Genomic DNA, 144,179 nt, shown 5'->3' with positions numbered 1-144,179 from the left:
TTTCTTTTTCTCCTTCACCTCCCCCCATAATTAACCATTTTAGGAACAAAATGCTGTCTTCTTCCCAGCATTTATTCAACAATTTAAAGAAACCAGTTGAGTCTATACTACTGCATAGCGATGTTCATGCATAGGAACATGAATAAGATTCAACATCTTGCCCAAGATACTTTATCATCAAAGGGCAGCAAACATTCATTAATTCATCTGTTTATTCAATCATTATTTATTTACTGAGGTTACAGAGTTGAATAATACATGATTCATGTTTGCAAGGAATTCTAAGATGGATCTAAGACTATTTTTATTTTTATTTTTATTTTTTTGATTCAACAGATTGAACTCAGGGGTACTCAACCACTGAGCCACATCCCCAGCACTTTTGTATTTTATTTAGAGACAGGATCTCTCTGAGTAGCTTAGTGCCTCATTAAATCACTGAGGCTAGCTTTGAACTCTTGATCCTCCTGCCTCAGCCCCCCAAGTTGCTGGGATTATAGGCTTGCACCACCAAATCTGGCTATTTAAGCATTTTTGTTGTTTCTCAAGACAAGATATAGAATAATAAACTCCACATCACTAGTAATGATTACCAAAGGGATAAGGATAGAGGTGTGGAGGGGTTACATTTTATATTTTTCTATATAAAACTCATTTCTTTCAATGACAGAGTATTATTTTATAATTTAGCAAACTTAATCAAAAAACTACCAATTACAATGTTGTTTCTTGATAAGTCTGCATCATTTTATGATTCCTTTATCTAAACAATAACAGCCCTAAATTGTTACAAAATTTTACTTCTATGGATGTTAGTTTACTTTTATTCTTTGGCTCAGGGTCTATTAAAAGGAGAATAATGTTTTCTTGTGCTATTTTAGTGTTACTCTATTATAGTACTCATTCAAAAAATATACTATCTCTAAATAAAATCCTTAAATCATATATCTGTTTTCTTACTCAGATGTTTTATTCAAAATTTCCTTAAGGATTGTTTTGGGTCCTATAATCAATCTTATTTATTAAATCTTTGAAATTCTCTGAAACACTTTCACGAACATTTCAATCAATAGTTGGCAAATGTCTTTTACAATGTGCTCTAAAGCATAAGCGACAAGGAGCAGTAAGCCTCCTTCAGGGCTTCTGTGTAACCTCTTCCTTCCAATTACTTCCTATTCTCAAGAAAACAGGAGAATATCTTGACATGTTTAAGATCTTGACAAGAAACCTGTTGAAGCTGAAAGTACCTTCCCTTCCATCACATCTTTTCATTTATTTTTCAAGCAATTTTACCAGAATTTCATAACTGAAATGAAAGCACATCATAATAAAGACATGCATGTTCAGGTTGAAGTGAAGCATCATGGCAAAGAATGTGTCCTTATGAACTTACTTATGGAGAGGCAGTGTTGTGCTCCATTTGACAAAGAATCACCTTTATCGTCAGATCTTTAAGTTTCTTTGGCTCTGTCGCCCACCCAGTAATGGATGCTGAGTCAAGCATATGGTGTTTGCTGCCACAAGTGACACTGCACTGGTTTTCCTTACTCCTCAGGAGGATCTTCCCATGCCAAGTCAATTTGCAATGGCTTGGATCTTTCAACAGTCTTTTGGTCCAACTCCAGAGTACTTCTCAAATATCAGATGAAGATGACCTTTGTATGTAAGCTTCCAAGTCTCTGAACACCAACCTAAAATCCAAAAAGGTTTTCAGTTTTTGAACTTTAATCTCGGGGTTCCACATACTGTCCTTTGAATCTATGGAGCATTATTTTGATAACTTGCTAAAGTGCCATCCAATTTGTCTACAGACTTTGGCTTACATCCCTGCAGAAGGACAGACACAAAGACTTGGAAGAGGAGAGGCAGATGAGAGTTGGCAATGCTACTGCTTTCAATTAAGATTTCTAAGTGAGGAGGCAGAGAAGAGGTGAGAGCGAGAGTCCTGTGATGCCAAGAACGACAAGCCACAGACAGGAGGCAAAACAACAACAGAACACTTTTTTGTTGTGGGCAGAGTATCTCAAATGTTAGGGGCATGTGGAAGAGTTTGTTGGGAGGGGTAGGCAAAACACAGACCACAAAAACAAAGTCATTCCAGGAATATAGAAAATAGAATCTTGTTATAGAAAATCCATGAGTCAATCCATGAGACAGATTCTTTTCCATTTTTTCTTTCTTTTTTAATTTTTTTGTTAACCTTTAAATAGTTCATAGGATAAACTGACAAAAAGATCTTAGTGTTGATCTTGCCTATGCTTTTTTTTCCCTATCAGATGTTTAGTTTATTCTATGTAAAAATGAAATCGGTGAGAAATTGTACTATTCATTCATATAACAACTTAAAATTAATGGCATTAACATTTCTCTATTGAGGGTGACTAAAAAGGAATAAAGTGTAAGGAAAGTGTTCAAGCTTCCTAAAAGCTTACTCTTTAGTTGGAGAAAAGACACTGTTACATTAAAAAACAACAACAGAAAAGAACAACAAATAATTTACTACCACCATGGCCCATAGGTTCATACACACATCTATATTCTCTCTCTCTCTCTCTCTCTCTCTCTCTCTCTCTCTCTCTCTCTCTCCCCTTCTCTCTTTATTTTTCTAAGTCATCCTCATTTTCCATACTGCCATTGTTGACACCACTCCCATATCTCAATTAACATTAAGAAATGTTCATTTATTCTCTTTTTAAAAACATGTAATCTTTATTTTCAAAGTAGGTTTTTTAGGCTTACAGAAAAACTGAGAAAAAAATTACAGAAAGTTTCCACATCTAATGCTCCAATAACCCCAGTTTCCCCAGTTAGACTATCAGTGTGGCACGGTGTTAGAATAAAGTTAAACCATTATTGATTGACAATATTAATATGTTGTTGCTAATTAAGGTCCACAGTACATATGAAGATTTGCTGTTTGTGTTTTAAGGATCTAAGGGTTTCTGCAAATTCATAATGCCATGTGTTCATCATTAAAGTTTCCTACAGAATGTTTTTACCACCTAAACATCTTTTTTTCCCTAAACATCTTTTTAAAAGCATTGTTAAACATATTTCCTGGTGAGGTTTAAGTATATTTCTTGGATGGTAAACAAGACGTGAAATGACTGGGAGGCTGGATATGTATTTTAAAAATATTAATAAAAACTGCTAATTTTCTCCAAAATAGCCATACCAATAAACATTCCAACCAGCTGTTTGAGAGTTTCTATTTCCCTTTCCCATTGCCAACACATTACTAGATTTTGATTATTTTGCCAAAAGGGTGTTTTATTTCAATTGCTGATTTCACCAGATTCTGGTGATGGTGAGCATCTTTTAGTAGGTGTACTTGATCATTTGTGTTTCTTTTTATGGTAATGGCTTTTCCATGTAACTCATCTATGATTTGGGGGTGGACAGCTTGTTATTTTCTTATGGATTTCATTTGTTTTTTTAAATATATTCCCAATATTTATCCTTGACTGCTAGTTTTGTTGCAAATATTGTTTTTCAGGTTATTTTGTGTTTCTTAACTTTGTTTATAGTGTCTTTTATCGAACTTAAATTTGAGTTAAGAATAAAAATAAAAGCAAAGTCAAGTCTAGAACATAGAGTAAAATGACATTCAGTATGGGGCGTGGGGGAGAAAGAAAACATTTTCTATGGCTCCAATTTTGTATGGGGTCCATCCTTGATCTGTTAACTGGTTTCTACTCACTTTCCTGAATAGCATAAGTCATAATTTCTTTTCATTCCCTTCTTCATCTGTCTGCAGAAGAATTTCATTTTATTTTTCTGCCACCCAAACATATTGCTCCATGAATCATCCCCACTATTCAAATTTCCTCATTCAGAGCTCTTGTCCTCTGTGTTTGATGCTCCATCTAGGGCTGTGTACACTGATAGCTCTTTATAAATAATTGAAAGAGTAATAATTTGCATATACAGTGGTCTGTAATTGGTTGTGATATACTCACTAGTAATTTTGCATGAGGGATGCTCCAGTAAAACAAATTGTGCTTGTCTGTGTTTACTTTAGACAGGTAAAGTACTATATGGCATGCTGAATTTTTATATCAGGTTTTAATTAGGTCATCCTGCTTGAGTTACCAAAATAACCTGCTCTCCTCAATAATGAGAATAGGACTTATTTAAAAATGAATATCAATGACTCATCTCTATATTTCAGAATATGAACCAACTATTTTCTGTAATATATGCAAGTTAAATATTTTGCATCCTAATCTAGTCAGGCTTACTGATTGATTCTTTGCCAAGAACTGCTGCCAAGCCAGAAAATGAAGATATTGAGGTCAGGGCTCCACTGCACACCCAAGAGAGCACTTGTAACCTAGTCTTCTGGGAGACAGAAAGAGAGCAGCCTCCTTCTTCCCTGGAATCTCCCTACAGTCAAGAGCTGGTCAGGTTGGATGGGGAATGTATCCCAACACCATTTTACTTTTGGCATGGTGCATTCATGCTGGAAGAGTCCAGTATTTCAAAATGAGATGAGGGGGATTTTTGTCTTCATTTTTCACGGAACAGACATATACAAAGCAAATGGGTTTTTTAAAACTTGGAAAGTTTCATTTTGGTCAAAGTCAATGCATGGCCAGAAGTCAGTATGTAATGCTAACTTTATCTTTAGAGCATTAGTATTAGCATACTTTTAAACTCATGGAAGATTTTTTTAAAAAAAATTCTTACCCCAATCAAACCAAACTCTTCTGGAAAAGGAGTGCTTATGACATTTCTCAAAAGGTTAAGGTGCAATTTGCATGTGATTTAGGTCTAGCCTAGTCACATCATGCACACTAATAGGCGTTTATGAGGCCAGGCACAGACCTCACATAGGAGAGGGAGAATATACAATGATATAATCACACAGAGAAATGTTGTCAATAGTTTACCATCTAGTTGCATTCTCAGATACTTTCTTTCTCAGATACATACTTTCCTAGATAGAAGTTGGGGGAGTAGGCTATATTCACTCCAAAGAGGCATTGTACCCTGGCAGTCTGGCCTGAGGTTGATAATGTTGCCTTGAGAATGTGTTTTTCATGAAAACAGCAATAGGCGCCATGAGTGGCTTTGATTCACCATCATGAGCCAAGGAAGGTACAGAAGTTAAGAGCTTGAAAGAAAGAAGCATTTTGGGTGGGTATTTAAACTGGGAGTTCTGACAAACTCTTACGAGGTAAAGGCAGGGGTGAAGGGGAACAAGAGGATGGAGAAGTAAAAATGTGGAATTGGGACTTCCTTCCAAGGGTTCCAGTGGCTGTCTCAACCTCCTTGCTGTGATCCTGTGTACTGAGATGGTTAGTTTGCCTGGCTGGGTCACAGAATCTTATTTCACTCCCCAAATATTTTGTAACTCCTCCCTCACTCCGAATACAATTAAAATCTCTCTTGTGAAAGTTTGAGAAAAGAAAAACAGAAGAAATCCTTCTCTGGCTTCTCTCCACATATGCTCTATTTTGGTCAAAATTAGCCTAAGTAAAATTACTTTGTTCTCATTTTACATTCCTTTTACAAAATCCCCTTAACTCTCTTTCTCAGAATGATAGTGGTCTCATGAGGTTCTGAACATATGGGGCATTCCCCTTTTTCTAAACTACCACAGAAAATTCCTTCCATCCATCTAGTTACAAACCACAGATTACCTTAGAGATTTAAAATCACATACATGTTAAAGAAAAAGTATTTGCTCAAATCAAAAAGGTGTGAATGACTGAGGACACAGAAGCACATTGTTTAATGATATCAAGTAGGAGCTTGTTAATCTAAGAATTCTATAAATAATGGAATTTCTAACAGGTTAACTAAGCAGACTTCCCCAAAATGGGTTATGTGGGAAAATTGTTTGAAAGGGGAAGATTAACTCTTCCTAGGAATTGGTGTTTACTCCTTTTGAGAAACTCACTTTTCACAATTGATTTTACTGTTGCCTTTGTATATTTACAACTTGCATTAAACTATGAAGTTCTTTAGTTTGTTCCTGTTTTTGTTGTTACATTTTACTTCTGTCTTCAACCCTCAGTATCCCCATCCCATCTTCTACACCTTGTGTGTGCTCTACTGCCCCTTCACCCCCTAAGCCTTCCCTTGGCTCTGTACATGAACAAGATTGCCATGCCTAGTGTTCAAAGCCTATGTGATCACGAGTTCATGGCCCTCACTTCTATGGTTCAAAGTCTTCCCTGCTCCTCTGTGCTTCCTGGTCTTCATTTGTGGCCTCCCCCAAACTCTCTGGTATGGTGAAAGGGTCAGCCTCACTGGTTTTCTATTTTTTGCTTCACAAATATTTTACCTTCTTTTCTAAAATCTGCTTACTTTTGAGAGCTCTCAGAGTGACATTATGTTCAATTTGTACACCACAGCAGCTTGAGTTCTTGCATTGTCTAAATTGACCTCAGGAAGAATCCAGAGAGGTGGCAGCTTGGAGACCTTCGACAAAAGGCATTTCACCAAGCTCCATGCCTTGTAGAAGCATAGCACTGGAAGGCAGAAATTGCTTTTCTGACAGTAATAACAGTGACTGAATTGGGGTGCAGTGGATGGTGGTGGTCTTTCATTTGTGTGATCACAGAAATAAGTTGTTTCTTCATAGGGATTCCTGAACCATTGAATTTATCAGTGTAAGTGATTCATAAAATAATGCATATTCAATAATAAGGATATGGTATATGAATAAAGTATTAAAGGACTAAGGGCAATACTGATCAAGAAAGTTTGCTTAACAGGAATAAGATTACAATTGAGTCTTCAAGTTGTCTGGATGAAGAATAATCAAAGACAGCATTTCAGGTGGTGGAACTGATATAGAAAATAGCATTAGGGAATCTGGATAAGATTAAATTGAACTAAATGAAATTACTATTTTTTATGTCATAAATGGTAAAATTTCAGTGATTTCCTTTGGTTTCAACCTATAATTCAATAATGTTAGAATGGATGAAAAGTTGAGAAGATGGTTTATGGTCATTTTGGCAGAATTTTCGAGGTTTAGGGGATCTTCTAAATCTTCATGTGTTTTCAGAAAGAGCGAATGTGTTTGAGAAGGTCCAAGTTATGACAACATTGTTCTTTTGGAAAACATATTCAGAAGCGGAATTCAATGAAGAGATATCAAAACTGACTCTTTCAGTCATATGATTAATCTAAGGGGAAAAAATACAGAAGATTCCCAAGACCTAATGAGTGACTTTCCCAACACTCAGTCAGTCACCTTCCCAACATTTGGTGACTAGGTAGCCTTATAGTATCTAGAGACTATCTATCCTTCCTCATGCATGAACTTCCCAGCAACCAGAAACTGTTGCATACTTTTTTTAACAGATTGTTCTTATTAAAAAAAGTTGAGTAAAGAATTAATCTGTCAGACTATAAAGATGTATGTCTTATTGGTCTCTAAACAGAGAAAACTTCCTAAACACAAGAGTATTAAAGAAATTAGTTGATAATTTAATAGATTTGAACACATAAGCTTTCCAAACTTTTACAATAAAACCAAAATAACTGAAATTGAATCTCCAAAATAAATCATTAAATATTTGGCAACATTTATGACAAAGGTCATATATCTTAATTTGTGAAGTACATTTACACATTAATAAGAAATTCTATTATACTAATAAAAAAGAGGTAACATAACAGAAAGCACAGAAAAAATTTAAAGTTGATAATTACATGAAACTATTCTACTCAGAAAAAAAAAAAAAAACAAGACAAACTACAAGGAAGGGCTATTTTTGCCTATTTAATTATAAGCTTTTTAGTGTTAATATTCAGTGTTACTGAGGAGACTTTTAAGGTGACTTTCTGATAGAAATTCAGTAGTCTTTGAAGCATTTTTTAAATTATAGGAGAACCATAAAATGTTCACATTATTTGATTCACCAAGTCCACAAGGAATTTAAAAGTGGGAAAAAGTTAATGTATAAAGGTATTCATCTCAACCAAACATGAAAAACAAATTTGGAACATTACGGTTCTTAGATTAAGCAAACAAAAACAGAGCCCACTTCAAATGGTGTATACAAAAAAAGAAGTTTTTACAGGGACTCATGATTTACCAGGGAATGTTGAAGTCAAGTTTAAGGGCTCTGCAGCCATACTATGGAACCTGTCCACTGAGGTCCCAAATTGTTGTGGCTATTCACAGAAACAACAGCACACACCACTCAGGCTGGATCCTTGATGTCAGACTTCAGCCATCAGACCCCCAAGGCTGCACATCAGCAGTGTTGTCTTCAGCAGATATGGAAATGCCCATTTCTTTCACACTACTTTCTTCCTAAGTGAAGGGTCCCATGGGGTGTCTGATTGGTAGGGCCTGGATCACATGACTATATCTCCCTTGCAAGGGAGCGTGGGAGAAATCATGAGTTAAGGATTCTTACCTACAGTGCCAGAACACGTGTATGGGAAGTTGCTTAACTATGGAAAGGATGTTCAAAAACTGCTTGGAAGCTAAAGAATAGGACTGTCATTCACAAACCTAAATATCCCCCAGTATAAGAATCTTTAAGTAAACATATATCCACAGGATGGTTTAATATGTGTACAATTAAAAGTATTATTTCAAGAACTTTTAATAGTATGATGCATGAAAATAAGAATTTATCTGATAATATATAGAATGATTCTATTTCTTAAATGTACATACAGAATAAATTGAAAGGTAACATAAATGTTAAACATGGACAAAATGGTGTGGTTTTTATTTTCTTTAATTTTAAATGTTATGTCATTAATGTACTTTATTTATAATAATAATATTTATGAAAATCCTAAGTCCATTTGTGTTTAACTGTAGATACTAATGCGTTATCGTTTCATATCCCTGGGCAAACTAAACAACAAACATTCATCTTTGATGTTCAACTCCTCCCAAAGCCAAAGAATATCTGAAAGGGAAAGTATTTTCTGTCCACTAATGCCTGACTGTCAAGCCTTTCTTATCTAGAGACTATTTGAAAATAAATTCTACATTCAGCACCCTAACTTTAGGGCCTTCTTTAGCTTTTCAGCATTGAACAATCCATTTTTTTTATTCTTACTGTTCTGTTGACAGAGCCCTCAACCAATCATCAACATCCACCTTCTTGGCAGAATCAGTGCTTAAGAAGTTCACTTTGCTACATTGCATTTTTAAACATCTGCCTTGGCTAAGTTCTACTTCCATATTCCTATGATGCTACGCTTTCTGGGTTCTCTTTTAACTCACCAACCCATTTTTATTTGTAAACAATTATTTATTTGGTATTCTATTATGTTCCAGATATACCTGTGAACAAGATTGACAAAATCCTTGCCCAAAAGGAACTTACATGTTGATGGTGATAAAGGTGAGTATTAAAAACAAAAACACATAATCCAAGAAATTTTATTTTATACTTCTACTTCATAGATAGACTTCTTTCTTCAATTTTTTTTTCTGTTCTTTTCTTTTTTGTTTGCTTGTTTGTTTGTCTTTTTGGTACTGGGAATTGAATCCTGGAGTGCTTTACCACTGAACCACATCCTTAGGCCTTTTTATTTTTTATTTGAGGCAGGGTCTCACTACATTGTTTAGGGCTTTGCTAAATTGTTGAGGCTGCCCTCCAACTTGTAATCCTCCGGCCTCAGTCTCCTGAGTCACTGGGGTTACATTTATGTGCCACCATGTCCAGTTTCTCCCAACAATTCTTTATTGCTTTTTTAGGGTTCCATCTTTTATGGTTTAAATGTGAGGTGTCCCCCCCAAAATTTCATGTGTGAGATAATGCAAGAAATTTCAAAGGGTTTAAGTCGTCTGATTATGAGAGGTATAATTTAAACAGTGGATTAATCCATTGATATAGATTAACTGGGTGGTAACTTTAGGCAGGTAGGGTATATCTGGAGGAAGTAGATCCCTGCAGTTGTGCCTTTGGGGTTTATGCTTTGTCCTTGATGAGTAGAGCTCTCTCTGTTTCCTAGTGGCCACATTCTGAGCTGATTTCCCTTTGACTATGATGTTCTGCTTCACCTTGTGCCCAGAGCTATGGAGTTGATTGTCTATGGACTGAGACCTCTGAAACCATAGCCAAGATAAATGTTTCCCCCTCTAAGCATTTTTTGTCAGGTCTTTTGGTCACAGAGACACAGAAAGTTTACTAAAACACTTCTCAATGTCTCTTCTCATGCCACTCTCTTTTCTGTGCTTTCCCATAGTATTTATCTCACTCAAAAATACATATGTACAACTTTCTTCCACCGTTATTTCTACCTGGATGGTTGCAAAGCATCACATTCAAGAAATGTCAAGATACATTCACCTTCTCCTTTAAACTTGTTTCTTTCAGTGACTGGGGTTCCTAGCTTAGGGACTACAGCATAATCACGGAAAGCACAGGTCACTGATGATCATTCCCAGTGTTTCCAAACTTCCAGTGTCCCAAAATAAAGATCTCTTGGTGGAGATATTTTGGTTTTCATCTCTGGTTTTCCAGAAAAACAAAACAAAAATATAAGAACAGTGACTCCCTTCTCTAAAACATATAAATAAATATGTGCAACATCAAGGACATACACACACATCACATTTTTGGAAGTTAAATTTTGTGCTTCAAAATAATTCTATTCCTTTCCAGAAATAGATAGTTAGATTAAGATTTTAATATCAGAGATCTTGGAATCAGTTTTCCCACACATCTATGATGCAGAACTCTAGTTAATATTATACTGTGGGTATCATGGCATCTCCTCAGGACCACATATATACTAGGTTCTCACTAAATCTGTACCTGTTACATCTCGTGTTTAGAGATCCATTATCTAGATGCTGCTGGCTACTTGCTACAGGAAAAAAAAATTAAAACAAAACAAAACAAAACAAAATCAATTAGCTTGTTTTCTCATCCAACATAGGGTTTTGAAGCTTTTGCTAGGAAGCCAAAGATAGATGTATACCCTCAACTAAATATCATGTGATGTATTTTCTGCACTTATTTCTTTGCTTTGTCATTCTCCAAATTGACTGATGATCTTTTCCTTTATTTTTTTAAACAGTAGGCCATGCAATGAATCTATTGTATTTTCCCCAGTGTATTCCTTTCCTTTCTCTTCCTTAAAAAGAAAATCTAATACAGTGCAGCAGCCTAATGTGAGCTGGGTTGACCCATTAACACTCCGATCCAGTTGTTCGGAGATCTCCATCCTGCTCACCCAGCAGCATGGGATGTAGGTAGACTCACTGTTTAGACTGACATTCCCTTATCCAGCTGAGCTGTTGGCCTAAGGGAGATGCTGTCCCTTTTCAAGAGAGCAAGACATTTGCCACAGTCATGGACCCTGCCCCAGCCTCAGGCACTCTTGGGCTCCATTGTCAGGACCTGACGTGCCCTCCCCTGGAACCGCTTCTTTCTTTTTTGTTATTATTTATTTTTTGTTTAATTTTAAGTTTTTATTTATCCTTTTTAACTGTATACAACACCAGGATAATCACAAAAGCATGCAAGACAACCCGCTCTAATTCAGTCCACAGTACTACCTCCCCTGCCCCCAGCCCCACTCCCCTTACTCCATTCCACAGATTCCTCTTCAATCCACTTACAGTTTCCTTTTTTTAAAAAAAATTTAGTGTGAATACACCCTATGCTGGCACCCACTGTGGCACATTCACTCATGCACATCTGAAAGTTCCATCAGATTCATTTCACTGTTTTTCCCTTTTCCCATTCCTTCTTCTTCCTCAATCCCCTTCGTCTATTCTGCTGATCTTTCTTCTATTTTGATGAAATTTCCTCTCCCTTTTTTTTTTCCTCCTTTCCCTCTCTTTTTTTTTTTTTTCTTTCTTTTTTATTCCCCACCCCCTTATTTTGGATTAGCTCCCGCATATTAGAGAAAACATTGACCTCTGACTTTTTGGATCTGACTTATTTCACTTAGCATGATAGTCTCTAGGGGAACCACTTCTTTACTTGCTGAACAATACTTGCAAAACAAAGGGTGAATCCCACGCCTACTTTATGGGTTTATTACATTCATTAGACTCTGATATTAATCTCTATAATCACCTTATAAAGCATTTGTGCTGTTCCCTCTAAACTGCCACATGCCATTTTTATTCTAACCAAGGTGAACTAACTCCGGATTACTCCCACAAACCCAAGCCTTCTGCCTGTATGCTTTCATCCTTCTCTGCTTTTCTCTCTCCATTCCTTCTTTCCTTCTGCTACCTCTAGGAGAAAAGAGGTCTGGGAGAAAAGGAGTGAAACAGGTTTCATCTTCTTTTACTCCTTCTAAAATGTTAAAATTAACAATAACTCTCCAATATCCACAATAACCAAGAAACAAGTCCAAAATACTAGAAAAGCTCTAGCTTATAGCCAGGTTGTTTAACACCCTGCAGTTATGGGAGCTCATTAAGAGAGATGGTGCATGAGACTGACACACACAAATGAGGATGAGAACTTTGCAAAGCATTTCTAAGAGAGAGAGAAGAAGGAGGAGAAAGAAAGAAAAAGCAAAGCACAGGGCTCAGATGCAGAGACAGGAAAAGGAAAGGGGAACAGTTATTTGCTAAAGGTGTTCTTCACCCCCCTTTTGGGGAGCTTTGTATACACACTCCAGCCCCAGACAAAAGGAACAGGGCAGCTTTAGAGCCTTCGGAACTGGGGGCTGAGGAGGCGAGAGAAGAGAGGAGCATGATTGATGGAGTTCTGGTTGGCTTATAAAGGGCAGCCGGGAGTGCAGAGAAATAATCAGGGAAAAGGGCGTCCCGTGCTGGCTTTCTCAGAGGGGCGAAATGAATCCTGCTCCTCTGCATTATTAAGTTGTCAGGCGGGCTGATGATGAAAATCTGAAGGTCAGGCATAACAAGAAGCACCTTATGGGGGGGTCACGACCTTTCTGGAAGTGCTACACTCATGTTTATCTGCACCTAACCCTTATCCACAATTCTTCATTTGATAAGAACATTGGGAGAGGGGGAGGCAGGGAGGGGTGTCTCCTCATATGTATAAGCAGTGAGTGGAATTAGGCCTCCCGTGAAACTGATTGTGGAGGCTCAATTCACAGTGAAAGATAATAAACCAAAAGGACACACGAGGGATGCAGGCAGAAATTGTTCGCTACAGTGAAACTCAATAAAGGGAACAAGAGCTTCCCTAAATGACAAATTTGGTACAGAGGTGCTAAAATCAGGATTCTCCCTGGAATTGCTGCAGCAATTCACTCTCTGCAGTACCACTTTTTATTTACTTTGGAGATCCTAATGGCATGGGGGTGTTCATTTTGGGGAATGTTTATTTCTTTATCTGCTGGTTTTAAACCAAAGACTGAAAATGAAGGACAATCAGACAAAAATATCCATTTGATTTGTATTTTTTGTTTGTTTTTGCTGTTCTCATGCATCTCGTTGGTGTGTGTTCGGGTGAGAGTTCATATTTTTCATTTAGAGAATCCTTTTCCAGGTGTTCTCCATTTCTTGGGAACTGAGGAAGTGCTTGAGATTCTCAGCTGGGATTCATAGCCCAAATCTCTAACTGATCACGAAAATAAACATATCACTTGTAAAAATAACACAGGAACAATTCACAACCTACAATGTGGCTTCCAGTGACACTTCCAAATCTAATTGTTTATCTCTATTTGTGAAAAGAGCATTCCTCAGATTCGGGTTCTTTGGCAGTAACAAAAGCATTTACAAAATCACTTACTTTTAAAGCAGGTGATGTTTGAAATTACACAGAAAAGGGAAAGTTTCACAAAATGAGGACTAATAATCACTTAACTATTTAGAGACACAACTCTCTATTTTTTTAAAATCCAAAGTCAGTTAAGGATTTTAACTTCCAAAATTTAGAAAGAAGGACAAGTTTCTTTAATTTCTCTTGTTTTCTTATGGCTTATGTCTCTTTTAAGGGGTCAAATCGGATTTCAACATGATACTTTGCAACAGGTTCATTACCAAAATGAGAAGACTGTATGATGTTCAACTTGGATTCATACCCTTATATTTGTTGGGACATTTTAAATAGTTTTCTCAGATTTCTGAAGTTTCTATAAGCTTCTTGCCATCCCTTGATAAGCCACAGTGAAACAAACAACAACAAAAATACCAACAACAACAAAAAAATCCACTCTAGTTTCTCAATTCTATTTGGAATAAAAATGCAGTATCTGTAACTTAACCTAGCTGTTACTCTTCCCCTACACATTCGAAGATCATATCTGTTATTTTTAGCCTCACGTGTATCTCCCTGTATGGCCAAGATGAAACCTTTACCATTCTGAAGTGCACATGTTTGTAATGTTTGTTTAAAAATTGGGACCCCTATTGTGAAAACAGCATCGGGACATCAGGTAAAATCATGTTCCACAACAATACTCTGTTCAAGCAGTATTTGAATGTTATTCTTTCTTTTTGTCTTTCTTTATTATTGCTGGAAACAAGATAGGTTTATAATTAATGAGACTCTCTGGTGTAGACTATGTTGATCCAGAAGTCAGGAGGAGAGAAAGTTAGAGAAGAAGAATCCTTCATTACTACTGTGGCTGATGTGTGGGGTACATGACACTGGAATTTTTGCACAAGGTAGAACAGATGCTAAGAGATGAGTCCCCAGAAATAGTCATGGCACAATTATTTGGGGAGAAAATTTTAATTAAAATTAATCATTCTGGGGTTAGGTTGTAGATCAAAGCAAGAATATCCCTCAGAATGTGTTTTACATAATATCAATCAGAAAACATTAAATCTGTGTCTTATTCAAACAAATATTTAAAAAGTTAAATTCATATTGCCAAGATGTCTTTAGGACTTCAAGGTGGATTGTGTAATGACATAGTTTATAATCAACAACCTAGACCATTTCAACCTCACAGAATATTACAAATAATAACTAGACTTGTGAGAATAAAATTTTATTTTTAATTGATTTTTCTTTCAAACTTTATGGACATTTTCATTTTCTTTAAAAGATATATTTGAACTTGTTGCCAATAAAAGCTATGCCCATATTAAATAGTATTAGATCAAAATAATTACAGATAGAGCTGAAGAGATTGAAAGTGATGCCATTGTCAACCAGCACAGGGAGAGAGTGACATCAACCCCTGCATCTCTACCCCACTAGCCATCTGATTTTTATTCTGTGTTTCAGATCTTTACTTTCTCATTTTAACTGATGGAGGTTTGTAGTATGTTGTGTGACCTTGAGAAATCCGTGTGGTACTATTGTGTCTTCTCTGTTAGGGGTACAACTCTCTATTTCCCTAGATTTTTCATATTCAGATGTTCCTCTTGAAACATTGATAACATTTGAGTGAAAGAAATGGTTCCTATCTACTCAAACCTCAGAATTCCAGGTGTTGTTCCCACACCAGGAACATGTGTCCCTTGGAGACCAGCAGCACCAGGAGTGGGTTGTAAGTACAGAATCTCAGGTACTATATAGCTCAGACCCAATCACTCAAAATCTGCATTTTAACAAATTCCAAGGTGATTCATCATCACATTCTGGTTTGACTGAACTGGAAACCCTTTGGTATTTTCTTGGGCTTCTTTTGGTTTAGGAGAGAGCTGATCTGCTCTGGATGACTTCGACATTTCAGATGTCTGCTATTGCAACAGTATAATTTTGAGTGATAAACTGACAAATGTTTAACATTTCTCTGCTTGTCTTCCTCCTGGCTGAGGAGAGACTACCAAAGAAGAGTTGGGAGATGATGGGGATAGTTCTAATGGAAACAGAAATTCCTGGAGAAAAGAAGACTCCATTTCTCCTTGAAGAGATTATTTAAAAGATAATTAATAAAAGATTGTCCAATAGCAAATACCAGTGCACCAAGTTAATTTAAAATTGTTATGCCAATAATAAAAACACATACTTTTTTTGTTTACATTGGTCATGCCAAGAGAAAAATTCAGAAATTTTATCAGCTGCTTTTTCTTTCCTAATCTTTGCATATAACAAAAAATACTGCTTGTGTTTTTTAAGGTTCTAGAGGGTGAATGCTACCTATCATAATATCCTTCATTTTATTTTCAACCCTGCAAGAAAACTCTACGGTGACTTTTTATTGCTGTCTTTTTTATGCATTCTTAATTTCATAGGCCAATCGATTCAAATCCATTTTAAATCTCAATGGGTTAGAACTTGGCATGCAAGTTGGTTGGCCAGGTGCAAGTTTCTCTTCAAAATATGACAAAAGTCATGGCTGAAATATAGAGCGGCAAAAATGTTGGAGAGTTTTGCCAAGCTGTGGCCAAACAAGCCTGACTGTTATTAGCAAGGAGCAGAGGGGCAAACTGGGGGGAGGTCAGGAATGCAGGCAGCCTGCCATTTGCATAATGATCAACCTAGCTTTTTTTATTATTATTTAAACAGAACACTATGGTTCTGTTCTTTTTTTTTTTTAACTTTTTCTCATATAAAAAAATTAGTTTAGATAAATAAAAATGCATAAAACAAATGAGTCAGGAGAGACAAGAATGAGAAGCTTTTAATGATCTTAAGCCCCATGATATTCAATCCCCCTGAACGTGTATCCCAGTGATACCTTGAAATTCAGTTTCAGTCTCCATCCATAGTATGAAGCATCACTGTGGTGCATACAGTTTATGTACCAGTGAGCAGATGCTGCAAAATAAGGATGAAACAGTTGCTGGTTCATCTTAGATAATCGCTGCAGATTAAGCAGTAGTTTCATTACAGTGTTTTTACTATGCATTATTTTTTACTATGCAGCGTCCTTTGAAATAATGGGAATTGATTTCACAAATCTTTTGCATATTACTGATACTGAGTAATGTTGCAGAGTAAAACCTTTTCTATCCTGCCACTGTGAAAAGACACTAATTGGGGAAGAAGGTTCTCCCATGGAAGGTTCTCTTCCCAGATTTGAGGCTGCAAAGCAATTGAGCCAGGCAAACTCTATGTGGGCCTTTGTGGTTTAGCAGCTGTGGCTTTGTGTCCTCATTTAGCTGACCTACAAATCACAGGCTCCCAGCTCACAGAGCATCAGTGGTATTGCCCTTGATTTCCCCTTCCTGGACTTGGACTCACCCCCACCTCTACCATGTTTTTTCCTGCTGGATAAAATAACTGGAAATGTCCTGATGATGAACGAGGACTTCAGAAAGTGAATGTAGACACAAAGATGGAGGATGTCTTGCAAAATCAGACACCACAAGCCTTAAAACGCTTTGACCTTTTTACTTTGACTTTAGGTCATGTTGTATACAGTGCATTTTTAATTGACCATTTGACTCTTTTCCATGACTAGCTAACATATCTGCAAATCCTCTGACAGACACATTGACAGAAGACAAACTGTCTCTCTCATCTCCAAAAGTTGCCTTTATTTCACAATAATCTCTCTATTCCTTTTAGGGGAAAAAAAAAAAGATTTTTAACGGAGAGTGCTGTGATTTAAACATGGTTTAAGTGTTTCTCCCAACAGATCAAGTATTGGAAGCTTTTTTTCCAGTGTGGCAATGTTGAGAGGTGTGGGACCTTTAAGAGGTGAGATATTGTACAAGGTACTTGGGATATTGGAGGCACTACCCTCAAAGGAATTAATGTGATTCTTGTGAGATCATATTTTGTCTCTCCAGAGCATTGTTATGGAAGAGCAAAACTGGACTCTTCATGGGCTCTGGCTTCTGACTTTGCCATGTAATCTCTTACTTTGCAAGTGCTCTTACCATCCTCATCAGAGCTTAGAAGATGCCAACTCCCGCCCTGGAACTTCAGAACTGGAAGTACCCAACCTTTGGGCTGTTTTGGTTATAAACAGACTAAAATAGGGAGAATTTGTTTCTTCTCAAGTTTAAGAATGGGTATATATTCACTATTGTGGAAAGAGAGGAAAGAAAACAAGTTCTTTGGAGTGTATTACACTGCACTAACTTGTCTTAGCTGCAGGAAGTAGGCAAGAACTTGACTCACTGCTGCTTCACTCCCCGCTTCGTTGCATCAGAGTGATGAAGGCAGCCTTCATCTTCACCACTTGAATCTTTTGCGAGTTCTACTACTAAGTTAAAACTCCCAGAAAACAATTCATGTACCTCACATTATCAAGGCTGCAAGCAAACCAGTCTCTATGGAGCTGAAGGCATTAGGAGAAAACCTAGGAGATTTACTAATTTTCTCTGACAACTCAGAGAATGGATGTCGGCAAGCGTTTTTCTTCCAGTTAGTATGTGGAAATACTTGGACAGGAGAGTCTATATAAACTCACTAAGACGTTTAGATGACATGTTTGGATGAATTCGGTAGATCTTGGATATTTCAAATACAATTGGGTAGGAATAATCCGTTTCCATGTACTTCAAGGACACATATCAGCAAAGGTCCAGAAGTATCTATTGTCCCTTAGGCTGTACTTGGAGCTCAGAGTCAACTGGTTTCCCCCAAAGTTACAAATGCAACAGGTCAGAATCACTCTGGAATTTCCCAAAATGCACTGATATTATGTCAGGGAGATGCCAGTGATTTTTCTATGCTCACACAAACACACACACAACACACACCACACACAACACACAAAGTTTTATGGTAAACAGCAGTTGGTGGGATTGGGATGAAAATATGTTTAACTGGTTTTTCGATTACAGGATTGTCAGAGCCTTTTGTCTGTGAACGTGCACCATGAATCTCTGAGAGAAAGGATGCCTTCATAGCACCCTTTACAATCTCCAGGACCATAGAACTCTTTGGGGGAAAATGCCAGTTAATACCATCCTAAACCCATGTACCTCAGAACACAATTTATTAAACCCTGATATAAATTCCATCTGTTTGAAACAAATAGAAGTAGAAATCCAACAGTGACTCCTAAACATTGCTTAAAATGGATAATGCTCACATACTCTGGACAATGATTTTTAGAACTCTTAATTGTCATTCTATGTATCATTATCTCTCTTGATAGGGAATAACCAAGTGAATAAAGGGGTAAATGAAGATGGCACACACATTAATTTTGGTGCTTAACTTTTTATGAAGTCTTGTAGTAATCATACGCTGCCATGAGGATACTTCCAAGTAATATGCAAAAAACATCACCCTTCATACACAGACCAACACAATTTTAATAGCATTAAAGCACTAACCTTTCTTTAATCCCACATGTACTTCCCTGACTCTTGCCTTGACTCAGTGTTTCCTACCTAAAAATACTTTCACCCTTGTGGACACTCTAAAAATTTTATTCATCCTTGAAGAGCCACATGAGATATTAGAAGGCTCCCTTTCATCTTCTTCTGTCTAATCTTTTCCTCTTTGTTTCTTGCTTAATGATTATATTGCTGCTAGTACTAGACACACGTTCTCTCTTATGATACTTAGCTTTTATTTTAATTTCATTTTAATTCCTGTTTCTTAAGTATTTGTTCTGAGCCAGTTGCATTGCTAAGGTGGGCATCCATGATCTTGTTAATGCATAATGTATGCAATGCTGAGCACCTGTCTTCTCCATACTATCACTCTCTTTAACAATGAGGGCACTTAACAAAATTTATTGACATTCTTAGGTGATTCAAAATTGATGTTGAATTGGGTGACTGAGATAAAATTACACCATCTTTTCAGGTTTCTTCTGCTTTGGTCAATGTCCTAAAGTTATCCTGTATTAATGCCTTGCATTTTTTTCATGGATTATTTTTAATTGGACACTCTTTTAGACCATAAAATCATGAGAAGTTAGCAGAATATCTCATACTCCAGCATGACAATTTCTTTGGAGGACCAAAGGTAATTGCTGGGGTTGCAGGAAGCTTTTTTGGTTGACATTCTTGGTTTTATCCCAATAGTAGCACAGATGCCTTCACTTGATTTACATTAGGTGTGTTAAAATCGTCACTTGGTTTCAGTCCCCTTTTCCTGAGCACCAATATGTGCTAAGACTGCACAAGACATTGTGGGTACAGATTTAATTAGGGCATCCCATGATATAATAATGGGGAGGACACAGAGATAAAGATGTTATTTCAACACGATGGAGTAAATTAAAAGGTTAACATGTACACTGGATGCAATAAAGTCTGAGAGAGGCATTTGCCCTAACATGAGGCTGAAGAGCCAAAGCAATCCTGATGTGTACTTTGGTTAAACTATAGCCTAAATTTTTCTCATCTATGTTATATCTACATAGGAAATTAACCTTTTGCATTTGCACATGTGCTGTTGAAAAAACTCCTACTCTGGTAAAGTTCAGTATATCTTCAATCCTAAACATCTGTCATAAGAAACTTCTGCCAGTGCCCTTGTATTGGATCTCCAAGTAAGAGGGGAAAGACTAGTTTTTTCTACAGCTGGAATCAATTTTTTTCCCTAAACTTTTGTCCATTAGTAGAATTTTCTAGAATCCATCATTTCAGAGGAATCTTAATTTTGGTGGAAAATCCGAAAAGATTTTAGTACAGCTCCACATAATAAATTGTGCAATTAGCAATACGTTTGTGACTCCTGTTACTGAGTGCGGTGGGGGAAGGAGTCACACATGTATTGCTTTAGTGTAAATCCTGACAGTGAAGATTTTTTTTCCCAGGGAATATACCATTATACCATAAAAATGTCAAGGCATAAGTTTACTGTTCCTGCTAATATTCTAAATATTCTCTTAGGCTGACATCTCTGTCAATTAAAATTAAACAAATTGCATTCTGCCATATACACTTCAAGTAGGATGCTTTTGAGTTTATGGCTGCTCTTCGAATTGATTTTTAAGATGGCCTCTGTAAAACTTGGCTCGAACAAGATGAGGTGGGATGTATTTAAGGACCAGTCAATTTAAAAAATGTTTTTAAAGATCATAAATTGACAGCCAGAATAGACTGCACATACCTCCAGGTTTCTCAGTATTAAACTAAACCAGCGATTCTTTTGATGAATGTTTGTGCTGACATAATTCAGTGCCAACACGCTTCTGACTTGTTTTGGGTTCCAATATTTTTACAGAGAATAACATAAACAAGGAAGCATGTGAGCATTGCTTCCGTCTCTCAATTCACACAGATTGGGAAAAGGCCTCCTCCTGGAGTTTCCCACCACAGAGCATTGCGAACGTGCTTTCTCACGGGACTCTGGTTCTCAGGGAGGAAGATGAGGGCAGTGTCCACTGTGAGCACTTTTGGCCGGATCTGCTGCCAATTGAAGTCTTGGGGAGCTCACCCTCTGTGATAGGCAGATGGAGCAAAGTGAATCTCCATTCCAATTCCTCTAAAAGGAATTTAAGAAGCCATCTCTGTGCTCATGCCGCTGATTGCCAAACCTTAATGTACAATGTTTTATTGGTGCATTTAAGGCAAGTATTATTTAATGATTTGGAGTTTCCTAGGGCCAAAGTATCTCCCTCATTCTTTGTTAAGCACCTTTTGGAAGCTCAGTGCGTCTTCTCAGGTCACCTGGTTACCACTTAAGGGAAAGAGGTAATATTTGAAGCTCCTTAAAAGGTTGTGCCCTTTCAAGCAAGGTCACAAATGGTGCTCGGCTTGGACACTGTCTCGAATAATTTGGGAGTGGGTGATGCAGCAAGGTGCTTTTATTGGGCATACACTTTGTCTAGACATCAAGGATATGGTATTCTTAAAAAAAAAAAAAGCAAGAAGGATTGGGGTGACTTTCTGCTTTACAGTGAGGAGGCTGGGCTGTTCAGGGAGCACTGGTGTCACACTCAGGATAGCATCTTCCTCAACGGCCTTAGGTAAAACTCAGTACATTCCAAGGGAACAGCAGCATGTCTAGGTTTTCATTGCTGAAACTCCCATCCCTGGCATATTTCTTATGGATAGGAAGGAGTCCATAAATACTTTTGAAATTGTAAATAAGTTAATAAGTGCATTGAACCGATGTGACCCAGTTCCTCACATATTTCTGCCAAAAATGAAAATGCCTAGAGAGGAACTCTCTGGAGAAAACTACTCTTAGGAGAATACCACTAGGTCTTGCAGAGACTTGTGGAGGGTATGTGGGTATATGATGCACTCTGGAGGGAAACCAGGAGAAAGCTAGACAGAGGTTCCTTCTGCATCTCTGACTTTAGTACACATTCTTCACCCTTTCAGTCTTGAATACCTCAGTAGCCTTGATCCCTGTGTTTTCTCTTTCTTTCTCTTAATTCTCTTGTTGGGTTCAGGTGTGGTCTTTAGATGATGTCCACTGTGTGCAACATGTTCAAATCACATCTGTGGCTTTCAGTCACTAGAGGGACTGGGCTTAAAAGAGGGACCCAGGTACAAGGTAATGTCCATCCAGACATGAGTAAGGTAGGCAGGATGCACAAAGTGGGACAAATCGAGTGGCCCCACACTTCCCAAAAGTGATTGAGGAGCTACAGTGAAGACAAGAGACCTGTCCAACAGAATCTAGCATCGAGTCTGACTTCTAACACGCTCCTCTTCCCAGCTCTCAATCTGGAAATATCACACAGGCTTACTTTTTAACATGGTACACTTAACATTCTACAAGTACCTGGTATATCTGATATGGTAATACAGGTTGATTTTAGTTAATTATTGATTCATTTCACTTTTTCATTTTAATAGCTATTTATCAGGGTCCTACTAAATGTAGAAGTACAGTTCTAAGTATCTGGGTTACAAACAGGATCCCTAAAACTTTTGCTCATAGGGATTATATTCCATTCTGCAATATGAAGACTATATGAAAAATAAGTAAGGTACATTTTTTAAGAATTAAATTTCTGAATTGGAGATGTCGCTCAGTGGTAGAATGCTTGCCTAGCATGTGTGAGGCTCTGGGTTCAAACACGAGCATCACAATATATATATAATATATATAATAAATATATATATATAAATAAAAATTAATTTCTATCTGAGCATAAGTGTGTGTGTGTGTGTGTATGTGTGTGTGTGTAAAGTGTGTTAGATGGTTCAAATATTAAAGAATAAACAGAAAATATGATGGGGGAGGGTGAGTGTGGGAGGAGCAGCAGGTGGCAATATTTTCAAAGGGTGTCAGGGGACAGCTTCCTAAGTAGGTAACATTTGGATGAAGAACTGAAGAAGATGAAGGAGCATATCTTGCAAACTGGCACACCCCATCCTAGCCCTCTGTCAGTTCCCAATGAATGGTACCATCACCCACTCTTTTTCCACAAATCATACAGGAATCATCCTTGATCTTTCCTCCTCCTGATCCTCCAATCTCATCTGAACCATTCATGTTCAGTTCATTTTTGTCTGTTATGGGTCTTTCAGATCTGAACCCTCTGTCCATTTCCATTGTCCCACTGTCATCTTGGTGACCATCATATATCATGCGTACTCTTTAACACGCAGTCATTCTTGCCCTTGCAATATATCTCCACACTGGAGTGATCTATGCAATTTATACATTCAAAACATGCATTTGATTATTCACTTTACTTAAAAATGTTAGTGGTTTCCTATTGCTCTCAGGTTAAGGAAAACACTCCCTAACTTGACCCACAAGACTCAGTTCTCCCTTGCCTGTGACAAGTTTGTTGGGCCTGTTGTCCCAGTGTAATTTCTATTAGTATCACTTTTAAACTTAAAAGGATCTGGGTTTGCACAATATTATGTGGTCACCTTTCTCATTGTCAGGTTCATATTGTTAACTGGAGATCATCAAAGTCACTTTGGTCTTCTTCAAGAAATGATTTCTGGACAAGTAGAGCCAACTAGACTGAGTTACTACCAGCTCAAGAGCCATGTTTTAAAAGTATTTTCCAAATCTCCTCAGGGAGGAAAGAAGAGACCATGGTGCCCTTGACCCAGTGAGTGGAGAAAAGAAGAGGTTGGTGACAGAAGGACATTAATTCATGCACTGTGAGTTTGAATGATGTGTTTTCCTTACACCTTCAACTTGAGATCACCTGGAAGATGAAACCACAGTTCAGCCTTCCTTTAACTGTCAGAAACCATGGAAGCTAGTCCAAGCCTGTGGATTGCTTTTTAATTCAATGTCTTACATTAAATTAAAGCAAATTTATAATCTCTTCATAACAAATTGAGAAAGATGGTGTAAGCTTGTTTTCAGATGAAAAAGAAGAGATGTTTTTCAAATAAATAGGCATTATTCGTAATGATATTGAATGTTATCTGAATGTTGGCCTTTTCCTAAATTAAGTGCTTTATTCATCATTTGTACTTGAAGGCTGCTGAAGTTTCAGAAGACTGGCAAAAGTGTCCAAGGGAGTGATGCCAGGTACAAGTTCCTCCTTCAGATTCTGGAGTCAGGCTCTGGGTCTGAATCCCACCTGACCCTTGTCATCCATGTGACTTTGGGATGAGTTTGCATATTCATTTCTTCATCTGTGACTGAGGATCATGTAGCTTTCATCTCCCACCATAACTGTGAGGACTAAAAGAGATAATTTACAAACTGTCAATGAATGGTCTCTGACAGATGAGATACCCACTGCCTATATTCCTAGGATGTAGAAGATCTTTATTATTATTTACTGAGCTTGTGATACATAACAAATTATATATATATTCTAATCTTCGTAATTTTTTTCATATTTGTATGAAAAATCTACCCACCTAATTAGTAAATACCCGCACTGGCAAATTCTTAAGGAATAGTGAGCACGAATCATAATGAGTTCAGAATTCTGAAATGAAAAACTTTCTGTCCCTTGACCATAAACTGAGAAAATCATAAAACAGATGTTTCTGGGTCTTGCATTTTTGACCTCTAACCCTAGCCCTTCAGCTCTGTTTCATTCTGCTCTATGACTAATATGCTCATTTCTGTTCCACTCATTCTGTCAGTCATGTTCACCTCCTGAGATGTTACTTAACTTGCTGGTGACCAGGAAATCTAATGAAGCAAAAGTCACACCTGTCTCCAAACAATACATAAGATAGCTACATAACAATGTCATATACATAAACGAGCACAATAGAGGAACATAACATTGTTTCCATAGTTTAAAAATCAGTAGTATATGTATATTACTTACTCATTTTGCCTTTTGAAGGAACATTTGGTTATCCTATCTCTGCAGATTCCTAAACTCACTGACTTTGCCTCTGACTTGGATTTAGTTAATAGTTTTGCATATTCTAGAACATCCTTCCTGACTTTTTGTCTATCAATATGAATTATTTATTTGGTAAACAGCAACCCGTGAGTTCTACATATGCTAGGCTGAAGACAAAAATATCAGTTTGTTTATATCAACTTGGGATGTCTAAAACTGAATTGGATCATCATGTAACTCTGAATACACTTTGAGACTAACGTATGTCTGTTTTAGTTTGTAATTCTGAACAAGATCCCCAGAGGAGCCTCGCCTGACCTCAGAGGTTTTTTCTTCATTGCTGGAGGGGGACATCTTCAGCCCAGACCTGAGTCGGCCCCCATTGCACACTATATAATTGTTATTATGAGTCCTGGGCAGACTATGATAAATAATGAAGATTTGCTTTACACATAGATAATTTATATTTTATAAATGTAGTCCAGGTTTCTCAGCTCACGCCATCCTACCAGGGATATGATCAAACATGTGAGAACAATAAAAACAGTAAGGAAAGCTTCTCATATGCAAAATTAATGGACTTTTTGCTTCTAATTTGAGCCCTTTCCTGGGTTCGGGAGCAACCCAGCCAAGTTCTACGTCCTTGACCAGGATGACTGTAATCCTGCTATTACAAGTTAGTCCTGCCTGTCTGACTTTCATTTCTAGGGACTGTATTTGCCCTCTCCATTCTCCATTCTGCTCTCATTATCTGTCTTTTATGTTCCCAGCCTCTTCTGATGGCACACTTGAATCTAAGGATTGTCACGATCTGTTGTTGTCCTCTTCATTACTGTCATCGTCATACACCTGGCCACCTGTGTGGCTGTCACCATGGTGGTAGGAAAAATGCTAAATAAAATACAAAAAGGAAGAAAAATCAGAGAACTTATCTCTGAGTTTCCTTCTCTTTATAGCAGATTTGGCTATTTATTCAGCTATTACTGTCACACTACTCCAGAACTTGGCAGAGTCTGTTAGAAAGTCTAGACAGAGGTAATAAGACCACTGGGGAAGAAAGGACAGTTGAATCCATATATCCTTACCAACATTTAAACACCCCAATTCCTGATGAAGTTCTTCAACTCTCTCTTTGCTCAAGTGCATTATTTCCCCATCCAGCTACCTTGCACAGTAATGGGCAACTGTTGGCACAGTTATTAAAAATTATTGTTCTAGAGGATAGATGATAACATCAACATAACCTCCCATTTTAGTGAATGTAGTGTATTGGTTCTAGACCTCTCTCTGCTTCCTAGCTGCCACGAGTGAAGTAACAGCTCTCCTCCACCATACCCTTCCACCATGATGTTCTGCCTCACATTGGGCCCAGAGCAATGGAATCAGCCAACCATGAACTGAACCTCTGAAACTGTGAGCCAAAATAAATTTTTCCACCTCTGAGTTTTTCTTGTTGTGTATCTTGGTCACAGTGATGCATATCTGCCTAATAAAATTCTACCACAACTTGTTTCAGATCCTGTTTCTTCCATGGTGAGCTCTTGCTTTTGAACAACTTCCTAATGTGAAACCCTTGATTATGTAGTCAAATGAGATCAACATGTTTCATGGCCTGGTTATCACCCATAGGAAGGAGGAAGGTCCTTGAGGTCCAGGACTGCAAGGAAGTAAAGAAGAGATCCACACATCTTATTTTGCTTACATGGATTTGACAAGAACATGTACTAGTTACAAGGTGCAAATAAGTTGATAAATGGATCTTTTACTTGGGTAGCCACTTGCTCAAAACTGAGGAGCAGGGATTCTAGTAATAAAAGAAGAAAGGCAGAGTAGCAATTGGGCAACATTTCTTGGCTTTATTGCAATGCTGAGAACCGAGGCCCAGAGAATGGACTACTAAGTTGAATGGCTTATGTGGTACAAGCTGTGCTGGGAAAAATTCCTCCAAGTTGGGAGCAACATGTCAGGCTGCCATTATTGTTGTACTTGTTGAATTCATAATTACAGCAGCAGCTATGTGTACAGCATGGAAGGATAAACAAGCAACAAGGGGGATAATGGTGAATACCCCATGGTGATGATCAGGTACTCTAAGACATTTCACATGCTGTGAAAAGTTTTCAAATTCTGAACAGTGCTAAAGACACAAAAACATTGTGACCAACTGGCACCATTAGCCAGGACAAGGACCATCCTTGGTGGTCGAAATGACAGGCAGGATAGTCATGGTGACAACTCCCAAGAAACAAAAGGGGAAGAGGAGGAAATAATTCCAGGCAGTTAAGTGATTCCAAGAGCTTGTCTTCTAACCTGAGGTCACAAAAGGTCCTTCCAAGGAAGAGAGGTCTTGGTTCAGACATTCAGGATGGATGAGGCCTGGAAAGGTTAAGGTGGAGGAAGTCAGGGGTGGGAGTGCTGTGGTCTGGATAGGGTTGCAGTGTCCTCCAAGGGTTCCTGTGTTCGAAGCTTGGTTTTCGATGTTGCAAGTTTGGAAGGTGGTGGGACATTTAAGAGATGGGAGCTCACTGCCCTTGGAAGAAATTGATGTAGAACTCATAGGACTTTTGTTACTTCTCCTAAGAGGATTTTAAGAGTGAGGCTGACATCTGAAGAGCTCTTAGACTCCCCATTTCACCACCTGATCTCTCCCTCCCTGATGTTATTGTGATACCATCTGCCATGATCTACACTAATGCCAGCACCATGCCCTTCAAACTTCAGAACTGCAAGCTCAATAAGCTTTTCATTTTTGTAAAATACTTAGCCTCAGATATTTTGTTACAGAGACTGCAAATAGATTAATGCAAAAAGCATATGCAAATTAAGGAGAATAACCTAGGCAACTTTAATCTTTAAAATTTGTTTTATTATCTATAAAATGAGAATTAAAAGATTTCTCTTTGAGAAATAATTAAGTGAAATAATGCAAATAAAGGGCTTAGTAATAAGCCTTCCAAGAAAAAAAATGCAATAATTGGTATTTTTATTGTTATTATCATTAATATTATTTCTGATATTTGAGAAGGCTTAAGGTATATTATGTAAATACAGTGTGTCCCCTAACATAGGAAGCATCTAGATACATTTTAATTCCTCTTACTGTCTTGTGCTATGCATACAGACTTCCTGTGAAATGTATACGTAGCAGGTTTTAAGTATATTTGTGTATATATAACTATACCTAAATATCTATAACTATGCCTACATATGCTTCTATGATACCTCCTTAGCCAGCATGAACACTAAATTAGAGAATTAAAATCAGCAACCAGGAGTTTTAGAGATGTATAGTTTTGATGCCAAAAGTAAAAAAAATATTCAGTTAACTGTGGTAAAGCAATAAAGACATTTAATTATCTCCCCATTTAGGAAGCATAGATATATGCTTATATATCCATGTTTATATATCTATATGCCTATAGGTGGTTCCACTATTAGTACAGTGTCTCAGTGATGTCATTCAATACTTTCCAGTATTGCCTCTTGTTTGCAATATGTCTGCCACGGATCCAGCCAGTGTAAATGTCCCCAAATTTATTCAAGTCAGAAAGATAAGGCCAAATATAAAAAGGCCTTTTCTTTTACCAGTGAACAAACTCCTTCCCAGGAGCCACAAAAGAGGTTTTTCCCTTGTGTAGTTGTCTACTCCTAGCTGTAAATAACACTGGAGAAATAGCTAAGATTGTTGTGACACAGTGAGTCTGTCACTCAGGGGTTGGTGTTGGACATAAAACTGCAGTAGGAATACTGAGCAAGAGAGCAGTGAGTGTTGGCTGCTGAGTGCTTAGGTAGCAAGGTCTATCACAATGGTTTAAGGAGCAGTAGAAGGAAACAATGTGTGGTTGATTTTCTAGGGCAACATGAGATAAGCCTGAATAAAGCATACAAATAAATATCAATACAGAATTCAGTCCGACATATTGGAAGGATGAAGTAGATTTTAATGCAAGCCGATGTTAATTATTGTGGTGGAAGCTTTTAATATACCATCTCATGTACTTCCCACAAAATTCTGGAGAGGAAATAATTCTTGTTCACTGTATCATTTCTCAAATGATGGAAGAGCTGGTGCAAAATCTTGTACTAAGTTCTTTTTGTTCTTTTTGTAGTGCTGGGGATGGAACACAATGCCTCCTGCAAGATGGGCAAGTACTCTACTACAGAGCTACACCCCCAGTCCTTTTTATTTTATTTTGAGACAGGGTCTTGCTAATTTGCCTGTGCTAGTCTTAAACTTGTGATCCTTGCTGTCTCAGTCCCATCATTAACTAGGGTTACAGGTGTGAGTCATCCCACCTGGCTCCTCAATTCCTTAAATGTAGGTAGATATCATAATTGATGCTACTATCTATTGTCCTGTTTTATGGATAAATGAATGAACAATCAAACTATGTTTCCAAGTTCACATAGTTGGTACATTTAATCATGAAGATTTTGCACGGGGCATTCTGATTCTGTGGTCCAACCCAGTAACTATTATGTAATCCTCCCCCTAAAGACTTCATCATCTCTATGAGCTCTGGAATGTTCTCTTTAGCTCTTGGTGCTACTAGAAGGACCTTCAGAGTGTACCCCCAAAAAGTGGACAGTGGGGCCTCAGTGCTTACATCTGGATAGGGCCACCTCCCTACAGCAGTAGAGAGCCCATCTCAGGCAATGGAACCCACAGAAGAACTCATAAGATTATGAGCTGAGGGTTCAAAAGTTCTTGAGGTGTATACAATGAATCAAAATGCAATCTGTAAAAATAAAAATTTAAAAAGTACTTGAGAGAAAAATATTTGATTCCCTAACAATTTCATATATCCTTAAAGCAAACAAACTAACAGATACAGAATTATTTCAATTAAGATGTTACATATAGAGGGAAATAAAATCTCTCTTCTGTTTCAGAAATGTAACACCAATAACCAGGCATTTAGGCAAAGAGAAGGACACATCCTTTTAAGCCTTGAGATAGTGAGAACTCCTGTTTGGGTTCAGTTCTGACAACTTCTCAGAATTAATATTTGGGATTTCTGTGAAACTGGTGTATTTCTTAACTGTATTTTTTTGAGACAAGTCTGCTATAACAGAGAACACAGCACAGTTTAGAAACTTAAGAAAAATAAGTTAGCCATTGTGTTAGTTGGCTTTGGATCACAGTGAAAATCAATTTCAAGTGTGGAAGGTTTATTTTGGCATATAGTCTAAGAGGTTTCAGTCCATGGTCACTTGGTCCTGTCACTTTGGGCCTGTGGCGAGGCAGAACATCATGGTGGGAAGCATGAAGTGGAACAGACCTGTTCACTTCCTGGCTGGAGGTCGGGGGAGGGACATGGGTAGAGGTCAGGAATAAGACCTACCCTTCAAAGACACCCCAGTGACCAACTTCCTTCAACAAGGATCCACCTTCCACCACTTGCCAATAGCGCCACCAACTGGTGAAGAAGTCTTTCAACACATGAGCCTTTAGAGGGCATTCGGGATCCAAAGGGCACAGCCATGTTTCCAAGAGGAGGAGGCAGTGAAATTTTTCCTCACGTCACTAGAAAATACTAGAAGTACAATTTAATTGACACAACTTTTGACAGTACCAGAAAAATCAGGTGGACTGAGCTTTTCTTTGTAGTCAAGTTCTCAAAAGGCCAGATCAAGGTTCAGATGATGAGAACTAATAAACCTATCCTCTGTGATTTGTAAGACTCACCTAAACTTTGTATTCAATTTTCTTAAAAGGCAATAGCCACAGAATGGGTAATCCCCAACATCAGAGGATATGGAATAGCAATATAGGTGAAAAAAAAATAAACAAGAAAGCAAAATTGCCCTTGAAATTGTCTTTTTGGTACAGGAAAACTGTCTTTTGGTAATCCCCAACATCAGAGGATATGGAATAGCAATATAGGTGAAAAAAAAAAAAACAAAAAAAACAAGAAAGCAAAATTGCCCTTGAAACTGTCTTTTTGGTACAAGAAAAGAGGGTTTCAAGGGCCTCTCCTGCCATGAGAAAAAAGGTAAATTGCATTGGCCCTGAGGAAGACAGTTCTCCCCATCTTCAAGTAGGGATTCATAAGCTTCAGGGCAAAGGAATAGCAAAGACTTGGGAAAAGACCAAATTAAAAGACTTCTGTCAGACAGGATTCACATATTTTGCATTGTATTTTCCTTGTGAAGATTTTGACCTTGATCTTTCTCCCACCAGAACAGCAATTCACAATTGAATTGTTTGAAACAACCCACATCAAAATTGAGCTCAGTATGTCAGTGTCCAAGCCGTAGAGAGCCAGCGCTGGGTGGAGTCCGACAGGGAGCCCAGCCTCTGCAGGACGTTCCAGCCCATTAAGCACACAAGTCCAGGCTGCTGTAACCAAGCAAAATGTGTCCTGTGTGTTTCCCACTCTGTCTTTTTTGAGGAAGCAAACATAGGTAGAAAAGTAGAAATATTTCTAGTCACAATAAAGGGAATAGGAAGAAGAAAATTATATGCAGGCATATCTGTAGTATACATGTGCACGCTTGTATGATGTGTGTGTATATAAGATTGTTTATTAATTTGTTGCTTGAGACAAAAGAGAAAATAAAGGACTAAATACTCTATTGTTTGAAGTTACTGATAAAATATGTGTACATGTTTATATATAAACATGTGTGTGTGTGTGTGTGTGTGTAATCAATGTTTGGTTTTTTCTTTCCTAAGCTGATACCATGATAACTCAATTAAAATAGTTTTGCAATAATCTTCAGGGTTGGTAAAAATGTTCAAAAAATTTAAATTAACCCAGCTGTGGTCATAATTTTTTCCTTTACTTGATGTGAGGTTTTTCTTTTCTTTTCTTTTCTTTTCTTTTCTTTTCTTTTTTTTTTTTTTAAATAAGAATAGCTCATTTTTCGAGTTTAAATGTGGCTAAAATTAATTTAGAGTTAATTTGAAAAAAAATTACCATTTTGGAAAAAACATACCAAGATATTAATGGTGATTTCTTTTGGAATTGGAGATGGTGTGAATCTTGTCTTCTTGTTGATACTCTTCTATATTTTCCATGTTTTGTGTAATGAGCTGTGTTTCTTAAATAATCAAGTCATTAGGAAACATTTGAGAATAATAAAATATGAAACACCCTATTGTCTTCATATCAAGGAAAATAACAGTTAAATTTGGCCAAATAAAAGAATAACAAAAAAGTTCATTTTTATTCAGCAATCTATGTGAATTCAGAAAACAACTAAATCAGGCAAAGTGTCAGAACTGCAATTGTATAACAGTTGTTTTTATGAAATGTTTAATTCTTTTAATGCTTTCTCTGCTCAGCAAATTCAAATGTATACATACACATACACACACAGGTTGAGAATACATTTTGTTTATATAAAATTTCCATCTTAAAACCTTTTTCTTTATTTTTTTTCATGAAAATGGATAGTATATTCCTTGTTTCATTTATTTATTTATTACTGTACTAGATTTCCATTTCATTTGACAGGCATTTAGTATATTTGGATTTGAACATATATTCTCCAGGCTTAGTACTTATAGGGATTTGGGGAGATTCTCACATACTGACTTCTTATAAATCGTAGAAACTACTTCTGTCCTAGATCTGTGGTCCTCACCACCAATCTGTTTTATTATTTTACCATCATTTAAAATCTCCTTATCTTGTAAGCACTTACAGAGACTGTCTCTAACTACAACTTCAGGAACAGATTAAGTTTGCTTTTCAAAGCCATCCATCATCAGAGATATATTTTTGTTAGTGTTTTCTTTTGTAAATCATTTTATTATTGTAAGGTGCCTCTGGATTGCTGGCATGATAATAGGCTATATAAATGATTTTGTCCTATATTTGTGTTGTATATACTTTATTGTAATAGCACTCTCGGGTCAAAAGCAGCCAATATTATTCCGATTAATTCCTGTCTAGACACTCATAAATTGTCCCTTAATTTGCAGAGAGAAAACGAAGTCATATGAAGCATAACCTTTCCCTGCTGCAGAAACTGCACCTGGTTTTTCTGGGCGAGAGGAGCCCGCCTCCCTGCGTCCTTCAAAGCAGCAGGCCTGGCTGCTACAAGGGTGAGCATCTCCTTCCCTATGTGTAGCCCAGGTAGCCAGCGAAGGCCTGCCAGTTGGCATGCTGCTCCTCAAAGGGAAAACATGAAGCCTAATCCCCCAACACAGTTTCAGACAAACACTCATTTTATTTACTCATATTCATCTCCCCAGAAGAAGAAAAAAAAAAGAGGAGGAGAAAATAGCTTGCTTAATCCCAATACTAACACAATATTGATTCACATTCATGTTCGGTATTTATTGACGTGCATGGCATACAATGGGGGCTATCATTTAGGCTACTGTGTTCAAGGGAAGGCACAATCACATTAGAGAAAGAGATGAAGCACACAGTTTATGCAGCCCTAATTTTATGTAATGTAAACCTTTCAAACATTGCACATGGGAGTGAAAATGCATGTCCTAATGAAAAACCAAATGCATACCAAATGGATTTGTCTTAAAGCTAATTATGGCTGCAGAATATCTGTCCTCAAAAGTCCACTGTTATTTCCTAAACTTGTATAATGAAATTAACTTCTTTGGCTTTGCAGCAGCTTTCTGTATATCTCATTAACCAACTGTAAATGCATTTGTGCTTGAGAGCACGGCTGAGGGTTTTTGTTTTGTGACATCTAGTGTTCACTGTTTTGAAATTATGCAGGTGCGGTGTAATGCTCTAGGCTAACTCTATGCAGAGCTGGAGTATATATTGAACACCAGACAGCATATATGTATTGCTAGCATATGGCTGCTCTAAGAAGAAAGCAGATATGAAAAACACCGCACTATTTGCTTGGCCCCTTAGCGATTTTTATTGCCTAGTGGCAGCTGTATTTAATAAAATATTAGTAGCCACTTGAGGTTTAAAGGTGTAACACTATTCCATTTCAATATAACAATTCCATAAATTCAAATATGAAACCTTCGTAGAAGCATGATGTAGCCATAATTAAAAAAAAACTTGGTATGTGCTTTTTGAAAACCAAATGTAGGGCACATTGTATACTTTCAGTGATCTATAAAGTAGATTTTCCAAGTTTGAAAGTTGGAAGTGATTCTAGCAGCCTTTGTAACAGAGACTGATGGTTTAATTTTTTTTTTTTTATAAATTGTTATAGCAACATCACAATGATCTTCCCAGAGCCTGCCAATAAGTCTTCTTCCCCTCCTATTGCTTTCTTCATACCTCTGAAAGTTTTGTTCAGACATAGCCGATATACAAAAGTATTTAGAAAGCTGTCAGTCTCTGTACAAATGTAAAACTTCATTGTTGTTATTTGCAGGTTTATAAAGAACAAAACACTACTTTAAACACCTTGCCCAATCTGTGTTCTGGCTCAGTCAGGGCCCCAGGGAAGCAGAGGCTGTAAATAGGAGAGTTTGGGTGGTACTGTCATCAGGATAAGGGTCCCCCAAAGGGCCATGTGCTGAAAGTTTGTTTTTTTTAAAGCATTTGGCACTACTGGAAGGTAGTAGAGGCTTAAGAGGTGGGGCTGAGTGGGAGGAAGTTAGATCACTTTGAAGGGAGTATCCCAACCCAGCCCCTCTTCTTCCCCTTTCCTTCCTTGCCATGAGGCAAATGGACTTCCTTTGCCATATATTCCTTCCAAAATGTACTACTTTACCCTGGGCTGCAAAGGAATGAGCCAACCTACCCTGGACTGAAACCTCCAAAATCGTGAGACAAAATAAAAATTTTCTCTTTTTAAGTTTACTTATCTCAGGTATTTTGTCACAGTGATGGGAAACTAACACAGGTAGACATACTTATTGATAAATTGCTCAGTTTCTCTAAAGAACATGGAGAAATCAAAAGTCCTCTCTAGGAAAGAGAGTACATTTTTATGGATACTCAGAGAAGGATCTAGAGAAAACAAGACATAAAAATATTCTGTCTTGGAAGTGTCTCACTTATCCACAGGATAGAAGATTTTTTGGTATGGCCAGAATACAAGGAGAGGTTACAAAGGCCACATACAAACCATGACAGTTTTGGTTGCCTAGGAGAGAGGGTTTAAGATGATACTTAATTGCTTCAAATCAAGCATACTCTAGTTTTCCATAGTCCTTATAACTCCCTATTGACTTATACCTGCCTGAGCATACAGGAGACCATCATGATCTCTGATAGAAGAGTTGGGGAAAGAAAGGACATGGAGGGTACCTAGGTAAGAGTGGATGGAAATAACATGAAGAACAACTGAAATCAGACCAAGTGAGGAGGCCTCCCCACTCAGGCAATGGGAGGCCATGCAGAGCACAACTGGGCAGTGTAGAAAATGGTACACAGAGGAGGATTAGGGCTCAGCTCAGAAACCCTATGAAGTAACCTCAGAGAGAGATGAGGGATGGACTAGGGGCAGTCTCAGGGAACATGGAAAGGTTCAAATTTCTGCATGTGCTATTGAAGTAGAACACAGCATTTTTGCTATACTGAAACGAAAATCTGGAGGCTAAGGGAAAGTTAGATATAATTTCAAATTTCTAAGCTGTACTACAAAAGTAAGCAAGGAGCAACTGACAGAGATGGATAAGCTGATCTGAGGGCAATGATGGTGGGCTTCCTCACCGGTGAGTGTCAGGTGAAGCTCAGCAGCTCAGCAGCACTTCAAGAGAGCACTTTTGTCTAGAGAGAACAACTGGGTAAGAGTAGATGGTAGCAAATTGTAGACTGCATGGTGATCAAGCTCACTTAGCAAAAAGCACTCAATGAGAAAGAGCAAGGGACAGGGAGTACCCCTGTGAGCATGAATGTTCAAACGTTGAGCTAATGAGGAAAACAAAAATAAAACAGAAAACAAATCAGAGCAGAAGTAATAATGCCCCCCTCCAAAAAAATTTAAAGAAACAAGAGTGAGGATCTAAGGTGACACCCAAATAGAGTGTTTAATATTACCAGTCTGCCTGATACCAGGAAGGTGGATTTCCAGAGGAAACGGTACTGTAATAATTGTTTCAGTCTTTCCACCCATGAGATTTTCTTTTTCTTTTCTCTCTCTCTCTCTTCTTTTTTTTTTTTTTTTTTTTTTTTGCCTATTACTCAATTCCCTGTTTAGCCCATTTTAAGCATATTGAGAACTGTTCTTTTCTGACCAAGCTAACCCAAAGCAGCCTTTTTGTTTTGAGATGCATTTCATTTCTCTTGTGGGTTGACTTGATCATAATGTTCTAAGTGACCCTGTAGCTGATTTATTTTCCTGTGTATTCTATGATAAGGCTGGAACTCAGGAAACAGAACTTGAGAAGTTCAGAATTTAAATCAAGATGAACTTTAAAATGTAGAATCTGAACTAAATTCAAATCTCTAATCCTAGGAAAGAAGAATCACACAACCGAAGCAGGTCAGACTGTGTTTGGGGCAAACTTCTCCAAACTCAGGTCAGGAGCAGATGCTACTGTTGCTATGGTAACTTCTGAGCCTGTGTGTGTGTGTGTGTGTGTGTGTGTGTGTGTGTGTATACACTCTATCATGCTTCTGCAGTTCCAAAGTAAGATAAAGGTTGCTAAAAATTCAGTGTTTCTTTTTCTAGTAGCTAGGAGGAAAATGCGTATCAAATATTACTTTGAGGTCTGTTATTTTTTTTCATATGTATTAAGACATGATGGAATTATTTAATTACCTTTGCTACCAAGTTTGCAGACAAGCATCCTCCTATCATATTGCATATCTGCAAATAGGATTATTTACATCCAATCTAAGGAGTGCTGACTGGTGTCATTGGAGGCTGAAGCTGTATCAGCATTTAAATTCCCACTTTTCTGGGCAAAAACCCAACTGAATGATTCAATTAAACTCGTTATGTTATATATTATCCAGAAGTTCACAATATAAAGTGATTCTCTCAGTCTGAACCCCTGCCTTTATGATTGCAATTTGGTAGCAAGACAATTTCCAAGGACTATTTTACTTGAACTGCAATGAAAACGTCAGGCCATAACACACTTTTTGATGCGGGTTTTATGAACGGCACTCCAAAATCAACCATTATTTCAAGCACATGCAATAAATAACCTTCATTATTCATCAGAGTGTAAATATGCATTTGAGTTTGCAAATATGGTGGTTTCCTAAGCAAAGCAGCCGGCAATCAGCAGCTCCTTCAGCCGATTAAGGAGGTAACAAATGGACGTCAGTCTCTTTAATTGGTAAAGACCATCTCCAGTGTTGTTGAGAGACAAACAGCTCATTCTGCAGCATATACTCTGCCCATTGGTCTCTGCCCAGTGCCCAGTGCCTTGGAGAGTGTTACATTGTAGTCGCTCAGCTAATACCTATTGAAGGAGAAAGATTTAACTCACATTCCTGAGTGTTCGAAGGGGACATAATGTTTACAATGATTTTAAAACAATTTGATTTCTTTTTCTTTTGAGATTGTCAAACCCAAAACACTCTATTAACAGAATTAATCTATTATGTAGATTGCATACATTTCAAACCTGAGATTAAAATGTTAGAGAATTTCTTTCTTCAAAGGCAACAATTTGCTACTATCTAATATCCATTTTTTTCCTTAAAGGTAAAGAAAGTAAAAAATATTTATATTTCAAAAATATATAAAGGCAAACATACTATATACAATGCTATGCTGATGAATGCAAGATGTACAGTAAAGTCATTTGCATCCTTTGACTTTAACTTTCAGGAAAGACAGATTTCTTCTCCTTTCTATGATCCCATACTCTTGGTGCTATTTAGCTTCTGCTCTAGATCTTTCAGGTTGGTTTCTTGGAAAATTTAATACTTCTTGCTATGAACTACTGGGCTAATATAGAGATCACCATCTCCTATGATTCTATAACTTTGCCTTCTTCACTATAATTATGTGGGTTCATTTATTTGTCAATATATTTATGTATGAAAACTTACCAAGTACCCATGCTACAGTCAGTCACTGTGCTGTATGCTCCATACATGAGATACAAATATGAATAACTCTGTAATGGACTACATGTGTTCTCTCCCAAATTCATATTCAAAGACCTAACTCCAATGTGATGTTATCTGGAGGTGAGACCATTTGGGTGGTGTCCAATTCCGTTTTCCGCTGCTATAACAAAATGTCTGAGACAGGGAAAGTTATAAAGAATAGAGATTTATTTCTTATAGTCTGAGGATGGTAAGAACAAGAGCATGGTGCTACTTCTGGAGAGAGTCTACTTACTGTATCATACCATGGCAGAGGGCATCAAGTGGCAAGGAGGAGGGAATGTGAGAGAGAGAGAAATTGGGCCAAACTCATTATTTTATCAGGAACCCATTTAGATAACTAATAAACTTCTTTTTCAATGGCCATAATCTATTTTTGAGGGTGCCACTCTTATAACTTGACCACATCTTAATGATCCTACCTTTTAATGCCATTATGTTGGCAATTAAATTTCAACGTGGGTTTTGAAGGGGACATTCAAATCATAGCAGTCAATTAGGACTAGTTGAGGTCACCAGGGTATGGAGAACCTGATGATGAGTATCCTCAAAGACACCAAGAGGCTCTCTTTTTCCATCATGAGAGGACATAAAAAGAAGGGAGCCATCTGAAAATCAGGATGAAATGTCTCATTTACTTCAGAGATTGGACTTAGACTCCACAACTGATCTTGAACTTCACAACTCCAGATCTTGAATTCCACAACTCCAGAGTTAGGAGAAAATAATTTGAGTTATTTAAACCTCTCAGTCTATGGCATTTTGTTATGGTACCCTGAGCAGACTAAAACAAACTCTACATGTAAATTCTGCACCTAAATCCCAGGGACTGATGCATAGCCTCAGTCACATTCATTGTAGTGAATGTGGTAATTGTAAGACAGACAGAGGCTGATTGTCTGTAGCAAACACTGATGAGCAAATGGTTATATCAGATTTTGAGTGAAAGGAAAAAATCTGTATGATTAAGGCAGAAGCTATAGTGTGTGCTCAAAAGTCTGGTGTCCCAAAATGGTGTGTCACATTTAAGGAACAGTGAAATGTCAGAGTCCTGAGGAAAAGGTATTGTCAGACCAGAGGTGAAGCTGGAGGGATAGGTCAGAGCAAGACCATGAAAGGTCAAGAATCCTTTGCTAAGCTCTTCAGGCTTCATCCTATAAAACAAATGCAAGAATAAAACATGAAAAAATCCAAGTCACTGAGAATTCTTAAGAAAACAAGGGATAAGCTCAGTCTTTTAAGGGTGATCTATAGTAGCCAAGGGCTGGTACATGTCAGAGAGGCTGCCTTGAGGCTGTTAAACTAGCACAGGAGAGAGAGAATGAGAACTTGGTCTGTACTGAGGACTTGAGAAGGAGCTGACTGACTGGTGTAGGGCTCTCCAGGACAGGCCCTTCATGTAAGACAAGGCATGACCAGTCTACCTTCTCAGTGAATCAGAGGTTCCTTGTTCTCCAAGCATCTCTTTTGCCAGCATACCTAATATCCCATGCCTCTCACTCAAATTAGTTTAAGAAATAAAATTTCCTTAAGACAAATCATAACTAGAATAGGTTTCTGGAAAACATGGCACATTATCCATAATGTCATCTTATACTAGCTGGGAGAAACTTTCCCTTAAGTGTTTTCTGTGGGACTCTAGTGTTAGTCAGGTGATAATAGTTATTTCATTAACCAATCAATCAAAGACAGGATTTGTGATCAAATTACTTTGGAAATCTAAGTCAAATAGGATTATTTGCTGCAAGACTTTCAAACTTCTAATTCCTAGGGTGTATCATGGATATCTGAAACAGGAATAGAGTATATGTCATTTCTCAAGTTCACTGGAACCTGGACATTTTTCAGTTTCTCCCATCCTTAGGATTTGGGAAACTGATGTACAGAAGTATTTATCATTAACAAAGTAACTTCATTTACATTTTGGTTCTTTCAAGAATTTCATGCTGTGATTAAGGTCAACATTGTTGTGGACATCTTAGCCAGAAGAAGCAGAGCTCAGAGAAGCCAGGGCCTTACTCACTTTCACAAGGTTGCTGAAAGGAAGAGCTGGAACTTGTACTCCAATTCTCTGACTCCAAGCCAAGGATCTTCCTGGTATGCACAAATATCATCACTGCCACAATTGAAAAACAGGGACTGAAGGGGTCCGAAGGGACAATAGGTGAACAGGGCTCTTAACAGTAGGTCTAATGAAGTGGAGGGAAAATGACTGGGAAGAGTAGTTAGTCATCTATGTAAATCTTGGAAGGTTGACATCAGGTGGGGGACATAGGTCTCACTGTATCTAATAGGCAATTCAACAGGAAAGTGAAATGCACTCAGTACAAATTATACCCACTTCTCAACATTACCTGGAGTCACTAGCAAGCATTGGAACTGGTAGTCCAGGAGCCCTTATTTCTTTGTTCATTCATTTATCTATTTAATAAACACAAATATGTAAAAATCAATCCTAGTGGTCCCCTCCAGCTTGGATGTGGTTATAGCTCTCCACAGCTCACGTGACTATCTCACAAACTGCTCCAAACTGAGACATTTATCTGGTTATGTGGCACTCACCATATAAAGTCACCTCATTCTAAAATCAATCCATCCAAATTGAATGTGGAAGTTTATTCTACAATTGTGCAAAATTGAAGGGTGGCTGAGTGTGACCCAGACTCTGCCCACACACTCTCCCTGGAATACCATTGGTCAGGTAGTCATTCAATAGTACAGAGCACCTACAATGTATCAGATGTAGGTTAAGCATCTGAGAGAGTGGTATGCCAAAGTAGCATGGCCTCTGCTACCATACTGCTACCATAGGAAATTAGAGTCCTCTAAGAAGTTGATGGCACTGTAAGATAACTCATTTTAACTGATTCAGTAAATGTTTTAAAGTGAAAGCATGTTCTAAAAAGCCAATGCTGGGAGATATGATAAGGCTTTAAGAGACCCAAGGTCAGAAAAGACCACATAGTGATTTTTAAGCTCAGATGATTGGAGAACTTCTGAAAAATGAGGCCTTTGGACTATAGAAGTGTTTTATAAAGTTCCTCCACAGAGTGGGGTACAATATGATTGGGACTCACCTGTATTAGACCAAGTTCTGGTGACTTTTGTACTATAAACCTTTACAGTGCATCATGAATGTCAAAGGGCAGCTCAAGGGTTGAACAACTCCCAAACTCCATGGGAAACATTTTTCTGCAGAGTATTTATAGCAAACAGTATTCCAAAGAAGATAATTTAGAACATATTCAAGTAGATATCCAAGGTCTATGCCATATTTAAAATTCACTTGTTAGGTTTTAGGAAAAAAATCAGGAATATTATAGGAAAGACTGGATGTGTAGAAACTGAGAACTGGAGGTTATAGTAGTAAGTCTATGGGGGAAATCATGGCAGCCTAAATTCATATGGGAAGGACAAATAAGCTTGGAGGTTAATTAACCTTATGTATTTGATATTACAAATACATAAGGTAGGATGAATACAACAGTAGCTATGCACATGTGAATCACCAAAATTTATTTAAGAATACATTATTGTAGATAAGAGTAATTCTATCAGTTACCATGGCGGGCCAAAGGTACCTTTTATAAAGGGAACTTTCTGGAGTGAAGCATATCCAGAAGGATTCTAAGTAAACTAGGTTGACATAAGTAGGAGGTAGAAAAAAGGGAATGTTCTTTTTCACAAAAGCAGATGAGGATAGCAGAAAGTGCTGTTCCTCTGTTGGGGGCCCAAGGGTGTTGCTTATCCCTTTGAGTGTGCTTCTAGTCTTACCTTCTTCTTGCCCTTGAACCTAGTCTCCCTGTTCTAATATTTGTAGCTTTTATTACAGCACATGGCTGGGAGTGTAATTTTTTTTCTCTCTTGAGATGCTTTAAGTTTAAAGTTTCCACTTAAAGTATTTTTCTCTCATTTCTTTGTGATGATACTTGAACTTTTGCAGTTCTATCCCAGTTTCACTGCCTCCAAAAAGCCTTTTATCAAAACTTTAGCCAGACACCATATCATCTCATACTTACTGTCCCATAGTACTGACTATGCAGCACAACTTTCCTGTAGTTAAGGAAGCCACCTATATTTACCTGGTTATTATTTCCTTTTGCATGAATTTATGTGGCTCATTACTTCATGGATTTTTAGTAACTCTCCTAAAGAAGTTTGTCATCTTGCACATTGCTAGATATTCAGAAGGTCTATAATTGAATGCAAATGAATGAATGCTTCACCAGGAATTTCTAGTGTAAAGTCACATTTAGATGCAGATTCAGATGGGTTAGAATATGAAAATGACAAATACAAAATAATATAAACTTTACTGTTATGGAGTTTTCATTCTCCTAGCAGTTATGAGAAATGACTGTAAGTAAATGAAACAAATAGAAGCCCAAACCTATTATTGACTATATGAAAAAAGTTTTAAAGAAGTTTGATCATGGTCTAGGGAAGACATATCACATACAGTTAGGAAGATTGAGAGACTCTCTCCTTACAAGTCATTATTCTTGAATCTTACCTATGGGTCCAAATGACCCCAGCCAGTTCTTGAGCCCTACAAGAAATAAGAATTCATTCTGGCTAAAATAGCAAGTGTGGCTCTAGATCCTATTTATTATAATTGAATTAGAAAGATTTACCTCACAAATTTTCTCATTTAAGAATTATTAATTACATTGTTAATTTCCTTTAAATCATACTTAGACTTTTTGTTTGTTCAATCTCTTTTGCTAGGCAATCTAAAATTTTACTATTCATATCTCAATTAATTAAAATCTATCAAGTAAGCAAGTAATAGGACTTCTGAGGGTTTGTGTGTGTGTGTGTGTGTGTGTGTGTGTGTGTGTCTGTGTTTCTGTGTGCATAAAAATTGTCTGTTTTGCCTTTTAAAATAAATGACCTCTTGACTATTAAACATAATTCTTGGGATAATTCTTTCATCCTCAGATCTCATAACCCCTACCCTTGTCCTCTGGTTTTTAGGGCTGCAAAGAAAAACGTTACCACACTGACTTTTTTTCTTTTCTTGCAGAACTGGGATTTGCACTCAAGGCCTTATGCTTGTTAGGCAAAAGTCCTACTACTGAACTACATCCTCACACCTTCCAAATTGATTTTTGTGATTAACAAAAGTCAATCAATCATATTTCACTCCTAGATATTCATAGGATGTGAATATCTAAAACATTCATGTTTTCCTATGATTTGTTTTTTATTATTTCTAAGTACTTTTGCTTCACTGTTTGCTTCAATTCCTCTGAAAGGATATCTTTTTATAAATACCAATCATTAGGGATTGGATTTCAACTTCTAGAACTCATAAATGAATTCAACAAAGTAACAGGATACAAAACCAACACCCATAAATCAAATGCATTTCTATACATCAGTGATGAATCTACTGAAAGAGAAATTAGGAAAAATATCCCATTCACAATAACCTCAAATAAAATAAAATAAATAAGTTAAAATACTTGGGAATCAATCTAACAAAAGAGATGAAAGACCTCTACAATGAAAACTACACAACACTAAAGAAAGAAATTGAAGAAGACCTTAGAAGACAGAAAGATCTCCCATGCTCCTGGATAAGCAGAATTAGTATTGTCAAAATGACCATACTACTAAAAGTGTTATACAGATTTAATGCAACTCCTATTAAAATCCCAATGACATTTTTCATAGAACTAGAAAAAGCAATCATAAAATTCATTTGGAAAAATAAGAGACCCAGAATACCCAAAGCGATCCTTAGCAAGAAAAATAAAGGAGGAGGCATCACAATATCAGAACTTAAATTATAATGTGGAGCCATAGTAATAGAAATGGCATGGTATTGGCAAACAGACAGGTAGACCAATGGTACAGAATAGAAGACACAGAGACAAACCCACATAAATACAGTTATTCTAGACAAAGGTGCTGAACGCATATATTAGCGAAAAGATAGCCTTTTCAACAAATGATGTTGGGAAAACTGGAAATCCATATGTAACAAAACTGAATTAAATCCCTATCTCTCACCATGGAGGAAACTCAATTCAAAGTGGATCAAAAATTAAGGAACTAGAACAGAGACTCTGTGCCTAATAGAAAAGGAGACCCAAATCTTCACCATTCTGGCTTAGGATCTGACCTCCCTAACAAGACTCCTAAAGTGCAAGAAGTAAAATCAAGAATCTGATGGTCCTTTTTGTTTTTTAAATAAGTTCCAACTCTTCATAGTGTTTTCTCTGCATTCTGAGTGAGAATTCTACCACAGGATCAATTTTCCTGCAGATTAATGTTTCAGTTTAATTGACCCAGTGACTATTTTCATTCTGACATTGTATTTTTTTTTCCTATTAGAATCTGTCTTTGCCTACTCCTTTTTCAAACAGCTTGCTTTTCTAAGCCACTTCTTATTGTTTTTAGGCTTCCAGTTCAGTGTTCTGTTTTCCTGAGATGTTTTGTAAGCATAAATTAGATATTATAATGAATTAATTTTTTCTCATGGTTTTTTCCCCCCAAATAATCAGCTTAAGATTCCCTATTGGTGAGTGCTTCATTGTTCTTACTGGTTGCCAGACTTTTCAACAGTCACATTTTATTGCTCTAAGGATTTTTTTAAAAATATACTTTTCATTTAATAACCTAAAATGAGGAATTCATGCCAGCCATATATTACCATGAATCTGGTAGGTGTGTTTTCCTTTCATTTTTTTAAAGCTCAACTATTTTTAATTAGAATCATTTTAATCAAATTTCAGGTTAATGTTACTTTGCATTTCCTCCTTCCTGCCTCAGAAGTTTGGGATAAATGCATGGAGAGACAGAACTCTAGGAAATTCTAGAATTACTTCTTTAAAAATGTATGATCTGAATATTTGCATTTCTCCAGAATTCATATGTCGAACTTTTAACAACCAGTCTTATAGTGTTGGTAGGGAAGGAGAGTTAGGGAATTGATTGACTCATGAGGGTGAAGCACTCATGAATGGGATTAGTGTTATTATATGGAGACACAGGAGAAGATAGCTAACTGTGAACCAGGATGAGGGTCTTTACCAAATCTGTTGGCAACTTCCTCTTGATCTTTCCAGCTTCCAGAACTGTGAGGAATACTTTTATATTCTTTAAAAACCTTCTGATTTATGGTGTTTTGTTATAGCAGCCTGAATGGTCTAAGACTGCTAAACCTGCTTCTGGCAAACAGAAAACTACATACACCTTTCTAATCTAACCTAACGTCTGTGCCAACTAATAATGTGGATGGATGTGACCCTTTCCTTGTGTGGTGTCCCCTAGCACATATCATACTAGACTGCCAACTGCAGACCTGGCCAGCTTCCCTTGCATAGCCACAGAGTGACAGTGCTGAGTGGGGCTCCCGGGTGAACACAAGCTGCTGACAGTGTCTTGGCCTTTTGCCTACAAATGGGAAATGTCTGTGGGATTGGACTCAGGATGATGCTGTGCTGTTCTGCAAGGAAGGAGAACCATGAGCTCACTCAAAGTCTTCTGTTAGACAGATTTCATACCTGTGTGGTACAGATCAAGAATTCCTCATACTATGTGTGGTGTCAACCTCTGTCTGGTGGATGATGCAGGGTTTTCCCTTATTGGAAAACTTTTAATAATTTTATAAAAAACACTGATGGTTGGCAGGCTTGGGAAAACTTAGATGTCCAACTCTGAAAGGCCATTTTAACCAGAAATATATTCATTGGTTTTAGTTATATATTATCTATGATCCAAAATGAACAAATCTATTCTTTCTGCTAATGGTGCTTATGTCAGTAATGCAAGACAGTTTTCATGGAAATCCACCTTGACCTGGAAGTTGTCTTCTCTGAGTGGTACAGGCATATGTTCTGCCCATGGTGTAGACCAGGATTTGCTTCTCATTCCAGTGTTTCTTTTTCTTGGGATATAACACACATAAATGAGAACAACATTCTGGTTGTTACCTGACCAGGGCTTAAGTAGGATGATGGGCCCTGCAATGAAGGACCTCTGCTTCTATAGTCAATGGCAGCACTGTATTAGCTTACTGGGTGGCTCATCATATTGTTGACACAGTGCTTTTTTTCACAATCGAAACCACTAATCTTTCCAGAGAGGATTTGATTAAGTCACAGGTTTCTCATCAAACCACTTCAGGTCTTTCATGTCTTTGGGTGAAAGTGCAGGACCTTACATGTGCTCCATTACTCTATTGTATATTCTGACCCATCACATTCTTGTTCTGTCATTCACTGTCCAAGATCCTTTCTGGTTTTATGTGTTAAGAGAATTTTCTCAGTTGGTCTTCTATTTTATCTTTCTGATCCTGGATGAAAATTGGAGGAAACAGCACACAGCACAGAGTGATCATGAAATCCCTCTAGAAATATCTTTGCTCTGGGACATCAGTTCACTAATTAGTCACCTGTGGGAGCAGATGCTGAGATAAGTCTAGGACCATTTCATAATTTCAGGTTTAGTCATTTCCACCAAAGTTACTCCAGAAAAGATTTGTATGCTCAAAGGAACTTTTCAGAACACTTAAGTTCTTTGGTGTATATTTGTTGGTGTGCATATATGGTGTTTACAGTGGTGTGTGTGTGTGTGTGTGTGTGTGTGTGTGTGTGTGTAAGATTTAGGAGCTTCCAAGCGTCATAAAAGCAAAATGCATTCCTTTACCTTTTTTAGGTAAAAAGCAATGTGAAATAGCTCATGTCACAGTGGTGAAGTTGTCTGTGTGATCAGTGTCTGAAACCTCTGTGGGTTTTCTCACAAACTGATCCAACTCAGAAGTTTATCTGGAAAAATTAAGCTTTCAAAGAAATCTTGGCAGTCTTCTACCTTTTCCTGGATTTCAGGGAGCGATTTTGATTTGTGATCTCTTAAGTCCGTAACAATTTGCTATTTCTAATTTATTGCTTCATTTGTGACTGCTGCTACAGCAAGGTAAATTTATTCTGATTTGCACAACCTAAGTCCTTCCTCTGACAGTGACTAATTATTACCTGAGTTAAAATAATGAAAGTGTCGGAAAGTGTCCGAATGCAATTTGTTAGGAAAACATGTGGCATGCTGTGTTACCCCAGTCCAGAAAAGCCTAAGTGATCAGAAACCATGGAGAATTAAGATTTTTTTTTCTTCTCAAAGGTTATAAATCAATGTAGAAAATTGTAGAAACTTCCATTGCAAAGAACTGAATTTGGTGAAATAAGGGGAGTTTGTGGGCTCTTATATAGCTTATATTTTAATAGAAGTACCTCTTTAATGGAATCCCTCATGAAAATTACATGATAACAACTGAGGAAGGAAAGAAAACTAACGTTTATGAATACCTACCATATTCTTGGTTTCATTGTGTGCTGGGCAGGTTGCATGCTTCATGGGCCCACTTAATTTTTTTGTATTTTATTCCCCAATATACAACAGGCTCTAGAGTTTTTGTAATTTATCCAAGAACCTAAGTACTAAAGGTGCATTTTTAACACCAATTTTTCTGATTCAAAAGCTGTGCTCACTTTCTCCCTACTAAGATTCCACTTGAAGTTATTTCATTTAACATGCACAGCAATTGAAAAATACAGTTCAGCTTGTATTCAAGAGGCTACATGTATGGAATTGCATGGATAGGTACTGTAAAAAATTATTAAAACAAGAAGTGATTAATACAGACTGAAATGATTAATAGAATTTGGTGGAGAAGCTTGACTTGGTAGCACAGGTCTACAATCCCAGCAGCTTGGGAGGCTAAGGCAGGAAGATCGTGAGTTCAAAGCCAGCCTCAGCAACTTAGCAAGGCCCTAAGCAAATAAGAGAGACCTTATCTCTGAATAAAATATAAAAATGGGCTGGGGATGTGGCTTAGTGGTTAAGCACCCTTGGGGTCCATCTCTGGTACCCCTCCCCACAAAAAAGAATTTGCTGGAGAAAAATTCCTCATTTGTATCCTATCCAAAGGCATTGTCTGGCCCAAGACTGATTGCTTTCTGACATTCAACTGCTCTGTAATTTAGTTACTCTGTATATATATATATATATAATCATACATATATATAATTTCAAGACCTAATTTCTTTAAAGATTTATGACCCAAATATGTAGACATGTCAGGATTTTTTCCAGATTAAAATATGTATAATCATGATAATCATTATGATAATGGAAGGGAAAGTAAGTTTCCAAAGGAACTTCATTTAATTAATGGTATAAATTTTATAAGCACAGTAATTCATAAATTCAATAACTAAATTTTGGCAATATTAAGCTAGAATATAATAAAGATATGTTTATGTTGGAAGTTCTGCTTTTCCACATTATGATCTGGTAAATTATTAAAAGATGCACTTAAATATTCACAGGTTTAAGATTCTTGTGCTTTAAGCACCGTGAAAAATCCCATGTTGTTAATTTAAAGTACTGCTTCAATTATATTCCATATTTTATGTTAAATATTATTAACCAAATATTTTTAGAAAACTATTGTAGGTGTTAGTCATATAAATGATTTTAAAATTTGATTATATTGTTAAATAAGAACTTTTTTTTGGAGTTTGGGGGCGATACTGATGATTGAACCCAGGGCTTGGTGCATGCTAGGCAAGTGCTTTACCACTGAACTGCATTTTCAGCTCAATAAGAATGATTTTTAAGAAACAAATTCTGTGGTGTTCATCCCACAGAGCTATTAGGTATACTAGATGTGGCCAGGCAGAAACCACAACAGTACAACACACTGACACATATATGGGTCTCATAACTTTCAAACTTTTTCAAAGGATTCCTCCTGGGACATGGTTGATCAAAAGATATTCCCTATGGTAAAACTGATATTAAGCACAAATGTTCATTGGTAGATGAATAGGTAAATAACATGTGACATCTCTATATGATGGGATGTAGAAAATTACAGAAACTCCATTGCAAAGAACTGAATTTGGTGAAACATAAATAAAGGAAATGTCTGACTCAACATGGATGAACCTAGAAGATGTATATGTGCTGAGTGAAACAAGCCAGCACACAAGGACAAACACCACATGAATCCACTTACTTCAAGTTCCTAGAACAGTGGGATTCAGAGTCAGAGAACTGATGAGTGGTTGTTGCCCAGAGCTGGGGGCAAAGCAGTGGGGAGCCATTTAACGGGAAAGATTTTCAGTTAAAGAAGATGAATCATTTCTGGAGAATGGATGATGATGATGGTGGCACCATAGTGTAAGTATATTAATGCCATAGGAACTTCCATTTAAAAAGGGTTAAAATGGTGAAAAAAAAATAATGTGTGTTTTATTACAACGAAACAGCTCATTTTCAGTTTAAAAGGATGTGCTGTGGTCAGTCTTCCTAAATATACTTGCTGATGGGGACATGTCAGAATACAGGCAAGCAAGAAAAGTTTTAGAAATTAAGTATTTTTAAAAATGTTATATTATTGAATAGGTAACATGTGCACATGATAAAAAATGCAAAAATTTCAACAGGTACATAGTGAACTTCAGTTTCTCTTCCTAGTTCTCTCTTCACTAGGGGCAACATTCATAGCTGTTTTTCAGCATAGCCTTCCAAGGGATTCTCACATATATATGTAATTTTTTAAAAGCAAAGTGGTAGTTATATTTGCTTTCCTTCACAGGGAAAAAGTCTTGGAAATGCTTCATTTATAGTAACTGCCTCATTCTTTTTAATTGCTAAACACTGTTTCATGTGATATATTCATGTGTGAATATATCATAATTTATCTAACAGTCTTCTATTGATGGATATTACGTTTCCAAATTTTAGAACCATAAATGGTCTTCAGCAAACACCATTATATTACTGCCATTTCACCTTCTGGAAAAATGAAAGTACTTTAACAAGTTTGAGGACAGGAATTTATGGCATCCTGGATAGAATATCAAAAGATACAGCTTGATCTCCCGAAGGGGAGGCAGTAGTGCCTCCTTAACCCGAGGATGAGTCAGGATTTTGGAGTGTGCACTGAGCTATGATAAAGAATGAGCAAGGGGATCAGGAAAGGAAAAGGAGGAATAGCAATTAACCCACTTTCCAGGAAGGAAGCATGTTAGAGGGAAAGTATGGGAAAGGTAGCTTGTGGTTTCAAAGTGTAAAGACTTTAAGGTTTTTAACTGGGAGGCTGGCAAATTCAGTTCAATTGCAGACTTACTGAGTGATTATCACTGTGCCTGGAATGCAGTCTAGATGTGGAAGAGGAAAGGAAAATCATAAGTTGGTTCTCCAACTTATGTCTGTCAGTTTCTGGAACTTCTTTGGAAATTACTCTGGCAGACAGAGTCTAGGAAACAGGTTAAATTCAGGAGAATGGGAACAGTTTTCACTTACAACTGTGGGCTCGTGATAAATATTTATGGACTGATTTTCAGCACCGTGAAGATGATGAACTCACAGTAGTCTCTTGTGCCTTAAGAACATAGAGTAACTATTGTGAATTGAGTTGCTATAAACATTGATGTGGCTGCATTACTGTAGTATGCTAATTTTAAGTCCTTTGGGTATAAACCAAGGAGTGGGATAACTGGTTCAAAAGTGGGGTATGGATAAAGGAACTGTGGTATATATATACACAATGGAATATCATTCAGTCATAAAGAAGAATAATATTATGGTATTTGCAAATAAATGGATGGAATTGGAGGAGAATATCATGCTAAATGATATAAGCCAATCCCAAAAAACCAAAGGCTGAATGTTTTCCCTGATAAGTGGAGAACGATATATAATGGGGGTTGGGGGTGGGGAGTGAGAGAAGAATGGAGGAAGTTTAGATTATGTAGAAGGAAATGAGAGGAAGGGGGTTATGAAAAATAGTGGAATGAGACAGACATCATTACCCTATGTACATGTCTGATTACACAAATGGTATGAATCTACATCTTGTACAATCATAGAAATGAAATGATGTACCCATTTGTGTACAATGAATCAAAATGCACTCTGTAAAAAATTAAAAAATAAATAAATAATTTTTTTAAAAAGATACTATGAGAGGTAAGAAAAAAAAACATAGAGTAGTTTTCTTGGATTTCTGGAAACGGTTACCATGTATGTTTTGACAAACACACATGTGATTTATAGAAAGTAGACAAAGAAAACATGCTGAATGAATAAAATAAGCCATAAAATGCAGAGAACTCATTAAGAATAAGAGTAAGAAAAAGCCAGATTAAAAATGATATCCCACAGACAAGGATTTACATCAGGAAACCAAGTTGAAGACTTTTTTTTCGTAGAAAGTAAGAGGACTCCTGAGGATCTGGTAGAAAGAGAATGAGCATTAGAGATGAATATAGGGAGATTTAAGTCTCACATAGAAAAAGTAATACTGGTTGACTTGAAGCAAGTTCTTTAGCTTTTCGTGTCTCATCAGTTTCTTTGGTATTTTATAATATACATTATTATTTTATATATAATTTAAATACATTAAAATATACTTTAATATATTAGATGTACATATTATATATAAATATATATATATACTAGGCTTATTTTCTATACAAATTAAACAAGGCAATACAGTCTGTTGGGCACAGCATCAGGTGGATAGTAAATGTTCAGTAAACAGTGGTGGTCCCAGTCATACTTTTCTCTTGTAGTTTCAAGTCCTATTTCTGGGATGAAATAACACTTACAATTAAGTGGACTAAGATCTGAGATTCTTGGCAGTATAGTGTAACACTAAGAGCAGGAACCAGGGAGCCCAACTGCATGAATCCTGATCCTGCTCTTGTTATTACCAACCTCATAACTGTTCTAACACCCTGCTTCCTTCCTCTTACTCCAGTGACAAGGAGATGGCTAAAGTGCCAGTGCATACAGATGTGTGGTGGATGGAAACCATGCATGTGCAAAGGCCTTGCAAAATGTAAGCACTCAGGAAGTGATAGTTGATGGAAGAATTTATTGACCTGTAAAGGACACTGTTATCTATTTGCTATAAGTAAACAGAGTTAATTACATTGTTCTGCATTTAGCTACCTGAAAAACTGCAGAGAACCCTGTAAACGAGTGGCCATTTAATTATTGCCTCAAGGTGTGTCTAAAGGGAATGCAAATCCTAAGTTCATAAGTCTATGAAATGTTAGTGTGGGGAGTGAACTCCCTGGACTGAAAGAAAAATAGTATCACTTCCTTTTGGAACAGCATGATAAATAGAAACTAACTGGACAGTTCAGTTTTATTTAATGTATTTGAGCACACTGTCTAAAATCTGCTTTACCAGTATAATATCTATTGAATATGTCCTCTGAGGACAGGTCTTATTATTAGATTATATTATACGAGATGAGACCAGTCAATAAGGAATTTTTTTTTCAACTCAGCTCACCAATGGAAATACCTGTTTTTAAATTACTCCAAGACCTTCTCTGTAGGAGGCTTGGAAAAATATACCCATGAATCATAAAATTGACAAGCCCCGGGGCTGGTGTAAGCCTAGTATAAGAGATGCAAAGAACAAAGATAAAGGAGCACTACAGGTACGCAGGGTTGGGGCGAATTAAAGATAAATAAAAGAAATAACAACTGCACAAGAGGAGTGAGGCAGAGTGGTATACTTAGAATGCAAAAACAAAAACCAAAATGAAAAAAAAAAAGCACTTGAACTGCAGAGAACAAGAAAATAGCCTTTATTTCAAATTTTAAGAGGAAAACACCAGATGATTCCATTGCTTTGTCAAGATTTAATTGGGCCACAGAATGCTGTACTGTTCACTCACTACTATGCTTTTAGTTTTCAGTGTGATCCACCTTCAGTCACAAAGGTTTTCTTCCCTTTTCTTAATCTCATATCATCACCAGTAACAGCTCACCTGCTTTAAAAATATCTTGACCCGAATAAGAAAAACCTCTTTTGAATTAATTACTCCTCACGGGACAGTGAAGGTACTTCCCTTAATTCAAAGTTAGACTTGCAAGGTAAAAGGGGGGAAAAAATAAAAGAAAAACCAAAAAAAAAAAAAAAAAAGAACAAAATTCACAGCTTCCCTTGCTGGTCAGTCTAGTAAGAGAGAGGGGAAAGTATTGCATTTACATATTCATTTTGTCTATAAAGATTTCTTTCATATCTCAGAACACTAAATTCTTCTGTAAGATTGACATTTCAGAAGAGGAGGGAAGACAGACAGGTGAACTCGGATCAAAATGGATTTTGCCAACCTCCCATTTTAAAGGTTAAGGTTGTTGCAGCCTGGTGTTGTGTTTTCAGTCTAAAGCTCCTCACTTCATTTTCAGGATTCAGGAAATGCCCATGAACAAAAGGAGGAGAATTCTTCCTCTGCTCTGTCTGGGACTTCAAATGCCTGCCCACGGATGCCTAAGTTTACGACAGCAGAATGACTTCCTGTCATGTGTTCTATTCTTCTAGAGGTAAAGAGGAAGGATGTTTAATTTATTAATCTACCGATTTTGGACAAGTCTGAACAAAAACGACATGTGAGATAACCTCCCTTCCAGTCCCTGTTGCTCCAGATCCCAGTGGTCAATTGTGCTCAGTGTTTACGTGTTCACCTTCCAAGCTGCCTGGGCTTCCATCTTCTTTCTGCTTTTACCTGTGTGATCGTTTTTCTCTCACTCTGGTGTTTGTTCTCGGAGAGCTTTAAAGATCAAACAAAACCATATATACACTCTGATGGACCAAAGTACTGCTTATGACCACTTGAACTGATGTGAGCATATCTGGTCTGGCTCTGTTCATACACAATGCACTCTGGCCACAGCAGAATTCCACACAGCTCTTGCCCTGGAGAGGTACATAGTCAGTGAGGGGAATTCATTGTAAAAAAGTGAGCTTAGGTCTCCTGTCTTTGGGGATAGGATTGAACCATTTGGGCATAAAGTTTCAAAGATGACTACTTTCATAGAGACAAGAGTACAAATACATTCAGATGATTTACAGATAAGAGTTGTTTTAAATGCTTAACCAAATTGGTCTCTGGATGCTCTCTGTAGGCTGGCATTTAGTGTGACATTGATTCTTATTTATAACATTTTAAATAGTTATTCAAAACATCATGTATTGTTATGGTATGACTGTGATGTTTTGTGATCTATGATAGCTATTAGTAATTAAAAATACAATTTAAAAAATTTTACAAAATTGAAATGCACAAATTTTTGTGTTTTTTAACAAATATGTATATAATGTACTATATTACACATTGTGCATGTTTGTTTTACACACAAACACACACACAAAGAGAAAAGGATTCTGTGTTTCTCAAATTCAAAAGACATAAGATAAACTGGAATATGATGATGCATGGGGCCCTAGAAATTATGATAAAGCATAAGATTTTTAATAATGATTGAACCAGGGACCTAGAATGCTTGGAAAGTTTGCCCAATGTCAGGCTGTGGGTTAATGGCACAGCAGGGAGCAGAGCCTGGTCCTCCTAGGTCTTGGCCCAGTCACCCATCAAGCTCTAAACTCAGCATCAGCATTAACTCTCCATAGACTTGATATGCTCAGAAAACGTCTTCAACACCATCAGATGAATCAAAATAAGCAGTGGGCCACTGAAACACTTTAGTTCCAATATTTGACATTTAACACCCCATAGTGAGTAATATCTTTGACCCATCAATGCTACATCTGAACCTGAAAGAAAATGTTTATGTTTGTTATTAGACATTATATGCCTGTCTCCCTTCCCTGCTACTGAGCGACATATGCCTCTATTGTCAGCTCTGTTTCCTGTGTTTAACCCAGGCTCTGTCTCCTCTGATTGCCCCTAATGGAGCTTGACAGTTGTAGAGTTAAACCAAGCTCTGGTCTCCGTTTTCACCTCAGGAAACAATCGGTCCCCAGAGCTTTGGGGCTTCTTGCAAAGCTATATTCCCCCAGAGTCCTTTCCCAGCCCAGCTGGGAGCTTTCCCATTGTCTGCCAAATGGACACCAATTAAATCAACTGTTCCCCAATTAGAATTTTGCAGAATTATCTCGCTCTCTGTACTCCGCCTCCTAAGCAGGGGTCTGTTTTTGGCATTAGTTACAGAAGGAAACAATAAATAATAAATGACAGCCCTTCCTGTAACCTGATACCCCTGGGTTTTTCCTGTCAACCATTCACACAACATGTATCCCAGGATATATGGCAACTGCTTAGTAGCTCTGAGGTTTATCATCTGCCATAATCTTGCACCCAGGCTGTTTTGTGCACAGGGTCCAAAGCAAAAGGCTGTTTCTTGCCCAGGAGGGGCACTCAAGTTGCTTGGAAGAGGCGGGAAAACTCCTCTTTGTACCAAAAACGAGGAGAATCTGCTTTGAAGAGATGAAAGCCCAGTGTTTTGCTTTCTCGAGGAAATACCCCTGCTTTTGGACAGCCAACTTTAAGGCAGATGGTTATTGTGATGAAGGATTTGCAGAACACGGCATTTCCAGGCAACGTTTAAGATGTCAATCAGTGGTGTTTGAAATCACTCAGGCTGTCACAGCTGGGTGACATTGGGGCTGCTTTGGGAGTCTTCAGAGAATGAGGATGTTGTTGACATCAGGAGCATGTGTTTGTGAAACACAGTCAATCACAAATAATGTCTCCTTTGAAGAATTGTATTTATTGTCCTACATTTTAAAGCATTTATTCAGCATGTTCATTTGGTATAGTCACAGAGAACAAAGAAAAGCAGGTGGCTTCCAGCCCCTCTTCTCAAACTTTAGTAATTACAGGAGTCACCTGGGGGTCTTATTAAAATGCAGATTCTGATTCAGCAGGTGCAGGATGGGCCCCTGAGATTGTGCATTTTCATAAGCTCTAGTGACATCTCACCAATACTAGAGAATCTGTCTTTCCTACCACAATTTGAGTAATAAAGATTTACATACTTTATAAGTAAAAATTATATCACTTTTACTGGAACTGGTCTGCCAACACAAAATAAAATAAAATCTGAACCAGCCCCAGTGGCATGCACCTGCAATTCCAGTGACTTGGGAGCTGAGAGGAGGATCACAAGTTCAAAGCCAGCCTCAGAAACTTAGCAAGGCCCTAAGCAACTTAGTGAGATCCTGTCTCAAATGGAAAAAAAAAAAAAGAAGCTAGGATGTAACTCAGTAGTTAAGTGCCCCTGGGTTCAATCCCTGGTACCAGAAAATAAATAAATATATAAAATTTGGACTTAAATGATGTATTTCAGATATAGTACCTTGTCACCCTGACTGATTCATTTTCTAACAGTACCCAATGGTCTGTGTGCTCATTAATTCATTCATTTCTTTGGCATCATCTATTTTAAACTTACTTTTGGTTATGTACTGAGACATAAAAACAAGTTCCCTTTCCATGAGTATGTGAATTATCACATAAATGATGGCCCCCGATATTTAGAGACTTAAGCAGCATTGGGGTAGCCTGATTCCTTAAGAGTTAAATCTTTGAAAGAGCCAAGGATGAATCTGCATAGCTTTGTCATTGACAGGGAACCGAATCAACACCAAGGTGCAGTGATTAACCCCAATTAAAGACAAGGCCTCGATTGATGAGGGAGGAGAAGAAAGGGCTTCACCAATGTGGTTACTCATGGAGCATCACTGGTGACTAGCAGTTGCTCTATAAAATAGTCAAAATAAAAAAAGCAAAATTAAAGGACTGGACCAATTCAGAGAAGAATTGAATTAATGTGTCCTGCATATTTTAGAATGTTATCACATAAAAGATAAGGCAAAAAAAAAAAAAAACGACAGTCATGTACCATATTTTTGTATTTACTACTTTCATCATTGAAGTGAAATGCTTATAGAAATAAATTAGGAAAAAATGAAAAGCAGGAAGTTACCTATAATCGAATTAATAAGCGGATACTATTTTAAATAGGATTTTCTACTGATAAAAATAATATCACACCAAGAATAGGATCTGCAACAAAAAAGGTAAAGGCCATACAGAAAATTATATGTTCAGGGGAAAGAGCCCTCTTAAAAGCATAAGATGACAATATATCAATGATCTAGGTTGGTTTTTAAATAATGTGCTTCACGCTTACAGCAGGCTGCAAAAGGAATTCCTGAGCTTGTCACAAATCACCCACAATCCCACCAGACTTCACTCAACAGTCAGATACAATAATGGAAAATTCATACCTCCACGTACTTTGCAGCTACACGCCACAAACTAAAAGAAATACCAACTATTAGTGAAACAAAGCTGACTCAATTTTCTCTGAATTATATTTGTTTGGAAAGTGATCAATAAACCTTGTATAAAAGGAAAATTGACATCTACATTTTAAAAGGAGAATGGCCCGCCTGAGGAAGCCATTTCTGTCTCTGTGTGGCCAAAACCCAATAAGAAAAGAAAGAAATTCAAGTGACTGTATCTTAGGACTGTGTTGGTAATAATCAAACACCAAGCCTTTATTAAGTTTCCAACATTGAGGAATAATGGCTCAGCACCATGAAGTGCACATTGCTGTTCCCTTTGTCCTTTCTTTGTGTTCCATGCATGTCCTTGCCTTCTCTTTCCTTCTTTGGTTCTTCTGTTGCCAGCTACCTCATGCTATATTCTGGGCAGTTTTCCAGGCATGGTGTTCCTTGCTACTTTTCTCTTTAGTTGTTATCCTAAGAAAGTAATGGCATAGCTTTATTAAAATATTACTTTCTATGGGAAAAGTGAGAAAATCCTTTACTTAATTGACCAGTAATGAGGACACTTGGAGAGATGCCCAAAGGACCTGCCACTTCCCGACTCAGATGATGAAAATATTCAGATCTTGGTAAGAACCCTGGTATCGAACTTTTGTGGGACTATTGGGAGACTCGAGATTTCCCTATCATTGTGGGCTTTTAAATTTTTGTTATTATTTTTTTTTTTTTTTTCACTATTTAGCCAGGGACTTACTCCTACTGTCTTAGCTGTCATCAGCCTCAGAGATGCAGAAGTCAGACCAGAAGGCCATATAAGGGATATTTTTGGCTCCATCCTAAGCAGGACAGCCTGAAACGTTTACAAGAAAGTTTGTTTTTAGGAAATTTCCAGTCCAATTATGCTTTCCCCGGAGACGTGCATAGTTCAGATAGCCTTCAGATAAGCATGCACAATTTTGGGAACTTCATAAAAAACAGAACTAGCAATATTTTGAGGCTTGGCCTCCCTTGGATAAAATAGCTATTCCAGGGAGAGGCATCCTAACCCGGTGGTCTCAGGATAGAGGTTAGAATCCAGAGATTCCAAGTGTTATGACTACAACTTCCTTTCAGGCTTGATGGGTGGCCTGAGGACTAAAATGAGTACTAATCTCTAGATTTGAGATGAAGGGACAAATAATGAACAGTCTCAAGGTTTTTGAATTGATTAATTGATGAAATGTATACAACTATAAAGGTCATCACTTTGCAGACTGAAGAGTACAGGTGGGCTTCATGGCAAGTCACGTGAGGTGGGCCCAAATCTTCCTGAAGAGAATTCTGCCTGCCTCATTAATCCGTAGTTATCTGTTTTCCACAACAATATGGGCCAATCACACTTTTTATTTTATAGTATAATTTTAGATTAACTTGGCAATTCAGATTGACTAGTGTGACTTCATTCATTTTGGAAAACACCACACTGAAGGCATGACACATTATGCAAATTTTCAGAGGGTTAAATACAGTATTTTTTGGTTGAGGAAAAACCATAAAGATAGATCTACTATAGAGAAATGCTATGGAGACAGAATATAATTTGAAGGCAAAACACCTTTATTTAGTTCTTCCTCTACCTCCTTGATATTGGCTTATTTGGGGTTTTTATATTCTCTATGTTCAATTTTGGTATGTCATATGTGTCCAGAAATTTGTCCATTTCTTCTAGATTTTCCAATTTGTTAGTATATAGTTTTAAAAAAATAATTACTAATCATGCTTTGCATTTCTATGGTATCAGTGGCAACATCTCCTTTTTCATCTTTATTTATTTGAGTCTTGTCCCTTTTTATATTGGTTACTCTAGTAAAGGGTTGACGATTTTTATTCTTTTCAAAGAATCAACTCTTTGTGTCATTGATCTTTTGTTCTCTGAGACTATACTCCATGTATTTCTGCTCTTTTGCTCTTTATTATGTCTTTCCTTCTAATAATTTTGGTTCCCTTTATTCTTGCTCTTCTATGTCCTTGAGCTGCATATGTTAGGTTGATTACTTGATATTTTGTTTTTCTTTTAATGTAGTCACTTGTTTCTGTAAACTTCCCTCTTAGTATTCATTTTGCTTCATCCCACAGGTTTTGGTATGTTATATTTTCATTTCATTTGTTTCAAGAAAAATTTTAAAATATTCCTTCTGTTTTCTTTACTAGCCCACTCTTGGCTCAAAGTATGTCATAGTCTTTTTTGTATTTGTATAATCCTAAAGCTTCTGTTGTTATTGATTTCTAGTGTCATTCCATTGTGATCTGAAAAGATATAGGTTCTGATTTCAATTTTCTTGAATTTGTTAAGACTTGTATTGTAGCTTCATATATAGTCTATTCCAGTAGAAGTTTAATGCCCTATGAAAATGTGTATTCTGTGCCGATGAATGGAATATTCTTTGTAACTGCCTGTTAAGTTCATTTGATCTATGTACAATTTAGCTCTGATGCTTCTTTGCTGATTTTTTGTCTGGATGATTTATTCAGTGGTAACACTAGAGTATTAAAATGCCCCACTTATTGTACTGAAGCCTATTTCCCCCTTTAAGTCTAATAGTTTGTTTTTAAGTCTAATAGTTTGTTTTTAAGTCTAATTTTTGTTTTATAAAATTGGCTTGCTGACCATAGGTGCATATACATTTACAATTGTCATATCTTCTTGATGAATTGATTCCTTGATCACTATATAGTGACCTTGTGTCCTCTTATGATTTTGTCTTAAACTCTATTTTGTCAGAAGTATAGCTACTTCTGCTCACTTTAGGATTCCATCAACTTGGAATATGATTTTCCATTCTTTCACTTTCAGACTATTTATTTACAAGTTTCTTGTAGGCAGCATAATGTTTGGTCCTGTATTTCTTTTTTAATTTTTTCTAATTAGTTATACATGACAGTAAAATGCATTTGACACATCATACATAAATGGAATATTACTTCTCATTCTTCTGGTTGTAAATAATGTAGAAGCACACTGGTCGTGTAGTCATATATGCACAGAGGGTAATAATGCTTGATTCATTCTACTAACATTCCCACCCTCATACCCCTTCCCTCCCTTCTATTCCCTCTTAAATCCAAAGTACTTGCTAGTCTTCCCTAGCCCTGCCCCTTATCCCCCTTATTGTGAATTGATATCAGCATTTCAGAGAAAACATTTGACCTTTGATTTTTTGAGATTGGCTTATTTCACTTAGCATGATATTCTCCAGTTCCATTGATTTACTGGTAAGTACCATAATTTCATTCTTCTTTAAGGTTGAGTAATATTCCATTGTGTATATATACTACTTTTACTTTATCCATTCATTTGTTGAAGGGCACCTACGTTGGTTCCATAGTTTAGATTTTTTGAGTTGAACTGCTATAAACATTGATGTGGCTACATTACTGTAGTATGCTGATTTAAAGTCCTTTGGGTATAAACTGAGGAGTGGGATAGCTGGGTTGAATAGTGGTTCCAGTCCAAGTTTTCTGAGGAATCTCCATATTGCTTTCCAGAGTGGCTGCACTAATTTTCATTCCCAACAGAATGTATGAGTGTACCTTTTTCCCCACATCCTTGCCAACATTTATTTTTACTTGTGCTTTTGATAATTGCCATTCTGACTGGAGTGGAATTAAATCTTAGAGTAGTCTTGCTTTGCATTTCTCTAATTGCTTAACATTTTTTATATATTTTTTGACCATTCATATTTCTTTTTCTGTGAAGTGTCTATTCAGTTCCTTAGCCCATTCTTTGATTGGGTTATTTGGGTTTTTTTGGTGTTAAGTTTTTTGAATTCTTTATGTATCCTAGAGATCAATGCTCTATCTGAGATGCCTGTGGTAAAGATTTTCTCCTATTCTGTAGGCTCTCTCTTCATGTTATTGATTGTTTCCTTTGCTATCCATTCAGTCAGTCTGTATCTTTTAATTGAAGAAATTAGTCTGTTCGCATTCATGGTTATTATACCTGTCATTTTGGTGATTCTCTTCTAGTTGTTTTGGAAAATCTTTGATCTTTTTAACCTCTATTATTCATTTTGTGATTTATTGGTTGAATTTACTGATTCTTTTATATTTCTCTTTAGTGTATTCTTCAAGGGGAGTTGATAATTTTATATGCTATCATGATGGAAGTGATGTTTACTCTACTTCTAGGTGTAGGACCAGTAAGCATCTTTTGTAAGGTTAATCTGGTGTTCATGAATTCCCTTAGTTTTTTCTTATCTTGAAAATTCTTCATTCCTCTTGTTGTTTCTAAAATAGGGTGCTGGGCATAGCAATCTTGGTTGGTAATGATTTTCCTTCAGTACTTCAAATAAATATTTTCATGCTTTCCTGGTCTGTGGAGTTCCTGCCAATAAATCTGCTATATAGTTACCTTTAAATGTGTCTTGGCACTTTTCTTTTTCAGATTTTAATATTTTGTACTTTTGACAATTTGACTGCAATATGTTATAATGAATAACTTTTCTGATCATGTTTATTTGGGGTTTCCTTTCCTTGGGAAAGTTCATGTCTTTCCCAAGGTTAGCAAAATTTTCTGCTATTATTTCATTGCATAGGTTTCCTGTGCTCTTAATCTTTTTCTTCTTACCTTTGGATATTCTAGAGATGAGGACATTTGATTGCTTAGTGGTGTTCCAAAGATCTTGAATACCCTTTTAATTATTTTCTTATTGTTTTTCTTTCTTTTTTTTCTGTCCGATTATAGTATTTCAAAAACCTACGTTAAGTTCACATATTCTTTCTTCCATTTGGTCTGTTGTTAAGGCTTTCAACTAAAATTTTTATTTAACTTATGAAACTCTTAATTTCTAAGATTTCTGTTTGGTTCTTTTTTCAAAAATATCAATCTCTTTGCTAAATTTCTCATTAATGTGCTGTATTACTTTTCTAATTTCATTTCATTGTTTTTATGTAAAAGTTAATTTAACTGTTCATTTAACTTAGTTTTCTTGGATCTTGTTGATCTTTGTAAAATCATTTTTTAATTGTCAATGGATCTTTTATTTTATTATTTATATGTGGTACTGAGTATCAAATCTAGGGTCTCACACATGCCAGGCAAGTGCACTACCACTGAGTCACAACTCCAGTCCAAAATCCATTATTTTAAATTCTTTGTCTGGCACTTCTACCATACTGATTTCTTTGGAATCTGGTTATTGGAGAATTATGATCTTTTGGAGGTGTCATAATCCCTCATATTTTTATCTATTTTGCAGTCTTACCTTGAGATACGTGCATCTGGTAGGTCAGATATCTCTATCATTTTTATGGGATGGGCTTCTTAATAAGCATTTAGCTCCTGAAGATGTTCCTTGCAGTACTGCATTTGTAATTAAATGTTGAATTTATTTTCACCTAGGCACCAAAAATTGTCTCCCTATTACTTCTTTTGTTTTAATTAGCAAGTTTGGGCACAGCAGATACTTGTATTGGTATTGGACAGAACATTTATTTCTGAGGGTCATGCAAGAGGGAAAAGAAGGAAAGAAATCCATGCTTGCACTACTGTCTCACCCACAGAAGAACACTAAGGTACTTTTCAGCAATGTATCTCTCCACAGTTACTGCTCTCCCCACAGTGCACATAGCCTAAGGAAGTTCACAGAGAAGCTGTGAGACTCTGCCATTCAGGTAGGAATGGAGTAGACAGCAGAGAATGGGGTGCTCATTTTATAATTACTCCTACAGTGGGAGTGATATCCCCATCAGGTGTCCCAAGTGGAGGTATTCTCAGTCATGGTTGATACTGACTGTGTTCCTTGTTAGAGTCTCTGGCATTGGATGCACTAGTAAGGATGAGGGACCTGAGGACTTATACTCTGAACAGATAGTGGTGTAGACCCAGGTGCCTCACAGGAAGAGGTGGATATAGGAACTACAGATACACTCTCGTGCTTACATCAAGTCCTGTCAGTAGTGCATGGTCAGACAAGGTACTGGGCTAGCCAACACTGGGAATCGTGTAGGTGTGGGGGCAGCAGGAGTTGTTGTACCCCTCCCTGATGTTATTTTAGGCATACCTGCCCAGGAGTAGGACTTCAAGCTACCACTAGGCATAGGTTTTTCTCCCCATGACTCTTTCAGTTCTAGTGTCTACCAGGTATCAATGAGTGGAAGTGAATTATAGCCAGAGCATGGTAAGGCTCTTCTTGGGCCTTCCATGGGTTGTGTGTCCCCAGGAGCAGGGTGGTAGCTATCCCCCACTCACAACTTCTTCAACTAACGTGCCTGTGGAAGAGAGCAAGAGTGGGAAGCAACCAGAGCTAGACAAAGTTTCTCTGTGAACCTTCTTAGGCTGTGAGACAGTGGAGAGTGGCATTGCTGGAGTATACCCCGGTATTCTGTGGGTGGGGCAGTAGTGAAACCAAGGAGTTCTTTCCCTGCTCTGTTAGTGACAGGCACCTATGGGTGGTGCTGGGGAAGGAGTGGCAGGAAATGTCTGGGTAACTGCTTTCAGTCCTGCCACCAAGTTAATTCCTAGGCAACTGCTTGCACCCCTGGTCTCAAAAAGCATTTCCCAGGTTCTTGAGAGTGGTACCCTCCATTCTCCTTCATATCTCAACACTGAGTGTGGCTCGAGTGAGAGTTACTTTTCCAGGTCAAGTTGGATTCATGAGGCAGCTGCCCACTGCCAGTACAATGGAATGTCTGTGGAGTGCAAGAGGACTCCAAGAGGGCACATGGACTTGCCCCAGTGCTATACTAAGAGACTTGACCAAATTTAGCCTGGCTTCATCTAGTTCTTGGTTATGTCCCTAATGGTGATTCCAAGTCCCATGCTGAGTCTTTGCTCTTGAAAAAAAATTATGCTGTCAAACTGTAATATACAGCTTCAACAGTTACTTCCCCATAACTTCCCCATAGCCTTTTATTTATTTTGGTCCCATTTTGTTCTCCCATTAAAACCTCAGTCATCTTTGTCTTAGTGGGAATTTAGTTCAATTCAAACTGGTATTCCACCCCGATCCCCCCACCAACACACACTTTGCAGTAGTCTGAATGCATTCTGTCTCACTACCTTTAACACATGTCCAGCACTGCTTTTCTTTAACAAAGGTTAGTATTCGCAGTCTGCAGCTCAACAGTTAAGAGCTCTTTAGAAAATTAAGGTTTTGAAGCCCTCACTTTGCTCATCTGTATGATGATGCTTACCTCACAGGGATAAGATAAGGATTTAGTGCAGACTCTGGCATCAATTAAGACTTTAATAAATAATAGCAACTATTAATATTCTACTTCCATGTTCGAGCTGTTTCCAAGCCTGGAGGGAGGGAAGAGCTGGCTATTATTCCATCTTGTCTCTCCGTGCCAATCTCCGGGCTTTCCAAGGCATTCAGTTATATCTTTACTATTTTCTATACATTTTATATACCTGAGCTACCTGCAAAGTTCTCTCCAAAATGTCCTCAGGTTTTTATTTTTTTACTCATCTGCTTCTCTTTTAGGTCTTTCTTTTTGAACTCCCTGGCACCTACTTGGTGACTTTTGAATTTCTCTGTGGGGAACATACCACAGTGTACAGATGGGTCTCAATTTATGAGATGATCTGACACAACCATTTGACTTAATGATGGAGAGAGAATGATATACATTCAGCAAAAACCATACTTATAATTCTGAATTTTAATCTTTACACACGTTATGAACATTTGGCATGATAGTCAAGCAGTGAGTCACAGCTCTCAGTCAACCACATGATCTCAAGAGGGCAAAACCCAAAGCCTTACAGTCAGCAGCACTGTGAGCCAGGGTGTTCAGTAGATCAGGCATGTTCAATGCATTTTTGTCTTAAAATACTTTCAAATTATGGTGGGGTTTTTTAAGGAAATAACTACTTAGTCAGTTGAGAAGCATCTATAATCTTTGCTTTGAGGAATTCCACTCCTTGTAATGGACCTTTACCTGGTCATCTCTAACCAACTGAAATACTCACTGAGCTCTTGTGCCTCCAAGTCTAGTCAAACCCATCTCTAGACATCCTTTTATTTTTTAATCTCACGATCCCTGGATTATCTGAAACCATGTTTTCATTGCCCCTTACACAATGGCAAATTCTTTCCTGAACTCTGTTCATCTCATTTTTATAATATCTTGACATATTCAATTAATAGCAGTTAAACATCCTCTTTTCCAATGTTTTCTCTTATTTTAATAGGTGGAATTCATCTCTCAAAATGAACATAGGTGACTGATTTTCCTCATAACTTTTTGAAGTGCTTAAAGAGACTCGTTTTTATTATTGTGTGTTTTTAATTTTTTTTTTTTTTTGTGGATGGACACAATACCTTTATTTCATTTATTTATGAGGATTGAACCAAGTGCCCCACACAGGCGAGGTAAATTCTGTACCACTGAGCCATCACTCGAGCCCCTATTATTGTGTTTTTATCAGACAAATAATTTAAAATACTTATGGGCTCCTATATAGTAGTTTGTTATATGTACACATCACAGAATGTTTAAATCAATCTAATTAACATGTCAATCACCTCACTTACCAATTTTATGAGGCAGAATAGCTAATATATATTCTTTTGTCAATTTTGAAGTATATAATACATTGAGCTTTGCATGACAACCATCTCTGTATTTCCAACACATATTTGTTTCCTCACCCCCATGGCCCCACTGTTCAGCAAGCATCTAGTATTCTTAATTTTTGTTATGATAGATTTTTCACATCTGGTTCTAATTTCTACATTGATTAGGAGGAAAGGCTATGCTTTGATAACAAATCCTGCACTCTTAGTGGTTTTACACACACACACACACACACACACACACACACACAAATGGTTTCTTGCTTACTCAATGTCCCCTATAGGCTCAGCAGCTCTTCAGGGTGACCCACTTCTTAGCAGTATCCCCAGGGATTCATACTGCCATACTACTTGCATCTGCGAGGTAAAGTTTCTGGGACACCCATCTTTCTGGTCTCTGTGGCAAGGGAGGAAGAACTTACTTTCTTACTTAAAAATGCTCAACTAGAAGAAACACCTGCTCATTAGTTTAATTCATTGCCTGTTGGCCAAATCTGGTGGTCCTGACCTCACATGAAGAGAGTCTGGGAAATATAGGAAACAAATGGAAAGTAGTAATGAGCACTTTAGTTTTGCTTTGTATCCCTTTCATTTTTTTTTTTCTATTTCTCTTAGATTTTGAGTTGAAAGAACATTCTACCTTTTTAAACACCTTTGTTTTGGTAATTCCGAAAAACAGGATAGAAACAGGAGATGGAAAACCACTATTGAAGAGAGAGGGAAAAATAGTGTCTTCAAATTTCCAATCCATCAGGAAAGAATAACAAGAGTGATAATTCAAGGGTAACATCAGTACATTTATCTGGTCTGACTTATGTTACCAGTAGGGTACTGATTCTGTGTCCCCAAGGGAGGCGTATTTCAGGGGGTGTGGGGTTGTTTGTGGTTTTCTTTTCTTTTAATGGTTTTGTTTTGTTTTTAATATGAATACTTGGGCCCAATCCTGGGCAGTGTGAGACAAGACCAGATTTTAACTTTTCTCTGGGGAGATTGTTTGATAAGTTAAATTGACACCTAACACAGATCAGTCAGAAATATGTGAAATCATGGGTACCAGGCCCAGCAGAAGGAGTGAAAAATTTATAATGTTGGCAGAAAAGTAACAGGATGTTTAAGGAGGCAGAAGATAAGTTGTCAATGGGAAGTAGGAAGGTTCAGTTGTGAGAAGAGATAGTTCTTCACCAGAGACAGAAGAGAGGCCAACAGGGAGAAGAGAATGTGAGTCACACACCCTGGCAGCCACAGAGTCTCAATTTGCTGTTCATGTTCTTATTCCACATTTATCTAGTACCTCTGGCCATCAGTGCCGCAAATCCCATGCTGGAGAAGACAGCCATGCCCTTGACTGCAGGATGCTCCAGCCAGTGGGCAATGGAGGCAAATGCAGCATGAAGAGTGCAGTGGTAGTGGAAGGACCCTGTGTGGTCCTCAGGGGAGCCTCCCAGCAGGAGAGTCTTCTGAAGCTTCAAGTGTGTGAAATAAGCAGCATATGCCACCCTCTTCCATCTATTTTATGAGAAGGGGAAACAAAGATAGACATTATGGTTTAGATGTGAGGTGCCCCCCCCAAAAGTTCACTTGTGAGACAATGCAAGAAGGTTCAGAGGAGAAATGATTGGGTTGTGAGAGACTTAATCCAATCAGTGATTTGATCCCCTGATAAAGATTAACTGAGTGGTAACCAAAGCGATAGGGTGTAGCTAGAGGAGGTGGAAATTGGGGCATGACTTTGGGTATATATTTATATCTATTGAGTGGAGACTCTCTAGGCTTCCTGATCACTATGATGTGAGCTGCTTCCCTCTGCCACCTTCTTCCACCATGATATTTAGCCTCACCTCAAATCCTGAGGAATGGAGCCGGCCTTCTATGGACTAAGCCCTCTGAAACCATGAGCCATCAAATAAATTTTTCCTCCTTTACAGTTGTTCTGATAGAATCTCTTAGTCACAGCAGCAAAAAAGTCATCTAAAACACTAGCTATAACTAGTTTGTCCATAGGTGCAGTAAAGAACGGGGATGATGAGGTGCACAGACATGGCGGGCATCACCAGTCCCAGTGTCAGATGTGGACCTGAGCACTGACTCCTGAGCCTCACTTTCCTCATTTAGACATTGAGACTATTAACACTTGCTCTCACCAGTTGTCCCTGAGGATTGAATGAAATCATCTACTGACAGTAGTCCTGACTGACTTTATGCTAAATCTCTTCTCCCTCTTCCTTCCATTCACCACTTTCTCAATAAAATGGAAACACAAATCCTGATAATAACGGTAATAATACTGTTACAGAGCTGAGGCCTTCTGGAAACTGAGGCAGCATGAAGACTCCTTCTTTAAGCCCTCACTCTTGTAACTGAGTCAGAAAGATTTCAGACACTTGCTCAGGGTAACAGGAATGAGTTTATTGAAGGGTCAGTAAATGGGAAAGGGACATTCTCAAGGGAGAGAATGGGTCCTCTTAGGAGAAGGACAACATGCCTCTCTTCCTGCATCCCAGTTTTATTGGGATCCCAGAGAAGCTCCTATAGAGTGCCACCCAGGTCCACCTCTTCACTTTTGACTAACAGCAGGATGACATCAGACTTTCAAGTCCACACTGCCAAGACAACTCTATGTCACTTTGGCCCATGCAGAGTCCTAATGGGATATATTCTTGCAGATTTTATGGTTAGGAGGAGTTATCCTTATCTCCCAGAGTTTCAGAATCTGGTAACAAAAGTCTCCTCCCTCAGGATTACTTGGGTTCTTCTTATCAACATTATCCTGGGCCTGCATTTCTCCTGCAGTGAAGAGGTAGTTGGTTGAGGAATGTGACATATCCTGTCCACTTAGGCCAGGCAGGGCTGCAGGTAAATTTCTTCTTGAAAAAGAAAGCTTGTGGGAACAGCACAGTGGGCCCATTTTATAGAATTATTCTCTTAACCTGTGTTCCCACCATCCTCATCTGTCTGTCCCCTAACATTACCATTATTGGGTAGCACTACTACTGCCAGTAGTGCAAACACATCATATTTATTAAGCAATCCACAATTTACTTCATACTCTCACATAATTACCATTCTGATGTTTCAGATACACAGCGTCTGTGCAAGAAATAATCAACAGTTGCTTTGGAGATTCACAACTATTATCAGTTCTGATTTCAGATAGGCATTCCTCCCAGAAAATCTTGCAAATATGATACTGAATACTGGAGTGAACAATGTTCCAGGCAACCACCCGAAAGAGAAAAGATGGGTAACACAGGGGTATTCCCTCCAAGATTCCTAATGTGAATTGATGGTTGATAGGAATTCTCCTAGGGAGAGAGGTGGTACAATTAAATGCAGTTCGTACCTGATTTCTCTTGATCTGGAAATAGAAATAGAGAATTTTGGAGTATAATACAGAATTTATAGGCAAGTAATGTGTTCTGTAAAGTATTCCCCATGGACTTTACAGAAATGTTAAATGGTAAAGAGTTCAAGTACTGCTACCTGGTAGCTCTTGTAAATTTTCTTTTTAAATCCAAGTTTTCAAATGAAAAAATCTTGGACTTTTTCCATTAGAAACACAAACTTTGCTGAATCCTTATGAAGAGATCTTTGGCATTTCTTCATCCCATCTCTTCCTTATTTGCCTTAAGTCCTACTGCAGAGAAAGCCTATTTCCCACATACTCTGATCCATGACTGGAAATTTACCTGGGAAAGGAATACAGGGTATTTTTCCTAGTACCTAGTCCACTGCCTCAGAACTACATCAACTAATGTGTGTATATTGTGGATGGAATTGATTTGATTTCCTAGCAGTTTTTGTAGTTTAATGGTGCTTTAAAATAAGCATTATTTTCTAACAGTATTAAAGAAAGGGTCTAATTGAAATCCATTTGGGTTCAAGGAGGCCCTTCAGACCCCTAATGCTCAGCTCATCAGCCACTCTTTGGCACAGTGGATTGTAACTGCTCCTTTGCAGCATAGCCTCTGGAACCACTCTGGCTTATTTAGCCAGTGCCCACTTGGCAAGAGTTTAGCCCTTGCTATGTCAGGATGTTCTCAGCAGCAGGAAGCATCAACTTACACACAGATGTTTCACTGTGAGTGACTGCAAAGCACTGTAGGGCACAATCCCTGCTTACCCCCAAGATCTTGTGTATCCAAGGACAGCTTTCCCAGGCCCATAAGCAACCTCCAGTTTCACACACAGAAAATAGATTCCCAGCTAACCACTTGTAAGGACTTAACAAGTGGAGATTTAATATTCGTCATTCATGGGCAGTTCCAAAATCACACCATCTCCACCCATCTTTGTAAAACTCTTGTCTGGAGAAGCAGCAAAGGCCAGACCCCATGTAATTCCATGCAGTTGAGCATGATAAAATTCCTGCTCATCAGCACCACCGGTGTCCTGTGTCTTAGTGTACAGGGAAGAGTTTGTCCTCTGGAGCCAGATGCCTCTGTTCTTTAAGTTACTTTCTGAGCCACTTTCTTTATTACTGGTAAATTTGTAAAAGCGGAGGTGGTAACTGTATAGGATTGTTGAAGGATTTAAATGATTTAATATATGCAGCTTATTTAAAACAGTGTCTGACACAGATTTTTGTCTGTTTTATTAAAAGCTATAGTCTCCAATAGCTACAGAGTTTCTCAGAAGGTTGACAGAGTATAGCAGATAACTCAGAGTGGCAGCCAGCTTGTCTTTGTCTTCTACTTGGATCTCAAATTAAGCACAGTTTTCAGGGACTCAGAACTTTGAACTTACTAAATCGAAGTAAAATAAACATTTTGATGTTTTGTACTAAAACCCAACCACATACAAAGTGCTTTATATATGGGATCACCCACCACCTTCCTGGCAACCTATGAATTGCTACTTCTCTATTTTTATAAGACAGGTATCTTTCTTTGGAGAGTATGAGCATCTTAGTAGGCTTTAGTATTCATCTCACTAAAGGTAGAGTGGAGAGTAATATACAGGATGCCTGATGAAATTTGAATTCTAAATTTAGAAAAAGATTTATATTTTAGTATAAACGTATCCCAAATATTATGTGGGACATACTTATAATAAAAAAAATTCATCTGTTAATCTGGAATTAAAGTTTAATAGCTATCCTGTATATTTACTTGCTACATTTGGGACTTTAACTACAGAGAAGCAAGTATCTCCTAGGTGCCAAGCACTGAGATTAGCTCTCTATAGGGTTTATCACATTTACATCATACAAGAGGCAAGCCATAGTGAAGGACAATTATGGAGCCATTTATATACCTCTGTGCCAGCTGCTTTGATCTTTCACCCAGCATGCTGATTGCCAACCTCACTTTTGGCATTAGGGCATTTTGTCATAACACAGCAGATTTTTCACATAATTAGCCTTCAACTGTGCTGGTTAGTCTTTCCAATGATGAGCTATAGGCTGGGCTATTTAAAAAGTCACTAAAAACAATAAGAAGCAATTTGAAGCAAAGACAAGAGCTTTGAATTTAGACACATAAAATTCAAGTTCAGGGTTTCCCACTGGTTGTCTTTATGAGTCTCAGTTTCATCATTTGTAAATCTAACCTTCTCTCCATGGGGTACTACAGGACCAAATGAGGACATTTGTGTGAGTGCCCAGCTCAGTGTCATCAATGGTGAATGTTCAACAAGTGACAGCTTCCTATTCTTTCTTCTCCCATCCTTTTAGTAAGAGGTGATGCTAAATTTTCCATGTCAGTCATCTCCAGAGTAAAACCATTTTCCAGTGTTTCCTGTAGTGAGGCCCACAGTGATAAATAACCATTAGGAAACCTTCTCAAGGACAGTGTCAGTTGAACTGAAACTCCAGCAATGGGAGGAGGACACAGGCAAAGTGAGCCCAGTTTTCAGAGAAGACTCAACTTTAAATTGTTGTACTTGTATTGTCCATGGGAATTATTCCATGGAGTGGATAAAGTAAGGGGCTAGGGAAAGGGTTTTTATTCAGGTGTTTGAAAGGGAATTGTTTAGAAACATAACCCAAGCCCTGTGCCAAGGAAATGTTGAGATTTGAAAAATGAGCATGCCATATTCTGGCCAGGCTGTGAGGGGTGGGCTCTGAATTTCTCTTTCATGTGCTATTTACAGAATTCACTGTTGTTCCAGTCAAAGGATGGCTTGGTTATTATGTTAGTCAGCTTTCCATTACTGTGACAAAATACCTGAGAGAATAAATTTAAAAGGGGGAAAGGTCTATTTGGCTGAGAGATTTGGAGGTTTCATTTGGCCCTGTCCCATTGGACCTGCAGTGGCACAGTACATCATGGGGTAAGCACATGGTAAAGGAGCTCTGCTGACCCCAGGTCAAAAGGAAGCAAAGATAAAAAGTGATTGGGAGTCCCAATATGCCCTTCAGGGGCACACCCCTAATAATTCAAGTTTCTTCTACTAGGCCTCATGCCCCAAATGTTCCATCACCTCTGGAAAGCTCCACAGAATGGCACCCAAATCTTTAACTTAGGGGCTCTTTGGGTGAATACTTCAGAACCATACTATAGTAGTGGTAAATTTTGCATGAAAGCAGCAAGTAATCCTAAAAAGAGTGGCCACACTCTTTGGTGGAGCCACTAGGGCAGAACAACTGTACTATGCAAACTGGGAGAAAGACTGCTCTGGTTAATTTGAATCTGCTTATCCTGAGCAGTCTGCATGGTGCACCTCCAATCATCAGATTTATCCTTACTTTCTAAGACAGGAGCCCTGCTGAACACATATCAGCTCGTGCCCTTTTATATAAGGATGACAGGAAGCAAATGAATCTGAACTTCTGCTTAACTTACCCCTGCAACTGGTTCAAAGGCTAAATTCCATTTCCCTACCTTAGCCAGGCCTTGTAGCATCTCTAGCATAATATGAAATTCGCTTGTGAAATAAAGACAAACACAGACTTGACTGAAATGGCATAAATAATCAATCCTTCATATGTTTATAGAGAATCCAGGTGCAGCTCATGGATAATTGCTTCAAACTTTATTTCTTTGCTTTTCCAAAAAATTCTGATAGATGTAGTAGGGCAGTTTGACATCATCTCAGAATGTCCCTCGTATATGTCTTGAAAAATAATCAACTCCAAACCAAGTCTGGAGAATGCAGAAGGAAAATAAAATGAAAATCTGAAAAGAAACATCTTCAGAGTTAAGTCACAATTGGCATCTATAATTCTCATTTGATCAATTTCCCAAATTTTATGACATGTGTATATCACATTATAGTTTCATGTTAGAAAGTCTTATACAAGGTATTGGATGAACTTATTGCTGAGGTTTCCAGCCTTGGTATGCAATCCCAGGACACCAAAATAAATTGGGATCCATTCAAATATTCTCAGCAAAGCATGACAAACACTAAGTTCCACAGAGAACCCTGTGCCTTACACTCTTGTGGAATATCCATCTATGTAGCAAGAGGTCGTCTGTTGATTAATTCTTTTTGCTGAAGATGGCTTTATTATGTGTACTTAATTTAGTGCTGAAGTGAACATATATTGGGGATGTAAAAGAAATTCTCAAGATATCCTTAAACAAATAGCAAAGACTATGTAATGATGCAGAATAGATTGCTGGGAGTAAATAATCTGGGGCAAATCCTTCAAATGCCTTGAGTTTTTCTGTCTCCTTATTTGAGATGAGGTGGAGATTTTTAGGGGGAGTAAGATACTGATCAATGAGGCCACAATTTGCAACAGCAATTGGGGTGATTCTATCTTTTGCACAATAGTTGCCACATGTTGACTGTGTGGATGTCCAAACATATGGGAGCACTTCTCTTTTCCTAAGACAAATGAAGATTTTTGCTTTGTTTGGTAAATGTGTCAAGATTTATCACTTAGTCATGTGCCATACATTAGGGTGTTTATAAAATATGACTTTCCATGCTCTGGTTATGTAGTTTTATGATTTGAACAACATGGCAGTGATGAAACCAATGTTCTCTGGATTTAAATTTGCCCAAATCTCAAATGAACGGTGGGCAGTTAGTAAGTGGTTACCAACAAGAGACTAAGAAATCCAAGTCTAAATATGTGGCAGCCAGATGAACAGGAAGGTGGCAGCCAGCTTGGGAGGCTGAGATAGGAGGATTACAAATTCAAGGCCAGTCTCAGCAACTTAGTGAGACCTTAAACAACTTAGTGAAACCTTGTCTCAAAATACAAAATCAAAATGGTTTGGGATGAGGCTCAGGAGTAAATTGCTCTTGCGTTAAATTCCCAGTACCAATAAACAAACCAACCAATAAACAAACAATTAGGAAAGTTAGCCAATATTCCAGCTAAGTTTTTGCTCCCTCAGTTGCACAAGGGGGCTCAGGATTCAAAGAAAAGACAATCTTCTAAAATCTCTGTGGAAATGGGATACATTTATTCTTTGTATCATCCTAGAAATGTCTCATTTCAGAGAAATGAAGTAATACTATTACTTTTTAATTTATGAGGGAAAATTGTCTTATAATGGGGAAAGGAATACCATCCTATATTATTTCACAATAGAATTCAGTGTAAATATATATATATGTACAAACACATATGAATATATATGTATATATATATATTTTTTTCTCAACCAGATTACAAAAACTATACAGATGGAGGAATCCTTTGAATCATTTTGTATCTCCTTATCATTGTGTTAGTCATATGGTTGATACATCTTAATTATGCATTGGTCACATGTGCATATCAGTTTATTGAAGACTTTTCCCCATTATTTAATACAGTATTTAGAATAAAGTAGAAACTAATTATGTTTGTCAAATGAATAAATGATTGATTGAGATTCCTCAGGCCAGAGCAAAAGAGCCATGGCACACTGGAAGCCCTGATGATGGATGCATATGAGCAGTTGTGAGCATGATCCAGAAACAGCTAGGCTCTTGCCCAAGAGGAGACAAGAATTTCCTTTAAATGGCATGGTATGCATCATCTGACAACTCCCTGGCTGCAGTTAGGACCAGGGTAAGGCTATGTTTCAGTCCTGGATGCAATGTTTATTTTAAGGAATCAGAAAGTCTACAGAGGGCTCAATACTAAGGGCAAATGCAGTGTGCCTGTGGCAGCTGCTGGCTCTCAGCACCATGCTCAGCAAGACCCTCCAGAGGATCTGTGTGCACTCCACCGACGTCCTTTCCTGCTCAGGTGATAATTACCTGGAGAATTCCGCCCAATGGCGAGTTCCTTGGTAAGTTTCTCCAGAACCTTCAGGAAAATTCTCTTAATTATGTGCTTACTGGAGAATTGATAACTCACTCCCTTATTACCCTATAAAGAAGTCAACTTGGAAGAATGGAATTAAAAAAACAAACTGAGGAAATAAGATGCAAGGAATGACTGCATGCTGGAACATTGTCTAATGCCCTGAAGCCAAGGATTTAAAATGATCATAATTGATTACTCTATAATATTTGAAAAAGAGTATTAACCCTACTAAAGAGAAATATGCATTTCTTACATATATACCACTTTGATGTGAAAGAAAGTATCTCAAGAATGGTAGAGGCAACAGTTAGTCATGCTTAGGAGCAAGTCACCAAAGTGAATTTTTTCTCCATTATGAGACTTTAAAATAGTGTACAGGAGAAATCGATAGAGCTAAAGTGTAAAAATATATGTAAGTTTATTCTCTTTGCCCACATTCTACATTTATTTTTCTATATAGAGAATTGTTTTCAAAAGCCAACTACACGCATGACAGGTAGGCAAAGGTCACCTTGAGGGTCACTTAATATAAACACTTGTCCATCTTCTCAGTGGTGCCCTCTCAGTTTACAGGTGTTTCAGAGACAATGGGGCTCCTTGTTAGGGAGATATAAATTATCCTCTTCTAAAGTAGATGATGGTGGGATTTGGTAGATTTTTACTACCATTGGAGGAAACAGAAGGAAGATGGGACCTTCAATACAAGAGAAACAAAATGATGATTTCTGTAGGATTTTCTAATCCAATGCATTCTTTGACAAAGTTTGAGGAAGGATGGAATCATAAAGACAAATAATTAAGACATTTCTGTGAAAACACACAAAAATGATAAATATTTCTCTTTTCTTGTTAACTAAGCAAATGTTGTAAACAGATACATTATCTATTCAACAATAAACAAATAAGAAAACCCACGACTGTCCTAACATTGTCCTTCTAGATTATCACAGTTTTTTTTTTTTTTTTTTCTTTTGGTATCTGTAACACCAATTCAAGAGATTTACGTGGACCTTATATTTTATAAAACTTCATAACTCTTTCTATGAGCTATCAACTCAGAGGTTCCATTTTTGTACTTCAGCACTGTTATATGCGTTTTTCTTACATTGGGGCTTTGTTGCAAAGAATCAAAAACCTTGCATTGTATTTTTTGGACAATTTGGCTTTTTGTTTCTTGAATTCAAAATAGCCATATAAAATCTCCATGGAAGCCATAAAGATGTCCTCCTTTGGATCATCTCCTTTTGAGATGACATGCCTTTGTCATACAGTTGGGGGTGGAGTGTGGATAGTGCAAAAAGCCATTACTATCTTTTATCAGACAAAGGAAGTAAAGAAATTCAGGCAACATCCCAGCACAAAAGCCTGACCTCTCTGGCCTCTGAGGCCTGAGGCCTAGACAATCATCCAAGCCTGGATCTTTCCTGAGAACTGCTGCAGAGAAGATCTGAAAACGAACAGATATTGTGTCTTTCAGAAGCAAAGTCTGAGGTCTGACGATCTAAGGGGTTCTAGCTATACAAAGAATGAGTTTGCACATCCAGTCTCTAGGTAACTGTATAAAGGAAAACGTCAGCTATACAGATCTTAATTCTTTAAAATTTAAAAGCTAATTTTGTGTCTTTTTAGTCAATTTCCTGAACAGGAAGGAAGAATTTATTAACTGCCTTCTGGTATTAAATGGAGTGCTAATGGGTAAGTACAACGATTCAACAGGTGCCAAGTAGATCTATAGAGGCATTATATCAATATTAATCGTAATGCATTGCAAATGCATCTGCCAAGAGTGAGCTTTATTCCCCCTCTCCCCTATTGAGTTTATTTTGGGAATTTGTCTTACTCCAAATAATAAAATATCTGTTACATCTTGTTCTAGAAAACAGAATGCTAGATGGTCTTACTTATGAATTTGTCTTATGGAAATGTTATTGCACGGTTCTAAGTAACAGGGCATAGGTGAGAATAATCATTCCCCTCTTAACAAATAATCATGACAAAAGCAGTTAAGGGTTGAGTCAGAGTTGGGGAGAAATTCCTCAGTTGGAAATCTACAATTACAATCCTAAACCATGAACACTGATACAAAAGACACTTGCATGCACTCCAGGAACTTGGAAGCAACAGTTTCCCTCTGGCGAAAAACGATGTTTTACAGCCTGTATTCTATTTTTGTTCTTCATCTTTTCCCGAGAAGTTTAGCCCCATTCAGTTGTCAATAGGAACAAAACACGTAATGCTTGCAAGTTTTATATAAGTTTATGGAAAAATGAAGACCAATAATTAGTGCCACTCTCAATAAACTTGTTTAGATTAAATAGTTGTTTTATCTGAATCAGGTTCCACTTAGAAGGACAATGGGGAGATTTCTCCCATAGTAAAATTTATGTAAGACCCCACAGCAGGGCTACTTCTGATTTCTGCAGAAGGAATTCTTTCATTGCTACCCCTACTAGGCAACCACCCATGATCACTTTTTTGTACAAACCACTTAAGCTCCATGTTGTCTTTTCTAATGGAAAGAGGGATAACCTTAGGTGGAAATCACTAGAGCTTTGAACAGTCCTATATTTTTCAAGATTTAGTGTTGGGTTAAGCCATTTATTCTTTATGGGTGTTCCTCCCATTTTTTTTTAATATTAACATTTATTACAACTTGCTCTTTCAGTTGCTGATCTTTTTATTTTTGGTTTTTAGTAAACAAGAAAAGGTACAGAAACTGGCATTGGCAACTTCATTGTGCATCTTAGGCATGATCAGAGAGGGACATGAAGAAACAGTATCATGAAGTTTTAAAATTATGAAAAAGTTAGAATTGCAAGGAATGTAAAAATAAAGTAAGAAAAATCTACCATGATCAGTGTTCAAACTTCCACCACTGAGGACATTTTTTTCAGAGACAAGGGAACTTGGGAGGTTGAAAGGAAAGAAGGATGGAAAAGTTTTCAGGTTATCCTGTGCGTCACTAATAGGCTAATGGTTCATTTAAAATTCTTCTCCAGAAAAACATGTTATATAATCACAGAGAGTAAAATAGAAAATGTGGCTGTACTGACCAGCTGACAGGAAATGATGTTCAATTTCATCAGGAAGTGTTCAGGCAGAATGTCCAGTGACCACAGTGCACATGCTGCATAAATATCTCATTTTTCAAATATAATGTTAGGGGATCTTTAATGGTTTTATGTTTGGAAATATGACTTTGCATAAACATGAAATTTTAATTTTTGATAGAAAATGTCCCTGTGCTATCGGAGTAAGTGAGAAGTTTAGAACTCAAAGAAGATCTGGAATCAAAATTTAAAAGAAAGTTTAGGGATAGTAGTTCAGTGGTAGAATCCTTGCCTAACATGTGCAAGCTCCTGGGTTTAATCGCCAGCACCATTGAAAGAGTAAATAAATTAATTAAAAATAATTAAACTAAATTTACACTAAAGGTTTGAAGACCTAATTTAAGTTTAAAATTTTCTTCAGCCTTAGTGATCAAAAATCAAACTTTTCAAAGGAATATTTTGCCTATATATCCTCAATAATAATATTTGTGGTATGATTTTCTGAACTAATCTTTAAGTAGATTAATTAAAACCTTCTCCAGCAGCACAATGCTTACTTGAATTTATTTCCTTCTTCAAAAAAGCTAAGTGTCAAAGACTAAACAATGAAAAAGAACAGGAATGAGACAAGGACACATACACATTTAAAAAAAAAACAAAAAACAAGTCAGTTGTAGAGAAGCTTAAAAAAATTCTAATTTTTAACTCACTAAAGTGAAAAATAGAAAACTTACAATGGAAATAAATTCAAGCAAGAAGGAAGGATTTGAGAAGTGATAGCACTGTAGGAAAAATCTCAAGCACACACAGATGTAAAGAATCTTGTTCAAATGGACCATAATTACTTTCTACACCAACAAAATAAGAACAGGATAAAAAAATTTAAGAAAACACAAAAAGACCTACTGACCTTGGTTAAAATAATACTGTGACTCCCCCCCCAAAGAAAAAAAAATAAAGGAAATAGTAGTTGATAATTTAATTGTTGTCCTGGGTTTTCACAACATGTCATTTCCAATATTAAGAACATCATCGAGTTACAATTTCTCGGGGGTGAGAAATAAGAGAGGTAACGGTGGGCTCTTGGCTTTTCACCTTCATGTGTCTCAGTTATTATTCATATGACAGAATTTTTATTAAGACTTTTATTATTAGGACATAAAAATATTAGTAAGTAGGATTCAATTAAACTCCCACTTTTTTTTTTAATAAAGAGTGAAAACTACATTTAAACTTTCACATTTAACTGAGATTTCAGTTTTCAGATATTTGTTTTGGAAAACAGTAGAATACATAGTATTTTAAGATCTGTATCAATAAAGTAAGAATGTTAAAGTCTTTTTCTAGAATAAAAAAGGCAATATAAGATTCATTGAGGAAAAACAGGATATGCAGAAATGAAGATAACAGAATTCAGTTATTCAACTTTCTTCCTCAAAATTTGCATGTGTGAGGGGAGGGACTATCTCTTAGACACACTCATAAGAACACATGTGAAATCATGTATTCATATTGTTTTGCAAGTAGATCTTTCACTTAACTAATGCTAGGTGAAATGCATCCTGGATACATTCTTATGTCATTTAGTATTCCTCTAGACATTATTTTTGATTGGATAATTTACTATATGACATTTTAAATGTTTTGCAAATCATCTAATATTTCTATAAATATATGAATATAAATCTTTCTCTTTTCAAACTTTTGCTAGTATCCAGATTATTGCAAGGAAGGTCCTTGAACCTATGCCTTAGTGACTATCCATCCTGCCCCGCTCCATAGTATGCATTCCAAAAGTGAAGTAACTAATTGAAGTCCTGTGGAAGAGACTGTAGCACATTATACCACCAGGTACACTGTTTCACATTCATTCAAACCAATCAGAAAAAGAAAAAAATTGTAACCAATCATTTTAATTAGATTTTTAATTGTGAAGTTGTATCTATATGCATAAATGTACTGAAAGTACTGACCAATTTTCTACACTTGTATTGGTTACTTTCTTACTGAATTCTAAAATTTTTATTTATAAAGAACATTATCTTACAGTGTGTCAAATATTTTGAATATTACATCCAAATCTTATTTGCCTGACATTATCTTATAGTGATCTTTTGTTTGAAAACTTCTTTTTTCTTATTTAGTAAAATCCATCAATCACTCTTCCAGTGGTGTCCTGCCTAAAAGGATTCACCCTTACAGCAACTAACATTAATAGTAACTAACATTAATTTAAAGACTTACTTTGTGTTGAGTGACATGTCAATCAAATGAAACTAATGATTCATTTCTTTTCTTTGTTTTATTTAAATATTGATATCTCTGAACTTTATTTTGGTAAACAATGCAAAGAAAGATTCTAATATTTTTTTTCTTGCCCAAATGTTAACAATTCAATCCAACAGGGATTTAATGGATAATTCAGTCTTTCAAAATCTGATTTGAATTGCCTTCTTTATCTTGCATACTTGAATAGCTACATGGAAAGTGACTGAGTAGGACAAGACATTCTTCCATGACTTGTGAAGATAGTATTGTTAATTTTATGTTTTAAATAAAAGAATATGCTCATTATTTTTATCAATTGTATAGTTCTTAAACTCATTGATATTAATTAGAAAGTTAAACTTACTTTTATCATTGAAGTTGCAACCTCAATTCTCAAGCATATCTAAATTTCAACTCAATAATATAGAAAAATACTAACTATTTTTATCATAAAAATTACAACTTGAATCACTGGCACACACTTTGTTCTAGTCATTTCAGTGGGATTGTACCCAGTGAAAATATTGTACATTAACGTTGCCTATCAAGGTATTAAAAAGGCACAGTACAAATAATACCAGCTTGAATGCAATTTTAAAGCTTTATTTTATGCATGTGAAAAATACTAAAATACTTTATTTCAGATGAAGAATTAGTTTTCTGTCAGAAAAAAGTTTAAATTAAGATTCCTTGGTTTACAATGTGGCAAAATCAGATCTGAAACCCATTTTTTTTTTTTTTTTGAAGCTCTATAAATCAACAGAGCTTAGCTGAGTATAATTTTGTTGTTGTTGTTGTATGTGAAAATATTTAGACTTGGCCTGGCAGTGTTTCCCAATTGTGCCAAGCAAAAGCAATCACGTAGATATTAAATTCTGAAAAAAGTCAAGGAATATAAATGCACAGGAATTAAAAAAAGACCCTGCAGCACTATTTCTCCATAAGAATATGAATACTAAAAATAACTGATGGGCAGAATCTGTAGACCATGCTCAACTAGTCTTTTTTAAATATATAAATATTAAGACAGTGAAAAATTCTTTTAATCAGATATCTACCCCAGGAGAACTAGCTTTCTTAACAATCTCTTTGAAGTAGAACATATTTGGGATATTTCTTTTGCTATCTTACTTTTCTGGACAGGAAAAGTAACTATTTTTGTCTAGATTTATTTGGGGGAACATAGTGGGGTTTTTTTGTTCGTTTGTTTGTTTACTTAGTTAAGAACTGACCCAAATATAAGTCTGTCTACATTTGTCATTTCTGCACAAGTGTCCTTTGGAAAAATAAAACTAGAATAGGCATGCCCATTGGAAAGATGGCTGCAAGGTAACTTTCACATCTATTTTATCATAAATGGAAAAGCAAAGCTGCCACTTTCCCATTCCCTGTTTTATGAAAAGTATGTTCTGTCATATCAAATTAGAATCACACTAATTTGTGATATGTTCTAACAACATCTCTTGGTTAAAATGTGTGTGTGTGTGTGTGTGTGTGTGTGTGTGTGTGTGTGTATGTAATGCACTTTCTCAGAACCGGCATAGTTGAAGAGGTAAAATCAAGGACTTGGGAACCTCCCACCTGGGTTTCCATCCCAGCTTTGCCACTTATTTACTCTCTGTGCATAGCAGGAAAGTACTGTCTGTTTCTGTTTCCACATCTGGAAAAGGTGAATAAAGCTACATTAACAGTATGACAAGTAAACTGAGTCAATCTAGAAATGCACTTGACCACTCTCTCTGGAATCCCTTAGAATCCAGATAAGGGTAAAAAAATAAGAAAAAGGAAAAGAAAAACTTAAATTGTTAATAGCACAACTTTTAATGTTGGATTCTTTAGTCCTTTGTAACTTTAAGATTGATAGCAACAAAGTAACTAGATGTTGCTATTTGAACAAAACAGGAAAGAACTGTAAGAACTTGCAGAAGATAACAGGTTGAATGGCATTGACAAGAGCCCTTTTTTGGTACAATCTGAGTAAAAGCCAACAAGTCATCATGTCCTCGGATAACTGAAACCAAGTTCTAAAAGTGACTTTTATGAGACAACATAAAAATGGGAAAAAAAATTTTATTTTAGTCTTTTTCTTAAAATAATACTGAAGAAAAATAAGGCAAGCTGGGTCACACTTTATTCTTATTTAACCAAAAGATTAGCACAGTGGGTTGCTGGTTTTCTTCTACCATTTTTTTTTTTTTTAACTTTCCATTAAGCAAGTTCTTTTAAAACAAATTTGAACTTTTCCCATCCCAGTGATTCCCACGGACAGTTGGCAAAGAATCTTGGATAACTTGCAAAACTGGGATTTTTTCCAGGCATGAGTAACTTGTTAAAAAGCCACTATTTCCTTAATACTAACAGTAAATAGAGTTCACATCCACATAAATCCTCAGTGGCCCACTGGGGAAAGTTTTATATGTATTGTGTGTGTGTGTGTGTGTGTGTGTGTGTGTGTATAGGATCTTTTTTTTTTTTTAATTCATAAAACACTTGGCTCTCAGCATGTCTGTTTATATTTCACTTCTTAAAAATAAATACACACATTTATGCCAGTTGAGGTTAAAAGGTATCCTTTTTTCAGTTGCCTGCTGTGTGCCAATGATTTTATGATGGATGAGTTTAGAATACCTGACTAGAATTCTTAAAGGGAATTTCTCTTCTATTTCTTAAAAAAAAAAAAAAAAGTTAAAATTTAATCACTTTTTAAATTAAAATACATGTTTTTGTGAAATTTTATTTTATTGGAAAAGCCTAAATAAATATTTACAAGACTTACCAGGAAAAACCAAATGTAGGATTGCAAATTCAAATAGCAGTCATATTTCTTTTGTGCATAGGAATGGAGTAAGTTACTGTGTCAATCTTTATCAGTTAGTACTCTCAGTATAAATCTATTTATCAGTGGGTAATAATAATAGGATTTTCTCATTTGAAAGATCTTTTAAAGGATATATGTTTTAAATTATTATATTTGAAAATAAATTTTATTGTGTATATTTTATTTTTACAACATGATGTTATGGGATACATATACATAGCAAGTTATTACAGTGAAGTAGATTAAAATATCTATCATCTCATACAGCTTGATGTTTGTGACAGGAACAGCTGAAGTCTACTTATTTAATACAAATCTCTCATATAACATAGTTTTATGAACTTCAGTCCCTAAGTTGCACATTAGTTATTCAAATTTGTTTTGTAGATGTGTTTCATGAGGCATGCAGAGGTCAAGGGAGACTTTGCAAGGTCACACAGTGATAACACAGTGGGTCAGGGACTTAGAACCTACCAGGGGCATTTTTGGTCCCTCCCATTTCCCAAGTGATGTGTCCACAGCAGAATTCTCCACAATTCTCTTTATCTGGGTATTTGACAAACAAACTTCTCTTGTCTTTGTAATGCTGGACTGAGTATATTTTGATAACAGGCAGTCCCATGAGATATCTTGCATTTCCTGCTTCCGGTCAGATGTTCCACAAGAATAACTTTTCTACATATGTTTTTGCATTTTTGATCACAATCCCAGCTGGAATCAGGAAGTTTGGAGGCAGCATGGAAATGGAAACTAATTGACAGTCATAGCAACATTGTTTTGACTTTCAGAAATATTGAATTTTCTGGTGGTCCTGCAGGGGAAAAAATGCCTATATCATCTATTATCTACTTAAAACCATGCTAACATTTCAGTTCCCTATTTAAGATATAATGTTATATGAAAGAACAAGATCAGAGTTATCTGGGAAGAATTCTTAAGTCACATAACCACAGAGAGATGATAAAGTTGGAACTTCAAAAATTTTTAATCGAGGGCTTAATTGAAGCAGTATTTGACATTAACAACAGCCTCCATTAGTTCTTCTTCCAATAGAAACTTACCATCTTATACTTTGCTGATCAATGCAATGTATTTAAATGAAAAAAGAGAACAGAAATACATAACTGTCTTTTCAAAATGTTTATAGATGAATCTCAAACATTCTTTAAGCCTGCAAAACAAAGAACCCTATAAGCAATAACAAGTAAAAAGCACTCAGTTCTCTGAGTTTCACTTTGCCTATCTGACAAACGGTAAAATGATACCTTTGTGCACAAGGGTGTGGAACTAGGATTGCTTTACCATGGGTGTGAAGAGTTCAGATGGAGTCTGGTCCCTAAAATACATTAAAAATATGTAAACCCCTTTTATGGTGCTCACCTCTTTTCCATCACTCCCTCAGAATGTGGACCTAACCTGTTCTAACAAGCTGGGATTTTTCAGAAACATCAGTAAAGCCCTTTTCCTATGCTGGAACCCATTGTGTTGACTGGTATGATTCAGACTGAAATAGAAGTGGGCAGAAGGCAGTTTTTCTTGCTCATTTATTCTACCACTGTTGACATTATTAATGTTTTATTAAATCTAGACAAACCGCTTAAGTAAGATGAACAACAATCTGTGTATTTACTCCTAAAATTCTGAGCCATTCTCCAACTGGAGAGCAGGCAGACTCACCGTCATTATATTTCAGACAAGCTGAGCGATGAAGCTCACGGAGAACTCATGGGTTTCCTTTTTCTCCTATTTTCTGTGTTCCATTGGAAACCTTGGAAGACTGTATTTTGATTATTGTTTTTTTTTGTTGTTGTTGTTCTGTTTTTGCTTTCATCTTTTTCATTTAAATAGAAACATTTTTTCTTTGACAGTTTCAGGGTGCCTTTTTTATTTGTTTATTTTTGTGATTGTTTTTGGTATGGACCACATAGAAACCAATATTTATTGAGGATCAGTGATTGGTCAGACTCTTTGCATCTCTTGTTTCATGTGCTCATAACAATCTAGGGTTGTGTGTTCTTACACCTTTTTATAACTAGAGAATAGAGGCTAGTTATGATTAAATTGGGTCAAGTTCATTGGCAGAGCAAGGATTCCAATCCAAGGTGGTATACCTCCAAAAGATTCAGTGTTGTCCTCTGAATTTCCTGCCTATCTGTTTCTATTAAGGGTTGGAATTCTGAGCACTGTCATTATAGTTAATAGAGCAGAGTTCTCCAAGAGCAAAATTCCCCAGGACATGTACACTTAGGAATGCAGTTTAAATGGCAGTTATTATGTACTTAATTTCAATCGATGATAACTTTCTTGGGTGGACCAACTATGTGGTGATGTGGAAGAATTGTCTTGCTCTTTGAGATGCCCGATGAAGTGTTTAGATGTGCCAGGTCTGATATCTACAACTTCCTTTAAAATGACCCAGCAAAATGTTAACAACTGGTGCATCTATTTGCCAGGTATGCAAGTGTTCATTGATTTATTCTTTTTGGTCTTCCATAGGCACGAACATTTTTCAAAATAAAAATTGGTGGAGACATTAGTTGTATGCATTTTGGATACTAGAAAGTTTTAATTTACCTACTATGACCCAGAGAACCACATTTCTGATCTCCTGACTTCCTTATATATTCGTTTGTAATCAATGTGACAATAACAGTTTAATTTATAGAAGACAGACTATGCAAGCAGATGTTCCACTTTTGGTGATTATGAGTTTCAGTGTTGCTGTGTACTACAAACAAAATGTTGTTCCAGCTTTGGGGGTCCCTTGAATGGTAATAAGATAATCAAGAGGTCCACGGATACTATTAAAAATGAAGTTCCCTCTGCGCTTGGGACTCTTGGTTCACTGTCCTCTTCTAAGAACATATCTGAGCTTATTAAAGGTTGAATTTAGATAACTGGGGGACTTCATGAGTCCCTTGGAATTTCTTAGGATAATCATTCATGCTTTCAAATGAAAGAGCAGAAAGGAACAAAAGAAATGACTTACTTCAAAAAGTGCAAAAGTGAACCACAATTAGTTGAGCATCTACTATGTAAATCAGCTACTATGGGAGATTTTCCCTTTCCTTCTGTCCCTCCCTTCTCCTTCCTTTCTTCTTTTCTGTGAAATAAGAATTTAAGATTTTTTTAAATAGAGTGAAAATTTGAATTTCAGAGTTTTAATAAAGACAAGTAAGTTGTGAATTCATACTCATTCCAACATAGGAAAATAATAGATCTGCTTTTGTGAAGCTAGGACACAGAGAGCAGAGTCTCCATGTGTTGAAGGCTTGGTTTTCAGTTGGTGGAACCATTTGAGTTTGTAGATTCTTTGGGGTGAGGGAGGCTAGTGGAAAGAAGTTAGGTCATGGGCGAATGTACTTGAGAGGGATATTGGGACCCTGTCAGATCTTCCTCTTCCTTTCTCTTTCAGTTCCCGTCTACCATGAGGTGAGCAGCCTCCTTCACTAGGTACTTCTGCCATGTGCCACAAGTTGAAAGCAACAGTGTCAACCATCCATGGACTGAAACTTCCAAAACTGTGAGCAAAAATAAAACTTTTTTTCTTTAAGTTGATTATCTCAGGTATTTCCTTTTAGTGACAGAAAGCTAATATTTTTAGGAATCCTCTACTTATTTTCTGTGTATCAGGTGCACAAAATGGAAACAAACTTAGTGGGAGAATCCTGGAATCATGGTCACTGTCCTAGAAATTCTGACCAGCAGCAAGGTAGAGGATCATCCTCACTGATATTTAAGCAATAACTAACAATTGTGATCAGGAGGCACCAAACTGTCTCTACAACCCGGATAGACAAATCCTGCAATGAGACCTTGGGAATTTCTGGTGGAATTATACTGAAAATGACCCAGGTCTCTTCAGTATCCTCCCTATAACATGACCCCACTTTCTGTTACCACATTTTTTGTGAATTTATTGGTCCCTATTTACCTTGGCCAGGCTTTGTGTTCATTTTCCTAAGACCAGGTACCTGAGGTCTGGCTCTGTGTGTGTGTGTGTGTGTGTGTGTGTGTGTGTGTGTTTGTGTGTGTGTGTGTGAGAGAGAGAGAGAGAGAGAGAGAGAGAGAAAGAAAGTTGAAGCATCTTAAAAAGTCATTTCAGACATAATAATCTCAAACCACAAGTTCCTTCCCTATATATTTGAGGATTGAAACAAAGCAGGGTAGAATATTACATGGCTTAAAAAAAGCATTAAGAAATCTTTTGATTACTAATATGAAATAACTTTAAATATATATTATTAAAATCAAAACAATATATACAGTATATTTACAACCATATAAACATACATGCACATACATATATACATCTGTTTATTTTATCTGAACTAAAATATATCTAGAAAATCTTACAGTTAGAACAATCACATAATAATTTATATTTCACCCTTCCTAAACATTTAGTTATCAAATATAAATTTAAGGAGAATCTCATAAGTTATTGCTAAGAAAGGTTAACAAAAAAAGTTACAGAATGGGAAAAGAATAAATGGAACATGGGGTGAAAGAGAAATTTTTACTGAATAAACTTGAGAAAACCAAATCAAGTGAATGTGGTACTTATATAAAGAATAGAGAACATGTAATTTTTTAAGTGAATTAATTGAAAATAGAGTGATATTATAACTATCTGATAAAAAGCCTTCATTGTTGTTTTGTGCCACTTAAAATTTTCTTATGCTGTTCTTTGACAAGCAGGCAACAATAAACACCAAATATTTCACGGGTTTTGGAACTTTAGGAATACTTAATACATAAATGTTACCAATTATTAGATAATGATTTACTTCTTTTTAAAAATAGATCTTCCTTTTAAGATGCTAGGTCCCATACAAACTCAATACCCATCAGACAAATGGAGATATATTCCTAAATACTAGCGAGATGTTTGATAAAGGGGGAAACAATATAAATATAAAGAGAATCTCAGTAAATTTTAGAGAAGAATGAAACATGGATGTATCTAGTAGGTTTCAAGGACTGGCACTCAACTGTAATTAATTTCAAAACTATTTTTGTCAAATGAGTGCAGCCACTGTACATTTTTAGTCTCTTCTGCTGCCTTGATATCCTTTATGCCATCTCAAAACTATTTTTAAACCATGCATTATTAAAAAAAAAATCCAACTTGGGTATTCATTAGGTTAAGATGGATGAGAATAAAGCTTTATCCTTAACAGATGCCCCACTTAGGCATAACAATCTAATTCTATTTAATTTAGTCGCTGGCATCCTCGCCTTCTCCTGTCAAAGTGAATCAACCTGAGTGCTAATTTCTGAGGCAAAACCTCTGTGATCATTTCACTCGTGATTTAATCCAGATCTAACCCCAGGCCTTCAGAGGTTCGAGGTCAATGACCCAATTTACTCTGCCATCCGCCTCTGTAGCAGTAACCATTGTTATTCCTTGCAAAGCTTTTACTACCTACATTATTTTTTTCACTGTGTAGTCTCACCAAATTATGCAAGCAGTTAAAGGTGACTGCAGATAGCAACTTGGTGAAAGTTGGCAAGAGGTTTGGGGGCCTCTCTTTTTTTGTAAACACAGGGAAAAGGGAACTGAATGCAATCCCTGCCTGTCGTCTTAGCAGTTGCCAAGGTGGCGCCTCCATCGAGAAGGAACATGACCAGTGGTGTACTTGCAAATTATGAACTCATTGTTTTTCAAAGAAATCCTGGAGCTTAAACACTCACCATCAAATTTATAAAGGAAATAAATGTATGGATCACATGCTAAGTGTTCTCAGCGACGAATGAACATATAGGAGCGCAAATCCAGGGTCTTACTCAAGTTTTTTTTTTTAAAACAACTGGTGTCTTTTTAGTCTCCTTCAGTCATAGCCGTTAATACATTTTGTGAATTTCCTTTTATGTTTTAAATAATTTTCCCTTCCCTGGTGTCCCAGCAGCACATCTGCCGGGAGCAGCAGGCACGATGAAGAGACTCTCCTTAAGTACAGGAGGTATCCCAGGGACATGCAGCCCCACTCGGGGATTGCTGCTCCAGGGCTTTGCCCCTCCCAGGAGGAGTTAAACTGGGTTTCTGTGTCAAAGATGCTGAATGAAATTGGGGGTGGAATTGTTAAATTTGGAAATGACCTATTTAACTACATGCACGTTCCCCATGACTGGTATAAATATGTCCAACTTTCTGACTTTCTCATCAGAATGAATTTATCATAGACTTTGATGCAGAAACTCTTTGTAACCATGTGTTAAAGGAAAAAGGATATGTACGATTGATCTTTATAAATCTTTATAATCTTCACGACTTCTCATTCTCTCTCTTAATAACACAAAGGTGGCCTAAATCTTGCTCAAGTTTGGAGGACAAAAATTAGCAGGGTGGCGCAGACAAAGAGAGATAATGGAAAAGAGCTTATAAACCAACACAATTTATGTTGGCTCCATTACACATCAGAAACAAAATGCATAGTTATCTGATAATTCTATTGGGGGGCTGTACATTTTTTGCTAACTTCCATTGCTGTGGGTGTGTGGTTTGATTTTTCATAAAATTATTACATAAAATCACTTAGTATTTTTTATTTTGCTCTTCCTAAAGCAGTTAGTCATTAAATATAAATTTAAGGACAATTTTGGAAGTTATTGCTAAGGAAGGTAGCCAGTATTCCTTATATGTAATGGTTATACTTTTATTAATGAGGCATGTGTATCTTGGTATTGATTTATTTGTTACTTACTTTAAGGAGCATATTTTCAAATGCCCTAAAAAAATGCAATGTACAGATTAAGCAGAGTTTAAATGAGCAAAATCAACTACGAGTGTCTGTAATGCATCCTAATCAGAGGCTTGTAACGACTGGATGTGGATGTTTCCCTTAGAGGCCTCTAACATCTATTCAAATGGATTCTGCATTTAGAGCTTAAAAATGAGTAACTTAAATTTTGCATCCAACTATAGACTGATAAATGTTTTAGCTAAAATACTTCAGACTTGGCATGAATTCATATAGCACTTTTTTTAAACAAAAGAATATTTTGTTTTTTGAAAATTACATTACCTCTTTTTTTTTTTATTTTGGCTATGTGACCTTTAAGAAGAGGTTGTGCTGTATACTTCAGCCACCAAGCATTAAGAAAATTGCATTAACAGTACAATAATATTCTTACTGCCAAATGTACAAATATTCACTAACAGCAATCTTATTCTCCAAGGCCCAGAGCAGTGCTTCATCACGCTTGCAGGGCTGCCGTGTCAGAGGTTTCTCTGAACTCTATCCTCTGCCATGTCATCCACAGCTTTCTGATTCAAACCAGCTCGCCCACACTGGCTGGCTGACCCCTTGCCCTCTGTCCTGTCCTACTCAGTTGGCAGGGAGTTCCTCAGGGGACCTCTGTCCTGGACTAACTTTTGAATCAGACTGCTGGGACTATGCTCCATGATTTCCTTTTTGGGAAAAAATTGGGAACTCATAGAAAAACAGTTCTGTATGCTAGTTATGAATAAAAGAAATATACACACATGCATATATGTATGCAAATTTATATTTACATAATTTTACAAAGAATGTATAGCTTGTAATTGCAATAAGAAATACATGTTTTTTAAAAGATGTGTTATTTGGGGAAATTTTATTGTTTTATGATTTTTTTTTTTTTTTGAACCAAGCTACATGGAACTCAGGTAAATGTTGTTGATGACTGTATGCATAAAATTCTCCTTGTTTTAGAGGCTGGATGTCCAGGTGGCTTAAATTAGATATAAATAAAGATCATTTCTGAGTCTTAACCGGAATTATTCTCTCTAAATCAATGATAATCAGAATAAAGAACAATGATATTTTATATGACTTTTATTGGTAACCAATGAATTCAACTAGAATCCTTTAAAGTGGAGCCTTCAATCTTTTTCTTCAACTCCAGAGAGCTGCAGCACTTTGGAGTGTGTATGTGCAGCGAGTGTGCACATGTGTGCTCTGGTTTTCTTTCCTTGTGCTGCCCCAACCATGACTAGGAGGATCAGATCCATTGCAAGTTCATTTCTGGGCCAATTCTGCCAAATTATATGATGTGAATTGATGTCCACTAGGACTTAGAACAGCAAACTGTGATTTAAGTTCTTAGATTGAACTAGTCTACAACTGTTGGGGTGAAAGGCCAGTTCATATGCATTAACTAGTCTAATCCATCTCAATATACTTCATTTTGTACCTTTTAGAGAATGTAGCTATGTGAGGTATATTTGGATAATGTAAAATATTGAAAATTCAGAAATACAGCTATTCATGGAAAATGATTACTACTTACCTATGCTCCATTTCCCTCCCACTCCAAAGATTTTTTAGTATCTTAAAAGATTTTCTGTATGAATTCTTGGTGGTAATAAAATAATTTTATATGAAAAGTAGTGGATGTGTTATTCTATGACACTGAACCAAAATATTCAAATCAGCCAGAAGGGTTGCATGATTTAGTTAAAGACTGCATGGCAGGCTGAGACTCTGTAAAATGATCTGTCTTACAAAATGACTTTCCTTCCACTATAGAAGTTTCATACGTATTAAATCTCAAAACAAATTAATTCATGCCTATCACTTGAAATTTTTACAATTTAGACATTTAAATACCAAGTTCCATTTAATGGTATGAACAGGTTGTAGAGATTTGTTAATTTGAAATTCCATTTGGTAACAGATGCAATAACTTGTCTGGCATTAAAACTGAGTTTAAGGTAATCACTGCACTTGCTCTTTTGTTCTAAGTGCTTTACAATCCTTAATTCACATAAAACATCTGTGAAATTTAGTTAGAAGTGTGGTGAGTAAAATTTAATCCCTGTTTTTATACCAGCATGTTCGGAAACATGCTTACATAGATTTCAATCTTCCTTGTGTGAAAAATACATGTGGGAATCCACGGGAAGGCATTTTAGTGATATTCTAAACCTTTTGGGCAATAGAAGATTAATGTGCTCACAGAATTAAAATGATGCCAAGCTAAAGGCAACTTCCTCCATTGATTGTGACACCCTTTGGAGGAATAACTAAAGAAACAAATGACAATTTGGAGATTATTTGGTGGATTCATATACCTGTGGTAAAATGGAAGATATTGGTTTCTTTTTGTGTCATCAATTAAATAGATACAAAGTAAAATAAGTTATTTGTTGAGGTTAAATACCATTGTTACATAGGAATGGTGATTGTGTGACAAATGTATCCACCCCACACACACTTCTTCTCTACTCACCCCAGACAGCACTAATCAATCTTGCTCTTTCCTGGGAGGCTAAAGTCAGCCTCAGACTCCTCAGCACTGTGCTCCTGCCAGCCATTAGCATAATCTTTCTGAAGTTTCTTTGATAAGTGTTCACAAAGTAAATGCTCATTTGAAAACATTTTCCCATGTGGACAAAACACAAAGAGTCCCAATAATAAAGTTGCTGGAGAAATTAACATAGATGTTTCCAGGAAATCTCATTTCCTCAGTTATCATTTTGAAAATATTTATCTAGTACTTTCTATGTATAAGGAATTGTACTAGACAGCAAAACTGTGCACACATAGGGTCACACCACATACCTACCTTTGTTGAGGTTCAACTCCATTCCATAGAGGAATTATGATTGTTCATGAACATTTATACACAGGTGTGTGTTTATGTGGTTGTATATGGGTACTGTGTATGTGTGTTTAAAGGATAAAAACAGTTAATTGGAAAACTCCTGGTGAAGGGACAACAAATATATAGAGGAAAGACAACAGAAGATTAACAAACAGCATAACATTCTCAAAATGTTGTAAAGTCACTAGGAGCAGATAAAAGTTCTGACTTCAAGTTGCTTGCCAATGAGCAAAGCAAAGTAGGGCACTCAATCAGATACAGACACTTCTAAGATGATAGGCCATTTAGTTAAACCAATGGGAGAGACTTTTCAGATATTGCAATGAGAAGAAAAATCCTTCCATAGATGCTCATTGAGAGAATGTTGTACTATACGGTGAGTGGGAGGCTTGCCAACATTCGCACAGTAGTTAAAATATTCAGTTTGATATTTTGATTCTTTAATAGTTCTTAAAGTATACCAGGGATCTAATGCCCATGTGAAATATAGCAAAAGCAAACCTACAGAGAGGTGAAGCTTCACAGAAAAATTATAACTTTCTTGTAGAATTTAGAAAACTGAGTTTCAAACTAAACTACACTGATCATTCCAGTGGGAAGAGAGATGATTGTTAATGAATCAAAGGAGCGAGTATTCATGCATTCATTTCTGATGAAGAAAACTGTTGTCTTTTACTTTTAATGTACACAAGATTACTGAGTGGGGCATCTCATGTTAAAATGCTTGATAGGGTTAAAGAGCAGAGTTCAAGGTGACAATCTTGGGTAGGAACTATGTAGAGGTGGATAAAGGAGCATCCTAACACTCTGACAACTAATTTTAGGCAGAGGTGTGAGAATGTACTTTCATCATAGAGTGAACGTTTTCTCTACTTCTTCTCAGAGAAGGCCAGATTCTCTTTCAGGAGTTGATCCTAGTTGGTTCCAGATGGGGAAACTGCTACGCAATGTCTCCAGGTTAAACTCACAAAATTGTGCTCCTCAGCAATTGTTATTTCTGAAGAATGTTATGGCTACTCCAAGAGTAAGTTTAGGAGTCAATGACCAAAAGAAGGTACAATAAGTTGTTTTCTCACAGGATTCCTCCAAGTCTTTCCTAGGCTCATGAAAGTTGCAATCTCCAAAAGTAGTCAAGTTTTCCAATGCTGAAGCAATTATGGGCCCCTCTTTGCATGAAGTGTCTCACTGAACTAGCTTTCTGCAGCAGAAACCTATAGCATGTCAGTAAGCATTTCAGCTTAGAACATTTCCCCAGTGGGCATTTCCCATACCACCACCAAAAATCCCATCCAATTCTTCAGGTTCATGTAATATAAACCAGGTTGCCTTCCCAGGAACAGTCCATGAACCCAGTCTGCAGATGTGCTCTGTATTCAAACCATAAATAGATCCTGGTCCAACAGTATAACCTTGGGCAGGTTCTTCTGCCTTGCTACACCAATTCTTTATGTGTTAAATGACAAAAATGAGGTTCACCCTGGAGGCTTGTCGTATAAAATGTGAAACAGCACCAAGGAAGTGCACAGGATATAGAGGACTAAGAGAGTGCACGAGGGAGCTGGGGAGGACTTCACAAGAATGTGAGGCCTAAACTAAGTCTTGAAAGATAAATAAAGTTTACTCAGGAACAGAGAGAAGGTGTGGAAAGTACAGAACGTGGTCTCTTAATGGGGAGGTGTAAGAGGTGACAAGATGCTTGCAATTTCTAGTATGTTGAAAATGCCTGAGGTGTAAATTGGTGAGTTTGGCTGCTTGCACTTTTGATGATATCAATTTACATGTTCCTTCTAATTAAAACTTAACTCTTTTTAAAAGTGAAAACCAGACTTTTAATTGAAAAGGGAAAATATTCCATGAGATAATCTAACAGAAAATGACCATGTGATAGGATTTGAACTTGTGGGTAATATAAAGGGAACTAATAGACTTTTCACGTAAGCCCTCCTGATATTTTGGCTCTAAGCGAATGTTGAAACCAAATAAAGATTCACAGAGTTTTTTGTTAGTTTTTCTTCTTCCCTTTAAGCCAGAATAATTAGTTTTAGGAAAGAAAATATAATAAGGGCAGTATTGTCTGACAGATATTTCCATTTCATTTTTTCTGCTTCTCATCTTCTGCCAAACCCGGGAATAGAGTAGTGTTTTTTTGGATTCTTGAACAGGAAGAGACCAGGGAGTTGATAAGAAGACAAATTAGTGTTTGACTCATAGTTTCATACCTGAAAAATGTCTTATTTGTACATAGTAGGAAGAAGTATAAAGACCTCAGATAGGACATCTGATTCTCTGGAGAACTTAATTTCTAGATCATATGTTTGAATCTTGATTAAAAAATAGAACAGGGTAGAACAATACATAAGATGAATGGAAAACTTTTATTGGAATGATAGCTTTGCTGTCCCATTTTGCATTGGAAATAATGTCTTATATTTCAGCCTGTTCAAGTTACAAACAATAAAAAACTTATGATGTTCTATAGACCAGGACTTTTCATATGTAAATAGATATAGGACAGGAAAGATGGACTTAGTAAATTCAGATAGTGATTAGTAATTCAGGAAATTGAGTTCCCAGGATCTTGGGAGAGAATCTTGAGGAACTTTAAAAATACCTGCTTAAAAACTAGGTTTGCTTTTTTCATATCCCCAGTTCTTTAGTTTATTGTCAGTTCATCAAATATGAGTACATATAAAAAAGTGATATTGTGGCTTTGCAGCCTTGGTATCATATAGTGAAGAGAGAAAATCAAGTCAATTTTGTAGGCAAGGGTGTCAGGCAGCTTTCCATCACTGTGACAAAGTACCTGAGATAATGAGCTCAAAGAGAAAAAGGTTGCTTTGGATCACAGTCTGGCATGTGTCAATCCATGATTGAATGACCCCATTTCTTTTGAGCCTATGGTGAGGAAGTATGTCATGGTGAAAGCATACGGTGAGGAAGCTGCTCACCTCATGGTGACTGAGAAGAAGAGAGAGACAAAATGTTCTGGGGTTCCAATATACTCTTCAAGGGCTCACCAACAATGACCTAATTTCTTCCCACTAGGCTTGAACTCATCAAGTTTCCACCACCTCCCCAAAGCACCAAACTGGGGAACAAGTCTTCAACACATGGGCATTTGAGGAACATTCAAGATCTAAACCATAGTGTTAAGTGATTAAAACTTTCATTCCTCATACTTAAAAAATAAAGCATACACTTTCTATCTCCATCACAGTTTCTGTAAAACAAATGAGATGATGGATGTGAAAACAGTTTGAAAGCCATAAAGTCATACTATTAATATTAATACTATTATTACTCTGTTCAGTCACTTTTTAGATCTTCTGGCTGCTCACTGAGCATCATTGTGAATAAGAGAAGACTGAAGCCAACTGCCAAATTAAGATTCGGGATTAATCTGTGAATTTTTCTCTTCTACCAGATTTCCCTGGTAATTGAAAGTTGATGTATGGTTCCATTTGTAAAAATGGGGAGAGAAGCTCTGACATTGAATTACTAGGTTTTCAGTAAAATAAATGCACCTTTGACAGGTTTAAGATTATGAGACCTGGGAATGAGAGTGGATGAGGAAATTCGCTCTCTTCAACTTCTGTGGCTGAAGTGTACCTACAGCAAAAGTGATGATGCAGAAGAAAGGCAAACATAGTTTGGTAACATGCTTCCTTTCTAAAATGTCCTGGGCTTTTGGCTCTTTGATCCCTTTCCTTTGATTGACATGTTTTGGAATCTTCCCAAATCACACTTAATTTTTTTTTTTCCTTTGGTGCTGGTGATTGAACCCAGCATCTGTGATACGAATCACACAAAAAGGGGATGCTTGGAAAGGTAGCGACTCAACTCTCTATTTTTCTCATAGTGCCAAAGTCTAAATGAAAGAGCAGAATAGAAACTCTAAGAGAGGCCAAAGAAATGTCACTCCTGGCAAACAGTCCTAATGAATACATAGATTTAGAACCTTATTTATGTTGAGATTTATTTAGTAATTGCAGTTGGAGTCTAAATGCTGGAACAAACTGTTTTTTCACTGGTTTAATAACTCCATGGACCTTGCTAGTTGTAAAAGGTAAAGAGTTGCTTCACTCACTTACAATTCAGAGTCACGTTTCTCAGGCTTGAATAAAGTGGTAATAATAAAACACCTACACAAACACAGGCAGATCTTTGAGTTAAGTGGCTTTTAGTTTTGCCTTTAGCCAAGTGAGGTTGAAAAATTGTCCCTAATGAAGCCTGGCCAAAACAAAATCTCTCTCTCAGTGTCTCATTTGATACATTTTCTCTTAATATAAAGTACATACAGAACACATACCTTAGAGAATTTGCATACCTGGCCAATCACATTAGGATACTTCATACTGATATTTTATCTTCCAACAGATACTACGTCTTTGCCAAGATGTCCTCAGATGGGCTGTTTTACCAAATCTGGGCCTAGGAATTTTCTATACAGTAAATAATGGAATCGGCAAAGAATTCCTGATACTGCCAAATAGGGAGAAAAGTCAATAAAAATAAAGCAAAACAAGAACCTTTCTATAGTTGGCATTCATGGTGAAGGGTACTCCCTTAAACTTTGAGAGAAAAAGTAGCCAAACAGGTTCACCACCAGCAGTATGACTCACACTTTCTTGCTTCACTGTGTTCTCCTGCTTGCAGCTTGGCAGTCAAGGTAGGGGTTAAAGCCGTAATCTGTATGTTGTGTAGTTTGGAGTCCTGGATGTTTCAAACAGGTCACTGCAGAAAGTCAGGCTTCAATGAATAAGGAGTCAAAATATCCCAAGTCATATCACTATTCTCAATCACAGCAGGTAGGTTTTTATATTCTGCATATATTGCATCTCCACTTTAAACTTTTGTTAAGAAAAAGCAATATCTCTTTGCTTCACAGAGTAATGTTTGAAAATGGTATTTTTAGAGTCTGAAAGCACAGTTTTTCAGTGGGACCATTGCTTTGTTAGTCTTGGTGTGCCCATCACCTAAACTAACACCAAGCATCTCCCAAGTATACAGAAGATGTTCTGCCCACTTGTTCTGAAATATTTGGTGTACCTAAAGTTGCTGAGTAAGTGAGGCAGATGAGACTACAGATCCTATGTCACAGGCATGGTCTGTTTCTGGACCTCTTATTTCTTGAGACAGTCCATAGGAACTTGCAACAGACGTTTTCAGCTATAAGGTGTAAATTTGGCAAATATCTGGCATGAAAATATATTGAAAAGATAATTTCTGCTTTTCCAGAATTTATATGTAACTTGGCATCCTCTGATTCATCTTGTGACCTTTTATGGTGGGAAGTTGCAAGTGATGAACACATTAGTATTTGATGAAGAAATTGTTCTGTGGAGACTGCATTTCAGAGAACAACATGGTAAAGATGACCAAAAAAAATGGTAATGGCATAATGAATTGTCAGGAAATGTTGTTTCTGGGGCTTTATTTGTAAAGCCTGAAAACAACCACATATTTGGAGTCAGAGTTGGCCACAGTGCATGCTTTGAATACCAACAAAATGAAAGATGGGTTTTACAGAACTTTTCAAGAATTATACATCAGAAAATTGATCAAGGCAAGAACCATTTGAATTTTAGGATTACACATAGACGCATGCATACACACAGAGTTTCAAAAGACAACATTTTATATTAAATTCCATCTGAAAACCTGAGAGTGTTTGTTTTGTACACCATGACCTCCGTTCCTCATTGTTTCGTTTCCAGAGTACTGCTGTTACACTTGTCAACCTGTGAATTCATGATCTGTGGTCCCACTCACAGCTCTTTTTCCTATCCTTGTACTTCAAGTCTGTTTCAGGCCATTCGTCCCACTCACTGCAGGGCACATTGAATGGGATTCCCCATTACTAAATTATCACTGTCTTTTTATCCCGCTCTGTCCAAAGCCCCACCCTCCCCAGCTCTGCATATCTCATCCAAATTGCTCAGAAATGCATCTTAGAGTAAATTCATCCACATTATGGTATGACAATATCAACGAACTTTCTATTGGGCACTTTGCATTTTTAATTTGGAGACTAAGCTAATTAAGCAAGGATCCTGCATATTATCATTTGAGAACTTGTAGACTGGTACCTTCTTCCTCTTTTTAATTTACACACGCAAAGACATTTATATAGAAAAGTATGCAAAAGCACCTCAGGGTAGCTTTTTTTTTTTTTTTTGTCACAGAATCTAATGTTCTGGATAAAATTGGTCTTCTTGTTGTTATCTGCAGGGGGCAAGAGTTAAGAAAACATGGGTAAATTTGATAGTTAATTCTAGTATTAAACTCAAAAATAACTAAGTTGTCAGCTCTTTCTCTTATTAATAAATCTAGAGAAAAATTCTGAAACTATTTATGCTTTGCACTATCCTCTGGTTTCTGGAAGGAAAAAAATTACGGAATGAAGTGAAGTTGAACATTTGAGTATCAACCATCAAATCACCAGTCACACTGGTTCTTTTCACTCAGAGACACATAATGAGTATACTTTATACAAACACACACACACACACACACACACACACACACTATCTAAACCATTTATTGCATTTTCAAATTACATCCTTGGTGCAAAGCCTCTGGGTAGAAGTGTAATTAAATCATTATTACAATTTTTTCTTAAAATATAACAGCAGCAATATTAACAAATAAAAACTTAGCCCCTAAACCAATGTATTCTGTATTATTACTTCATTTGGCAGGTTTTACCTTCTATGATTTCCTTATAATTTAAGTTTTACCTCCTGGCCTATGATGTCATACTGGGGAAAATGTAGGGAAAATGGGGACTGCTGAGGAAAGGGGTGGTTTTCAAGAAAATGCATCTGGTTTTTGTAAATTCAAATTGATAGGCTGCTACTTTGGCTAAATAGAATTTAAATATATACAGAGGCTTATAAAAAAGTTTACCAAAACTGGTCAGTTTTTAAGCTGCTGTAAGGGAAACAGATAAGCACTTTTATGAGTTTTTGCTAATATTTTACATATTTCCTAAACTTTGACACAGCTTCACCTTTCTTACTAAGCACTACTAATATTTGCAGACTTAAGGACTTTCATTTTTTTTTCTAACCTAAATTTTGTCTTCTTCTCCCTTTTCTCATAAACCTGGGTTTCTCAGCATACAAGTCAGCTTACATTTTTTTTCAGTGTAATAGTGAGTGCTCTCTGATAATCTAAAAACTTCTATTTCTCTGTATAAATTATAGATAGGTTATAAACCATTAAATTGAATTCAATCTGAAGATAGATACATGTACTTGCATACGTACATATTTGTATTCATGCTTGCATATATGTGTACACATATGTACACAGATGTATACACACACATATATGTATATATATAAAATGTTAGGTAATCTTAATACTAACTAGATTCATGGACTATCTATTACTGTGTAACAAATTACCACAAATTTGACAATTTAAAGCAACACATGTTTATTATCTCACAGTTTCTGTGCTTAGGCATCTAGCTTAACTGGTTCCTCAATTTCGAGTTATGTAACCAGACTACAATAGAAATATCAGCTGGGGCTAGATTATCATCTGAGTCCCACCTCAAGGGAGGGGGCCCTTTAAGCTAGCACAGGGTGCCAGCATAGTTCAGTACCTGGAGAGCTATTTGATTGAAGACCTCAGTCTTTATCATGTGGGTCTTGGCAATAAAGCCGCATACTTTTATTAAGCATAGAAATCCAGAGGGCATCAAAAACAGTGTCATTGAAAAGGAAGCTTTCCGCTTCTTTAATCTAATCGTGGAAGTGAAATTCTATCACTTTTATCATAGTTGAGTGATAAGACTCAATCCCTAGTCTAATGTTCACTTGAAGGGAGGGGGTTACATAAGAGGTTGAATGCCAGGAGGTGGGAACCACTGGGGGTTCTTTAATTGACAGGCTACCAAAATGTGTAGGAAGGAAGATGATAGAGCCAAACTCAAGTACCATCTCACTCAAATTATGTCAGGAGACCTTACTTTATTTTGATCCAATATTATAGTATTACAAAAATGTGTGCACATACAATTTGGGAGATTTTCTTAGTGATGGTTTTATGACTAAGAATTAGATCAAGGATTTAACCATTAATCTCATTTCCTCTTCTAATATAAAACACTGTGTTTTATACTAGTGTTGCATGCAGCTACCTGACTGGATTTAGCCAACAGAAAGTGGGTAGAAATAATGCACAAGCCTTCTCATTTCTCCCAACAATTATTAATTGTTAATAATTTCTACATTTCTACAATTCTCTACATTTTTCATTTCCATAAATTATCAAATGAGAATAATTTCTCATTTCTGTGTGTGTGTGTGTATGTGTGTATGTATGTGTGTATGTATGTATGCCACAGCCTTTGTATATAACTAGGTTTTATTGGAAGACCTCTAAAAATATGGCAAATGTAACTGCTAAGATCAGGTCACAACTAGAAATAAAATTAAACTGAAGGTCCCAAATCCTAACTGAGTATACCATGGGAACCCAGGGAATGCACTACAAACCTGGATCTCAATATGCAAATCCAGATATGTAGGCTTTAAGGCTTGTCTTCTTAACCAATTCACCACACACACTCTGTCTCTCTTTCTCTATGAAACAAAAGTATATGTATCTCCTTTCTGATCAAAAAAATTTAAGAAGGAGACACAAATAAAGCAGAATGGAAGGAAATATTCTAGTACTGAAGTTGGAAAACTCAGAGATGAAAATGAGAAAGGTAGGTTGAAGGTGAGAAATGAAGAGCTGATCTGGTAGTCAAGAAAGAAGAGTACAGAGTTTGAAGCCAAAATCAAGATAACAGTAGCATTCCTGGTAGTCTTTTGGTCTTTGGTGTTAAGGAAGAAGGAGAAACTGAGGATGACCTTGAAGTGTCTAACACTGGTGATTACAGAGATATAATGAAGGTGAATCAAGGTGAAAAAAAATTAACTTTTCTTTCTATTAAAGTCAAACATATATTGAGCTCTAATACAAAGAAATCTTTGACATTATTAACACTCTGACAATGAATGGCATGGTTCCTAGTGAGGATGATATTTTATGTATGGTTGAGTTTGAGATAATTCAAGAACTTTTCAGGGGAAATTCTCAGAGGTACTAGGTTTGTTGTCTTCTAGATAGAAGGACAGATCAAAGTTATGGAAAGGATAAGATCACCCCAGAATGACAACCAGCTTCTATTATTCCTCTTAAAATACAGCATACACACTATACAAGGGTCTTTGAACCTGGAATAAAATATATGAATCATTTTTCTTCTCAATTTTTGGAAAAGTTTTATAACATTGAAAAATCAAATTAATATCCACAAAAGGGTAATACATGTTGGGCAAATTTTAGTGCTTCTTTTGGTGAATGAGTTTAGCCAAAAAAAAAAAAAAAAAAAAAAAAAAGTTTAGCCACAAAAAAGGACATTCCACTTACATGTGTTAAAGATCTATCTTCCTCAGTACCTTTGTCAGAAAATCAGGAAAAGCCAGTGTTGCAGGGTACTACCAACCTTAAAACATTCATGACAACACAACAAATGTTCATTTCTTCTTCATGCAAAATCATTCCAATCAAGTTTACATTTGGGAAAACTTCTGGAGCAATTGTTTTTCAAGCAGTAACTCTGACCCCAGACACTAATCTATGTGTCTAGAACATTCTCCTCCTCAGTTGCCCTGATGGAAGAAGGAATTGGTGTGACTCAAACATTGTCAAGACAAAGCTGCTGTTGAAGGCAACATATATTACTTCTACTCACATTTTACTGGACAGAACTAGTGATATGCCCATGCTTAACTTCTCGGGGGCTTGAAACTATTTACTTTCAGATACCTGACCTTAGAAGACAACCAAATATTTCTATCAGTAACATAGGCTGCCACGCTTACTTCATAGTTAAAAAAAGGAAAAAAAAAAAAAAAAAAAAGAAAAGAAAACACTAGAATTATCCTTTTCTCCCTTACTTTTCAAAGTTTTTCTGACTACAAATGACATTTCATTGATATCTCTGAAACAATTCACATCCCTGTCCCTAAATCTCACTTGTTCCCCATCCAATCCATTAGAACAACTCTTGGAAAGCAAAGATTCCATCAGAATTTGGTATTACATGACATTGTAACCTTTTTTCCTTCCAGAAAACCACCCTTTATGAATAAAACATGGGTGACCTTTAAAAACTTAGCAGTTGTACTAGGTGATTGCATATTAACAAGCTTTTTGAAGAAATAGGACAGGCACTGTATGTTTCAGCCAAGGATAGATAATAGAACTATTCAAATAATTTATTATTTTATTCAATATGAGGAAATGCAACAACTATTTTACAAAGTCTGCTTATACCTCCTGAGTACAATTGGATGTGACTTCCCTCTTATAAAAATTGCACATGTACTACTAAATTGAAGATTCCCATGGATATGAACATTTTTCTTCTTGAAAAAAAATTTTGGTTAAGTATCTCTGAAAAATCCGAGGTTCATTTAAGTAGAAAGCAAAGAAGGAAGAGTTATGAACAGTGGAATTGAATCTCCTGGCTTCTAAACACAAATCCTGAGTACCTGGCACAGTAAAGACACTCCTTAAATTATCATTGGATGGGAAGGGTATTCTTGGCGGTTTAATGAGGGTGAAGGTAAAAGGAACTTGGTAGGGAAGGCATTCAGTGTTCTGAAAGACTATTTAATCAAATCTCTCTCTCTCTCTCTCTCTCTCTCTCTCACACACACACACACACACACACACACACACACACATATACAAAGAGAAGGTTTTGGGTTGGGCTCAAGGACAGAAATATGGAGAAGGAAGTGAATGAGGTGAGCAAATGAATCAACTCATCAATAACATATGGGAGAAGGATTCTGTTCAAGGCATCATGCTTCTAATTTGATTGCTTAAGAGAGTTATTTTCATACTAGGTTTTCCAGAGTTCTAGGGCTATGAGTGGGACACTGCAATGGAGCAAAGAGCCATCTTTATTAAGGGAAGCATCATTTGTTTATTTATAAAAAAGGAGCTCAAGGTAAGATTTCATTTGTGGGAAGGTTTTGCTGCTAAAAGCATTGTTTGGCAACCATTTGTTTAGAATATGGTGGTTCTCTTAGGTAAGGCATGATAAATGGTCTGTATCATCAAAATGAGATGCAAGACACAAATATATGGAACTTTCTTTTCATCAGTCTTGTTTCCACTCTCCTTCAAAAATTTCCAAATGTTTGTTTTGTTAGCAGCAGTGACATTCTGAGAGACAGAGGCTTAGGGCTTCATGGTGTACTAGGAGCTATACATCAAAGAGTTTAAAGGGTCAACTTTACATTGAACTTCAGAGGGAACAAAGTATAGAACTTTAGAAATATAAAGACATCAGAATTACCTGAATATAACTATGAAATTGCATTATAGAATTCACAGATTTATTTTTTCTGACATACGCAAAATAGGGTATTATTGGAAAACTCATTTACACATGTTGGTTACACCACAGCTGAGTTACCCATTCCTATACTTCTTACACTGTGTAGTCTGAATGCACTTGACCAGGCTTATCACCACCTAGTTTGGGCCAGTCATTTGAGCTCCTAGCATCTTCATCTTTGAATAGGAAATGTACAATATCCTTTATCTTGAGAATAGCAACTAAGATAATACTGAAGGACTATTTTAAGAAAGGAAAAATAGCAATAATCATGTAACTGTAACTTTTGTTAAGCCAACCAAATTTCTTTGGTATTGAAGCTTAGACAAAGTAGTTTCATATTTTGGGAAACTTTTGTTTGTCTGTGTAAGTATGGCCTTTAAAAACATGATCATCTCTATTAGTTTGCATTAACAAGGATGTAGTTTTACTATTGTTTTTGGGTTTTGCTTTGTTCTTTGTAAGGAGGCTGAAGTTGTGGCTCAGTGATAGAGCACTTACACAGAAGGCCTAAGGCCCTGCCTTCCATACCCAGCACTCACCCTAACCCTCAGAAAAAGGGGAAAAGACACAAATGCAGCTTTGAAAAATTTTAAACAAGTGGTTTTTTCTCTAGATGATGAGGAATAAGGGTAGAAAAACAATCCAGGTTTTTTAACTTAGTAAGAGACTAGTTCTACTTTGCCAGCAACCAATGCTTTTTTAACAATATGTGCTTTAAGATTTATTTTTTTAGAAAATATATGTTATTTGCAGAAAATTTGCTAGTGTGGATGTCACTGGGGTTAATACCACACTATACTTGGAGCAGCAGGAAGAAGGTGTGACTGTCACTCAGCCTTGATGGAGGATGGTGTCATCAGACTCTGACCTTTGTGTCACCTGGTCGTACACTTAGGGACATGGTTGGGAGTGTTTCTCTCATCAGGTGAGGATGGAAGGATGGAGCTAGGGCTCAGAAGAGTTGGGGAAGGGGCCAGAAGAGGAGAAGACCCTTCTGAAGATGAGAGGATTTAAATTGAAGGAAGGAGTTGTGCTCTGGGCTGCAGAGTGCTGTGGGAGGGGCACCAGGGTTTTTGGACTTATTGGGGTAGTAAGTAATGGGCTTGATCTGTTTTAAAGGCACTTGAACCACTGCTTGCATCTATCAACCATGAGAACGTCCTACATGGACTATAGTTAATCAAATTACCATCACTCTGTGACAACTGCTCTGTTCTTAATGAAAATGAGATAAAGATTATATAGAACACTAAAAAGTAGTTTATAAAAATTTAAAATTATTAAGCACATATATATGTATACATATTCAAAACACACACAGAGATCCTTAAATCTATGGAAAACAAGGCATGAATAACTCAGAGTATTTTTGTAACTCAGTAAAGCCAGTTACAGACTTCTAGGGACATTGAAATCTGAGTCTTCTTTCAAAGCTTTAGGATCTTCAAACAGTGAAACATTATTTTTTAAATTTCTCTGAGACCTGGAAAGATTCTTATAGTAACTGAGAATTTAATATTTATTGAAAATTTTAGGTTCTTTAGATATTTCTGAATATTTTTGACATTTCTTAAATTTTCTCCTGCTCTCACAATGAATGGAATTGATTACATCTCAGCAGTTATCAATACATCCCACCAGGGATTTGACCATAAGGAGATGTCCTAAATTGTTTAAAATTGAGGACTTGATTGAAAAGGTTTCATCTTATCTAGTATTCCTTAAATTCATGTGTATTGGAAACTTGTCCCTTTCAATCCCTTGTGAGTAAACTAGGCAGTTTCATTTAATCCACAATTATGGCAATAAGCTTCATAATTTTGCTTTGCTTTGCTGGGCAGACTTGGGTAAGATTGCCTCTAGGTGGCTCGATGCTGCTTCATCTTTCTGCTATATGTGCCGCCTCTCCAGAGAGCTAGGGATAGATAGATCCAAGCACTGAGAAGACAAAATCACTTACATTCGTCATTTTAGCATTTAGGCTCCTAGGATTGTCTAAAGGATTCCTGAGACATAAAATGAAGACATCTCTGTGCAAGAGGGAGCGGAGGAATGTTTGCATGGTGCTTTCCCTAATGTATGCAGCATACATAGCAGTTCACTCTGGGAGCCAAGGAGGAGGGGGGAAAGGAAAGAACACTGCAAGGGGCCCACTTGAGAAGTTTTCTCCAATGTGTCATTAAGGTGTTTCAGAGCATCTGTGTGGCTGCCATATGAACTGGATGGGAACACAAAGTAATCAATTTCAGTTGAGAGCCCTAATTTATCACCTTGCCATCTTTTATTGCAAGGTAGAGAATCTCAATCTCTCTCTTTCTCTCTCTCTCTCTCTCTCTCTCTCTCTCTCTCTCTCTCACACACACACACACACACACGCTCACACACACACACACACTCCTGCACAGTCACTTGTACACACACACCTACCTCTTGCACACATTCACAAACTTAAAATCAATTCATCCTTTTTTTATTAAACAAAATACCAACCTGCCAGGCCAGAAATGTATAATCTTTTTACCTTTAGTTAGGCTGCATTTGGGTGTATAAAGATAGATGTTTGATCAACATTTTCCTTACATATGTTGGAGATTTTTTAATGTGACACTCCTTTGACTCCTAAAATAAGTATGAGTATGACTTTAATATTAATATAAAACTCACTGAGAGCTCAAGTGAGCTCTCTGTCAGCAAGTAAAGTGTTCTGTTTCTTGGAGTTTAAAATCCCAATCTGAGGGAACAATTTAGTAAGGCAGCTCCATTCTAAATTCCTAGAGTCAAAATGAATACAAAAGTCAGACTTTTAAAATGAAAACTCACATACTCAAATACTAAGAGGGAAACATTTGAGACCACAGCACCATTGCTGCCAGCATCGTGGTCACAGCACTTGTCATTGTAGCTTGCATTTGCAAGTCCTGAGGATGTCTGTCCTGGGAAGTCCAGGGCAGAGCCCTTATCAGACACAGGACAGGGGAAAGTGGAGGACCTCACAGGAAAGAGCATGATGAGATGGAAATCATCGTTGAAAAATTAATTTTGCAGCTCTCAAAGGTCTTGGAGCCTCAAAACACATTTTTTTGTTTTTATTATTTTTTCCTTACCACGAGAAGTTGATGTTTTGGAGGAAAGTAGGAAACCATTTGAAATATTTTATTGAATCCCCATTTTTAACTTTTTAAAACTAAAAAGCTTTGTTATCCTGACCACCTAATTTGTTCATTAAACCATAATGTAGTAGCTCTTGTTATCTGCATTGAATCTCTTCAGGGTGTTTTTCTTGGAAATCTGGTATTTGTGTGTGTTATTTACATGATGATATGTAGCACCTCCCCCCCGACAAAAAAATAAATAAATAAATCTTCTTCAACCGCTGGAGCCAAAGTTCATCTGTCCACCCCAGATGTGTTTTTCTTCAAAATCCATACAAGATCACAGTGGTTTTTTTTTTTTTTTTTTCCATGAAATCTAAAATCCCACCACAAACATTTTTTCCCCTTTTAACTCCTAATATATTTTTTCTGCAAGCCCTGATGTTCTCTCTCTAACTCCCAATATTTCTCCCTAGACCCCAATTTCCTAACCAAAGCACATTACTGATCTGATGCTTTCAACAGCCTGGTAGCACATCAATAAACTAAAGATTATTGTGCTTTGTCAGGTTTTATTTTGTAACATTATGGGAAATTCTCCGCTGTCTTGGATGAGTGCATAAACTCTGATTGCTTGACAATTAACAGAGCTAGTAATAGAAAAGGCAATGTAATTTACCTTCGTACAAGGGATCTCAGTTAACAAAAATTAAACTATTGAACTCTCCTCTCCAAGGAAAGGGATGTCGCCTCATTATGTTAAAAAGAAAAACAGATTCCAGTGGCAAGTGGGCCCTCAGTCTGGCTGGGTGAATTTATTGTTCAGATTATGTGTTTTTCTGACATGCATACAAAATTATGGCTTTTAAACTGGACCAAACTCTCTCTTCATTAAATGAGTATTTCCCCCCCTTTGGTACTATAACTCAAAGTGAACATTCTAGATAAATAATGTTGAGGGGGAGTCTCTTAGTGTGCTTTGTGGTTTGGATGTTGAGGGTGTTCCTTATCTACAGGGCTGGAGTGCAGCCCTCTCCTATCTCTTCCACTCTCTGGATCTCTGTCTTTCTGTATCACGGCACTAAAGAAGAAAATATACAGTGTAATTAAATACAGAGCCATCACGCTAAAAGTGAAGAACTCCCACAGAGGAGAGCGCTGGGTTTTACAGACTCCCACGGAGACCATATGAAGCTTGCATTCAAAATGGCATCTGCAGTGCTGAGCCTGCCTTCTGCCCTTTCAGAGATTTCTACTTAGTTCAAAGAAATACTGTGTTTGAATATAGACATCCTGAAAGCTTTGCCCCGTTTGGAGAGAGGTTGAGGTTTTGCTTCCTCTTCCTTGGGAATATCAACCTCTACCATATGGAGTTTTTTCAGAGTTCTACATGTTCTCTTACTGTTCCCAAAGGGGCCAGCCAAAATCAGCAGTTCTTGCCTTGGGCTAGAAAAGACAGTTCTTGGGAATGAGAAAAGAGAGTTGCACTTCTAGTTACAGTGGGAGACATGCACGTTTAGAAAATCAGTTTCTGCCTTCAAGAATGGTACAATTCAGGGATCAGCAGACTACCGCTCATGGGCCAAAACCAATCTGCCGTCTGTTTCTCTGTGGTCTGAGAACCAAAAATAATTTTTTTACATTTTTAAGTGGTTGAAAGAAAAATTTAAGAGAAGATCGATATTTTGCATCCTATGAAATTTACATGAAATATAAATTTTAGTGTCCCAAAATGAAGTTTTATTGGATCAGTTTCATTCGCATTCATTTACATACAGTCTATGACTGTTTTCACAGCAGAGGTCAGCAGTTGCCACAGAGAATATAGGGCCTGAAACATCTTGAAAATTTACTATCTGACCCTTTACAGAAAGAATTTGGAACCCCTGTTACTAGCTCATGACGAGCCACTACTATCAAGAGTTAAATAATGAATAAACCATGAAATACAGTATATTACCTGTTATTGAATGGACACTTTGTGGAAAATTGACACACTGACTTAGGAAAATAAATGTCACTGAGGATCGTTTTGTTTATAGAAGGCCGCAAGAAGCAACAGAGGACAGGAGTAGATTAGGATGGTCAGTTTTGCATGAATAGGGGCAGCAAGAAACATGTTTCAGGGTGGAGAGAGGAGCTGAGCTGGTATCTGGCTTGGCCAAAGTGAGGCTCCAAAACAAAGGTGTTTGTGATCTTCAGTGGGAGTGCAAAGTCTAGGTTATTTAAAATACCAAGGGCAAATGAATTGTCTTCTATTCTGATTTTGATATTTAGGAATAAAAGGAGAATCACTGAGAAGAGAAAATGTGAAATTTAAAAGTAAAATCGAGAGCAAGGAAAGACAGTCTGAGGAACGAAAGATCTGTGTTCAATGTCATGGACACAGTTAATCCTCTTTGAAAAGATAGGAAACGACTGATAAAAAAAAAAAAAAAGAAGTAGCATGATCAGCAAGGATATTATTGATCTGCAAAATAAGGTAAGAAGGTGATGGTATCCTAAAGTAAAAACCCACCATGTTTTATATTGCATTTAGGTCATTTTTTCTGGAACTCTTATGATATCTGATGAGGTGATCACTACAATTTTAATTACATGGTTAATCCATAACAATTATCTAATAAAATCACAGTGCATAAGAAATGCACAGTTTAACACATGGTCTTTTCAACTTTAAAATAAAACAGTATACAGGGGATAAAGAATATTTTGAGCTGTGTGCTAGCATAGGTCTCCATACTGAGGAAGTTGGTGGAGGATCATTTTGAAATGTGGTTAGTTTCAGAATTTAATTAGAAAGTGCTGCAAAAGAAAATATTTAATTATGCCATTATTATACAATTGTGTTCAATTTGCCTTGCCATATAATTGAAGCCTGTTTGTCTTATATTCTTTCGGTATTGGATCTTGGACAACCTTGGTGTCTACCTTACTTTTATTTACTATCTGTTTTGTCCACAGGATGCAATTTGACCTTATTTATGATATTATTACATAATTTTAAATCATTTTCTCTCTCATTTATGGCTATGGTATGAAGGGTGAAAAGAAGCATATAAATATTTTATTGCCAGCTGTTTCAGATGTCTTACATAACTCAGAAGAAGTTACAGACAAGTTAGGAGAGCAGGGTTGGGCACCATTCTATACGAGACAGTTGAAGGACAGAAGAACTGTGTCTAAAAGACAATGTCACTAATCAAATATGTAGAATTCACTTGCATAGATCCTGAATGTTATGTGTATAGGGAGATGAGAGGCAGTGGATGTCTCTCTTTACATCAGGTAGTTGCAACTTGAGTGTTCATTTACTCACTTGTTAAATATTTATTAAGCACATTCTCTATTCTCAGAACTGTACCAAGGTCTAGAAATACAAGTTGATGACAGAGATTCTACTAAAGTTAGCCATAGTGAGCAAGGAAGACACAAAAGGAAACAATGGTGATGAACGTCACATTAGAAATATGCAGTGGACATTCAGAAACCATCTTCTAACCAAGATCCAGAGGAAGAATACCAGATGATGCAAAAACTGGAAGATGCAGGCAAAAGAACATCTCCCAGCTCTTGACCCTCCTGGTGTAGCTGGTGCTTTTGTGTGGCTGCAGCTCCTGGTGCATGCTGAAGGTATGAAGCAGGGATCAACCGTCCTCTCTCTTTAACCATTTCTCTTCCACTTTCTTCTCTCTCCCTGCTAAATGTAGTTGTGAAAACAGTGATGTTATTGAGACAGGTGGAACTTTTAATGTCAGTCAATTGGATTTATTGAAGTACTTAAAACTGGAATCTACTGCCACAAATAGTCACGTTTAAAGAATGAGCAGTCATCTGTGGAAAAAAAAATATTAAGATCATTGCACACATTTTCCTTAAAAGAATAGCAAGTAAATATAACATTTGACTATCTAACAATACTCTTTTGTTTGGCTTTCACAAATAGTTAGCTGCAATAATTTAATTTCTCTTTGGAAAAAAAAAAAATCTTCATGCAGTTTCTAATCCACTAACTCCAAATAGCATGACCTGACCAATGCTAATGCGAGGCCATATTTGAACAGGGAGCTTTTAGGCTGTAGAATGGTTCCCAAAGATAGATAATGATGAATGTTATGGATTTGTGCACTGGTGTTTAAAATTGCCCTATCCTGCCCTGAGCCTCCTTACACATACAAATAGTACAAAGAGTTTGAGAAGAGGGCATTAGCTCCACTGGGGAAAAGCTTTCCTTGTCTCTCAAAGAACAAACCTCTATCAGATGTGTTGAAATCTCCTACTTGACCCTTGTCTAACCTTCAGCCCAAAACGCACAAAGTAAGATAGAGCTAATCCCAGAAAGCAGGTTTAAACAAACAAGCCAACAGTCTACCATGTCTTTGAGAAGGCTGATTTTCCTACTTTCTCTCACACATTCTGTTTGGAAGACAACAAGCCTAGGACTCTGAGGTAGGTTAAGAAGTCCTTGTTTGGAGGTTGTAAGACTTGCAGCAGCTACTTAATCAGTGGTTCCAGAACATCCAACTGGCTTTTGCTGGACTTTTCTAGAGTGACATTATATATGCTTCAGTCTCCATGGATTTCCAAAATATATATCAGAATTTAAACATTCCTGGCAATAATGTCTTACATACTTATTTTAAAGCAGCCTCATTTATTTAGTTAGGATTTTTTTATAGTTTGATTTTGTAAATCACAAAGTCTGTCATTCTACAACTAGCTAACCAACAGGTCTTCTTTGTGAAATCTCCTTTTTCACTAAAGTTTCAGGTTTGTGGTATATAAACAAGGAAAATGTGGGCCATTTCCAACTCAAGTTGCATTTTTCAATGATACTGAAATTGAGAAGATCTATTGTCTGTAATAAGATATGTAGGAAACTGAATCTTTGATTCCATTTAAGATGTGTTAAATGAGAATTAGAAAATTAATTGAAAAAATATCTGTTATTTACACAAATATATTTTGGATATTACATGTATTTGGATATAACCAATACATTGTTTTGACTGACTATGAAATTCATAAATGCCTTCAAGAGAAAGCATCACATATGTATACAAATCCATGTGTGTGTGAATAATTAACATGCAAACATAACACTTAAAAAATTTTTGCACACACCAAAGTTTTAAAACAGTTTAGAATGAATTTTAACTATGTGTTTTCTCTGTGTGTGTGTGGTTTTAATCCTTTAATCCTTTCCATGATCAGCAGCCTCTGGGACTAGACTCTCAAATCTGCATGCACTATAAAATCCAATGTGTGAACAACCTGTGTTGCTGGTGAAATGCTAAATGCTTTTCTTAGGTACATGATGATGGGAGGGGAACACAAACACTTCAGAAATTATCTAAAGACTGATACCTGCTCTGGGTTATCAGAGTTTCATCTCTCTTACCTGTGGGCCGACATGAGCAATGGCACAGCAGAGTCTGAAGCATTTTGAGCATGTTCTTATCCAGTGAGCATGAAAGCAGTAGATCAGGGAGATGCAGTAGAGGAAGATCTGGGAGGCTGGATGGGTGAACAGAGCAGGATACACATCAAAGGAATTGTCTAGGAAACTACCAATGGTAGGATCTGTAATTCCCAACCTCTCACTTCACGCTCTGGAAAAATAAACTCTGAAACAAGACTGGGCATTTCTGAGCTCAACAAAGTGCTGAATTAAATAAGACCACAATATTTCAAATTCCAAATTTAGTTGTATTACATAAAATTTCATTCCTATATATTTTTTTAATCTGATATTTAATGACATTGACCCAATCAGGGATGTGTCCAAAGTCTGCTGCTGTTGATTTGATTGTCATGTCTTATAGGAAATCAGCCTTTTTCTTCATTCTTGAGGTATTATGACATTAATACAAAATACTTAAGCTTTTCCCCAAATAGTACTTGACAAAACTTTTAATGGCTTGACTTTTTTCATTTCTTTGATATTTAGCATCATTTTTCCACTTGGAATATTGACTTTCCACCAACCTCCTTAGTTTCTACCTCTAGGATTCCTCAAAGATATACATTCCAGTTCCTGTTTCTGCCTTCCAATTCTCTTGTCCATATGTTCTACCACTATGTCTGTGTGACAGTTTTTTATCTCCTAATTCTCTGATTTTCTTTCGTATGGTTTCTAATCTACTATTTCAACAATCTTTTGAGAATATTTTCTATCATGGTTAGATTATTTTTAACAGAATTCTACTTAATTTTTTGTATACCATATTTTTAAATTGCATAATTCCTGAATCTTATTTTATGGATGTCAGGCTTTCCAGTATATCTTTAAATATTTTAAAACATGATTATAATTAAAACCTTTATGGTTGTTATTTCCCTTGCTTTTTAGTTTCCTGGAGTCAATCACCCATTTGAAGTATCTAAAAACTAGTTTCTAAGGCATCATACCTCCTCAATTTTATAATTCTGATGATTTTAAGTGAGTCCATCTTCTACTGGTTATTTTATGTAAGATTGTAGAAATTCTCTCTTCTGCAGTTTTGAGTATATCTCTGCCTTATCCCTACATTACCAACTTTAACCTAGTTTTAAATTACCACCTCACCTTGGGACTGCCATACTTCACAAATAGTTTGAATTCAGAACATGTATGCTCCTGCAATGCAGACTCAATGCTCCAATGTCATTGCTGTACATCTTTTCTATCATAGTTTGAAATGCATGGTTTATATCCTGGATAAATCTCTGAACTAGAAGGTGGAATATTGCAATTCCTTGTCACAGACTATGGACTTGTATTATAGTCCCAGCTCTAACTGTCTGAAAAAGCTCAATTTTAACTCCTTTATATCCTTGGAACCTATAATCTCAAATCTAGTATTTCCTGCCTGGGCATTGTAACCCCAGATCCCATGACTTTTACCCATATTAAAAGTACCCTACTTCCTGACTGAATATTACTGATTCATGTACTTCTCACATAACTGGTTCATGCACTTCTCAATAGTATTTTCTTTTGTTTTTAATTTTTGAAGATTAACCTTCTCTGCTAGTCAGTTTTTCATTGCTGTGACAAAACACCTGGGAAAAATAACTTAAATGAAGAAAGATTTATTATGGCTCATGTTTACAGAGGTTTTAGTCCATGATCACTTGACACTATTGTTTCTGGGCCTGTAATGAGACATAACATTCTGTTGGGGAGGGCATGGTAGAGCATAGTTACTCACCTCACTGGCAGCTGGGAAGCAGATAAAGAGGATGGGGAGAGTCCAGGGGCAAAATATACTGTTCAAAGATACATTTCCATTAACCCACCTTTTCCAACAAGGTCCTGTCTTCTAAAGTTTCTGCTATCTTCTTCCAATAGCACCACGAGCTGGGGACCAAGACTTCAACACATGAGCCTTTGGGGGATACTCCAGATACAAACTGTAATATCTTTTTTGTTGTTTAGTTCTGCTGTGCTTTGATTTTTCTATGTTAAAATATTTTGTTTTGTTTAGTATTGCTGTGTGTTTGAAACATAAGGGAGCATTTTAGCTTATGCTTATTCTGCCATCTTGATACAGATTCTTACATAAATCTTTCTCTTGTCATCATATAACTAGACCCTAATTTTTGCTTAGGGTGTGTCATTAATTTATGGTGGATCAGAAGTGGGTCTGAGAGTGAATAAGAAATTATAATGATCAAAAATTGAGATTTAATAGAACACATACATGTTCTTTGTGGCATGTTGAAATTCTTGCCAAACATCTATTTTAAAATCAGAGCTGATTTTCCTCTTACAAAGACAACTTTCTGTGTACCTTAGTGCTTGAGAACATTTTTAATATAGCCGAGGTCCTGGGTTCAATCCATGCCACCACAAAAAACAAATCCTATCTGTTACGATAATGTGTGGTGTGTGATAATATACCAAGCATTTGAAATAGACTTTGTGCCCTACTAAACTTTTTTGGTATGCCTCTCTTTACCTTTGTGTACTCATGTGGATTGTTTCCTTTCTGCGCTTATTGATCTAACACTTTAAAATTATTTTAACTAATGTAAATTCAGTCTTTTCAATTGAAATAGACAGTAGTTTTTTTCTTTTTAAGTATTCCAGTGGTATGGGGAGTTTCGGATCTGAAAGAAATAGGTAACATCATCCTGACTGGTGTTCCAGGCAAAGATCCACTGGCTGGTGCTGGAGGTAGGTTGTTCTACTTCATGATTATTTTCTGTTCAGTCCTCTTGAAGATGTATAGCTCAGGAATTCTAACATTATATTTCTCCCCTTTGGGATTTGCTAAGGATGGTTTCAGAGGAAGGTCTGAGTTACCAACTATTATACTTATGTAAATTATCAAGTGAAAAAGCATTATCTGTAGCTATGTAGTACTAAAACTTATTTTTTTGTTTCTGTTTTTATTTTTCAATTTTTTTCTTTTGCTGTGCTGAAGATAGAGCCCCAGGCCTTGTCCATACTAGGCAAGAGTTTCACAAACCTAAAATTTAGTAATAACAATATTACTTTTACATTAGATAACTCTAATACTAAATCATTTTTTCCTGAGTGTATGAGACTAAACTAACAAGTTATTTCCAAAGTTGTATTTGTCAATTTGATTTTAAAAGTTCTTATTGATTCAGTTTAATAGCTGTGATAACTATGATAATCAGCTTTCTGTTGCTGTGAAAGAAATGCCTGAGATGATCAACGTAGAAGAAGGAAAGGTTTATTTTGGCTTATTGTTTTCAGTCCATGGTTGCTTGACTCCATTACTTTTGGACCTGTGGCGAATCAGTGCACTGTGGTCAGAAGTCTATGTGGAAGAAACCTATTCATCTCATGGCAGCCAGGAAACAGAGGGAGAGAAGGGTCTATAGTCCCAATATCTCCTTCAAGGACCCATCCCCACCCCCAATGACCTAACATCCTTCTACTGACCCTACTTCCTAATGTTGTTACCTGCCCCCCACGGCACCAATACCTGGGGACCAATTCTTCCAAGTATTTGGAGGGACATTTAACATTCAAAGCAAAGCAATAACTACTTGTTCAACAACTCTGTCATGGTTTCTGCCTATCTATCTTAGCCTGGGGCTCTCAGAACTGAGAGCCTGAGACAATAATTTCCACACTCCCATTTTTTTTTAGTACAATCCCAAGAAAACAAAAGGGAGGGAAAAGAAGAATAAGATGGGGGGGGGTGAAATGAGAAGCCCTTATAAATATTTCTTCCTCAGTCAGCTATTTATTAAAACTGAACTCGAAGAACTGCTTTCCATGAAATCATCAAAATATCTTTGTGTCAGGAAGGTTCATTCTGGAGTGGGAAGGAGGCAGCTTTTAATCTCTGGCTCCAGGTTCCCATTTCTTTCCCATACAAGATGTGAATCCCTCTGCATTTCTGGATTTCCCATGCTTTAGCCTCAGTAGGGAAAACTGAGTGAGATAGGTATGAAGTGAATGGCTATTGGCCAAGTTGCTGTGTGGTCTCTGCAGTATTGACTGAGATGGGGTTCAGCAGCTGAAGGCCCTGGACACTGGAAGAGCAAGAGGGTCTCATACGGGTGCTAAGAGAACCATGATGGTGGTTTTTTTCCTTCCAAGGAAAATAATAATTCTCTATGAGTACCAAAACAAAACAAAACAAAACAAAACAAAATTACAAACAAACAAAACAAACAAACAACAAAAAAACCCTACAATTGCTTTTTAGGTCCCACAAGAGTGATGCCATGAAACTATGTATAAGGGCAAATGAATGCAGCCCAGGGAAAGAAAGAAAAGCAATATTTAAGCTGATACTTGAAACTAAGGTAGTAGTTGTTCAGTCAAAAACAGGAAAGATAGATGATAGAGGGAAAAGTGTTTCAGAATGAGGGAACAGAGTACATACAAGTAGGAATACTGATAACTTGCAGAAGTACAGAGTATAGAATACTGCTTCCACCAAAATCTGTGTATCATATTTGTGGTAAGGAAAAATTTTGTACTTGTAAGCAAATTCATTCATGCAAAAGAGGTAGCCAAATGTTTTGTAGAGACTACTTCTATGGAAGAAAGAAAGCAGCTGTATTTGAAGGAGGGAAAAAATACAGCTCACTGCCTAACCATCCCTTCCCCATCAAATATTCTTATTATAATATAATAACAATAATTAATAAGGATGATGGACAACCATTTGTATTTGCAATAAAAGGGTAATTGTTGCTCATTTTCTTTTGGTAGTGCCACTGTTGAATTAATCATACCCTTGATGAATTACTGAAACACAGTGCTATGCTATTGTAGGTGTCTCCATTCTCTGCAGTTGTTTTTATTATGAAGTGTCATAGACTTTTAATGGCAAAATTAAAGAATTGATAAAGGATGGGGAAAAGATAACTTTTCTGCCTGTTTCTTTACAAATGTGTCTTTTTTGTGCATGTATGTGTTTAAAATATGCACACATGTACTGTTACTCTCCATAGAGAGTCAATTGATCTTCAAAGAAATCCTTAAGTGAGACAGAGAGACTAAAACCAGAATTTCTTCTCCCCAATTTAGGTGGATTGAAGCCAGGGGTGGAGAAACAATTTAATGTGCTTCATCATGTCATTTAGAAATATAAAACACATTAAGGTGTAAAGAGACAGAATCTCTACTGGAAGACTGGAGGATTGAAAAAGGATAATTTCTAAGTCATTGAAATCTTACTGGTTGGTTTGGTTCTTTGCTGTTTAGCATAGAAATTCAATGTGACAACTTCAAATAGTTTAGGAATTTGGTGTCAGTATCCTGCTGTAGAGATGATTTGTTCTGTCCATTTATCCCGACAATCCTGTTAAATGAAGACTACAGAACAAACTCCCTTCATTGACGTCCAACTCTCTAAATGACCCCCAAATTCCTTTTATGATGATTGAAGCATAACTTTGCAAAATATACATAGCATTTCTACTTGGGTGAAATGTCATATGATTGAAAAAAATCTTAAGAACTAATGTCATGCTGTGCAGAATCAACTTTGGTAATAATCTCAAAATAGTAGTTACTTTTTCATTGTTGATAATGAATTTGGCAAAGAAACTTAGTCTTTTGTTCATCCACTGGGTATTACTGCAGAGCAAACAGCATAATTATATTAGTGAAAATTCCATAAGCCACAGCATGTCATTCTGTAGCAGTGAACACACTGTGGCCATTATGGCCAAAATTGTCAGAGATTCCTTGGCTGACGCTAGCATAGTGTCTGATGACATCAGGGGCTTTTTGCAATTCTGTTGTTACAAACTGACAGCATTTTAATGGCATGCAAGAACAAGAAAGCTGTGCTGCGTTGAATTTTCCCATATTCAAAAGAACCGTATGCTAACACAGCTCATCATTACATGGATTTAGATGGAAAATGAATCCTATCTTGTCCCTTGAAGTATAATTACATGGCCATACTGTAATATGTCTAGCATATAAGACAGCTGTTAGGGTCTCCCTAACGAATATTATAAAGCTGTTCTACTCTATTTGTTAAATATATTCATTCTGTGTGGTGGGTCTTCAAAACCAAAGTTGCTGGTGCAGATTTTGCTACTGGCATCATTGTTGGGGTGTGGTGGACCAATTCCCAGCAACTTAGGAGGACAGGAATTGTGTAGCTGGAGATCAAAATTTACCATTATTCGAGTGAGGTTAGAGGGAGGGAGGAGGGAAAAGAGGTACGGAAAGCACTGGTTGGTTTTGCCATGGGGCTTCTGTGGCAAAACAGGGGACCCAGACAGGACCCTCCCACTTCCTAATACCTAGGAAGTCAGAGAAGTCAGCCTTAAAAACACTCTGTTACCTTTTATAAACCATGGCATGATTTGGAAACATGACCTCGGGCTTGATTTATATGCAATTGGTGATTTAGTCAGAGCAGGTTTTAACACTCTGTCCTAAATTCTATAAATGCTTACAAAGCATATCCCTTTCACTTCATCCAATTGTGATGCTTCAGTGCTCAGTATAAAGTGAAAACCTGGAGACCTTAACTCCAGTGCTGTCTGGCATCAGCTCTGCCTGACCTTACCTCCCTGTTTCTTGTTTCCTATCTTTACCCTCACCTCCAGTATTCTTGGGTGACTTTTAGGAAAGGGCCACGTGTTTGTGGGAAGGTTTTGCCCAAATATCTTGTTCTGTTCATGTTTGAGAAAAATGAAATCATTGCCACTGCTATACTTATTTGGAGACAAGGACTCTGATATGTGGTGTGTTCCTTGCCCAGAATCACACGGCCATTATCAGAGTGGAGAAATAGACCCAATTCTCTGTCATTCCAGAGGCTCTTACCTATTGCTCTACCTCTACCTCTGTGTTGAATCTCTGGACTTAAACCAGCTGTAGATACATCTGGAAATGTAGGCAGTTAATAAATATATGTGTCCCTCACCACTGAAGAGAAAAACTCCTGTTTTGTAGGGCCTATATCCATATTTCACATTTGATAAAAAAATGCGAAAATAAATTTAATAATTCACTTTAACTTTCTACCATTAGAGTTTTGGGTGTAACCAGAAATGTTCTAGAGTGTTTGAAATCTGTAAACAATAATAAAGACATGTCACATTTTCTGTGAATTAGATGCTAGCTCTGAAAAACTGGGTTTAGCCTAAATTTTACACATTTTAAATAATATTTGATGCATTTTCTTCTATTGTCTAGACTTTTCTAGGATATCTGTTTAAGTGCATCAAAAGCACCTGCATTGTCTCCAAGAATTTCACTCTAATTACAAGGCAATTTAAATAGTAATACTACTGGAAAAATTCAAACTAGTAAAGCTCAATAAACAGAACTAATCAATCCCATTGTATTTTTTGGATAAGGTTTATGTAATTTATTTTTTATTATTAAATCACATTCGTGTTGTTAACAACTTAGAAAATACTTAAAAGTATCAGAAAAAAATATTATCCACAATCATATCATATTATCTATAGATGACTTTGATATTTTGATATCAATCTTTTAAATTTATTTTTTATTTATTTAGAACATTTTTATGATTGAGGTCAATTTGTATATAGAATTTTAAATTTTGCTGCAACTCTTAGAATTTTATCATATACATTTTTCTTGTTACTACAAACAATTCATAAATAGAAATTTAATGGCTATTCATTCCATTATGAGAATACTTCTTATTTCTGTTACCTTATTGTTTGATTTTTTTTACACTAAAGTTTTGCAGCTATAAATGATATGCTAATGATCACTATAGGAACAGCAAGCATAAAACTTGATTTCTTTACCTCAGAAAACTTCCTTGGTCTATAGTCTAAAAACCTGCATTGCTATGTCAGGTGCCATTACCTCCAGCTTTTGATGTATATTGTCAATTGCTTTATTTAAAAATTTGTGTATGCTAGTTTATACTTATAGTAGTTTTTTTAGTAACTACATTTTTTGAAGATTATAATTAGATAACAAAATTAAAAAAATTCTCCTCAGGGATGTTCCAATCCACCATCTTAGAAAGAGGCTGGAGTGAAGCCAGTGTCTACACAAGGTCTACAATCCAAGCATCTCTTTTCAATATCAGGCTGCCTCACTTTAGTTCCAAGGCCCAGGGGAAGGAGTCCTTGGCACCCATCTCTCTGTGGGTATACTTTGGAGTGGAAATGAACTTCACTGACTGATGAGAAATCATCAAGCATGCAAGGAAGGAATGAGGAATAGATGACCATTTTTCTACAAAAACTTTATTTAATTTCTCCCTTTGTAACACGAGTCCCTGCTCAGCACATTTCCAATTCCAAATACTTGTAATAACCAAGTTATAATTCTTAGCAATGGAGAAAATTATAAATAGTAGATCTAAATGTGTGTGTGTGTGTGTGTGTGTGTGTGTGTGTGCACGCCCTCAAATATGTGTAAAGGAGCACTGTATGTGTGTGATTTGTGTATGTGTGTCTGAGCGTGAAGGAGTGGTATGTGTCTGTGTGCACACCCATGAGAGACAATGGGAGATGTGGTGTTATTGGGAAGAGGTGGAAATAGAGGAGGAAGGAAAAACAGAGAGAGGAGGGGGAAAGAGAGAGACAGAGAGAGAGAGAGAGAGAGAGAGAGGTGATAAGGGAGATATGGTCCATATATTATTTAACTTGAAGCTGAAGTATGTGATTACTGGGAAATGATTCAAATGTAAAATTTTAAGTGAATTCTGCACCAGGAATTTCTTCACATTTTCATTTGGACTGAAATCAGTCTTAATGCAACTAGCTACTACATTTGTATTTTCATAAAGTCTTTTCTCTGAAAAGATTGTATTTTTGAGAAATCTTACTTAACCAAGTTTGCAAAATTATCTGTGCAGGAAAAATATAAACATATGACTGAAGATTTGGGCAGAAAAGTCACCAAAGTCTATTTGACAGTGTGTAAATGTCCCATTGATATTGTAAAATTATTCAGCCATAGCTTAGAAGATTTCTGTCTTGTTTACCTTGAGTGACAAATTAAGTTTAAGTTTCCCCTGAATTTAGTAACTAAAAGGACAGTTAATTTTTTGTTCTATGATTTAAAAATAATCCTAGTATTCTATACGTTTTAAAATGTTTCTTAATCTCACATAGAATTGTAATACTTTGTCTAGTTGGCTGCATTTGTAGTACCCATGAAAAACTTCATGTCATCAAAACACTTTCAGGCCTGGGTGAAATCTGACATTTAAATAATCATCTTCATTGGAAGTTGAATGATCAAGCCCTAAGCTGGTCTTCATGAAGTCCCATTTCTCTGGTGCTCAGTAGTCTGCATTGTTTTCTAAATCTTACAGTTGCTCTGTCTTCAAGTTTACTTAAATGCCATCTAAAATATGAAATCTTATTTTTCAACCCTAGGACAACAATTTGAGTGTGGGTCTATGATTAATCTAAAAGGAAAAGGATGGTTTTGACATATAAAATAAAGACAAAAAATGATTTTAATCACATACACACAAACACACACACACAAATTTATCTGCCAGTTTATTTCTTAATTGGCACAAGGATTGTTCTATAGGCTGATAACTTTAAGTAGGCTTCACTTTATGGAGGATGTGGGATATGAGTTAAATTTTTAACATAGATATTCATAAATATTTAACATAGATATTCTTACATAGCTATAGAAATAACTTTTAAAACTTCACACACAAATACATCCCTGATCCTACTTATATATTCCCTGCTATAGGAAGATCACATTCTTCCCACAGATCTAAAGCAGAAAATAAGACATTTGTGGCTCTGTGGACTATGTTACCTTTTTTGTTTGTTTATGTTTTTGGTTTTATCCTATATGCATGGAATAAATTAGTATTCCAAGAAGACATTATTTTGGAATGGTCAGAACCTCTGTATCAGGGAGCAGAGTTATGCAATTGTAGAAGGAGAATTTTAACTCTTCTATTCTCATAACTCAATGAAAAGCTACTGTTTGATAAAAGCCACAGCTAAAGTGGATATGGTCATGTCTCCTGTTGTACTAACAAAAATTAGCAAAATATTTGCAATTAATAAGAAAAATATTACTAAGGCTTATTGACCATATTCGGTCAGAAAATTAACTTTCTTTTCATTGGAAAGGGAACAGGGATGAGGCCAACATCACAAAACTCTTAGCATGGCACAGGAGCCCTTTATAACCAAACCCAAGCCTGACCTTGAAGTTACCTCCAATCAATCCCTAGGTGCCTCTTAGAAACTCTGCTGTTCTCAGGGAGATTCCTGATCATCCGCTTCTCTTGCTTTAACCTGAAATATTAGTCCCTCCTCCAAATTCCTCCTCTTCTTCTGGAACCCACCTCTGTGTTTGACTGAGTCTTCTCCAGGCAATGGAAGACTGTTCATTGTGATGCCTATCACACTTAACTATACCCTTGTAAATATTTGTTCATATTCCAATGGCAAAGAAACTCAAGTTGGAGCTCATAATAAAAATAGTTCTTACATCTAATTCCTCTTTCTTATAAAACCCAATATTAGCTCTGCAAGATAGTAGTTAATAAATAAATGTTGTCTGAAATGAATGATGACTAACTGAATGACTGGGGGTCAACCAGAGCATCTTTGAGAAATAATTAAAATAGTACTACCAAGAAGATAACAAATTTCACTAGTTTCAGAAAGTCCTGGAAACAGACTTCATAAGATTCATAGTCCTTCCCAGTGTTTTTATTATATTTCATTAGTAGTTATGCTTTGTATTTCAGGGAAAACCAGACTTGTATTCAAAATTTTATTTTCTATGAAAGATAAAAGAAATCAAATGATGAAGGTGAAATATGTGATGATGTCCAAGAAATAAAGGGAACCGAAATAGTCATCAGAAATGAAATTTGAATATGGGTTAGTTAAGAGAGTGAGATCCCAAAATGTGAGTGATAGTAATAAGAGAACTGAGAAAAATAAAACAAGCAGAAGCACAATTGAAAAATGCACATAAGTCTCCATGATAAAAATTTCAAACATCTTTCATTGGTATTCATTTTTATCTTGAAAAACATGTTGGTAGTATTTGGTCCCAAATTTCCAAACCTGTGTTCTTCCTTCGATGTGATGTTATCGCCTGGAAGAGAAAGCTGGCCGTGAAACTGTTATGTTAAGCACTTTTCCACAGGAACTTATTGCTTTAATAAGTTGGGAGAATGCTGTTAAGGAAAAAAACCAACAACAACAACAACAACAACAACAAAACTGCCATTCAAGATTCACTGGGGGGGAACCCCATGTGATTCTCCATAGAATTCATACTTCCTTGCCATAGAATGCTGAACACACTCTAAGACCTTCACAAAGGCAAGGAGCAAACCAGCTACTTGTCACCGAAAAGAGAGTCCTGTGCTCCTAGGGACATTTCAGTAAGGCAGAGTACACACACCGCTGTGTGTACACTGTGCGGTTGTTCCAGTGTCCTGGTAGATTGGGGATTCCAAGATAAACAATGCCTCATGCAGGTAAGCACTCAATAAATATTTTTTGAAAGGCTGGATGAACATTCGGAAGCACAATAATGCTCTTTAATAACTATATTTCTTCCACTGTAGATCAAATTCTCCTCTCACATGAGTGTATGGGACATAGCTAAAAATCAATTCATATCCAAGTGAATTTTTGTGCCAAAGTAATCCACCTCCTCTGAGCCTCATGTCTCTTTAGAAATTGCTGTATTCTAATTGTTTTACTGTTTTGGCCAATATTGAAAGCAATGGATAACAATACAGTAAAGTCACTTTACGGCCAGGCTGGAGAGATGTACATCTTTTCTCTGACAAGAATTTTTTCTTTAGCTACCCTTATTGGTTAGGAGATTTTTTAAAAAGCACATGTGACTTGGAGTGTTCAGACTATGGTTAAAAAAAATAATACTATTATGAGTCATGTGGGTAGCAATGAACAGGCATGATTCACTTTCCCAGCAGAGAAAATTCCTTTTGGTTTCCTGGTTTCCAGCTCCTCTCTCTCCACTGTCCCACAAAATCCCATCCTTATCTAAAGCTGGGACATTTTGGGGTACTTTTGCATGAGGCTGTTTTATAATTTTAGTCCAATGTGGAGAGAAAGAACAGGCACATGAATGGGCCCTCTCCAACCAGTTTACATCTGTGACTAAAACCTAAGAACATTCTTAGGTTCAGAGCTCTCAGCCACTCAGCCTATAGTCTCTTCGGATGATTGAAAATGGCTTAAGCAAGTACATGTGGGTTTAAAGAGTCACTCAAAACGAGTGAAAAGCAGGTTATCCGGAGAGAAGCCATGTCAGCCTGTTGACAAATAAGCAAGGGCTGAGTTGGCTATGGGATTCCCCGGGGCTCAGGGGCAGGAGGAGAGGAAGTCTCTGTGAGTGTGGGAATAATAAGAGAAGGCAGCATCCTCCCAATTCCTACCATTATATAAATGTTATATTTGTTAGGCTAGCTCCCTCCCCAACCACCCCCCAAGCAGTTCGTAGACAATAAAACACCAGGAATCCCTGAAGAGGGGTAAAATGCTGACATGATTTAAGAAGGAGGGCTCTGATAAGAAGATAAAAATCTAATAAACAGAGTCTAGAGAACCTTGGATCGTCTCAGGCGCTTGCCAGTGTAAGCAAAACCCTCCCAAGGAAAACAAAAGGAGCCTTAATCCTAAGGACATTCCACTCACAGACCATCTGAAGGAGAAAGTTAAGGCCATGACCTCTGCAGGCTGCAGTTATGAGCGCTCTGACAAGAAAATATTTGATTTGGTTCAAGAAGCAAAATCAGTCACTGGATTTTTTAATATCTTTTTTCTTCAATAAGAAAAAAACATATTTTGTATGCACTTGAGAGAGAGTTGTGTGTATACTGTATGTATTTCTCCCACCCATGTAGGTTTTTTTTTTTTTTTCTTTTTCTTTTTCTGTTTAACTTGGTCTTAATTTCTACTTGGATTTTAATCAACCTCAGGAAAAGGTGGATTCACAGGCCCATTGATTTCCCGTTTTTAATTAACACGAGGCTCCCGAAGGCTAATCTCAAGTTTCACATGTGAATCTGCAAATATGGAAAGACATACATTCTGTACCAGAAGCAAAGAATACATCAGTGTCATAGAAATCTAGAACAGAGAATTCCATGAAAAAAATGCTTAAATGCTATGCAAGCTCCCAGTTAAGCTCAAAATAAAATAAAACTTATAACATGGTTGAAATTCTGAGCAATTCTTCTGCAGCATTGGTAACACATATGCAATAAGTAATATTTAGGTAGTGATTTATGCATATGGAATTCAGAAAAAACTAAGTAGCATGAGAGAAGGAGGAGAAAAGTTTTGAGATTTTGAACAGCTTTTTCAGAGTAATTATAAGAGTTTCAATGCTTGTTGACATTGTTTTATTTTTTTTAAATGACAGTTAAATTTAAAAATTTATAGCTTTCTTTTTCCCTGATACAGATGAAGGCTATGTTTATACTAATCAGGCATAATTAGTTTTTTAAAAAATATTTCCTTTTTTTCTCTCTCAGAGGATGAAAAGGGTCAGATATATAAATGGGAAAGATCTGGAAGAAAGTAGAGACAAGGCTAGACAGGGTGAACAAAGTAGCCTCAGATGGAAAAAACTGAGCTGTCATGGGTGAAAGTCTAAAGAACAGACTAAATTCCTTGGTCTTTCATACTCTCTGGGTTAGGGTAGTCAGGAAGCAAGACTGGTTCAAATGACAACATGATGATTATCCTAGAACACTTAGGGCTCAGGAGGAGGAGCACAGATGCACCAAACTGGGCAGAGGAACAGGTAAGAGCATGATTTGCAACCATAGTCATCCCTCTATATCTTTGGGAATTGATTCCCAAAGATATAAATAAGATAAGATAAATAAGATAAAATTGTTTGCGATATTTGCATATAACCTATCCATACCTCCTGTTTACTTTAAATCACCACTACTAATAATACTAATAAAATGTAAATGCTTTGCAAGTATTATGCTGAATTGTTAAGGGAACAATGACAGGAAAAAAATCTGAACATGTTCAGTACAGACTCAATTGTTTTCCTCCTTAAGATTTTAATCCATAATTCATTGAATCTTCAGATGTCCTCATCCCACAAAAATGGAAGATGAACTATATGCTCTGTACTATTCACTTGGAAACCTAGATGATAGGGCAAATTTGGGGGGCAAGGAAACATATTCAGATTCAGAATTTTGGAGCTCCAAAAGAACCTAACAAGAGAAAACTAGGGATCAATAGACTCATGGGATTACTTTCATATATAATTTTTCTCATTGAGCAAAACTCTTTCCTAAGAGCAAATGTATTTAAATCAGGTTGTTGTCTTCAAGGGATATCCACGTTTGGAGCTGAACTAGAGATTCTACAATTTTGTAATTCATTTCATGACATGAGGTCAGAAATTGCTTCCTTTGGGCATCTGGAGAAGTTCATCCACATTGATCTATCAAACACTTTATTTGGTAACATGTGTACAGAGCCCTGTCTTTAATGGCACGCCCTCTTTTCACAGGAAAACAGAAGACCAAAGCTGTCTTACACTTGGGTTTACCTGAGCTAATGTTATCCTCCCGGATAGCAACATTTAGTTTAGAGAATTGTATAATCACAAATATGCTGCTTGGAGAGTCTATGTTATTTTAAAAGTGTATTAAAACTTGTGCTTTGGAGCCAGACAACCTGGGTTCAAATCATGGCTACATCATGTACCAGCTATATGACCTTGAACAAATTACTCAACATCGCTGACACTCTATTTCCTTAGTTTTAAAATGAGGTAAAATAATACTTATCTCAAAGAGTGGTTATGAGAATTAAACATACTATTTTTCTTAAGTATTGAAAATAGTGCCTAGCACATAGGAATAATTAGTTGTTATTACTTTTAATTATAAAATAATACATCCCTGTCAAAATTTTGTAATATGCAAAGATGCACTTTATTAAAATGGTATCTTAATCCTAACAACTGGAAATGATTACTGTCTTTACTATTTTTTATTCCATATGTATTTTTTAAACAAAATTAAAATTACAGTTTATGCATGTTTTTGTTTCTTTCTTTTAGCCTCTTTCTAATTAAAAATTGAACATATTTATCAATGCGTACATACGTATGTGTATGTTTGTAACAAAGATTTGCTAATCAAAAACTTTGGATAGTTACACATGTAGGCCATTTTAAGTAAAATCTCATTTCTATTTTTTCTATATACTTTTGGTGATTAAAAATAAATATCTGACTAGTATATAAGAAATGCCAATAATAAAAGAAAATGGTGACAAAATATTTTCAAATTTGAAAGCAGATACACAACAAAAGTTGAGTCCCTGAGGTTTTTACTCAAATTTAGGAGGTCAGTGATGTCTAGCCATACTTTTTCATATCTCCCTTAAAGTTCATTCCTCCATTTTTTTTTAAATTCATCAAATAAACTATTGAAAATCTAAGAGAGAGTTGTTTATATTGACAAATATGAGCTTACTTAAAAGCCAGTATTAATGGTTTGATTGGATAACCAAAACATGAAAGAAAGACACTGTTGAATAAGTGTTATCTGAGTTCCTCTGGGTCCTCTATTAATGACACCTGGAAGTATAAACTAAGATGGACAGTCCACCACTCACCTACTTGGAATTTTGGTGCTTAGTGACCATGTCATACAATAATTTCTGGTATGAGATGTTTCCAAAGATGTTCAATGACTTTAAACATCATGGATCATAAACAATTTTAACATCTCTACTTAAAATTAAGAATATTTATAAAATCTAATTTCAGTTTGAAGATTTCAAACCAAAACTTCTTCCCAGTTTACAGGCTACAACTTGATTTCACAAATGAGGCAGTGCTCCTTGCAGTTTGGGAGATACTGAGCACTAACCATTACGGACCATTAGGAATTTATTCCAATTTCAAAAAACCTACAAAACATCCAAAGTATTCCTTTTGGGTCCAAGAGGCCCTCACATTAAGTATATTTAGTATTCTAAGTGCAACTCGAGTATTTCCAAATTTGGATAGTATAGATAATCAAATTAATCAATTAATAAAATTGTATAGTATAGATAATCAAAATAATCAAATTAATAAAAACACTTTTGAAAGAGAAGAGTTAGGTGTAAAAATCTCAAGTATACTTATAAAAACAAAATGACATGATAACATTCAACAACAGATATAAAAATATCACAATAGAATGCTTGATGGATTTTCTCATTCCTTAAGTTCAGATCAAATTTATTTTGTAAGAATATGTTATTATTTCAAGGAAACACTTCTTGCTATTTGACAATCTTTGAATATTAAGAAAAGTCCTGGAAGGGGAATTTACCAAATGGTTTTAAAAGAATGAACACTTTCTAAACACTGCTCACAGGTCTCACTTTTCTAGAGGAACAATAGATAAGATGTAGATGTTTTTATAGTTTATTGTAAAAGTAATGATTGCTTATGATAACAAGAAAAATATTCAAAAAATTTATAATTAATTCCTCGTTTCAACTTTCAAAACAAAGTTTAACAAAAGTTAAATATATGACCATTTATACTTTATAATGTGACAAATTGCATGAATAAGTATATGTACATATATGTAAACACATAAATCATGTATAATCTTATCTTTAATTATATGTAAGCTTGTAAATATAAAGAGAATCATGTCATCTATTATTTTGTTGTTTTTTTTTAATTATCAATTTAGTAAAAACATATTACCTTTTAAGTACCAAATAGACTTCATACTTGTTAACATTTTTATTTATATGTGAAATCTTTTGTTTTATATCTTGCTATGATAACTGGTTGAAAAGTAAAAATATCAATGAACTGATTTGGAGAGTTCTTTAGAGGAAGTTTGATTTCAACAACACTGAATAATCATAGTTAGTAATTAATGCTACTCTCCTAATTGTATTCTACATAGATGACAAACATTTGGCCAAAGAAAATGTTTTCCTCAAATGACTACTGAAAGACCTGCAATCAAAAGTTAGCTATTGGTGCTGTCTGATTCCACAATTGTCCCTTTTTGCTTTGGAAAACTTGAACAAAATAGACCATATCACCATGAAGAATTTCTAGAAACAGCAATTTAAGATTGTTACAAGTGAAATTCTTCGGAAATCAATTTGTATAGGATTTGCCCAGAATCTGAGGGAAAGATAGGTAGACTCAGCTATGAGAACCACTTCCACCCAGCTGCCTGAACACATTTCTCAGGCAGCTGTCCAAATGATATGTGGTCCACGGTGTGGAAGAAATAACTTGAAGGTAATGGTCCTTACTCAGGTGAAAGCTGAAGGCCTGATCCCTTTCTCCCATCATCTCTCAAGGAACAGGATCCTTCTCCAACTGCATCATGAGCCCATGGTCTGCCATCATGTGTTCATAGAGCAAACCTCTGGTGCAGAACATACATGGCAACTTACTGTCAATATCTTTGTATTCATAAACAATCAAAATATTTTCTTCTTTTTTTTTCTTCCCAAGGAATTTCTAAGTATGACTGTGAAAAATTGACACCAGTATTTGCTTTTTCTGATAAGCAATGAGAAGACATAAGCCCTGATGTGGAGATATGGAGCAAAACAAAGCTCTGCCCAAAGAAAAATGAAAACGGAAAGGGGGAAAAGACATGGTTTAAAAATAAATCTAAAGGCAGAGCATGCGTCAGTCTAGGTAAATAATCTGATAGATCCATAATATATCTGATGCCAAAGACTTTTATCCAAAATCTCACACTGTGTATGAGATCTTTGCATCAGAACTCTATTAAAAAAAAAAAAAAAAAAAAAAAAAAACTGTGCTAAACCTCCCCCAGCCAAGTGGTTTATTTTGAATTCTATAAGCCAACTCATTCCTAACCCCGCCCCCCCTTGCCTAAATGTGTATTTTTAGCCAACGAAGAAATCAGAGCTAGTTATTGTACACAAATCATCCTTTGGCTGAAGTTTTTGGTGGCAGTCAAGAGAGGAGAAGGGAAAAAAATTAGAAAAATTTCAATTTCAGGACCATTATTATTTTCATTAATCATAAGAGGCGCTGTCACCCCTGTCCTTATTCTTTAGAAGGAGATCTATTATACGGTCCATTTAGTCCAAGCCATATTACCTCATATGTTTTCCTGGCTGACCAAATAAGACTTAAGAGATAAAACAATTTACTGTTCATTATGATCCGTGTCACTGGAATCAATCTATTAACCTACATTAACTGGATATGTGACGATATCTCATATACACGCTTCCTCAGTTTAAAGAAAAGGCAGGAGAATGGGCAGGGGATGGAGAGAAGGAGAGGAAGGGAGAGGGAAGGAAATCGGGGCCCATAAAGTGCAGCAGACGTATAATTTGCCAAGCGAATACAACTTCATTTTCCAGTGCCCACTGCTGCGCCCTCCACATCCTCCCGCAGCCCCTGACCTGTAAAGAAGTCTAACAAATTGGCTTCTATTGTGGAGCCAAAAGGTGCCATCAAAGAAGGGACGGTTCGCTGGTCCTAAAGTATGATGGGAAATCTCAAGCTGGAATAAAGAGCTGCCGTTTTATGAAGTTAACCCATTAAGGTTAAAAGCAAGCAGGAAGCTCTAGCTGGCATGGTAGCAGCAACAGGAGAGAAACCCTCCAGCCTTCTTGTTCCACCACATGGGGAAGGAAACTCCAGGGGAAGTAAGAGCCAAGCAAAGTTAATAAAAATAATCATTACCTTCCCCTTTTAAGAAAAGAAAATCCCTCTGCTGTGTCTCTGGACAGCCTCTCCCCCACCCACCCCATGGATGAAGGATCATAAGCATTTCAAGAAAGTAAAATGAATCAATGGGTGGTCTCCTTGATGCACCCCAGCATGGAAAAATAACTTCAGAGTAAGTAGTAGAGAGGTCAAGGTGGTGTACGTCACCAGAATGTGACTCTAGCATGCCATTTATCTTGCATTTGCAACTGCTTGTTAAGAGCTCATCTGGGCATTGACTCACATGTTGTAAATTTTCCTTTGAGACTCCAGAGACAGGTCCATGGCTGCCCCCAGCTCACAGGCAGATCCCTTCAGACATGGTGCACTAATCCACAATATCCAAGCAGCCAAGGAGTCGAGTATTGTTAACACAGAGCCAGAGCAGGTTGGGGCCAGTGTGGATGAGTGACCACCTGTTTCCATTGTGGGATGGAGGGAAGGAAAACCTTCAGACTGTATTCATTCCCATTTCATGGGTGATTTGGTCCACTAATTCCCATAGGAACCTGAGGGATAGAAATACAAAACTTTGTTATTCATAAAATCTTCTCAGTCCTAGGAAGAGGTAAAACACCTGTTGAATCACTAGCTGCTCTCTAACTCAGGGTGTAATTGATGTGGGAAAACTTCCGTGGGTGTGGAGCTGTGAGGAAGGGGTGAGGGGTAGGGAGTGGCAACACATTTCTTGGCAGCTGTGCATGAGTTATTGCATTCTGATATTTCCTGTTCTGGAGAACAGGAAGTGGGAGGCAGTTGGCATTAGCTGTAGCCAGGTCATTCCTAACTAGTTAAAGACTAGGATCACATGGATGCTATTGGCAAACATGAGGAATGAAGAAGTGCAGTTATTTTGCACATTGTTGACATCATTATAATGATGGGTTTTCATGGGTGCATCTGCATCAAGCCAGTGAAGTCATTATTCTTGGTCCATATCAAGAGTGAACCAAGAGACTTTTAATTGAATTTCTTCCACTGCAGGATACACATGAGACTGCTTCTCCAATCTCTAAAAGTATACACAGAAAAAGTAAACAAAGTCAACTTCACTACTGTTGGAATGAGAGAAGATAGCTTGAATTACACTTCAAAACCAATGACTATATTCACAAACTTTTAAATAATCTTTAAAATTTTATATCAAAGTTTATTTTCAATTTAAGCATTTTCTTTATTCTCTTCACATTTCTCTTTCTTAATTTTTCTGCACTGAAAATAAACTATTTTTCCATCACTATATTTGCAGTGTTTGATCAGGAGGAGATATTCCACAAGTGTTTGTGGAGTGAAGAGGAACCTGCAAGTCCTTTGAGAAATGAGTGGAGGAGATGCCGGTACCCTGCAGGTCTCTGACAGAAACTCCTCACCAGAGTCCAAGTGGGTTCTGATAGCTATCTCCATTCAGGTCACGTTTAGAACGTCTCTCATAGAATTTTCTTGAATCATTTCCTTCAGTTGCCTTTCCCTCAGAGTCAGTGTGTTAGGACCTAGAGAAGGTCTGTGGCTTGGTTGAGCCCAACTGGACAATTCTCAATTGTTCTCAGTTCTCAACAGTTCTTATGCAGCTGCAGTCATTCAGAAACCAGAACTGGAATCATCTGAAGGACTGAATGGGCTGGTTATTCACCAGAGCTTCCTCACTCAAGTTGCTGGGCCCTCAGCTGAGATGGCTAGAACAACTGGAGTATGGCTAGAACAACTGGAGTTTGGTCAGGTGTCTCTCAGCCTCCATATGACTCTTCTTTGTTCCTCAGGCTCCACATGGTTTCCCTGAGCTTTCTTATAGCACAGTGCACTTCAGTCATGAGATTTATTATACAGTATTCGCCTCCCACCAGAGCAAGGGTGAGGAAGGGTGAGGAGAAATCCAAATGGAAGTTGCAAAGTCATTAAGCATAACTCCTTCCTTCTGCATTCTGCTAGTGAAAAGCAAGTCAGAGTCACAGAGACCTTTGGATAAAAGGAAAGAGGGATATCAAAGCATGAATAACAGAAGAGGTGGTTCAGTGGGACTTTGGAGTCGATAAAGGAATAGCTGATTAAGTGATGCCTGAGCAGAAATCTGGACGTGAGGAAACAAGCTATGCAGGTATCTGGAAGAAGGGATTTCCTAGCACAGGGAACTACAAACAAGATTCCTGAGGCAGGAGGATTCATGAACTGGAGAGAACAAGGAGACCCAGTGACTGGAATAAAACAGGCTAGTCGGGAAAGTAAAGAACAAAGTTAGAAAAGTAGTGAGGACACAGAGAGTGAATACCCTTAAAGACCAGGTGAGAACTTTGGTTTTTATTTTTAGTTATGTGAGAAGTCAATTGATGATTTTAAATAGAATAATGCAATCTGACTTATTTAATAGACTCTGTCTGCATTATTATATTGAGTAACTGCTGAAGAAGAGAAGAAAAAGAGGTAAGGTACAAATTATTACATGGTGGTGCAGGCAACAGAAAATAAGTGGAAGTTTAGATCGGGGTAGGAGAAGTTGTAAGAAATAGGCTTCAGTTAGAGCTTGAGGGCAGAGTTTCCTGAGGGATGAACAATGGTCTACAGAATGAGAGGAATTAGAGATCAACCAAGTGACTCTCTTGTTTTCTTTCCCTCCCGCCCTCTCTTCCTGTCTTCTTTCTTTTCCTGAGCAACTGGAGAAAGGGAGTTGCCATTTCTTAAGAAAGAATCATTCGTGTGAACTCCAGTGTGATGGAGTGGTTATCAAGAGTTTGGTTTTGTACACGTTAAGTTTAAGATGCCCATTAGATGTTCCAGTAGAAAAGAAAAGTAGATTCTTGGGTATGAAACTTCTATTTCAAAGGGAATTCCTGATAATATTTGGAGTGACCAGTATAGGAGTGGATTTCTCAAGATTAATTAGAGTTAGTAGAGATGGAGAAAAGGTTTGAGAATTGATTCCTAGAGCATGATAAGGGTTAGAGGTTGAAGAATTAAGAAGAAACCAGGGAAAGAACAAAAGAAAGAGTAACCAGGCAGTAAGGTCAGAGCAGAATAGGATGCTAGAAGCCAAGTGAAGAATGTTTATTAAGTAGGGAATGAACAATTTGTAGTCAGCTCAAGTTAGTAACTGAGGACTGGGAAATGATATTTGGGTTAGCTGTGTGAAATCCATTGATGACTTTAACAAGAGTTGGGGATGATAAAAACCTGACTAGAGCTGGGTATGGTGGTACATATCTGTAATCCCAGTTACTTGGGAGGCTGAGGCAATTGGATTGCAAGTTCAAGGCCAGACTGTTAGTGTGGACACAGAGAGTGAATAGCCTTTAAGGCCATTGTAATGACTATCCCGTGGTAAAGACCACTGTGAGGACCTGCCTTTGAAACCTCCCTGTAACTGTCTTTTACTGCTGCTCTTATAAGCATTTTTCAAATTGCATACATTCAGCCATAATGATCACTGTCCCTAAGGGGCCCCACTGAAGAACATGAGCCTGATGCTGCAACAGGGAATTGGTCCCAATGCTCTCTCTGTGAAGTAAGACCCTGTCTCAAGGTAAAAAAATAAAAAGTGCTGGGGATGTCACTCAGTGTTAAAGCACCTGGGAAGGGTTCAATTCCCCATGCTGGAAAAACACTGGAACAAACACAAACCAAAGTAAAGTGAGTTCAAGAAAAAATAGGAGGGAAAAAAATGCAAACAGTAAGCACAGATAACTAAGTATTTTGTAGAAAAGGGGAACAAGAAAACTGTTAAAACCTCTAAAGAATGTGGGCTTAAGAGAAGGGTAACATCAAGTCACATCTCACAATACTCTCAGGAAGAGCTTTTATGCTTACTGGGTCTCTCCCTTCTCTACCATGGTACTGGTCTAACCCCTGTCTACAAATTTGGTCACACCAGTGGTTCATAGAGTTCTCTAGGTCTTTATATGATTCCTGCATAGTGTCTTGTTGTTTTTTTTCTAAACCTCTTAGTGAAACAGTCCTGAGCATAGAAATGAGAGCATCTCTGGCAAAGAGGCTCAATTTGGTTTACAATCCCTCATTCTAACCCCAAACTACAAGGCTGGGCCATAAAAAAGGTGAGATGGTAAAAGTTGCTATTCCTGATTAAAGCAGTATAGACTAGTTTCCCAAGGTATTACTAGCAGGTTATTTTGCAGAACTAGTGGCATGGGTGAAGAAAGGAGAAGTGAGAAACCCACTCTTTTGGCTTTCTTTGCATCCCTTTTGAATGGTGACCATAAAAAGAATATCTCAGAAGCTATGTATTCCAATGTTGTAGTGTAATAAAGTTGACAAGGGGTCAGTCTCCGGATCCAAACAATGGAGGTCCATCTAACTTACTGACCAAGTGCCTTTGACCATGCATGACTTCCTGAACCTTGGTTGTCTCATCAGTAAGATGGGAACTACAAATCTACCTTCTCACATTGCTGTTGTAGGAAAAAAAATGAGAAGCCATATGTGAAAAATTTAACACAGAAAATGGCATATTGACAGTTTTCCATAAAGTATGTAACTTAGTGCATTTAAGGAAAGTATTAAACATTTCCTTAATGGGTTAAAATATATGGCAAGATTTCAAGGGTTCCCAAAGTCTTTTTTTTATCTGAAGGCAAAATTGGCATTCAAAAATTTAACCTGTATCTGAAATTCTAGGTAAGATCATTCATATATTCCCCTTTTACCACAAAACTTAAAGACTCTATACCTGCTATCATAGGAGGTATGATAAGTCAGAACCTAATAGCTAGATTTGGAAAGATTGAATCAGCAATTTTCCCATTTCATAGTGAAGGGATGTCATTCATGAGAGTTTCTTATTGAGATACGAACAATCACCCTATTACAAGCACTGTGGGGTAGCCAAAGGAAAGCAGGACCGGTGACCAAAAGGTATGAGTCTGTTTTAGGCTCATCCAAATTTAGCTTCTTAAAGTTGCTTAACTTTACTTGATCTTAAATTCTGCATATCTGAAATAAGAAGTTGAATGAGATCAATGACTTCAGATGGAGCTCAAAGTCAGACCTGGGAGAAGGTGGGACAGTCCCATTGACTCTCCTTGTTTCTACCAGAGAAGCATTGCCTTATTCTGCTTCATATATTGGGTGTTCATGAAAGCTTTTGTTTTAAGATAGATTTTTGTTTTAAAATATATTTGAAAATCTACAAGACTAGAAGACCTCTAAGTTGCTTTGAGCATAAAACTTCTATGCGTCTGTTGCTAAGCACCCAGGATGTGGAACAGAAGTTTCAACAATTATAAAAATGTGGCATGACTCACAAGAGGAAGCAATAAAGTTTCTCCTGGGAGCCCCGGACTGCCACGCCCCTCCCCACCTTGATAAACACATTCCCTCTGTGTCTTATTCACTTCTCATTGTGAAAAGGGGAGAGAACCTGTGTATTGGGTCTCAGTAGAGATGAACTGGTTGGTTAGTGGGAGGTAAAATATAAAAATTATAATGAAGACCAAGCCTTAATTTTTGGAAAGTGGGAACACCGCACCCTGGGGTTTTCAAGCAGGTGGAGACTGGAATGTGCCTTTGAGATAGACCTTCTGTTTATAATGGAAGGTACCACTTTAGTGAGACCTTCTGATCAACCTTTTGTTCCTTGGAGAAGCATCAGTGCTTCCAAGTGATTTGTTAAACATGCTGGGTAATCATGAAAAGTGGAGGTTTTGGTAAAGCTGTGTCCCAGAAGAACAATGAATCATCACTTCTAGGCTTCTAGAATGGGATGGAACTTCCTGTCTCCTAGGATTTTGGTAAAGTACTTGTAAATGTTTGGTTTTAAGTCTCAGAGGTGATAGAGGAAGCAGCTTGCATGCCTTCCAGAATCCAGAAAAGAGAGCAGCTATGCCCAGTGAGTTCTGATCTCAAAGGGGTGATCAGTAGAGTTTAACTCCATGACAGAAGGAGCTGCCATGATGCCAGTTGCATCCTTAGGCCTAGCAGTTGTCAGAGAGCACAGATTGACTGCATGTTAAAACCTGGGAGAGCGCAGATCGGATCTGTCGCAGAGCACAATGAGGCGACAATATGTAAGCCTACCAAAGTAGCTTGGGGGCAGGAGGAAGGGAATCTACTGTCTGTGCAATATAACATTGAGCACACAACTAAAGGCAATGTTTTTCTGTTGACAGGAGCAGATACATCTATTATAGCAGGTTAACTGAGGAAAGCTTCAACTCTGGATGCAAATGCACAAAAAGGTTCAGCCAACAGAATTCCGAATGGACTATTTAGTGGTTCTTGGATTCTAATACTCCATAGAACACCTAGTATTGGAAAGAGAGAAAAGCTATACAAGCTGTATTTTAATGATTTATCTTCCTGTGGTCTGACAACTTCTTTGTACTACAACAACTGTTCTCTTGAATAAACATTAGCTCATTTCCTCAAATGAAATCTTTCAATGGTGGAGAATAACTCTTCTCTTTCTTCTCTTTTCCCCTCTCTTCTTCCTGTTCCTCAATACCACTAAAATTCTTCATAGACCCAAAGGCAACAATTAAATTAATAATATTTTGGGAATCTGTACATTAGAAAGAGATCAAGTGGTATTTTAGCTCAATACCCAGCACATAGTAACCACTTTATGTGAATTATTATTTTTGTCATTGTGTTTTTGCTATGATTATGATTGCTAATATTTGTGTCCCTATGATCTGAAGTCTAGATCAGCACTGTCCCCTAGAAATTTCTCTGTTGATGGAAATGTTCCACATCTATGTTGTTTCATATGCAGACACTAGCCATGTGTGGCTATTGAAAACTTAAAATGTGGCTACTTCAACCAAGGAATAAAATATTTCCAAATTTCCAGGTCATTTACCTGCATGGCATATTATTTTTAAACATCCTTAAATCAGTGAATATGTTGAATTAGGTCAATGCTTCTTAAATTGTAATGTGCTTATGAACTATCTGGAAACATTGAAAAATCATATGGTAATTTATTTGGCATGGAAGGGACCTAGGAGACAATGTTTCTAATAACCTCCTAGGTTATGCAGGTAATGTTGATCCATGGACCACACTTTGAGTAGCAAGGGATTAGGTGATTTCTGAAGTTGATTTTAATCTTTAGATTTTGCAGTTCTAAAACAGTGGGGTATCTTCTAAAAATCTGTAATACAAGTATCTAATGCAGCTGGAGGTAAAAGAGAGCTCAGTAGACAGAGGAAGACAAGGTTGGCATGTCCTGGGAAACAGAAAAGACCCGAAACCCAACAAGGCAGCTGCTCCCTGGCCTGAAGCTGCAACTTGAATTTTTCAGGCAAGTTCCTTCCTCAGGACAGGAACGATAAGGTGGAATCAGATTTGTTGCTGTCAATATCCTATAATGCTCCATGTAGAGTTCAAAGACTATAAAACACCTCCTCTGGTTCCTGTCCATGTGAAAAGGAAGCTGGAGGTCAGAGGGCCCTATGGGTAAAGAGGGCAGTTCAGTGTTCAGAACTGTCAAACTATCTAGCATTAAGTTTCTTTAAATTAAGAAAGGAAATCAAGGGCTGGGGCAGTGACTCAGTGGTAGAGTGCTGGTGGTATAGGTGATATTATAGAGCATTTCTTCAGACTTTGGATGTTTCTTTAGGGCAAGGAATGCACATAAGAATAATTGGGAATTAAAAATCCTACGAAATTTGTTTCTTTTCAAGGCTGTATTTTCTTTCCAAATAACTTATCCTTGATGCCCTAAAATCCTATATAGAGAAAAATGTTTACTTTCATCCAATTTTAGTCTATCACCATGAACAGAAATATATTTAATAATGATGATTGCCCAGTGATCCATCTAAACTATTTTTTCCTTTTACAGAGGAGAAGTTAAACCATCCAAAGCAAAACTCCTTTTTTAATTTCAAGGAAACCATCAAAAAAGCCACTTGAAGAACTTTCACAAATGTGTGCTTGACAGTAATGCAGAGAAACAGGATGAATTTCTGTAGCTGTATTTGGTTATGAAGCTGTTTAATCTCCCTCCCTCAACCCTGAGACAGACAGACAGACAGACACACACACACACACACACACACAATTAAAGAGTTGTGATTCTAATATTCCAGGATGCCAAAAGAGGGGAAAATATGTGGAATGCAAAAAGAAGTGCTTTAAGAATGGACCTCAGCTAGAGATCTTTCGCAACCTTGCTTTCCCCTGAATTTGGAATTTCAGATGAGAACATTTCTCTCTTGTCTCTAGTAAAAATGACTCTATTTGTTCTTTTTAAAGGACCCCCAAGGGTCCTGTCCCAGAACAAAATGAATAATGATACTTTATTTTTCATAGTACCTTTTCCCAAGATGTTCAAGATGTGTTAGAAAAGTGATCTCATAAATCTTCAACATACCCTTGAGAGGTAGAAAGCCACCCCCACTATACAGGCAGAGAAACTGAGGTGTACCAGGGGAGGGAGAATGCTAGGCCAGGACCTTGAATTAAAAAGCCTAAAAAAAGCATGTCTATCATTCCCAAGTTTAACCCTCCTGCATGTCTGTCTTCTTATGTCACATGTGCCAACATCCACAGGCATAAAATACTAATTTCAAGAATTCCAGAAAACATTTCCATTCTAAAATTACATTATACTAACTATAGCAAAATTGTCTAAATAGTGGGCCAGTTATACAAATGGCATTATATAAATGCAAATGAACTACATACATGCTTGCCAGCTGCATATGTGTAATGAGCATGATTTTATATTTTGGAAATGATTTGAACATGTTTTTTATATATGCTTTGAAAAGACAAGAACCTACTCAAATCTGTGGGAGTCTGGACTTAGCCAACTACCTTCGTTATCCAGGTGTCTCTTGAAACCCTGAGACAACAAGCTGCAGATGTTAGCACTTGAAAAGTCAGACAGTGATGGAATTGAAATTTCTGTGACTCTTCAGTGGCTCTCTGTCCTTGCATTTGTCTCCTTCCTTCAACTGCACCTCGCACAACATTCAGATGCACAGCATGCAAAGGGGCAAGACTCACAGAGAAACAGGAATTCTGAGCAGCAATATTGTGGGCATATTCCCTGGCATCCTTTGGTGCTTGTTCTCTAAATAGAGAATTCAATACTTGAACTGAGACTTCTCATGACTAGTGTCAAAACCTGGGGATTGTCTTGAACATTATCATAAATGATAAACATATGACACTCCATAAGTCAATCTGCTCAAGCCCTTAAAGCAATGTCATGAATAACACTCCTTTTTCTATTGGGGGCTGCAGATTTGTGTCAAGAGGCAGGTAACTTAGAAAGTCTTGGCCTAGTGACACCAGGAATCATTAGAAGAACAACAGATAAACAGAGGTGAATTCAATGGGCATGGATTTCTCAGATGACTGAGCACTTAAAGATTCATCTTTTCTTCTGTGTCCCATGCTAAAGCCGTCAGAAGATACCCACTCAGCCAGTAAAATAGTATTTATTTCTTCATGCGTCTGCTGTCCTCTTTTGGCCATATTTGATGCTGTGTGATCAATATCAACCTTACTTTGACACAGCTTCTTAGAGATAAATCTCAGTTCACACACAGGAGCTTGCCGGTCTGGTCCCTCTTCTCTCTCAGTTTGGGTGTCCCTAACTTTGCAGTTAACACTTCCTGTGCTGAACTCTGTAGACAAACCCACTCCAGCTGCAGCTCTTTTGTTTTTGTTTTTTTCTTGTCAGAACCTGTCCTCCTTTGCTGTCAAATCCACTCATTTTGTTCCAGTTTAGTTCACTGGTGGTATACCTTATATAAATCTCTTCTGACTTTTAGGTATTTAAAAGCAGCAATAAACTCCCTTCTCCCCACATCTCTTTTCAAAATGTTTCAACTGTTATCCTTTTACTACTTTTTCTTAAGTCAATTCTATGGTATGTTAAGCATTAATATAGGGAAAATAAAGGGCAGCCCTTTTTAATTAAATGTAGAGTTAACTCCCCAACTTAGACTCACACACTCTTCCTCGGGAAGATCAGAGAGGAAAAGCCGGCTATTGGAAAAGGACATCTAAGCTCTTTATGGCTAAGAAAGATGAAAGGAAATTTTTCAGCAAGGTGGGAGCTGGAGATGGCTCAGTCTTAAAAGGACATGGGTAACTGAGACTGAATTTAAACAAAACTGGAGAATAAAACAACTGGGGAAAAAAAAAGATAATTATGTCTTACAACAATTACCCTGGCTATGAAGCAAAATTAGCATAGTCCTTTCTAATTTAAATGTGCTGAAAGTGGCTGAGCATGACAGTAGAAAATTACAAGCTTTACAACACAAGCTTTGGTTAAAGTGATGGCAATCGGATTAACATAGCATTTTTTCTGCTGATAGCAATGATTATAAAGTTACCTATAAATATTAACTGTTCCATGTCAGGTAAAATTTTACTTTACTGGCAAGGATAGAGTCACTTCACACTTGAAGTGGGTTTGAGTATTTTGTTATCAGTGTAATTTGACTTTTTGTAGAAAAGAAAAACTCATTTGTTCTCCCTCCTTTCTTCCTTTCCTTTCCCTTCCTTCTCTCTCTCTCCTTTTCTCTTTTGTTTCCCTTTTTTTCCTTCTTCCATTCCATCTTTCTTCATTTCCATCTTTCTGTCTTTGGATCCAGAAGAGCAATAAGGAAACATCAAAGATATATTTCTTAAGGGATCTGTTTCAACTTCATCCTGTATCTTATGTTGGAGTTCTTATTCCAATGTCTCCAATTCCAGTTCAGCCATGGCTTTATTTCTAGTAAAACGTTCCTTGGTCTGCATGACCCTCTTTAGTTCATTGCACAGTATGGTTTCCTAACTATTGTTTCTGTACCATGGGCCTGTTTTCATGACTTGTCACTTTTTTGTGTTTCTTCATATCACTGTTTTATGTAGGAGAATTCATGAGGTGAAAACTTTCTGTACTGCAACCCACTTCCCCACCACCAATCTGATCACACAAAGTAAAACATACCTTTATTTAGTAAACATTATTTTATAGTTTGAAGAAAAATGATCATTTGCTGTGTAGGCAAAGTCAACAGGTAAGCTCACATAAAAACAAACCACATCCATCTAGAGTTGATGGTCAAGGCCAGTACCATGGCACAAGCCTGTAATCCCAAGGCTGGGGTAGGAGGATCACAAGTTCAAGGACAGACTCAGCAACTTAGTGAGACTCTGTCTCGGAATAAAAATTAAATAAAAAGGGCTGGGGATGTACCTCAACAGTAGAGCAACCCGAGTTAAATTCCCAGTACCCCTATCACCTCCAAAAAATGTGTTAATGGTCATCTGGGCTGTGTTGTCAATTTAATTAATAAAAATTATCTACGGTTTGTAAATCCTGACTGTATTAGCATTCTGGTTCTGATTTTGTTTTTCTTTTCTTTCTACACTTCTTATTTATTTATTTATTTATTTATTTTGGTAGGGGTCTCTCCTATGCACCACAGCAACATCCATCCCTCCATGCCACTAGCAAAACCCCTGCCCCTGATCCGCAATTACACAAATGTATCCAGACATTGCCAGATGTTGTGGGGGATCACCCCCAACTAAGCACCACTGATTTAAATTAGTGACAAAGGATCTTCAGTATTGGGAAAATAACACACTCCAACACACTCACGTTAGTGGGATTAGCTTGTCTGCTATGCATGTCTAATTATTGGCAATAGGAACCTATAATAATCTGAATCAATTATAAAAATTGCATTGAGCTACTAGCAACAGAGACAGGGAAAGAATGGGGGTTTAAATAAGATAGAGGCTTATATTTCTATTATTCTAAATAAGTTTGAAAGTAGGTGCTTCCCTGCTGGTTGGGACACCATGGTCCTGTCAGGGACTTGGGCACCATCTCTCTCATTTTATCTTGCCTAGAGCTGGTTTTCATGACTAGTGTCACTGGAGAGTCTGCAGAGTTGTTCAAGTTCTCAACTGGAAGCAAGAGCAAGTACTGATGGGCAAAGTGGAGCACGGGGAACATTACAAAAAGCCCCACAACTATCTAGAAGCAGGAAGACAGGCTAGGAAACGCATTTTTGAGATGAAATATTATTCAGTTTTTTGGATATGAAAAAATGTTAAAGAAGGATGTATATTGTGTTCACAACTCACAGGCTCTCATTTAGTTCTTAAATATTTGCTGTATGCTAGACTCTGCATTAGGCACTGTAGACAAAATGCAGAATGGACTTTGCCATCTGGAGGCATAAAGCCTACAGGAAAGAAAAGTTTGACAAGAATAATTAAGGAATTAGCCCAGCATGGTGCTGCATGCCTATAATCGCAGCAGCTCAAAAGGCTGAGGCAAGTGTATCACAAGTTCAAAGCCAGCCTCAGAAACTTAGTGAGGCCCTAAACAACTTAGCAAGATTGTTCAACCAAATAAAAAATAAAGTGAACTGGGGATGTGACTCAATGGTGAAGTGTCCCTGGGTTCAATCTCCAGTATCAAAAATAGAAAGAAAGAAAAAAAGAAAGAAAGAAATGAATAAATTATTATGGTTATAAATGATACAAAAAAACACAAAAAAATGCTTCTTGGAAGCAGAATAGAACTTTTCTTTCAATACCTATATCGATTTGTTACGTATAGCATGTTCAGTTAACCTGTGGGGACAGATGTACTTTCTGATTGGAACCCAACTTATCAGATATTTAAGGGAATTGGTTTTCATATGAATTTCTGAAACCAAAACCATAATGTAACTATACCAGTCAAAGCCTGATCAAATGCAGTCAAATGCAGTTTCCCTTGCATTTTAGTTTCACAGAATATTATTTTAAACATAGGTTACAAATTTATTATCTTAAGTAAAGTCCTGCAAATATTCTAATCTCATTTTAAGTGAATTTCAACTCCACTAATAAATATTTGCACCAGAAAGGCCAAATACTCAAATACCTTTATTTATTAAGTTATTTCTACAACAAATTAGTATGAATTCAGTTCAACAACTTTTCAAGCTGGGAGGTCCAAAAAACAAAGCTGAGTTAAACTGTTCCTCTGGAATCTTGTTTTTGCAATCATTTGTTGCATTCTTATTTAGCTTTTTATGTAAATAAGCTCTCTGGGCTGGATGAATAACTTGAAGTTATTTTAAAGGAATCT

Source organism: Sciurus carolinensis, chromosome 2 (assembly GCF_902686445.1).
Source record: "Sciurus carolinensis chromosome 2, mSciCar1.2, whole genome shotgun sequence".
NCBI classification, from domain to species: Eukaryota; Metazoa; Chordata; class Mammalia; order Rodentia; family Sciuridae; genus Sciurus; species Sciurus carolinensis.
Note: the sequence above shows the minus strand (reverse complement) of the source record.